The 144,179-nt window shown below is 39.8% G+C and overlaps 4 protein-coding genes across 4 annotated transcripts in view; 3 read left to right on the top strand and 1 right to left on the bottom strand.

Moving 5' to 3' along the window:
- The first annotated feature begins 37,972 nt into the window (after positions 1 to 37,972).
- On the top strand, positions 37,973 to 63,757 carry npffr1l2 (neuropeptide FF receptor 1 like 2). Its single transcript, XM_084550856.1, has 3 exons — positions 37,973 to 38,613; positions 61,981 to 62,080; positions 62,636 to 63,757. Exons 1-3 carry the CDS (start codon positions 38,271 to 38,273, stop codon positions 63,642 to 63,644), a joined length of 1,452 nt encoding a protein of 483 aa, XP_084406982.1. The 5' UTR covers positions 37,973 to 38,270; the 3' UTR covers positions 63,645 to 63,757.
- A 10,088-nt stretch (positions 63,758 to 73,845) lies between these two features.
- Positions 73,846 to 117,732, bottom strand: hk2 (hexokinase 2). Its single transcript, XM_084551091.1, has 18 exons — positions 117,225 to 117,732; positions 110,649 to 110,811; positions 109,766 to 109,914; positions 106,611 to 106,730; positions 105,779 to 105,874; positions 104,938 to 105,037; positions 103,385 to 103,568; positions 99,069 to 99,230; positions 97,144 to 97,377; positions 95,933 to 96,237; positions 95,668 to 95,816; positions 95,117 to 95,236; positions 93,229 to 93,324; positions 87,803 to 87,902; positions 87,451 to 87,634; positions 84,285 to 84,440; positions 75,742 to 75,978; positions 73,846 to 75,425 (listed from the first exon to the last, which is right to left on the bottom strand). The coding sequence occupies exons 1-18, from the start codon at positions 117,285 to 117,287 to the stop codon at positions 75,281 to 75,283; spliced, it is 2,763 nt and encodes a 920-aa protein (XP_084407217.1). The 5' UTR covers positions 117,288 to 117,732; the 3' UTR covers positions 73,846 to 75,280.
- Positions 117,733 to 124,530: 6,798 nt separating this feature from the next.
- On the top strand, positions 124,531 to 139,164 carry figla (folliculogenesis specific bHLH transcription factor). Its single transcript, XM_084550963.1, has 6 exons — positions 124,531 to 125,343; positions 126,200 to 126,346; positions 126,456 to 126,545; positions 129,582 to 129,734; positions 131,065 to 131,124; positions 138,513 to 139,164. The coding sequence occupies exons 1-5, from the start codon at positions 125,158 to 125,160 to the stop codon at positions 131,080 to 131,082; spliced, it is 594 nt and encodes a 197-aa protein (XP_084407089.1). The 5' UTR covers positions 124,531 to 125,157; the 3' UTR covers positions 131,083 to 131,124; positions 138,513 to 139,164.
- A 3,099-nt stretch (positions 139,165 to 142,263) lies between these two features.
- add2 (adducin 2 (beta)) overlaps positions 142,264 to 144,179 on the top strand; it is a 20,849-nt gene continuing 18,933 nt past the window's right edge. The window contains exon 1 of the mRNA XM_084552020.1: positions 142,264 to 142,487. The gene's annotated coding sequence lies outside the window, so the exon portion shown is untranslated. The remainder of the gene's footprint in view (positions 142,488 to 144,179) is intronic.

Here is a 144,179-nt window from a genome sequence, read left to right as displayed (position 1 = left end):
GATTTTTAAAAAACTGAAGGACACCTGTAGCAAAAATGGCAGGAGCAACAGGTGTCACTGGCTTTAAGGACATACTAATCTTGCAGGTAGTTCTAAGAATGAATCAGCAGATTAAAAAAAAGGAACAACTCAAACCTTTTATCATGACCTCAGATTTACACCTTCTGAATGTAGTGGCCATTTAAAACAGAAACTTTTCAAGTTTCTTTGAATTCTGTATCTGTTACTAAAATCCAATCTATGAGCCACTTTGGAGGTTGCAGAGTGTTGCACATTTAATGACAAGGCCGCACGGTACTAGAAAAGATTGCATCAATATTCTTTATTTCTGTCACATAAAATTGTAGAGTTGCAGTTGAGAATATTTAGTGATTCAGTGGCATGGGTCTGGTGTCCCTGAGTCATTGTTGTGAGACTACTGTAGACTTTTTCTTATACAATTTTGAGTCAGCTAAAGTAAAAATGTCATTTATGCTGATGTTTCAGAAACCTCTCTCTCACCCGGTGATGGAGACACAGAGTATGAAGAAAGTAGAAGAAAAAAGCCTAGGCTTAAGTTATTATGACATTACGATCCAGTGTACAGTATGTAGTGGGATTTATTGGCAGAAATGTAACATCCATAATTATGTTTAGCATTTAGTGTAATCACCTGTAGTTTCCATTGCTGAAATTACTAGATTCTTGCTACCTGGCAGACATTGCGCATTGGTTTCCCTGTTCCAGGCTGGGTAAATGTTGTCTTCCATCCCTTATTCACAGAGTCTTTTTGCATTGTTTTTGTCTGGATCCTCACACCATACCTGTCTGCCTTGGGAAACCCTGCCAGGAGCATTTAGCTCCAGACAACATTGCCTTTGGATCCCTTGACCATACAAACCCTTCTGCCATGACATGCCTTGATATGTGGAGGGGTGTATACCAATTACCAGGGTGTCATGCTCCCCAGAACTCCCTGGTAAATGCTGTGCCAAAAAAAAAGGTTAAGACCAGTAGTCTAGCCTCCAGTCCAGGTCCAGATGTAGCACAGTGAAACATTTTTTTTTTTGTTGTTGTTTTTTTCACAATCTCTTAGATGATTGAGCGCCATGGGAGTGAGCATTGTGCTGTCAAGAACAATGGACAAAAACATGTGTAATGGTGATGGAAGGTGCACCTGCAGCAACAGGCCAGTTTCAAGTTGTGGGGAAAAGAAAATGAGCACATAAGTTGAATTATGACATTTCTGGATAAAAGTAAGACTAATGCGGGTATGAAAGCAGTGCTACATGGAGGAAAAAACATCAAACTTATTGAAGCAGTTGTTGTTGAATAGGAGATTTCATGGAATTTCATTGTGCACTGACTACCAAATTACAAAATATATGAACACATCTTGCTGATAATACTTTGACTTAATGAGGAGTTTTACTTGCAAGGGAGTATATATTTTTTAATGTGGTAATGGATGGATCTTTCAAAGTTGTACCATAGAAAATGGGTTCATATTGTCTCAATCATTTAAGTCTTTGCACACGTAAAATATTAATCCTATAAGGGAACGGGCATATGATTTAAACCACGGGTTGCGCCTATATGAGTCGTGTGCCTCTCTCTGGCTTGTCTGCAGACTCTCCGTGTTTACGCACCAGTGTTGCACTGTGCGGAGTCAGTCCGAGTGGAATCTGTCTGTGTCAGCGGACCATCGGTCAGCCACTATGAATCCACGAAGAACTTCTAACCGCAAATGATGACTTTTTGATCTATAATCAGTTTTTTTCGGTAAAACTGTAAGCCGACACACTCTGCCCGGGCGCCGTGAACGACGCAGAGGACTCCCGCAGCGCTTCGTTCAGTTTCTGTCCTTCCAACTGTCTCGAAACCTGCATCATCTGACACCATAGAGGTATGTCACGTCGTTTCGACTGCATCGCACAAACACGCTCAGCCTATTTTCTTTTCACCCAAACTGTGCTTTATATGCAGCCAAATTAAAACCGTGTTGTTGATTTTTTTGAAGCAACAAATTGACGAGAATAAAAGAAGGGCGAGCTTGAACTTTTAGAAACACACATGCTCTTTGCTTGACATTTCAGCTCCGTTATCTATGAAAAAAATGACAAAAAAAGCGTCAGTGACCTAATCATTTCAATCTCTTACAAAAAGTCTCATGCACGATATTGTTTCTAATTTATTTATATTCCTTTTCCTTTTTTTTTTCTTCTTTTTTTTTGAAAGTGGTGGCGGCTTTTATGAGTTAGACTGAATGAAAATGTAGAGTAAAGCTTTTAAGTTAGAATATGTTGAGGTATAATTATTAGGTTAATCTAATTTTCCCTGCATGTAACTTTGAATTCAACACTGCGTTTGATTGGACTCCATATCCTGGATGGAAATGATAATGATGAGCTACAGCAGGCTGAGCTGCAGGTTTTCAGAGGATCCACAGTGTTGTCTGTGATTGGCTTTGATGCTTTGGTCTTTGTTCCTCCAGCCATTTGGACTTGGGAAAAGTGAATGTGAGGTTAAAGTGCTGACCCTGAGCTGTAATTTTATATTGTACTGGAGGATTGTGCCCCTTTTACACTATGCAATTCAGTCTTTGTGTGTGTTATGAACAGTGACTCTGTGGGAGGGTCCGTGTGGGAAATTTGTCTTCGTGAGCAGTCTCTTATATATGTAAAACTAGTGCAACATAGAAAATGTGTGTTGTATATGCAGTGGCACCTTCAGACAGGGATGCAGGTACCAGCACCTCTAACTGCAGACGTAGGGCAATGCAACCAATTTCAATGGGTCCATGACATTTGTAAAAAAAAGTTAACCTAAGTATGGACATAGAGAGACTGCCAATACAAGCAATACTAAAGCAGTCCACCACCACAAGTTTCAGAACAACATCTACTGGAAGATGATCACTAAGGATCTCATGGAAATATGCTACCATTTGAGTTCCACTGTTCTTAATACCAAATTTGATATGAAAAAAAGAGTAATTAAGTAAAACATGAATACATGTTAACATAGACATTTTTTAAAAGTGCATATGCATACAGTATGACACACACTCATCATACTATATTTTGTAACTGGCAGTCACTGTTGTAGAGTGTGTGCATGCCTCTGAGTAAAGTCCAATCAGCATCAAGCTGTGTTCCAATAAGTGCACCAATTCACTGCACATTATCAACCGCTGTGCCACTGCTCTTCGTTCTATATTTGCTGCACCTAAAAAAATAAATAAATCTAAGCAGAATACTGAATCTGATGATTGTGAGAGGTGAGGGTTTATTTTTCATTGCTTTGCATCAGAAGGTGATGTACTGATAAATGACAGCCATTTAGTGGTTAATTCAATTCAATTCAATTTTATTTATATAGTGTCAATAACAATACAAATCATCTCAAGACGCTTTGGATGGTGAGATTTTAAAGTGCATATGTATACAGTATGACACACACTGATGGTTACTGATGGCATTACTACCTAAGCTGAACATCAGCTTCCGATCCTGATCACTACCCGTTGGACTGGTCACCTTAGATATCATAGCAACATTTGCCCTCCTTGGGAGATTTTGGCCACTGATTTGGACAGACTATCACTGTAACAATGAGCAACCCTTAGCTCACGTTATGAGGTATTTGTGTTGGCCTAAACCAGCCAGTGTTAGACCTTGAGAACATTGCTACCATACAAAAGATGCAGCTGTCAAACCATGGAAACCATGATGTAACAAAGTCACAACTGGATTTTTCTCTTTTCTACCTTGAATTCTGCGTGCAGATCTGGATGCAGCTGCACTTGCTGCCACCATTCCACATTTGGTCCTTTGGTACCACAGAAAAACAAGTACAGGCATGGGTCATTGTAAGAAAGTACAGGTACATTGGAATGCTTGTGCGAGGTTCCCTGACTCAGCCTTTCTTATAAAAAACAAAATAAATAAAGGTAAGCATTTTAAATAGCAGCAGAGAAGGAGAATAAATACTAAATACACGCTCTTATTACTAAAATAAAAACACTTTGTGAAAGTATAAAAAAAAAAGAAATATGAAAGTACACAGTAAGGTGATTGCACATTGGGTTATTGCACTGAAATTATAGCACTTGTGGTGAATTAAAGCCTCTGTATAAAGGCTGTTACATACTCCACGAGAAGCTAGAAGTTTGTTCTCGCTCCTCGGTCTGTGAGAACAAAATGACGTCCCTCGTTTGGGAGTTCGTGCAGTTAGTTCTTGACACATCAACTGGACAGAACTTTTTTTCTCATGGGGTGCCTGGTTACTATTCTGTGATTGGTCAGAAATTGAAGTGGGCGTGGTTAAAAGCATTTGTGCTTTTCCACATTAAGTGTGACCACTATTTTTTCCTGGGTAGAGATTAGCATACTGTGTGTGGGTGCATGCTGAATGAATGTCATGATCGTCAAAACGTCTGGCCAACATCTGAAAATAACAAGAAAATTGCCTCTCGTCGTCCATCTCCCGGATCTCCCACAATGGTGGAGTATGTAACAGCCTTTAAGTGTTCATGGTGTGAATGAGGTTGGGGATATGGTAATTCCCTTCCAGCCTCGATGTCCTTTGCTGTCATCCTGATAACGACTGGAAAGAAACTGTTATAGAACGGTGACCTGTGAGTATTGATGCTCTCTGGCCTGTGGAGTCTCAGGTTGTATCTTGAGTCCTTCCAGCTGAGCAGAGAGTTGGTGTTGGTCGCTGAGGATGCTCTTGGCATTTCTCCTGTAGCGCTGAGGGTAGAGTGTTTCCATGGAGGGAAGGTCAGAGGTTCTGCGGTCTGCAGTTTTGATGACTCGTTGAAGAGCTTTTCTCTCAGCCTTGGTGGCTTTTCCAAACCACACCACTAACCATGCTGCTAGTGAGAATGCTCTCAGTGAGTCCTCTGTAGGCCTGGGTGAGGGGCTAACGTCTGAGTCCGTCCTTCTTCAGCAGTCTGATGAAGTACATCCGCTGCTGTGCCTTCTTCACTGTAGCCCTGGTGTTTGTGGCCCAGCTCAGGTCTGCTGATACATGAAGACCAAGGAACTTGTGACTGTCTGCCCGCTGCACTTCAGTCCCTTGGATGTTTCAGAATGAGTTCTTTTGTTTTTCCTATGTTGAGAACAAGGTCGTTGTCCTTTCCATAGATGATGGTATTGTTTATTTGTTCTCTGTATGAAGTCTCATCCCCATGTTTGAGGAGCCCCAGGATGGTTGTTCCATCTGCATATTTGATGGTGACATTGTGAAGACGGCCATAGGTGTAGAGGGCGTAGAGTTGACTGAGAGCTCAGCAGAGACTTTGTTTCCCATCCTCACTCACCTGTGGTATGTCTATGAGTAAATCCAAAATCCAATTATAGGTGGGTGTCGGTATTCCAAGATCTGCCAGCTTCACAATCAGCTTCATTGGCCGGATGGTATTGAAGGCTGAGTTATAATCCAGTAAGAGCATGTAGACATAGAGTATGTTCCATTAGCGTCCAGATGCGTCAGTGTAGAGTGAAGTGCCAGGGCCACTGCGTCATCCACTCATCTATTAGGGCGGTAGGCAAACTGTAGGGGATCCACTGTGTTTGAGACCACAGAGTTTATGGACTGAAGAATCATCAGAATAGGCTTTCTTTGTGCACCTATGTGAAACAGTATCTTGTAAAGTAGTTACTTAATACATCACAGTCTTAATATTGTTGAGACAGTATAAAAAATATAATCTTTCATGTGCTTGACAAACATCACAGCTTTGTTTTACTATAAGCTATTTAGTGAAGTGTGAATATAGTGGGAACTTGCTCATTGCTCTTGGCTCAACAACATTATTTTAAATTGCAAAATGTGTCCAAATTCAGTTGCAGCCATAACACTAACAAAACAAAAGGACAACCTTGGGCTCTCTCTATGGATAAGAGACGCTTGAGGGACTGTTGAAAAACTTATTTTTTGATTTCTGCCCAGCAAAAACTGAGTGCCAACACTGCTAAAACCCTTTCTCATTCTCATTTGCCACTCTGCAACTCTGTTGCCATAGTAGTACTACCGTGCAGCCTCTTCAGTGAACTCACTTTGCTCAGCAACCATTGTAAAATGGTGCACCACTCACTTAAATGTCTTAACTTTACTTTAAATTATCAGTAAATGTAAACATATATCTTCAAAACAGTTTTAATGTGCAGTGCTCAAAAAAAATGATGTCAGGATACTTACATGTAGAATGACTAATTTAAAAGACTACTAATAAAACAAGTCAGGGAAAAAAACTCCTTTATGGTCAAAGAAACTGTTGAATGTGGATAAGAGACATCACACCACTTCTGCTTTTAAGGGCATTCATAGTAAAATGACAAAAGATGCTGCAAACATAAATATAGGTCATGTTTAGGCATTTTCAGCAAACTATATTGCTGGTGAGTATAGTACTCATGTTTCTGTACCTGCTAGTTTTGTTTTCAATATATCCTGTCCTTTCGTCTTTAATACGCTTAAGTGGTTATATGGAAGCGTGGCCATCTTTATGTTGCTGACATTAGGTTATTACCGCATGAAGTAGTAGGGAAGAAATCTGTGGTGTGCAGCCAAATAAAGTGGGTTGTTCTGCTGGTTTGAGACAACCAGCTTATATATAAGGGAAATTAATTTAGATGTAATTCACTCATGTCACGTTACAAGACTGCTAACAGATGCCTTGGCAAAAAGCTGCATCTGCGATGATTTTGCATTCAGTGTTTATAACATTGTTGCACTCACAATGCACAGTTAGAAAACCATGAGCAGCAGCCGTGCTGCTGAAGGAGAAAGGACACGAACATTTGAGAAAGCAGAATGAGTCATCAACATTTTTAAATAATTTTCCAAGAAATTCAAACAAAAACTGATACTTTATTGAAATATTAGCACTTAAAATTTGTATTTCCTCAGGACTTTGAAACCATTCAGGACTGTATTGCTACAAAGCAGGCATGACATCGCAAATACATACTTATCCATTCATTAAATAATCATTTCAGCTGTAATCTAAATTTGGCCTAAGTCGTACTATTAAATCAGGAGGTAAGGATGAGATGAATGCACAGAAGAAAAACAAATTCTCCCATAAGATTATGTACCCTAGGGCCTAGGCAACAACCTATGTTCCCTACGCCATATGAGCTACCAAAAAACCATGAGACTATGGTCAATAGTGGTATTACATGATGGACAGGTAAGCCTGTTGTCCCATATCACATTCAATCGGATACATTTATGTATACCGTAGAGATATATATGATCCTGAAGCAAGAAACAAGAACAGATTCATAGGTTTTGAATGCAAAACCCATGATATGCACATTAATAATAGTATACTTGAGTCCCATTGTTCTCTTTATGTAGGTAACAATTCTAAAAATGTATATTCTGTCATAAAGTTGCCATTTTAACATGAAAAGAAGGAGCATTTGAAAAATAATTTAAGCATTTAGTTGTGACTAATGTATGTAACTGGTGCTTAACAAATTATCTATTTCATTTGGTACATGCAGTAGTCTTTGAGTATGTCACAGGCACAAGAGCATCCCAGGTTTCCTAGGCTGGCAAAGGAAAGGTTTTTGGGTGATGGGATTTAACCCAAGTAGGACCACCAACAGCAATGAATGAGGATGAAATAGAGTTCCTCATAAGCAGCATACAGCAGTAAAAGACAAATCCCAAACAAAATGGAATTCATATTATGACCCTCTCCTCTTTGGAGAATAGAATAAGAACCAGCTCACATCCTCCATCCAAATGACATTCATATGACTGCAGGGAGTACAAAATGCGCATTCCCCATTAAAATTACTCTTACAGTGTGTCAGCAGTCGCCCCATTATTCTCTGTGTGCAGCCTCAGTGTTTACTGTACATCTAAAAGACATTGTCATCAATGTGTCTGTGCGCTTTTGAGCTTGAAGAACTAAATCATATGAGGAATTACTGTATTTCTGCAGTGTCTCAGTACATCCTCAGATGTGACATTCAGTATACCAGTGACATGCGGTGATGTTCCTGGATGGTGAGTCACAGATTTACAATTATAAACACAATGGAATAGCTTAAATTCGCCATTCCACACTAACTGGTTAAGTTTCATATCTCAAATCAGCACATCTATGTAAGGTACATATTTGCCAAAGGAATAATGTCAGATCTATAGAGGTTAGGAGAGAGAATCAGAGAGAGAGCGCACATTTGCTGTCGTAGTTCCACTGTTCATTCATACTCATTCAACATGAGAGTACCCAGTGTGAAAAACAAACAACACAAATGGAAATATTTGAATTTAAAACCAAATCGTCACCTTGATGAAATATATATCATACAGTCAATAGTAATATTGAGCTGTTAAATCTTTATATTCTGATGATTTGATCCATTTTTAATACAGAGTGTGCAACTAAATATCTTCCATCATTTACCACTTCCTGTTTTGACTGAAGGTCTAGTTTCGAGAATGTTTTAAGCTTAAATATACAATCTTCTATTTTTGGCTTTCACACAGAGGAAAGGTCCAAACAAACGACTGCAGCCAGCATGAACCCATGGCTCATTAGCGCCCTCTTCCAAGAGGCAGAAGTACTGGCTGCCTCATCTCGTGCCTTCTCAGTGCAGTTTAATGTCAAATCAACAAGACTAAATGTGTTACACTCATACATGAAACACATTGACTAGGCTATGGAAAATGATGATAAACGTGTGTACAACTGTAAATTCTGTGATTTTGACTATAAAATGATCGAAATGATTGGAATCTTACTGAAATTACATTTATATCACAGACCAGTGGACAAATAGTATAATCTATTTTATCGTCATTGCCTCCCCTGACCACACGCCCCTGTTGTATACATACAGGTTCAGTAAACAAGGCTCTTCTTCAATAATACTGACAGTGGTCAACAATCCCAGTCTCCAATGCAACAGATTTGGATTGATGTAATTCATTGTATTCTTTTTTTTTATTATTCATCACAAAACACAACGTTGTATTATTTGTTGAGCTTCTTCAGGACTGACTCGCAGTTAGAAAAACTTGTGTCATTGTGGAACAGATCGATGTGTTTCTGGAACAGTTCTAACTTCGAAGGGAGCAGATATTAGCATGAGTCAATTATTACACCAGAGGCAGCAACTGCTACATTCATTTGTTCACTGACAAACATAATCACATGTACAGAACACAGCGCACACTTTAATTATGTTAAATTAAGTTTCACTTACTACCCTGTGTACTTGAACAGTTTTAAAATACTCTTCCAATCCTGTTTGCAAAACACACAATAGTTAAACTTGATAAAAAGTGAAAATCATCAAAGCTGGTTAACCTTAGTATTGAACACAAATTTTATTTCAATAAAATCTTAATGCACATAGATTGAGTTCACAAAGAAACTAACCACAACCAAGGATCACAAGCAAGGTCAAAGAAGCTGTTATTGAAAATGAGATGCACTAGTAGCATCTGGCTAATGGGAATGGTGGCGCAGGATGATGGAGCAGGGAGCGCTTCAGAATGGATCTCCCATGGCTTTTTGTGCATGCAGACCCCCTGACTAAAGAGAAAGAAAAGATGAAGGGTGGGGAGCATTGTCACCCAGCTCAAACAGATATATAGGGCACATGGCGAGGAGGAGAGTGTTTGAGGTGACGTCCTGCTCCTTCACTTAAATTATCTCCAATTCAGAAGCAAGGGCCACACCATCATATATACTAAACGGATCCACCACGGTTTCCAAGCTCAACTGATCCCCCTAAGAGAGAAGAGGGAGGGGAGGGAGAAAATAGGGAGGGGAGGTGGCGCATAGAAAACGATTAATTTCATTTTCCAGTCTAAGAGACACTTTATGTTAATTTTACATTGTCAAACCATTAGTAAAACAGTCATTAGTTGGTCACTGTCAGGCTGTTAGCATGTAAAGCAAACTGAATTTAAATTACTGTATGTATCTGTTTGTTGTTTTTATTCTGCTATTTGATATTTATCTTTTAGCTGGTATCCTAGTTTACAGAACACTGCTGGCAACCGTTGTACCAGTAGCAGTAGCAACGTGAGTAGCTGGTCAGCTAATTAATTTATTCCATACGTATTTTGCTGGATGTATCCATGCTTGTAAAATAGGTGCCTTGCCTGATTAGGAGGACATAGAGTGAGTGATGTCATGCGTATTCAGTCTGATCAGGTTTGTTATTTTTAAAGTTCAAAGGACATTTAATATGTGGTCACATTCTGGAAATTGGGTGGCAATCATTGTTGCTTCTGAGGACCTAGGGCAGGTTCTTCACCTCAAAGTAAATGATGTGATTGACTTGAGGGTGGAGGTTTAAAATGCGGGAATGGGTAAATTGGATGGAACTTGAAATGTTGGAGGGAAACAAAAAAGCTTGCAGAAACACTCATTCAGATAGCGAGAAGCAGAGGAAGTTGTCTTGACTGTTGAACGATTTGCTATAGGAAAGCAGCTAGCTAGAGAAACGAGAAATGCGTTTACCAGTGCATTTCTGAAGACAGGTGCTCTGATGGATTGATAGAATTGATCAAAAGGTGGCGCAAGAATTATTTTCATCTGCCGAGGGGGGAGGGAGGAGCCCCGTTTACACGTACATGGTTATTTTGAAAAACGGAGACATTTACCTTCGTTTGAGCCCTTTGTTTACACGCAAACGGAGAATTTGCCTCTGAAAACTCCGGCCAGAGTGGATATTTTGGAAAACTTCGGTTGCACGTTTGCATGTAAACTGACAAAAACGAAGGTTTAGGCAGCCGACGTCACAGTATGCGCCAGAAGGTGCACCTGCATGCTCCAAAAGTGCGACCTATGTTTATGTTTATTCGTCGCTTGCTTTCTATTTTCAGGATTCTGATTGGCTAACGTGGGCTTGAGCTTCTCGTTACACTGCCACCTACAGGGTTGGCATGCTCTTGACGGCATATACACGGGTTCGTGTAAACGAAAACTTTTCTGAAAACTGATAGGTGTGCACAATGTTATTTTTGAAAACGGAGAGGGTGAAATGTCCGTTTATGAAAATAACCGGCCACGTGTAAACGTAGTCTTAGTTAGTGAAGCAGCTTTGACTTTCAAGGGTCACAGGTCCCTCGCATCCCTCCACATCCTTAGCTGAGGCACTTTGAGCAAGCACCCCAGGCGCTGCACAGGTGGCAGCCCACTGCTCCGAGTACAAAGTAATAATGGGTGGGTCAAATGCTGGAAATCATTTTCCCAGAAGAAAAAAGTTTTGTGGGCAGCACAGTGGTAAGGTGGTTAGCACTGATGCCTCACAGCAAGAAGGTCCCGGGTTCGAATCCATGGGTCGAGTGGGGCCTTTGTGTGTGGAGTTTGCATGTTCTCCCTGTGTCTGCGTGGGTTCTCTCCGGGTACTCCAGCTTCCTCGCACTGTCCAAAGACATGCTCATTAGGTTAATTGGTGATTCTAAATTGGCCGTAGGTGTGAATGTGAGTGTGAATGGTTGTCTGTCTCTCTGTGTTAGCCCTGCGACAGACTGGAGACCTGTCCAGGGTGTACCCCGCCTCTTGCCCGATGACAGCTGGGCTCCAGCCTTCACATTACAAGTGGTTACAAAAGATGAATGAATGAATGAAAAAAGTTTTGTGAGCTAGCAATTTTGCATGGTATGTGAAAGAAATGTACAGAATGGAGAGTTGGCCACCTGGCGCCAGTAGCAGGACATATAAATGAGGCGAGAATGGCAGTGACTGTCAACAGAGTGCAATGAAAATAGCTCGAAGTTCCAGAAGTGAGGCAAAAATAGCCGCTGAAAAGGGGGCCTTTTTGTGAAAGCTGAAAATACAAAAAAGTCAAGCCAAGTGTCACAGTTCAGTCACAAGACTCTCAGTATTTTTCCATTGACCCTGGATCTGCCCAACTCAGCCTGCCAGCCACGCCCACCTCATCAGTCTACTCAGCTCACCTGTGCACACAGCTGCCTCTCATCTCATGCAATCAGCCCAGCATATAGGCACCAGCTCCACACTCACTCCTTTGCCAGATTGTTATTTGCCATGCAAGACTTCCCAGCGTTCTCCTGCCTGACTTCCCGGTATCGACCTTGCCTGTCCCTGATTCTTCTGCTTCGTCTGCCTCCTGGTAACCGTCTCAGCCTTTTGTCTTTGACCAAGATTTTGGCCTCCGCTCTCCGGATCCCTGTTTGCTATTTTCTGACTGATTACCTGGTTACATCGTTCCTGCTGCCTGCTCCTCATTGGATTGTCTGCCTGTGTTATCGTCTCTCTGGTACCAAACCCCTGCCTGCCTTGACCAAGCCGCCTGCTATTGTGGTTGTTGTACTGTTTGCAAGTGCTTCAGTAAAACTTTGAACTCTTTCCATTGTTCTGAGTCCTTTGTGCTGCAATTGGGTCCATACACCACCCGTTACACCAAGTTTCAAATGTCAAATTATGAATTGCATTTATGATGTTTAAAGACTTTGAATACACAGACAACATATGCTAGCAGGATCAATCAATTAATTTGGTTTTGGGCTTTATATATATATTTTTTTTCTGACATTCATTCATCTTCTGTAACCGCTTGTCCTGTGAAAGGTTGCGGGGTCTGTTGGAGCCTATCCCAGCTGTCATCGGGGGAGAGGCGGGGTGCACCCTGGACAGGTCGCCAGTCTATCACAGGGCTAACACAGAGAGACAGACAACCATTCACTAGAGGTGTGCGATACCGCTAGATTTGGTATCGATCCGATACCAAGTAAATACTGGGCCAGTATCGCCGATACCGATATCGATACTTTTTAAAAATTAAGGTGGATGCACCATCAGTCTGAATCAATCTAAATCTGAATTAATTCTCATGACATTTTAAGTGTTTTCGTGATTTGCCTTTTGGATTATTAATCAATTAAAGTCCAGTACAGAATTTGGTTTATAAGTAAATAGAAAATACTTTATCACAATAAAAGTTTTTGTTCAGAAACAAAATGATCACTTGAGGACAAATAAAAACTAATTATTTTTCAGGCATGTTCAGAAATTACAATAAAAACTTAATCTCTCCCTTCATTGAACTTCTTTCTGGATTTTCTTTTCTTAAATAAACAGTGTAGAAAATTATCACTCCACAACAAATATTATAAATAATGTAAGGACGTGTTTAGGAAGTACAATGCAATACAAAAATAAGACAACATTTCTCCCCTTTAGTGCACTTTTTTTCGTCATATCAGCGATCTGTAGGGGCCAAGTGGGCGGGGATTTTAAAAATTTCTATGCTTTTACAAGTTTGTTGTGTTACCACTGTATCTTACCACCTTTTTACAAATAGCACAACTTGCTATCGTTTCATTTTCGGCCCGAAAATAGAACCAAACAGCCCTACTCTTTCTCTCGTTGTGTGTAATACGTTGCTGCTGGCCGAGCCTGGCTGGTAGCGGTGGGCGGTGTTCGGTCACCTGGCGCTGCGGAGTCACGTGACGGTACAACAAACACACGCGAGGGGGAGGAGGAGCAAAACGAGCCTGATCTGCTCTGTGACAGCAGCGGCATCGAGACAAACAGAGTCGGGTCGCTTCTTTAATGAAACGAGAGAAACTGAAACTTAAGTATCGATCTCATTACATTGGTATCGATCAATCTCGATACCAACGTTGGTATCGATATGATCGATATTTGGATCGATCCGCCCACCTCTACCATTCACACTCACATGCACACCTATGGCCAATTTAGAATCACCAATTAACAGTGGGAGGAAGCCGGAGTACCTAGAGAGAACCCACACAGACACAGGGAGAACATGCAAACTCCACACAGATTGGCACACAGCAAACTCCATGGGTTCGATCCTGGAACCTTCTTGCTGTGAGGCATCAGTGCTAACCACCTTACCACTATGCCGCCCATATATACATATATATATATATATATATATATATATATATATATATATATATATAAATAACCCAGTCAACAAAGTTATCCTTCATTTTGGTCTAAGAGGAGGTTTACACAGTAGTGTTCAACAAGAGCATAATCTCTAATGAGAACACATCACTGCACTTCAGCTGAAAACTTTCTGTTATGCTCTTACTCATCGGAACAAATTTCCTATTAATCAGATGTGAGGTGCAGCGAAGAAGCTCACTAAAAATGAGCTTCGCACATGTACGACAGGGTTGAAAAAGAGTTTTTATAACGGATTTCATTTTCTAAAAACTGTTGTCGGTTATGTTATTGTTTGAGGGGACGCTGCAAAATCTATTGACCACAATGTGTCATGTGGTGTCAAAGCAGGGCGGATGAGAGTGTCGAGTCTGAAACAACAGGAGAGTTGGATCATGGGAGCACAGACAGTAAGTAGTAAATAAATGGCATATTTATTGCAGGTACTTTTTTATTCAATTCAAGCCGTTTTTATTTCTGCTGCTTTTATTTCACGAGAGGTATTTTGCCCTTTGGCTGTTTTATCTTACGGTGCCACATTTCATCACAATGATTTAATTTGTCAGTAAGCACCAGTGGGTGGGACCTGTATGCCAACTGGGTTGACTGGTTTTGCTGAATTACATGCACAAATGTCTATGTCCCCCTCGGTTGACTTCCAGGTTAAAAAGTCGTAGCTTTGCAAAGCTAATAGAGCGACATAACTGTGAAATTTGCAGAGCTTTAATTGTACTGTAGCTAATAGCAGAGGATAACTAACACACTCCATGCAGAAAATGTTTGCTTTCATGAAGTATAGATTCAACAAGTATGCCATGTAATTATATGACATTAAGTATAATATTTTCCCCAGTCTTTTCTATACACTGCCTGGCCAAAAAAAGTAACCACCAAAAGAAAAGATCATACACTCTAATAATTTTAGCTTTGATTACAGCACGCATTCGCTGTGGCATTGTTTCAGTAAGCTTCTGCAATGTTACAAGATTTATTTCCGTCCAGTGTTGCATTCATTTTTCACCAAGATCTTGTATTGATGATGGGAGAGTCTGACCACTGGGTAAAGCCTTTTCCAGCACATCCCAAAGATTCTCAATGAGGTTAAGGTCTGGACTCTGTGGTGTCCAATCCATGTGTGAAAATGATGTCTCATGCTCCCTGAACCACTCTTACACAATTTGAGTCCCATGAATCCTGACATTGTCATCTTGGAATATGCCCATGCCATCAGGGAAGAAAAAAATCCATTGATGGAATAACCTGGTCATTCAGTATATTCAGGTAGTCAGCTGACCTCATTCTTTGGACACATAATGTTGCTGAACCTAGACCTGAGCAACTGCAGCAACCCCAGATCATAGCACTGCCCCCACAGGCTTGTACGGTAGACACTAGGCATGGTGGGTGCATCACTTCATCTGCCTCTCTTCTTACCCTGATGCCCCCATCACTCTGGAACAGGGTAAATCTGGACTCATCAGACCACATGACCTTCTTCCATTGCTCCAGAGTCCAATCTTTATTCGTGATTGCCGATCACGATCAATCAGGATTTTTTTCCAACCACCTTTCTTCCTGGAAGATGATGGTTCCCCACTATCCTTCCAGTTTTAATAATACGTTGGACAGTTCTGAACCCATTTTTAGTAGTTTCTTCAATCTCCTTAGATGTTTTCTCTGCTTGATGCATGCCAATGATTTGACCCTTCTCAAACAGACTAACATCCTTTCCACAACCACAGGATGTGTCTTTCGACATGGCTGTTTAAGAAATGAGAAGCTACTCATTGCATCAGTTGGGGTTTAATAACTTGTTCCCAGCTGAAAGATAATCACCCATACAGTAATTATCCAACAGGAGGCTTGTACCTATTTGCTTAGTTAAATCCAGGTGGCGACTTATTTTTGGCCAGGCAGTGTATATACCAGTCCTCAGTAGCTGTGTAATGTTGTGCGTCCCATAATAAGGTTTGTGAGAGGGGCCTTTTACTCTGAGTAGTGGTTACTCATTAGGAGTAAGCTATTCAGGTCTGCAGATAAGTAATTTCATATATCACTTTTTTTTTAAAAAAAAAAAAGTCTGTTTCAGCATAAGGGAGTGTGTTAAAATGTTTCCATACCATAGTGCAGCACTTTTATGCAGTTGTGCAAGATGCATTTTGAGCAATTAAAAGGATATTTTCAAGACATTTTTAGTGTGAAGCTTGGAGTCGCAGTTTCCCATAGAGAGGGACCGAGAGGACCCTCAGTATCCCAGACCTGATCAAGTCTCCAGCTGCCTGTTAATCACGTTCAGTAGAAATAATTGGGACTCGTGTGTCAGAGGTAGTGAGAGGTCAATTCAATATTTATTTAAGCCTCAAAATTCACTGAGGTCCCCTCATTTGCAGTGGTTTTGGATAAGAGAAAAACAAGAATTGGGATGATTCTTGCTGAAAACAACATCGTACTGGGGCAAAGTGGTTGGAAATAATTGCTCTGAATTGTCTAGGGAAAGGGGGAGTGTTGCTTCAGAGATTACGTTCTAGATACCTGTGTTTAGTACACAAAAGCTAAAGGCAGGTTTTTTCCAGGTTAAAAATAAACTGACAGGACTTAAAAAGTTAGATGATAGTTAATAGTATAGTATAGATAGTTAATTGTATATACTCACTGTACAAAAACCCTGGTTTGGTGTATATATTATCCTATATTTTATGTGTACAGATTGAGATTTATTTTATTTTTATCTTATTTTATTTTATTTTATTTTATTTCACTTATTTAAGTTGCTTCTGTACTAGAGAGAAAAGTTGCCGGAGTCAAATTCCTTGTAGGTGTACATACTTGGCCATTAAAGCTGATAAATCTGATTATGATTCTTCTGAATAGAGCAAGCTTGGTAGGGACCTGTGCAGAATAATTATCTGAGTCTAAGGGTTTGAGACTGGAAGCAGCAGCAAGTCTGTAGATTACGTTACTATAATCTAGAAATCATAGAAAGACACCCTCTGCTTTCAAACAATGCCAATGGATACCAAATCTTTCGCTATGTAAATGTTTTCGCTACAGTTTAGTAATGAAATTTCCAAGACAGACGAGTTTGCATTTTGCTTGATAATTACTGATATTCCTGCTGTCTCCTCCCTTGCACAAGGGAATCACATGAGCTGACATCCAGATACTGGGAATTATACAAGTTGCAATGTGTGAGTTATGTGCTCAGTGAAGATGGAGTGGAAGACTAGTCTGTAATGTGAAATGAGAAGCATATTTAGAAACACTATTAATAGATGTGGGCCCTGTTACACGTCATGAAATTAATGAACTTCAGCAAAATGGCAATTGTATCCCAGGTACACATCTTTCATTGCAGGTGAAGAGGTTTTATTCATCACAGATGTTACAGCCTTGCCCAATTTTGAATGTGAACAATGAAACAACTTAAACAGTAATAATTTAATTAGGCTTACCTTACAGAGGATGTGAATTTGTTATCAGTCCCATATCACTATAAATAGATATTGGCATATGGGTGTGAAGAATCTGTAGGCAAAGTACAAGATTTAGTACCTGAAGCTTTCTGTTTGTTGCATGAGTGGTAATCACCATTCATGTCCATAAAGAGACTCAACTCCCTGTCATATCCTGTCAACAAGCAGTGGTTTCATACTGTTAAATAAGTGTAAACTGTCTGGTTATGAGTGTTGTCTCTCAGCTCCAGCTCCATTCTTGTGTCTCAAGTTGCTAGTCACTGTATACAGTGACGGATGAACAAAACAGGCCGTTTACTGAACACATAGGTCATAGGCAAGAAAATGTGTTTCTCTCTTACAGAATTGAAAGTGTGAGGGTGAATCAAGGATTTTCTTCTGAAAGTGCATGTTTATCCCCAGTTGCAGAGAAGTTGGCAAAAGGCATATTGACATTCATTCATTATCTATTGCTGCGTATCCTCTAGGGTAGCAAGAGGGCTGGAGTCTATGGAGTAATTCAGTTAACCTGGATTGTGTGAGGGAGCCATAATAATGACATCGTACAGCGGAAAGAAATGTGAACAAACCTCAATTAGATCTCGGGGCTTCATCCGAGGAGTCATCCTGTAGATGCACAAGAAGATCATACGAACTGCACATAGAAAAGCCCTAGCTGGCTGACGGGTTCAAACCAGGACCATCTTGCTGTGCGGAGTCAGCCACTACAACCTCTACACGTTAGCATTCTACAGGATGACTTCTTCAAGCCCTGAGATCAAACTGATGTTTGTGAGGATTTCTTTAAGCTGTACGATGTCGCCTGGCGCATGTACCTGAAACCCAAGAATGCTAACACAGCCAAACAGTCTAGCAATTGCCACAACACAAGATGCAGCAAGCGAACTGACATTACTTACTGGTCTAACAGCAAGAAGGTCAGCTCACCGTCTGTCTTGAATGCTTTTCTCTTGTTAAACTCTCACCAGTGACAAAAACATTCCACAATTTCAACATGTCAGTCACTCCTTTTCTTCTCTGCCACAATGCTGGCTGGCTTCTTCACTTGTTTCATGGTCGGTGGCAGTGATGTCCGTAATGAAAATATCAGGCTGACATAGTGCAGTAAAGCATTTCCATTGTAAATCGTACAATATAATATAATATAATATAATAGAATATGAAATACAGAAACAGCTCTTCAAGATGCTCAGTATGAACAGTAAACAGTATAACTGCAGGAAAAAGAAGAAATATCTAAATCTAAGTCAAAGAAATGGAATTGAACAGAATGTAATGTAAATATGAGTATAAATATAAATAACAATATAAATATGACTGTGTCAGTCTAGCTCACCCAAGTACAGTCAAAATGATTAATTTTCTTCCTTTCATTCTGTTATACTTTCCAATACATTTTTGGTGACAGTCTGCTACAAATATTAGACAAGTCAGACCTACATGAACTGATGGCTTCTATTTGACTTTTGAACTGCTTACCTGAACAAATAATTACTAGCAGTTTTGAAAATAAAAAAAAATGCTTGACATAATTAGTTTAATTAGGGCCCGAGCAACGAAGTGCAGGGGCCCAACGGGGCCATGCAACGGAGTTGCAAGGACCCTATTGTTTTCGTACTGTTTCTTATTATTATTATTTTCCAGGAACTTTAGAAAATTCTACGCATGTCTAAACATGCACGAAAAGTCCTGAAAATTTGCAGAAAGATTCGTTCGCCTGAAAATTGTTAGTGTATATGGGCCACAAGCACGGGCGTGGCAAAATGGCTCAGTAGCGCCACCTACGGATCTTCTACGGACCAGCCCCTGAACCCCGTTGCATCTAAAAATCTGGAAATATGTCACATATATGTAACATCCTAGGATGCACAAAAGGCGCATATACTTTTCGTCGAAGTGGCGTGGGTCTGCTGGCCCCTGAAAGTTTTTTTGACGCGCCATGAAACAGGAAGTTGCATTAAACGTGCTTTAATTCAGTCCAAATTCAGTCCAAAGTGCATGAAACTTTACAGTATTGTTACTGGTCCCTAACTGAACACATCCATATGTCAATATTTATACAATTATTGTAGCGCCACCTATTGTGGGCAGGAAATGTCTGATTTAAATAGACTCTGTTGTATGAGCTGCCATTCCTGTCGGGATGATTTTTATTGTCTTCAGATGTTATCACGACATACTTATGATCTTCATGATCACTCCCTGCGAAGATTGTGAGTTTTCGTTAAACTTTGGCCAGTGATAGTAGTGAAAGTAACATTTTTCACCGTCTCACTGATTCTATCATCAGTGCACACGTAGTTCGCTACTTTGTCCAGCAGATGGAGCCAAAGTATTTCTCTCTGCTGGCTGAATGTCAGCGTGTGTGTGTGTATGTTGGTTAACCTTCTAATGATTGGTGAGGCTGTTTTAACATACTTTGATGACACAGAGAGAATAATTATACAACTGTTTCTTGATGCCACAGAGAGAATACAGTCAAAAGAGCCGAGACTATCTGTGCTGCCGCTTCTGGCATGCACGTCTCCACCTGAGTGTGGCAGTGTGGCGATTGCGATTGTAGTAGTTTCAAGAGAAGAAGTCGTTTTGCAGATAAAGTTCAGCCTTACCAATCGTTCAGGAGTTAAGATAACATATGTCTGTGAGTATTATAAATGCGTAGTCATGTGTGTTGGTGTAACAGCTGTTTTATAAGGTCGCGGTCGGTTGATGTTGCCGCCGCTATGGCGATGCTAGTTCCGTTAGCCTGTCTATGGTGTTTCGCATTGTACATTAGCATTAAGCTAGCGGAGTTTATTCTTCGTTGTTATAGATAGATAGATAGATAGATAGGTACATAGATAGATAGATAGACAGATAGATAGATAGATAGATAGATAGATAGGTTTTATTTGTCCCATGCACAGTTATACATAGTACAATGTACAGTGTAATGTATTGTTGTACCTGCAGCCAGTAGTAAAAAAAAGATATAACCCTGCTGGCATTTCAACATTGATTCAACGTTGAATAAACGTTATATACAGAGGGTGAATCAACGTTGAATTATGTGTTGGATTTGCAAATTGAATCAACGTTGATATTGCAACATTGTTTCAACATCCGCCATTTCAACATAGGTGAACATTGTCAACGGTGAATATGATATATTGCAACATTGAAACAACATTGAAACAACGCAAATCCAACATGGTTAAAGCCTCAACTAGAAATCAACGTTGAATGAACATTGATATTGCAACATTGCTTCAACATTTTACCTATATTAGCCTATGCAACTTGCAGTAGGCCTATCACACACAAAAATGATAAACACCTCCATCAAGAACCAGTCAGCTTATTTTGTTTTTACATTATTTTATTTTGTTTTGTTTTACAACATAAATTATCTATCCGAATCATTCAGCAACGGCAACAGCAGGGATCTTCCGACGCCCACCCTCTCCGGTGCATACTTCAAGAATTTTGCCATGATGTCCATTATTTGGGTCAGGGTGGTTTTATGGTCGCTGAAGACTGCATCTAAAGAGGAAACAACAAACCATTATTGTCAAAAACTAGTGAAAAAGCCTGTGGACATTCTCCGGGATTTGAATCAGGGATATTCCGATCACTGAACGATCCGTTCTACCAACTGAGCTGCGCTCGACCAACCAGCCGCACAGACCTTTGTGAACAAGCAAAAATATACCCATTTGCATAGTGTGTGGATCTGTGTGTGCCTTGCATGGCAGTTGCCACCATTGGTGTATGAATGTGTGTGTGAATGGGTGAACGAGAGGTCATTGTAAAGCGCTTTGTCCGCTCGCGGTCAGTGTAAGTACAGTGCGTGCAGAATTATTAGGTACCTCATGTTTTTGCGTTTTACGTGGTTGTGATCACTTATTTAAACCTGTTGGATAGTCTAACATGCTTGCAGATATGATCAGTGAATTCTGGCCCAAAAAAGGCCCAAACATAAATTATCACATTCATCTAATCTTTCCTAACGATCCGCTAGCTGCCTGCCCCATAAGCAAGCCGTCAAAAAACGTGTCTCTGTAGGCAACCTAGGCTCCGATCTGTACACATAAAGAATGGCCACGTCACTCTGTTGATGTTAAAACAAAACAGAACGCTAGCTCGCTACTCCCTCCCCCTCCCTCCCGTGCAATTGAAACTCTCCTAAACGCGCATCTCGTCGGTTATTGGTTAGAACACTTTGTTTTGCTTTTGAGTGGGTGGTGCACACTTGTTGATAGCAATTATTTTTATGTACAGATCTCAGAGCCTAGGCTGCCTACAGACACGTTTTTTTGACGGCCTACTTATGGGACAGGCAGCTAGTGGATCGTTAGGAAAGATTAGATGAATGTGATCATTTATGTTTGGGCCTTTTTTGGGCCAGAAATCGCTGATACAACCTTTAACACTTTTGGCTGCAAGACCTCATTGATAGTCAACTAGCAGATGTAATAACTACAAGTTGTCACCATTGTCAGGATTCTTAGGTACCAAGCTTGTAACACAACTATTTCAACAAAATTGTATTCAAAACCAAATCAAAACAAGATAATAATGGCATACGTATTATTTTGATTTGAGGAAAAAAAAAAAAAAAATGCATGGAGAACACTAGGGGTGGCGCATTTGGATGGCCCGTGGAACTGCACTGCACGCGTGTGTGTGTGTGTTCCTGGCCCTGCGCATCCCTGGCGCATTCCTAGCTGTGCGCCCTCGCGCCATAGTGGCTGACAGAGGGATTGCATGAACCCCAAAATTCTCCCAATGGGCCGTGATAGCGCCTTGCATGGCAGTAACTGCCGTTGGTGTGTGAATCAGTGAAGGAGAGTCTTTCATTGTAAAGTGCTTTGGATAAAAGCTATATGTATAAGTGTAGTCCATTTACCACATGTATCACAAATTCTGTTTACACTGTTAATTTCACAAAACCATATAGCTCCAAAATATGATATTCAATTTAAACTTACCACAGATGGTCTTGCAGAGCCGTGACTGGGAAAATGACAGCTTCCCCGATCCCCCTTTCGTACTCATCTTGGCCATCAAGGCATTTGAAAGAGTTCTGAAAAACACACAGTATAAATTTAGACTACAGTGTTTTTGTCCTTGTCATGTAAGCACCTTGCTTGTTTTTCTTTAATAAATAAAAAAAGTATAGTAAATTTAAATTTCAGTAACTGTAATTGCGTTACTTGATTTACAAAAATACTTCGTTACATGCTCATTACCGCTAAAAGTAATGGAATTACACTGCATCATAGTCTAGAAAAAATAGCATTCAAAACTGTTGCGTATCTTACCTTAAAATGTTCTGCCCTCTCCAGCTAACGCTCGCGCCTTTTTCTCAGTAGAACTCCTGAAGAATTGAACACACGATTAGCTAACGTTAGCTAGCTAACAAATATAGCCTAGCTTAAAACCACATGTTAGTGTGTCTCAAATGGCGTACTTTCGTCAGTACACTTCGATATCATGCACTATGCACTTACGTCCGTAGAGCGTAATTTTCAAAAAGGTAGTATCGTCTCAAATCGGGTACTACGCCTATACTTGGAAATGACGAATGACTAACGCCGTATTTTGATTTTGACCGCGAGCGTATATCGAGCAGCAATTTAATAGTACTACGTGTAAAACAGCAATATAGATCATTTTCATTAAATGTCATATTATAACTTACATCTGTATGAACCTGTAAAACTGCTCCACCACCGCTTCCAAATCACTGCCGCCAATATCAGCCGCCACTATCGCAAGTTTGAATTGGGTTGATAGTCCCTCCCCTTCCGCTTCGTAACCAAGATGGCTACCGTTTAGTGTGCAGCGTTCCACACTCAGCTTTTTGACCGTTATGAGTCTCGTTGGAATTTTCAGTGTGAACGCCCTCACGTACTCAAATTAGGTATTGTAAGTGCAGAAGTACGCGATTTGAGACAGACCCAGAGTCATGTTGACGTTAATACATTTTCGGTCAAATTAAAGCATTCAAATAACTTCCAAATAATGGCCATCAGTCACACTGTGTTAAGTAAGCGGCGCCTAATTAGCAAGTTCGTAGCTAGTTACCATTAGCTAGCTAATGAGACGTTATAGAGAAACGTTACCGTTAGCTAGCTAATGAGACTTTATAGAGAAACGCAGACTGGTTTAAATTTCAGTAGCTAATGTTAACGTTAGCATTATTCGTTCAACTCTATAGAAGGCGGCAGCTGACTGACTAACTGTAGCTTACGTTAGCTAGCTAGTAAATTAGCGCCTCACGAGCTAGAATATATAACGTTATTGTTAATAGCTAATAACGTTTATGTTAATACTTTTTGTTTAAAGAAAATGAACTCAAAATCAAACCATTAATGAAATCACTTACTTACTTCAGCCGGCTGTGCTGCAGCGTAGTGTCCAGTAGTTTCCCGCTGCTGTGCGCAATAGAGCATCACAGTCCCGCCCACAGCCGATGCCGGAAGTAGATACCAATGCAATTTCTCCATTGACAGTTCGGATATAAGCCATAAAAACTTAACTGCACATGGTTGACTTAAAACCAGCTACGGCTGTACTAAGCGATTGTATATGCTCATGTAGACACCAAAAGTTCATAGGACACTAACCTTGTTTTGAGATAAATGCCTTTTATTCGCGATGTCTTGGATAAGTACTTCATTACCCACAATCCTGAAAAATCCCACAATCCCACAGTGATGCATCTGATTGGTGGAACTCGTGGAACGTCTGGTTAAACCCCGCGAAGGTCCGTAAGACTGAAGAGTCTGTGCTGCTGTGTGGGCTACGGTAACGTTACTGTCTACTACGATCACAAATAAATAAATAAATAAATAAATAAAAAAGAACTGTTTCAACATTGACACAACAACTGACATTATTTCACCTATAATTCAACATTGATTTTCTTGATCTTTTTACAACCATTTAACATTAAACATTGTTTCAATGTTTGTCTACGTACCCTTTTACAACCATTTAGCATTAAACATTGTTTCAACATTGTTTCAACATTGACGCAACAACTGACGTTATTTCACCTATATTTCAACGTTGAAGGTCGGTCGTGTGCCGGCTGGGAAGTACTACAGTAAACAGTAGTATGCACACAAGGTAAGCAATATACTGTAAGTGTAATGTACACCGATAGAGAAATAAAATAAAATAAAAATAAAAATATAGACTGGTGAACTTAGAGGGGGGGGTAGTTGTATATGTACATAAATTTACAGAGAATAATTATACAACTGTTTGTTGATGCCACAGAGAGAATACATTCAAAAGAGTCTAGATGTTAAGACAAGAGATACTTAGATATACTTAAGATATATTCTTAATTTTATATTTAATCATCTTTTGTTGTATGTATTTCAGTTTTACGGTAGCCTAAACTTCAATTGGGAGTGACAAAATAAATCCTTGAAGCAAGAAGACTTTGCCTCTCATTGGAGAACTGTTAGCTATCGTGCCACGGTGCATTGTTACTCCTTTGTTTCCCCTGAGATCTGCAGTGACCCCGTCCTTGCCGGACGCCGACTGGCGTGGGGGGCGAGGGCCCGTTCAACGCTGCTTGCAGCTTTAATTTAATTTAAATTTATAATGAACACAATTTAAACAGTCACCATATCCCTACTGCGCAGTAATGTCATGCTTGACTTTTTCTTCTGGAGTTTGACATTTCTGAATTCCTGAGGGGGGAGCTCGAATTAGTCTGTCTCAGCTTCATGCCTTTAGGTGGACGCCTGTGTGAGCCCCCACTTTGAATATTAACAAGCGTGCTACATAAACAGTCTGCAGATAACTGATGCTGTAAAATTATGTTTTCAGATAAACCTTGCAAAGAATCATAACCGACGTTTCTTTGCCTATTGCATTCACTTGAGGAAAAAAAAATAAGCCTGGTGTTTCTGAGAAAAAAAAATAAGAATTATACATCCGCCCTATACTCTCACCTGCATGGCATAAGGACGGTGCTGTACTATCCACCAAACCACAAGAGGAAATAATCATTGTCTGTGTCTTAACTTTGTTTCATTAGTGAGTCATTGATCCCTGAACTCTTGCCTGCGTAAAGTTGTCAAATAACAGTAACATGTCTTAATCCTTGAATGTGCGCAAGATTGCATTAAAAACATATGTAGTCCTGTCATGGCACAGTAACAGTGTAAAACATTTCAGTGGCTGTAATAAACATTTTCCCAAAAACTTAAAATTCAATCAAATTTCCCAAGATGAATTATCCTGTATTGTTTACATCTGTGGTGGAAATTTCTGTTGGAAAATAAGAAATCAGAACAGTATTGTTGGAACACTAATCTAACATCTGCAGATGGGCCCCCAGAACTGACAAAGCATCAAGCATTGAGAGTGGCTAATGAGCAATGAGTTCACAAAATAGGTGTACTTTATACCCCTATCTGCTGAAAGTCACATTGTTCACATTGCTCTTCCGTCTTACAGAGACAACTGGGACCTGGACTCAAGGCAGTAAATCAAGGATGTCTGGCTTCTGAATAGTTCATACACATTCCAAATTATGAGTATATGCAGAGCAGGGTGTTGATGGTGTATGGCAGTGATGCCAGGGTTACGGCCCGCGGGCCGGACCCGGCCCGACTGTACGTCACATCCGGCCCGCGGGTGATAATATATTTTTAAAAAATAAAATATTCTTTTATTTTATTTTTATCTTTTTTTTAATTTTAATTTTTATTTAATTTTCTTTGCACTTTTTCGCTCTCCATTCACGATTGACGCTTCCGAGGTCCCAGAGGCTATTCAAATGGAACTGATAGAACTGCAGTGTTGCGCACGGTTGAAGGATACGCATCTGTTGCAATCGAATCATTTTATCAATCCTTGCCACCGCAGTACCCAAAGCTCACGGCCTTTGCAGGTAAAATACTTTGTATTATGTGACCAGGCATTTTCCGTCATGAATATTAATAAATCGAAAGTGCGCAATCGCTTGACGCACGGACATCTGAATGATATTATGAAAATTGCCACTGCCCAGAAACTGTCCCCCGATATGGACAAGCTGGTGAAAGTTAAAAGGTGTCTGGCTTCAACGAGTAATGTGTAGCTGAATATGTAGCTGAAGTAGGCTGGTCTCCCCATTTATAATCCAGTGTGATATGGGTGGGAGGGACTGATAGCCTGTGTAGTGTGTGTGTGATTGGCAAAGTTAGTGTGCCTCATCTGTTGTTGAGCCAATTTAAGCTTAATGTTTTTAGATAGCTCATATTTGGCTATTTTTCTCAAGAACCTTTTTAAGAACCTTTTTATTTTACTAATTCATACTGGATCACATGGCACTTACTTTCTGTTACTCATTTAGGCCTACTTGGCCTGGCCTTCTTTTAATTGGCCTAATTATGCATTGACGTGTTTTCATGTGCAAGCCTTCAATAAATATAATAAAAGTAATTGACAGTTTACACTTGTGTTATTTATAGGAAATGTGTTTTGTTGGCACCTAGTCTATTTTGTTGCATTTCTAATTTATAAATGTAGGCTACTTGCATGGATAGGAAAATGTTAAGTTTTCAGAGGGTAACTGTCTCCTGCTTTAGGCTATGTAATTGTAGGCCTCATTGTGAGGCTATTTTGGTGCCAATGCAATTTATGTTTGATGTGTTGGCCTTCATGAACAATTTCAAATAGCCTACCTATCCATGTGTTGAGTCAGTGTTTGGCCTTTTCAGTCCGAAAGTATAATCCGGCCCCCTAAGGTCTCACTTGAAAAAAATCTGGCCCCCTGTCCAATTTCACCCTGGCATCCCTGGTGTATGGTAATGTGTGATACGAAATTTTCCATTGCAATCCCCCCTTTGAGAATTTAATGCTCACAGGTTTAAATTTATCACACACAGAAATGTGCTGCAAACTCACACAACGGAAATGTTTCCAGAAGACCCTAAGATCAACCTTGTTTGCGTAAAACCCTGATCCTTCCCTGAGTTAATGACTACCTATCGGCCGTGTTTGAGGTCTTGGACCATTTTGATCATTTTAAATGCATACAGTACCTGGCTGCTTTGCTACAACTCCTACCAGAACATCCCAGAAATGTGTCTCACTTTCTCCAGTAAGTGAATTTCGATTTATATGTTTAGTGTCTGGCCTGGTAGCTGCTGGCTAATGAATTAGCTTTAGGCTAGCCTTCCAGCATAGCTCCGCTTTGGTGAGGCTAACGGGAGGAGTGCCAAACCGGCACCGAAGTTAAAACGTAATATTGAAGCTTTTTAGAATTTCAACCTCTGTGTGAAGTTGGAAAATATTATTCCACCATGTAAAGTACGTAACGTTTATGTCTTATGACTTATTCCATACGATCAATGTTGCGATAACAACGTTAATGACGGACTTGGTTCGGTTTGCTATAAAGTGAATAAAATGTTGAGCTATATTCAGTTACAATAAGTGAGCCGCATAAGTGATGATGATTGGCTAAGGTAGGGTAAGATTTCATGGTAAGCCAATCAGCGGCAGGGCAGTGTTCAGTTGGGCGGGTGTTGTTTACACACAAACGCGCGCATAGCAGTATCACACAAGCCATCAGAGATAGACTGCAGCAATGGAAAGTTCGGAGCATTCAGAGGTAAAGTTGCCGTTTTCAAGGTGGAAGTATAGGCACTACTTTGACCTCATTGAGGTAAAAGGCAAGAACGTACACGTGAAGTGTACACTACGCTCAGAAAAAAATTCTAATTCTAAGACATATTTAAACATATTTTTTAAAAAAAAGTAATGCAATAGTTACTTTCCCTGGTAACTAGTTACTTTTATAGTGGAGTAATTCAGTTACTAACTCAGTTACTTTTCGGGAGAAGTAACTAATAACTGTAACTTATTACTTTTTAAAAGTAACGTGCCCAACACTGCATATAATATGATTGTTTACTCACCCGTATAACTTTGGTGTCATTTGGAGTCGTTCGGACGATATTTAGATCAGCCTGTATCCATATAGTGGGAGTTATCTGTTATCTATTCGCGGACGTGCAGTGTTTGTTGTTCTTTAGCCAGCTGTTCCTCTCTCTGCCTCCGCATCCTCCTTTCAACGAGCTCCTCATCCGTATACTCTGGCTCAAAACGGTAAGGACGTCCATCATAAACAAAGTCGTCGTCCACAACCTCAGAATTGGAAAAATATTCAGCCATGTTGCAAAAAAATAGCAGTAGCAAATTACAGGTAAACAAGCCAGCCGTTGAGGGTGCGTGCGGCGCTCGGAGTTTTGCTGCCCCAGTCACTCCCACTATATGGATATACACTGATCTAAATATCATCCGAACGACTCCAAATGACACCAAAGTTATATGGGTGAGTAAACGATCGTATTTAATGCCAGAAATGAGGTCCAGGTTGTAAAAAACTGTAATTCCCCTTTACGTAAGTTATAACACATTAGTTTACGTGTATTTGTCAGTGTAGTTGTCCTCTAGGTGATCCCGACAGGCTGCAGTGATGTTCAATATGAGATGAAGAACTGGACAAACAGGACTTATTATCATGTATACAGAGAACACTTTGAGGGGCGTAGCACCAAATTCTTGGCCGCGGTAATAAGCCTCCTGAGGGCCCCCCACCACCAAGCCAACTCTAGACCCCCCACCCCCATTTTATCAGATACTTTCTATAAATTTGAAAAAATTGTAATACTCTACGCAGTATAATAATATACAACAACACAAGACTTGACTCACCAGTCACTCAGGTTTTATTTTCCGAGGTACTACAAACAGGTTTCCTTAATGCCACAAATGCGTGACTATAGCACATCGAACTAGCAGTAGTTAAATACAGAGCCACGAAGATACGTAGGTTTTCTCTACTGCTCTGGTTGAATAGAGTCCCGCGAAATTAATAAATTTCATCCAAACATTTTTTAAGTTGCAAACAAGGACGTCTGATCAGGATGTTATGATGCTTTTCAGCTAAACTCCAAAAAGGAGGACAAATGTGTGCTGCTGCAGCTCAGATCTCAGAGCGCTGTATGTAAGTGTGTTGCTTAGTTACATTTCGCGAGTCCTACCAGGTGAAGTGAACCATATTGCATTTTTCCAAGAATGGTGCAGGTAGTCTCAGACAGTCCTAATTTGATGATAGCAGCCTTATTATCGAACTGTTAACATCAGTTACGTAGTTCTTTACAATTGACATATTTAGATAAAAGCCTCGGGCCCCCTCATGTTTGGGGCCCTGGTACACCTGTCCCGTTAGTCCCCCCACTTCGACGCCCGTGGTCCCAAGTGTGTCCATTCCTTATGTTTTGGCTTGACCAATGAAAATTGCGGATCTGCCTCTGTGTGAGAGCCTAAGCCATCAATGTTATGACTCTCTCTGTACCACTTCTTCTCATCATCAAATACTTCCAATGAGACATGAGAAGTGCAGTGTAAGTCTGGCACCAACATAGTGTCAACATTTGTGTGGTGTGTACTTTTACTGTGTGGGGTACATTGTAGGCTTATTGGTCATCCATCTACTAAGTCAGTTACTCAGGGCATTTGGCAGTTCAGTAGTTGCTTAAGGCAAGGGTAACACCTGTGTTTGAAGACATCGTGTCCATGAGTTTAAACACTGGCGACGAAAATGGAGCTTTCACCCTCACCTCCCACTTAACCTTCCAGGCATTGCCCAGCAAGCTGCTTGTGTCCAGAACTAAATGGTTTGTCGGTTTGTTAGTCAGGCTACGCCAAAATATCAGGGAAGAAATCCGTGAAGCTGCAATACCTCCAACATTGCAGATGGCTTTGTGCTGCCCCAGCACCGGCAAGTAACTGAATACCCCATGGTGGACCCCTTTGCCAGCTGTACAGAAGTACTGTATGAGGGGAGGGGTAGGTTTTGGCACTTCACTATGCAGACTGACCAAATGGGGCAAAAACCACTGCAAATCCACTGACACAGGTAAAACACACTTTACACAGGTAAAACAGGTAAAGCTGTTCCCACCTCATCCCATGCGGGTGTCTTAAACTTTCTCCCACAAACCTTAGTTTTAAATTGTTAATTACAGTATTTTTTTTACTTGTTACTGACCTGTAGAACATGGAGAAAATGCAGCAGCAATATAGATACGACCTGCACCATACAGTCTATGTCTGGAACACAACTGCTCAAGGGGCAACTTAGTGCCACTCCCATTTTCTGTGTCTTCCAGAATACATCTATATTATTGAATAATAATTGAGATTAAAGGATGTTCAGCTAAATAAATGAAAACCCCACTGTTTTTGTGGTTTCACTTTTGGGGCGCACCAATCTGACGAGAGACAGGCAGACAGACTGGTTAGTTCCTATTCACAGAGCAATCTAAACCAAGAGAAACTACAAATTAATTTCAGATGTCCTCATAGGAGGTTTCAGGCCATTTTCGCATATCATCCTGCAAGTCACGAGGGCTGCTGGACGTGGTAATGTGAAACCCTTCAGTCACTGTTGTATAGGTGCTTAATATTCCCACATTTTATTCATTCTGGGCAACTGATTGCAGAAAGCATTAATACCGTGCGGAGAGAATCAAAGGAGTCTGACTTTTGTTTCAAGTATTTCATTAAGAAAAGGCATACACATATTTAACGGAACCAATCCTTTTCCCTGCAGATGAGTATCAACACACTGACAAAGAGAATGACAAAACAAAGGAAGAAAGGGTGTCAGAATGAACAGTGGAAAATTGCTGGTGCCCACCGATTACAAAACCTAACAAAGTAAACAGACATGCTACCATTGTCTCTTATCTGTTCTCACTTTGAACAAAGAGGCTCTGTTCAATAGGATTAAAACCTACTCCTTCTCACAGTCTGGCACACAATAGGTATCTATTTTGAAAACACTCAGACCTGAATATAAACCTAGGGCTTTGGTCAAATAAAGTGCTGAGAAGGATTATGTGAAGTCCTAATAGAAAAACAACACAAACAGATAAAAACAGTTGAACAGATATTTATACACATGAGAATTTTTCCAACCCATCCCCTCTCTGATTTTTTAACAAATCCCACCCTGCATAGACAATCTATTTACCTCAGAAGTCAGCGTTCATCTTGTTCCAGTCAGAAAACCAAACAGAAATACTGCGCAGGTTAGTTCTTGTTCGTCATTCTCAAGTTCATAATCAGTGGGAGATTCTGGGAACCTGGTGCACCAGCCCTAATTTAAAATATGTTCAAACTCAAATCGTCCAGCGTTACATAAGGCACACAGGTTAGTTCACTGATGTGAGATGTGCTGTGATTGCAAAGTTTAAACTCGACTCTTTGGTGATCCGCTTTAATTGCTGCTGCAACAGAGAAATTTCCCAGTTTGGGATTAATAAAGAAACTATCTATCTATCTATCTATCTATCTAATAAAATGCAGCCACACCAATAGCCTCTTTGACATGCTCAGTTAATTTGCAGACGTTAAATAAGTTAGTCCAAGCTGAATTCTAAGAACTTTTTTTTATAAGTTAGTCACTTTTCTGTAGTAATTGTGTGCTGTCTTAGATATGTATGATTTCTGATCAACAAAAACAATACCCATCAGTAAGTTAGTTACTGTAAAAGTGTTGTGAAATTTGTGTACAGTTTTCATTATTAGTAGGAATGAACATGGAAACATTTTTACAGAGTCACGATTGCCGCTGGCGACTACGTATCTCTTAGTTATTTTGCATAAAGGTGGTTGTAAAATTAAAATATAATCATTATTGTACTCTCTGTCTTATGTGATACAGTTTGTGTTTTTTGCCTTGGTTATGGCATTGAACTGGGAATATCAGTAACCTGTGACACACAATTATGTGATTGAGACCGTGATTCAGTATGTGTTTTAACGGTATTTTTTTAATTGTGCTCCTTTTATTTGGAGAAATATTTCATTAGCCATTAAATGCACATTTTTACATAATAATCTTTCTAATATTGTGTGCAACTACAATATTTATAATTGTGTTTTTGTTTTCAGATGTCATTAGCATTAAGGGACGCTGATTGTAAACTACCACACTGAGCTGATTTGAAGATTACTGCATTGTCTGAACAGCCAGCCTGCCAGTGTGATGGAAGATTGCACTTCTTCACATGTGTCAACCATTTATTTCTCCTTTCATGCTCAGCATGAAGCCACACATTGAGACCTTTGCTGAATATAAAGAACAAGAGTCAAAGAACAAGAGGTTAAGAGTAAAGGGTGACAATTTTTCGGGACTCCCGCGGGTCATGGTATTCCCGCAGGAGTCCCGCGGTACAGGAATCAATTTCACTGTTGGTAACGTGATAGGGACGGGATAGAGCAAATAATCAACGGGAGCGGGCGGGAGCGTGACGGAGCCGGAGATTAAATTTAAAAAATGACGCACGTATAGTGTAGGTCTAGGCTAAATTTCCGAGGCAACCTCAGTGATTTGACTGCAATTAACCAAACATGCTACAGGGGGAACAGAATCTGATAACTGGGACGGGATTTGGGAGTCTTTCTCTCAGGATTTTGCGGGACAGGATTTTTTTTTGGGGGGGGGGGGGGGGGCAGTCACGTGATCGGGATATGACGGGAGTACTTTTGTGGGCTGGGGATGGGATGGGAGCGACAAGTGATTCCCGTGTCACCCTCTAGTTAAGAGTCTGGGTGTCATCCTTGACACCACTCTCTCTTTCCATTCTCACATTAACAATATCATCTGTTCAGCGTATTTTCACCTACGCAATATATTCCGTCTCCGTCCATCCCTCTCAACTGACAATACTGCCACTCTGGTCCATAGCCTGGTCAAGTCCGGTCTGGACTATTGCAACTCCCTTTTATTTGGTTTACCGGACAAATCCATCCATAAACTACAACTGGTTCAAAATTACGCCACACGAACCATCACTAGAACCCCCTCCATGAGTCACATAACACTGGTCCTGCAGCAACTCCACTGGCTTCCTGTCAAATTCCATATCACCTACAAAATCCTACTTCTCACGTTCAAGGCCTTAAACAACCTCGCCCCTCAGTACCTCACTAACATGCTCCACATAAACATTCCTGCCCGCACTCTTAGGTCATCCTCATCACTACAACTCCAGAGCCTCCTGCTATTCAGCCCCCTGCGTCTGGAACGCCTTCCTGGAACACTTATAAGATTCAGACTCAGTCACCACTTTCAAATCTCAGCTCAAAACTTATTTGTTCAGACAGGCCTACTCCATTCCATAGTCTCACTTATATCTGCTATTCTATCTGTCATTTGTATGTAACTATATGTTCTATAGACAGCTGGGATAGGCTCCAGCAGACCCCCGTGACCCTTAACAGGACTAAACGGGTATAGAAGATGAATGAATGAATGAATGAATATATGTTCCATATATATGCTTGTGTGTACTTTATTTGAGTTTTATTTTAACAATGTTGTACAGTGGCCTTGAGTGTCCTGAAAGGTGCCTATAAATAAAATGTATTATTATTATTATTATTATTAACAAAGAAGAGACACGGCACCATACACAGGCCTCAGATTGAAGCTTTAATCTTCTTCTCCAGTTTTTGACTGATTATAGATCTGAATTAGTCATCAGCGCTGTTCTAACAATATTAGCTGTAACAATAAACTATCGTTCAATAAATAAAAATCAGAGTAATATATCTGTGAAGGTTCTCAGTCACCCAAGCCACGGTATATCCGATAAAGAAAGGCAGCTGAACTGGCAGAAGATCTTGAAGACGTTTTGCCACTCATCCAAGAAGCTTCTCCAGTTCTAGCAGACTGGTGGGGTGTTGGGTTTTAAATGGGAACATCTCCCATGACTGCTGTCTGTTAGTGACCAGATGGTTGCATGTTGGTGGAGGACACTGACCTCTTTCTGCACTGAATGGTGCTCTAATGAACCATTGTCAGTCAGAGGCTCCGGTCTCAGTCTAGTAGAACTGAAGAATAATAATATAATTATTTCTTGTCAATCTCATCAACATCCGCTATTATCCGCTAAATTCTACCTGTTGTGCACTCTGTTTTTTTTAGTTAAGGTGGTTTAGACTTGTTAGCTGATCCGTCAAATCTGTCAAAATACCCACTCAACACCAACGTGAGCAGTTGTGCAAAGTTTATGTTCTTTCTTTCTCAACATTTGAAAACAAAAGTCTTTATCGGACGCCTCCATCTGCATCCATCTTTTAAAACTCAAACAAGGCATTGTGGGAGGTTTGCTAATGTGCCAGCTTTGCTTCTTTAACACTTTCTTGAGTTAAGAGATCCCTTATCAGTCAAACTCATATTTTAAAGTCAAAAGAAAAGATATAATAATAAAAATATAGATATTTGAAATTTAAATTCTTTTAAATGAATAAAACATCATTTTTCTTTTTTACAAAATAGGATTTTTATTTTTACCGCCTGTGTAGTGCAGATAAGTTTCCATCCATCGCTTCTGTAACAACTGAAAAGTGGAGGTCTTGCCGTTGTTTACGGATTATCTGAGAAGAGGTCACGAGGATCAGAAAATCCACTCTACAAAGCAACCAGATCTAACCATGCCCAGAAGAAACCTTGCAGCCAGCTTGATTTATTTGCATTGCCTGGGTTTTCTGAGTCTCTGTGGAGGGTATTTAGCACACGAGTTGTCTGACTGTGTGAAGAAGGTTTTGCCCTGAGCGCAGACGCTCCATGTGCTTTCTGGGCATTGCTGGCAGATTTGCGTCTCTGCATGGGTTGGCATTTACTGACAGTTTGTGCACATACATCACCAGCGTTGTCAAATATCTTTCAGATCTTCAAACTGGAGCTGTGTTATTCTGAGGGTCTGTCTGTCGCTAAGCTCACTGCTCTTTTCGACACAAGAGGTATGCTGCTGTTTCAAGCAGGACCAGGAGTGTTAGTGGTATGACTTTGGTGTACTTTATGTTGTGACAAACAGCGCATTGTTAAACAGTTTTCTGCCAGCTGCACTGCCTTCGAAGGATCATTATCTGATCAAGTTGTGTGTGTAGGTGACCGATGTGTGCAGAGTCACCTTGTGGAGAGAATTTTTAGTATTCTCAGCCAAGGATGAAGATAAGCATGCCTAGTTTGAGCTCTCGTTTACTGCACATATTGAGCAGGGCTGCAACAACGCAACAACGTAAACAAATTTGTCTGTTTCTGTAAATTTGTCTGTGGTGGTGGCCATCCTGAAAATTGGATTGTATCTGAATTAGCCTGATCCTGATCAAAAAAAGTGTGGGAATCATTTCTACAAAGACCAGATAACAGGCCTTTTAAAAATAAAATGACCCACTATGATTGTACAGCAGCTATGCAGGAGCATCTCAACAAAGAGTTTGGCTTTCCGATCTCAAAATGAAGAGTTGAGTCAGTGTTTGGATTTTATAGTGACTTTTGTCTGAATGCTGGTTGGTGGTCACCACTTTGGAGTCAAGCTTGCGTCTTTATCTGTTGTACTTGAGACAAGAACTCACTAAAGAAAAGATGGCAAGTGGTAAGCAGTTTGTTTCTGCACCGACAGACCTATAACACTACACAGCGTATATTAACAGTAATGTTACACTCATAGTCTGTCTTAGCAACATTCTGTTAAACAGCGCAGGTACATTTCCAGTGACAATCAGCACGATAAATTGAAGTGTAATAGCAGAAACATTTATGTCCACGCTAAATAAATAGTAACCTTTGTGACGAACAGTATTATTTGGTAAAAGTTAAAGTTCTTTCATTCACAGATTTCTGTTGGAAATGTTAGAATCAAAGTTTTCAAGTTTAATGGTGGATGTGGTCAGTTGTCAGTGAACCAGACGATTAATCGAAACTGACAGATTAAGTGAAAAAGAATGGACTAATCGAATCTTTCCCATGTAGTTTTTGCAACTATATTGATACTTGCCTTCATTTCCCACTGTAGGCGTTAGTAGGATGCTAATTTGCAGTTCCTTCACTTTCTTCACTGTCCATATTGGGACTGACAAGGTTTCAAAAAGTAAGAATAATTGTGAGATGTCCTTCAAAATGAGTGACAATGCCACCCATTCAGTGAGACAGCCGGATCTGTTTTTAGCCTTGCAGAATGAAGAAAAAAAAAGGGTTCTCTCTTTCTGTCTGAAAGCTGTCCCTGCTTTGCATCAGCTTCAGAAGTTTTCTGTCAGGGCAAGGCAGTTAGGGTTGCAAGTTAAACCGCAGCAGAACACCTTTCACCTTGTTGTGGTGCTGTCACCAACGTACACCGATCAGGCATAACATTATGACCACTTTCCTAATATTGTTAGGGGGGCATTTGGGTCCTATGGGTTGAGGGGAGGGGCCTCTGTGGATCATCCCTCAGATACTTAATCAGTTTGGGATCTGGTGAATTTGGAGGCCAGGTCAACACCTTGTGTTGTTCTTAATGTTTTTTGAGTTGTTCCAAAGCCATTTGTTTGTGTGTGTGTGTGTCTGTGTCAGGCTGCATCCTGCTGGAGATTTCTGCTGCCATCAAGGAGTGTCATAGCTATGGGGTGGGGGTGCCTGGTCTGGTCTAGGTGGGGGGTACATGTCTAAGTAACATCCACATGAATGCCAGGTCCAAAAGCTTCCTAGCAGAACATTGTGTTGTCACAAGATGGTCAATGTTATTTACTTCTCTTGTCAGTGGTTTTAATGTTGTGGCTGATTGATGTAAACACCATCAAATAACAGGCATAGGACCATAGCAGCAACACAGACTGAGTTATTTCTGTCAGTGAGATTGTGTCACTCACATTCCAAAACATCTTGGTTCTATAATCACTGCTGCTTCCTCTGCCTACACATGGATCCCACAGTTAAAAGGCAAGGGCAAAAAATGTGCTAATTAAACCCTTAACTGAACTAGATGTGGCTGTCTACGAAAACATGAAGTACTGTGAATAGGCAAAGAGTAAATTGCAGCATTTATTCACAAAATAACTACGCAGTGAAGCATCTCAAGGCGATAAGAAGTCATACCAGTCAAGCTGATGTTCCCTTAATGTGATGTATACCTCTTGAACTGGGATACAGAGGAGAGATACAGTGAAGTCACACAGCTGCACATGTCTAGTTTGTTGACGCACGATTCTTCCTTCACGCAAAACTTTTCTCACCTCTCAGCTCACATCAAATGTGAAGTGGAAACTATGCAATGGTTATTTAATGAATGTAAGAAACAGTTGCCCTACCCCTGTCAATTCCTGCAGTTATTGCTAACATGCTTTCTGTTCTCAGTGTTCAGTGTTCAGTGATAGCAAGATCTGTTTTGGTTTTTATTTGTCTTCATTACTTCATTATTATTATTTTTCTTCATTATTACAAAAAAAAACCCAGTTGACTGACGAAGTCATCACCTACACCTAGCTAGTTAATTAAAATAATATTATAACTAATAATACTAACCCCTGTGATAAACTGGCGACCTGTCCAGGGTGTACCCTGCCTCTCGCCCAATGACAGCTGGTATAGGCTGTCACATGGCTACACATTTTATGTAACCCATTACATACAGTTTTTATTCTAAATTATTCCAAATTGAAACACTATTGTGTACTTGAACAATGAATGCAAAGCTGGAGTTGTTGGAGTAAATTGGCAGTTAGCTGCTACCGTGCTAACAGAGCCTGCGCTGTGACATAATAGTACATATACTGGACTCCCACACACCTGTAATAATCTGTAATAATCCTCCAGTTAGCTGGACATAATGTTTGGATTTGGAGGATGCAGAAAAGAAGAAACTGTAATTCAAACATGAAATGAGGAGCAGTCTATAGCTGTAACCATTAGTATTGCAACATGTTCGGTAGAAAATATAAAGCTGCACAAACCTTCAGTGAAGGGTGTTAAAGTGACTTAAGTGATAATTGTATTTGATTTGATCTGAAAGGTTTCCTTCATTTGATTTTCCCTGCAGCGTCGGTTCATACAAACGATGGAGATACTGGACAACATAGACAAGGAAGGGATGGAGTTGGAGGGATCAGCCATCACACCAGGACTTTTTAACACCAGCCTAGATGGCGCCACCAACATCACCAACATTACGTTTTTTCCTTACTATCAGCACTCCGTGTATGTGGCCGCCAGCTATATCCTGGCTTACTCCTTCATCTTCTTGCTGTGTATGGTGGGTAACATCCTGGTGTGTCTGATCATTCTGGAGAACCGACGAATGCGCACAGTAACCAACCTCTTCATCCTCAACCTGGCAATCAGTGACCTCCTGGTGGGAATCTTTTGTATCCCTACAACACTCGTGGACAACCTCATCACAGGTAAATACCCTGTCGTAAGCGTCCTCCTATTCTGTCACATAACTATGATTATTTGGGTCATGTTTACACAGACTTCTTGGGACTTGGTGTGTAGAAAAAAGCAACTATCACAGGGAGACTGTTACCTAGCATTCAGATTACAAACATACTTTCAAGTTCAAGGATACTGCTTCATCAAGCCAGAATTAAATGTTATGTGGGTCACTAATAAACCCTCCCTTATCCAAATCCTGATGCCTCACAGCGAGAAGGTCCCAGGTTCGAATCCATGGGCCGACTAGGCCTTTCTGTGTGGAATTTTCATGTTCTCCCTGTGTCTGTGCGGGTACTCCGGCTTCCTCCCACATGCTCATTAGGTTAATTGGTGATTCTAAATTGGCCATAGGTGTGCATGTGACCTGTCCAGGGTGTACCCTGCCTCTCACCCGATGACAGCCAGTGATGGGAATAACGGCGTTAAAATAAACAGCGTTACTAACGGCGTTATTTTTTTCAGTAACGAGTAATCTAACTAATTACTATTTCCTCCGTTACAACGCCGTTACCGTTACCGACAGTTAAATGTGGTGTGTTACTTTGCACCGTCTGCCAGCCACAAGAGCTGTGAAGGTGTTTTTTTTCCCCCTCTGGGTGGGGTGGGGGGCGGTAGCCACATAAGTGATGATGATTGGCTAAGGTAGGGTAAGATTTCATGGTAAGCCAATCAGCGGCAGGGCAGTGTTCAGTTGTGCGGGTGTTGTTTACATACAAACGCAACATAGCAGTATCACACAAGCGATCAGAGATAGACTGCAGCAATGGAAAGTTCGGAGCATTCAGAGGTAAAGTTGCCGTTTTCAAGGTGTATAGGCACTACTTTAACCTCATTGAGGTAAAAGGCAAGGACGTACACGTGAAGTGTACACTATGCTCAGAAAAAAATCTAATTCTTAGACGTATTTAAACATATATTTTTTTTAAAAAGTAACGCAATAGTTACTTTCCCTGGTAACTAGTTACTTTTATAGTGGAGTAATTCAGTTACTAACTCTATAATTATAACTATAATTAATTACTTTTTAAAAGTAACATGCCCAACACTGATGACGGCTGTTATAGGCTCCAGCAGACCCCGCGACCTTTCACAGGAACAAGCGGTTACAGAAGATGAATGAATGAATGAATTAAAACCTAAAAAAAAATAACAATAATAAAATTACATTTTATTGTTTCTAAACACAGAGACAATACAAAACACAGAAATAAGACCCCCCCCCCCCCACTCCAAACCATCAGACAAGAAGTAGTGCAAAATAGTCCAATTGACCAAGACAATAATAATAATGACATAATTAATCATAACAAAATAATGATATTAAAATGAACAATAATAATACTGTAATGATTCAAAATAAATCAAAATAAAGTAAAAAAGCAGCTCTTGTTTGTCTCCAGTCCGCAGTATGTAATCACGAGTTGAGGGTAACCAGTCATCAGTAGCCTATACTCTGTGTCCCTGAGTTTTAGGGTTGCAAGGGGAGGCTTTATTCCATTCAGAAAACTGTCTGCCCATCAGTAGCAGATTTTTCAGATATGCAGGTATAAAATCTAGGAAGGGAGTCCGAACTTTTAAAAATAACTCATCCTAGAAGCACTAGAAGGAGTTTTAAGTCCCCAGACGGAACGCCTAGGAGGAAAACCCCAGGGTCTTTCTTAATTTTTATTTTAAATATCCCGCTGACTACCTTTGAAATAAGCGACCAAAATCTGGAAATCGGTTTACATTCCCAAAAGTAATGTAAATACGTCCCCCTTTCTACGTTGCACTACACGGAGGAGAAATGGAGTGGTCAGTTTTGTTTAAAATAACAGGACTAATATGCAGCCTATCTTGTACTTGAGTTTCTCTCAGCCGGTTACAAGTAGATATGGACCCGATCAGGCGTATGGTTGCCTGCCAATTATCCTCAATATATTGATTGTTCAAGTCTTTTTCCCAACTGTGAGAGATGTCTGGTAAATGGTATGCGGCGGAAGAGCCAAGAAATGAGTAAAATGATGCTATAAATGATTTCTGTTTTTGCGCTCTATAAGAAACCTCTCAGCAATGATGCTTGGGAATATTGAATGTCTCCTGTAATTGCTGGAAGGACAGTAAGATATTATCTCTCAATAAATGGCCGATTACATGAATTCCCTTGTCCCTCCAAGAGAGGAACATGGGTGAGCTGACACCCGCGGGGAAGTCAGGACTCTGAGACAGTAAGGACTTCACATTTGTCCTCCCGAGGTATTTAAATATATCATGCCATATCCTGATACTGTGGTAAATGATGAAATTGCATTTTATTTCTGGATTTATCTTCTTTGCCTCACATGTGATTAAGCTCTATGGGGAATGAGGGTGACAGGCCCAGGAATCAAAACAGGTCTCTCTGTTAATAAATGAATGTAACCAAAGCCAGAGGTGGTGTGCATGACAGGCCCAGTTATAGAATAACATGTTAGGCATAGAAAGACCGCCCATGTCTGTAGGCAATTGTAATATCTTAAGCCTCTGCCTAGGTTTTCTGCCTTCCCAGATAAATTTGGAAAAAGCCTTCTCTACGTCTAGATTGATTTTCTTTGATAGATCTAAAGGGAGGGAGAAGGGTATAAGAGTTGAGGGAGCACATTCATCTTAATCTTAATGAGACTGATTCAACCGGGACAGGGGTAAGTCTGCCAAAGCCCCATGTCTCTTTTGACTGAAGTACAGACTGGGACAAAATTTAATTCCTGCATTTCTCTCAGGTCTGAGGACACCTTTATCCCCAAATCTCGACCATCTGAAAGGGAAATTCTCCCGAGCATCTGTAGTATATAGGGCTCCCAGTGGCATAGCTTTAGATTTACTACAGTTTATTTTGTAGCCAGATATGCTACTAAATTCATTGAAAATATCAATAATTGCAGAAATTGATAGTTGAGAGGAAGACAAAACACAAGGATATCATCCTTGTGTTTAAGGCAATAAGGCAATTTTGTGTTCCTTATGTCCTATTGTTATTCCCTTTACATCGGTATGCAGTCAATAGTTTCGGTTAACGGGTCTAATGCTAAGGCAAAGAGGAGTGGACTGAGAAGACACTCCATGCAGACACCCCCTGCCATTGGGAAGGGTTCAGAGCGCCGCCCATTGGTTATGACAACAGCTGGAGGTGAGTGATATATGGTTTGGATCCATTGAAGGAACCCCCTAAACCAAAACTCCCCAAACATCAAACAGATAGCCCCACTCAACCCTATCGAAGGCCTTTTCTGCATCTAGAGAGACCGCCAGTGCCTTCCTTTTCATTGTGTGGTAAACTGTATAATATTAAAGAGCCTTCTCACATTGCAGGATGAACAGCGTCCATAAACAAAGCCATCTGATCTGAATTGTGGGGAGTCATTTCTCCGGGTGCTTGGCTAGGAGTTTTGTGAGCAGTTCGCTGTCAGCAGAAATCAGGCTGATCGTTCTATAGGAACCACACACTTCAGAAGGCTTATCCCTCTTCAGAATAGCTGAAATATTAGTGGTGCCTAATGTAGGGGTGAGACAAGCCCTATTAAAGAAATCTAAATACATGTCTGTGAGGGGACCAACTTGTTCCTGACTGAATGTTTTGTAAAATTCAGGCTCAAAACTGAGCCTTACCTCCCTTAAGAATGCATATTGCTTGTAAAACCTCCTCCTTACTAATTGGCTTGCATAGATCTGCTTTCTGTTCGTCTGAAAGAGATGGTAAATTTATCTCATTAAGAAATTTTGCTGTAGTCTTGGAAGAGGATGTGCATTCAGAGCTATAGAAGTCCTTATAAAACAGTTTCATTACTTCATTTATATCAGATTGTTTAAGGCACCTCACACCATTTCTGTCTATGAGAGAAAGGATTACACTGGGCTCAGTTTTACCGCGAGCAAGACGGGCTAGCAACCAGCCTGACTTACTGCCTGATTCAAATAGTCAATGTTTAGCCAAAAAGATCTGTGTCTCCGCTTTCCTGGTTAGGAGCTGATTTAAGGCAGAGCGAGCTGCATCTAGTTGTTTTGCCAGAGAACTGCTGTGAGATTTCTTAAACTGAGTTTCCAGATTATCTATTGTGTTCTCTAAATCCAACTGTCTGTTAAGGACATCTTTCCTCTGTGCTGATGTATAGGATATAAAAGCCCCACGTATATATGCTTTTATCAGAGGTTTTATTTATAGTGATGGTCTGCTGCCACTCAGATGTAATAAAATCAATAACAGAATGGTTACTTAGTAGTGTAGGATCCAGCTTTCAGTGCCTGCAGGCTGGATAGCTATAAGGAGGAGAGATAGTTACACTGATAGGGGAGTGATCAGAAAGAATTTTGGTACCAATTATGCAGTTCAGTATTCTACTCAAAAGAGTTCTTGAAGATAAAAAGTAGTCTATTCTGGAAAAGACCTGGCTGGGGATTGAGAAACATGTGTAGTCTTTATTTAGGGCGTGTAGTACCCATAAGCTGTGGAATGAAAGAGGCCTCATATATTGTTGGGGCATATATACTCCCAAAAACTACTGTACATGTTCTCCGTAAAGATATCCAGACAGAAGTACATAACGTCCCTCTTCATCTGATATTGTTTTATCAAGAGTAAAAGGCAGGGAGCGATGTAGGCGAGTTGCAACCCCTCTACTTTTCGAATTATAAGAAGAGTATAGCTGGCCAACAACTGATGTGTAAACAATAGTCTCTCTGTAAGTGGTCGGGGTATCAGTCCAGTTACATTATGGAAATCAACCGTTCTTCGCTCAGAAAATCCTCCGCTTCCCGTGAGCTGTTGAAGGAGCGTTCCTCCCCGGTGAAGATGAAGCATTAATCTGGCCGGGTAGCGCATCTGGCACCGTAGTCCTCTCTGCATGTCTGGATGAGGTGTTCCCATACCTCGTTAAACTGAAGCCGGGCTTCACTCACCTGGGCTGATCTCTTTAAATCAAAGGAAAAGTTTTTAGGTCCAGGTACGAAAATTAAAATACAACTTTATCCAGTATTTATGTGGCTTTACATTATTACTGTAACACACTTAATAGAGATACCTTAGGTCACTATATTAAGTTGCATTAATACCACAGGTATAATCAGAGAAGCTCCTATTTCTAGAACATAGATGTTTTCAGCAAAAATATACATCTGGCCACCTGCGGTACCGGCTAGTAAGTAACTACACGCTGCATATGTACTACTGATGCACAGTTAATCCAGTTAATCATAAAAATCTACATTCTGATTTATGGTGGATTGGTAATATTAGAGACTAAAATTTCAATTTTCCTCAGGCATAAATAAACTGACATTCATAATTTCAGTTTGAAGAGATTAGATGTGTGGAGACCTGGAGACTAGACACGAGGGTATGGACAAATAAAAGTTTATTCTGATAAATTAGACCATAAAAAAGTCAAACATAAGAAGCCATGCTTTTAATCCACACGGTCTCACATGTTGCTGGTTAACGTAATCAAAGCCTGTGCAGCAGCCAAAGACACTGCCACTGCAAGGCCAGTGGAGGTGCAGAGGGGCGTGACAAGATGTCAGTCTTTTTTCATGCCATTTTGTAATCCATGTTTCTATTTTTATTTTACATTACTGCCTCAAATCCATTGCTGGAAATAGTCCCCAACAAGTTTACCCCAGGCTGAGCAACATTTCCAGCACCCAGCTGTTTTAGAAAATTGCTGATCCTAAAAATTCATTTCTAAAGATTTTCATGTTTAAATTTGAACCAGTGTGATTGGGTTGAGTGCGACAGGAAGTCATTATGTCATTATGTCAAATATAGAGAAGTGTATTGTTATCTTAATTACTGCAGTGAACCATCTGCTTATATAACTGCGTCATAAACAAAGCAATGTTTTTCAAAGTTATGAGATATATGTAAAAAGCTGTTGTCGACAGAACATGAATAATTCTGAGAGGACCCAGAAGCAGCAGAAAGTAATGTTTTCTTAACCAAGGCAGAAATGAGTAAACAACATTCATCACTAATTTTCAGTTAGTTGAAGTACATACTTTATATTAAAAAAAAAACTTGCCTGCACTAACACGTGCAACACTTAATTTCTTTATTTTTCAGTGCACAGCACTGAGGCATGTCAAGACTTGATTCTGAGAGATAACAGGTCAAAAGATGTGACACCAGTATAACAGTGACACAATCATACCAGTTCCTTCCTGACCTCCTCTCTTTGTGTCGGCCTGGCCCCATCATATATCATGTATTGCCTCCCTCTGTCAGTGTGACACTTGACAGGCTAGATGTCCTGAATAATAACGCTATCATTACTGAGAAATAATAATTCCTCTTCTTGAAAACCACACACTAACCAAGAACTATAGCTAGACAGGGTCTTGCAGTCTTAGCTTTAGTGAATGAAGGTCTTGCTCAGAGTCTACATTCACATTTTTCCTGAGCTCTCACTGATACATACATACAGCCATCAGTGTACAGAGTCGCACTAATAATTTCACAGCATTACCACAGATACTGACAATCATCTGGTTCACTTAGCTCTGCAAAGAGCAAAAGCACCACATGTGAAAGGAAGTCACATCAGGCCAAAGCTCAAAGCTAAAAATAAAAGGGTTGCAGCAGGGCTGGAAGTGAAGGAAAGAAAAGTTAAAGACAATAAATTATATCTGTAATACTCCAGTAATTACAATAATAATCAGACATATACACTACAATAATCAGACATAAATAGAGCCCAATTAAATGGGTCATTTGTAGTATCATGTGATGACGGCGCCCAGCAATAACACAAGCTTACTTTTTTGCTGTTTGTCAGTCTTTTGAGTTGATACAGTATGATGGAAATGCAATGCTGAAAATTGGTCTCTAGTTATACAACCCCAGGGACTGATGCACCCAACAACACAAACAAGACAGGTCAGGTGATCTGGGACCCTGTCCTGAAACAAGAGATGCCTCTCCAACCCTCCATTATTAGTTCTCCTGCTGTTGATCCAAATCAATCTGAACTGCTGTGCTGTCTGCCTGACAGAGACATGCCTGAATTCTGGACTTGGCCAAATGCAAGACTACTGTATATGCAAATTTTTATGTCAAGACGAGCAATAAAACAAAGAAGGGAGTGTGGCTTTAATAAGGTACTACGGTCAGAGTTACTACTGGTGATGTAGTAGAATGTATTGTTACATACACTATATTACCAAAAGTATTCGCTCACCCATTCAAATGATCAGAATCAGGTGTTCTAATCACTTGGCCTGGCCCCAGGTGTATAAATTCAAGCACTCAGGCATGCAGACTGTGAAACAAGACATTTGTGAAAGAATGGGCCGCTCTCAGGAGCTCAGTGAATTCCAGCGTGGAACTGTCATAGGATGCCACTTGTGCAACAAATCCAGTCGTGACATTTCCTCGCTCCTAAATATTCCACAGTCAACTGTCAGCTCTATTATAACAAAATGGAAGCGTTTGGGAAAAACAGCAACTCAGCCACGAAGTGGTAGGCCACGTAAAGTGACGGAGAGGGGTCAGCGGATGCTGAAGCGCATAGTGCAAAGAGGTCGCCGACTTTCTGCACAGTCAATTGCTACAGAGCTACAAACTTCATGTGACCTTCAGATTAGCCCAAGTACAGTACGCAGAGAGCTTCATGGAATGGGTTTCCATGGCCGAGCAGCTGCAGCCAAGCCACACATCACCAAGTGCAATGCAAGGCGTCGGATGCAATGGTGTAAAGCACGCCGCCACTGGCCTCTAGAGCAGTGGAGACGCGTTCTCTGGAGTGATGAATCACGCTTTTCCATCTGGCAATCTGATGGACGAGTCTGGGTTTGGAGGTTGCCAGGAGAACGGTACATTTCAGATTGCATTGTGCCAACTGTGAAATTTGGTGGAGGAGGAATTATGGTATGGGGTTGTTTTTCAGGAGCTGGGCTTGGCCCCTTAGTTCCAGTGAAAGGAACATTGAATGCTTCAGGATACCAAAACATTTTGGACAATTCCATGCTCCCAACCTTGTGGGAACAGTTTGGAGCGGGCCCCTTCCTCTTCCAACATGACTGTGCACCAGTGCACAAAGCAAGGTCCATAAAGACGTGGATGACAGAGTCTGGTGTGGATGAACTTGACTGGCCTGCACAGAGTCCTGACCTGAACCCGATAGAACACCTTTGGGATGAATTAGAGCGGAGACTGAGAGCCAGGCCTTCTCGACCAACATCAGTGTGTGACCTCACCAATGCGCTTTTGGAAGAATGGTCAAAAATTCCTATAAACACTCTCCTCAACCTTGTGGACAGTCTTCCCGGAAGAGTTGAAGCTGTAATAGCTGCAAAAGGTGGACCGACATCATATTGAATTCTATGAGTTAGGAATGGGATGGCACTTCAGTTCATAGAATGAGTAAAGGCAGGTGAGCGAATACTTTTGGTAATATAGTGTATGTCCACAGAAATGATATGTCGTACTAGAACAGTTACACAAGGTTATATTGTATATTTGTGGGTGGTTTCAAACAGCTGAAAATAATTGATGCGATATATAAACGGAGTTTACATCTAGTGCTCACTGTACAAAGTGGAATGATATCCTGCTGTGCTTCACTAGTAGATTATGTATTAACATGATGACATCAGTGACTATTTATATACATATATATTTATAAAATGCATAATTTTCCGTGCACGTAAAGGGTACAGACATAGAAACATTTATAGATGTTCACTGTTCATTTTATTGGCTCTTCTTTATTTATATGATTTGATACAAGTTTGAAGTAAATTTATTCTATCCTCACAAGTTCAAACATTTGGACAGTTTTAACCAGAACCTAAATTATAGATGTGAGTCATGCGCAACCCTGAATGAATACGAAGACACACTGGCGTCATACATACAGCATTACAAGCATATCTGCATACCTGATAATGTCTGTAACGTCATAAGGGAGATATTAATAAACCTTGGAAGTCAGATCTGATGCTTGTTAAAAAATACTCCCAAGACAATATGGAAAAGTCTGAAAGAACGGATGACAGACCATAAGCAACCACACAGGTTTTATTTATTTGTTTTTTTTATGTCTGATTTAAAGCCTAAAACAGGCATATGGCCAGTTCGGAACTTCTCACTTACTACCCTCATCCACTATTGAAGCTGTGGGTATGATGTTTTGTAAGCCTGATAAACGCAAACCTGGAAGGGCAGAATGCCAACTGTACTAAGGCTAAGGCCCTTCAAAAACACCATCATCAGCCCCATTCACATAACAGGAAAAAATAACTGTGTCCCAAAAATAACTGTGTGCCTCTGGAACCTGTTGAAGGACAGGATTATATGTGTGTTCTGTGTCTATATGTGTACCCAGTGTTCTGCTCCCTCTTTACTAATGACTTTCGATCAACTACGCCAGGACCCCGAAATCTGAGGACAACGCTATGGTCATAGAACTGGTCAAGACAATGAAGATGACTACAGGTAGAGAAATCATTAAAACTGGTGCGAGGGATATGACCTTATCATAGGAAAACACTACTGAAGGGATGTTTGACCCCAGAACGAAACAATCAAAAAAATCACAGCGAAACTACAGTATGACAAGAACCAGTTATTTTTGGATCACACCAACAACCTAATGCAAAAAAAACAAACAAAAAAACAGATTCTACATCCTGAGACAGCTCAAAAGACAGAGTCAGGCTAGTGTCACTGGTCCAGTTTTACACAGCCATAATCCAGAGCATCCTGTCATGTTTGATTTATGTTGGTATAGAAATGCTTCCAAGCACACAATAGAGAAAATTGACAGAATTATCACTACAAAGACAACAAGCTTCAAACTCCCCACAATGGATTCCATGTGTGAAATGTAAATCGATCTATGTAATCCATCACATTTCTATCAAAGCTGTCGTCAATCAGCTGACCTTGTATTTCCCCATAATGCAAAGACTGCTTATAACATCAGATTTTTTAAAATCACCAGCAGCTGTTTACACCTGAAAAACGTATGTAAATGTAGGTGAAGCTGTGTATTAATATAAAATAAAAGTCAGTCTGGCAGAATTTAATGTCATAAAACATGAGCTAAAGCACAATTAACAGAGAGCGAGGTTGGGATTTTTGGGATGTAGCATAGATGAATTTTATGGCCTAGCATGGTCATTTTAATGTAATTATAGTATATTCAGTTAAAACAACTAAAGACCTTCACTGAGCTTCAGAAAGCTAGACAAGCTAGATGGAACACTCGGAACTGAAAAACTCTTAATTAGCTATATGATTACCTTATAATGTAATTAGTTAGTAAAAGATAAAGATAAACTGATTGCACCAGATACTTTTCGCCTTGCTGCAGTCTATTTTATTTATTTTTTTCTGCTGAACTGTGGGATATGGTGTTGACTGATGAACAGTGCTGGGCTCCTGATGTGTCATGTGGCCTCCTATGGTTCAAATTAGTTTCCGTTTTTCTTTGTGGAGGCGATGATGTGATTGAACTACATGATTGCTTACACCTGCAGCATGTCGTAACGCTGTGAACTATTAGTTTAATTCCTCCCAGTGATGGAGGGCTAAATGTGACATTACGCTTTACACCCTGCTTGTCTTCGTAAATAAACCGAAAAAAAATAAAATTTTAGCATGTGACAACTGACGCTAATCTTCCCATGTGACCAACTGTAGGAAGAAGCTAGCCTTGCTATTCTTGGTGCAGACATTTTCAGGCACTCTACCCTGCAGGTCATTGTTGGATGCAGGCACATGTAAGGATCGTTCACAGGTCCTGCCTTGGATTTCTTGAGGCAGTTCATGGATTCTTAGGTCAACTGAGGGTCACTATTTTGTTCTAGAAAAAAATATTTTCAATTACACTTTCTTGATCGTCCAAGTGACATTTGCAAGCAAAGTTTTTTGACATTTGGCGGAATCAATTCTGCCTTCTGTCCGTGCAGTGTTAGCAACTACATAAAGCAATCATTAGGCTGCTAAAGAATGTGATGTACAAAATTATGGTCAATGCAAATCACATAACATGCCTCCAGCAATAACAAAAAGAAGTCTCTCTCACTGAAAGCACTCACATGTTAACTTATTAAGTTATTATCTATTTATTTGTCGCCACCCTGACGCTAGTTTGGAGACAAAGCTCAGATTATAACTCGAACTCTGGAAGCTTCAGTATGCAAAGAGATCTCACAGCTGCACAGTTTGCAGTGTTAATGCTTAGGTTTATTTATTATTTAGTTAGGCAACATTCGGAAAAACAACACATTTTAAAAGGCTCTCATTAATAATGAACAGACATCATTTGCTGCACTTTTTCCTTTGGCTGCAATCATTCAAAGTGAGTGTATTTGCTAGTGTATTTGTTTAGTTTCTAGATACTCCAATCCACATACAGTCCCCTGGAACAATGAAGGCAAACTGTAACCGTAGTCGATATTGGCTGTGAACTAACTGACAGTAAATTAGCTGCACAATGTGCAGGAGAGAGAGGAGAGATAAAATGAAAACATGAAGGAACGCTACGACTCTATATGAATAATGCTCACCTGGTCTTGTGACAGCTGCAGGTGGGTTATGTCACCCTCTGGTGGTGGTTTCCAAATCACGATGGTTTTGTAGTGAATTTTGATTTAATTTAATATTTCTGTGTATATGTTGCTTTGTGTGAAACCTGATTAGAAATCGCTCTAACAGAAATCTGTGTTTCTTGGTTATAATCATCTGTCTGGCAAAAACAAAAAAGTGTTTCTTTCTGTTTCGGTTTTATAGCAATGCACCCTACAAGTGTTGTAAGTGTACTACAGATTGTATCCATAGCCATTCAAAAGTGCTGTTACTGGCTAATGAGCTGTTAACAGTTAAAAACAAAGTAATCAAATTAGTTTTGCGGTATGAATTTTGATGGCAATAGACATGATGATACGACTCCAAAGACAATTCTCATGTCTGATTTATGGATTGCAGCCAAGGTCTGCAAAGAAAAATGTTGTGTCTCCCACAGACCAGTTCTTCTGTGTTACGTGTTTCTGTCCCTCCCAGATATGTGCAGAAAGAAAGTATACATTCCAACCAAAGAAAAGCTGTCAGATCAAGCGTTCACATGGGTATTAGGCACTAATACACTGCCTGGCCAAAAAAAAAAGGTCCCCACCAGGATAACAAATAGGTACTAGGCCTCCTATTGGATAATTACTGCATGGGTGATTATCTTTCAGCTGGAAAAAAGTTATTTAACCCCAACTGATGCAATGAGTAGCTTCTCATTTCTTAAACAACCATGTCTAAAGACACATCCTGCGGTCGTGGAAAAGATGTTAGTCTGTTTGAGAAGGGTCAAATCATTGGCGTGCATCAAGCAGAGAAAACATCTAAGGAGATTGAAGAAACAATTAAAATTGGGTTAAGAACTGTCCAACGCATTATTAAAACTGGAAGGATAGTGGGGAACCATCGTCTTTGAGGAAGAAATGTGGTCGGACAAAAAAAAGACCTGATTGAGCGTGATCGGCGATCAGTTAAACGTTGGGTGAAATCAAATCCAAGAAAAACAACAGTAGAACTCAGGGCTATGTTTAATAGTGAAAGTAAGAGCATTTCCACACAATGTGAAGGGAACTCAAGGGATTGGGACTGAACAGCTGTGTAGCCTTAAGAAAACCACTAATCAGTGAGGCTAACTAGAAAAAAGGCTTAAATTTGCTAGGGAGCATAAAGATTGGACTCTGGAACAATGGAAGAAGGTCATGTGGTCTGATGAGTCCAGATTTACCCTGTTCCAGAGTGATGGACGCATCAGGGTAAGAAGAGAGGCAGATGAAGTGATGCACCCATCATGCCTAGTGTCTACTGTACAAGCCTGTGGGGGCAGTGCTATGATCTGGGGTTGCTGCAGTTGGTCAGGTCTAGGTTCAGCAACATTATGTGTCCAAAGAATGAGGTCAGCTGACTACCTGAATATACTGAATGACCAGGTTATTCCATCAATGGATTTTTTCTTCCCTGATGGCATGGGCATATTCCAAGATGACAATGCCATCGGCTCAAATTGTGAAAGAGTGGTTCAGGGAGCATGAGACATCATTTTCACACATGGATTGGCCACCGCAGAGTCCAGACCTTAACCCAACTGAGAATCTTTGGGATGTGCTGGAGAAGGCTTTGTGCAGTGGTCAGACTCTCCCATCATCAATACAAGATCTTGTCGAAAAATGAATGCAACACTGGATGGAAATAAATCTTGTGACACTGCAGAAGCAATGCCACACTTGTTTTTTGGCCAGGCAGTGTATGTTTCTGTTGAACAAAATGAAAGGTTTTGAAAAATCCAACTGCAAATTCCTTCTGATCTGACAAGAGGTATTTTTTATGTTAATCAAGTTATCATTCCGAATATTTGTGGAATTGCAGTGTCCATATGAACATGGTGAGACATGACTGTTAATGTCAATTTATTTCCATAGTTCTTGGCTCCATGCAAAGTACGAAGGGCTCCTAAAGGATTGTTGTCCCTGTTTCTTTATAGTAACAGTCATGAATTAAAATTTCACTTTAAGCTTTGGCTTCTTACAAATGTCGTCCTTCAACTTGAGAGCTCAATTTGAACTTCATCTGTTCACGGTGCTTGTTTCCTAAAAACTCTAGTTTATTTAGATGCAGATTTCTGTACATCAGTTTAGTTTTTTTGATTAGATGGCAGGTAAGGTTTCCTTTACTGCAGAGTGAAACAGAGCACCAGCAGTCATGTGTCAATTTAAACCTTCCTGCAGCTCTTTGCAGTCATGTGGAGGTTTTGGCCAGCAACTAAACTATTACTTTGCTGATAAGAGCAGAAGGGAGGAGGAAGCCTCCTTGTTCTGTGTCCTGCTGAAGCAAACTGAAGCAACATCTATGTGACTCTGTGGAATGACTTATCTACATCTAATGATTGTGTGTTAATGGGATTTTGCAAACTGTGCATCTTAATATATGCTTATCTTCTTTTGATGAACTTCTTTCAGTAAATTATTGATGCCATTCTCAAGTGTTTTCTGGCGGATGACCTTCAGGCACTGGGCAGCAGCTCGATGCGGTTCATGCTGAGATGAACTGACTGTCTGTATCTCTCTAATTAGCGTCACCGTTTCTATATTTGACCAGCTCGGACTGATTCGACTCAGGAGTTCAGCCAGGCGTCTTCTCTGCAGTGAAAAGCAAACAGCCCTTCCTCCTGTGCATGATTGTGTTTTAATTCAGAGTGTGCACACAGTGTGCACACAGCAGCATCTCTTAAAGTGGTGCCCGGCTACAAATAAACACGTTGCGAAGAGAGAATAATGAAGAATATTTTGTGGAATGGCATGTGGTTAAGGCTGTCACCGCGCAGCAAGATGGTTCTGGGTTCGATTCTCTGGGGTGACTCTGACCTTTCTGTGCAGAGTTTGTAGGTTTTCGCTGTGCCTCCTAGGGTTTACTCCAAGTCCCTTCCAAAGACATGCAATTGAGGATAGCTGGTGACACTAAACTGTTTGTCTCTTTGTGCTAGCCCTTCAACAGAATGGCAGCCTGGGTGTATCCCAGGTGTGTCCCCCGTGAGCCTCCAAAGGATGGAAAAACTCTAAATGCCAACTGTTTGTTGTGATATTTTCATTGTGGATGTTTTTCTGCTCATTGCCCACTGATGGCTCAGTGTTTTAAATCGGATTTTCCGCAAGTGTGAATGGGGGAGAAACTTTTTGAGGTCAGAAGTCTGTGTCTCTGAGTTTTCTCTGACTAAAATTTGTACGTTGATGTCGTCAGAACAGTGTCCCTTGTCCTTCAAGTGCAAGTGGACTGCTGGGTTCTGACCTGGAGAGTTCACTCTCCTCAGCTGACCCATACCTGTGATATGGTCGTTGTTTCCCTAGTGTACACGTCCTCATCTGACACAACTCCAACTAACAACTATTCCAACTTCTATATAGTCAAGCAGGATATAAATGTCCAGGGACAGACCGGTGTTGTTGTGACTTGTCTGGTGGTCGATCGAAACGTCATCACCCCATTTGAGTCTTGCTTGACTTTTGCCTGACTACCATCTACTTTCCTCAGGCGAAGTCGCGGCTGTGCAATGGGGTCAACAATGTCAGCTATAATAGCCAACCTCTTTTGGGATGATGTAGAGAGCAGAGCCCTGAACTCTTTTACAGGAACCATCCCCGCCTACTGGTTGAAAACATCAGGTTCACTTGAGAGACCATCATTGGGAATAGTTTGGCCTTTTTAAACTGCAAAGTGTGTGTTGAGGAGGAGGACAGAAAGCAGCAAAACTTCACAACTTAAGTCTGGAGTTTCTGGCCATTAATTGGTCATTGGAGAACCAGTAACTGAGGGGGAGAAATCAGAATACCATCCAGCTTAATCTGAGCAACATCCTTTAATTGCAGGTTAGTAATGTGTTATGAAGAGGCCCCGAACATATGAGTTTCAAGTGTGCACTGCCCACAGTTGTTCCTAATAAAAGCATAAACTCTCCAACAGTCATTAGGAACTGAAGAAGCTACTTGGATAATTGGAATGTCTCCAAGGAAACTTAAACAAGTCCAGTTGCATTTGTTTTGAGCTTTGCTTTTTGGTGGACTCTTGATACTGGATATTACATTAGATTTTCAGTCTTTGTTTTAGTGCAAAAGAAACATTATGATAATGTTTACATTTAATGAGTTAACCTTTTACAAAACATTTTATGAACAACCTGAATTTCTTAAGAAAAAGATTAATGTCTTCAATTTCATTTTTGCACTCTGCAAATTCATCCCATGGGCCAGATAGGACCTTCTGCCGGGCCGGTTTTGGCCCTCGGGCCATATGTTTGTAACCCCTGCTGTAGATGGAAAGAAATGTAAATCATGAATTTCCCATAAAAATGAAACAAATTTAGATATTATTTTTGACCATACTGCCTTGCCTCAGTGCCACTAACACGATAACCACATAACGTCTGCTCAACATCACATTTTCAGTACAATACATCACACTTGTATTGACTAGGTTAACACTGTGATACCACACAAATATGCAACTGACGTAATTACTCAAAATGACCAAGTACAACGTGGCAGCTGGTGAAACTCATTCTATTTTAGGCTGTGTCATTTACAAATGCACATATATACACTGTACACACATGGTTTGACATGAAAGGTATTTTGTGCTTCGTACAGTATATGTCTGTGAAGGTTCTCAGTCATCCAGGTCATGGTATAGCCAAAAAGCATTTAAGAATGGCAACTGGACATATGAAGTTTTATTGAGAAGATGTTTCACCAATCATACGAGTAGCTTCTTCAGTTCTGAGGGACTGGTGGGAAGTTGAGGTTTAAATAGGAACATCTGTGGGTATAGCCCATCAGAAAACTTCCATGACTTGTTTCTGTTAACGACCAGAAACTGGCACGACTAGTGTCCATTAACAGAGTCCATCGTACAGTATAGCTCAAGTTCACTAATTATGATCTGACAAACTGATGATCAACACTTCCCTTCACTACATGATGGACATGATGTGCTACATATGAGTGGGATTTGTTTTGTTCAGCGCTCCAATGACAAGGTGAAGCCGCAAACAATCATATGCCAGTTAACTTTCAAACAGAGGACAATATCCAACAACTTCATGGAAGGAAGGACAACTTGAAAAGACAGACAGTATGTCTTAAGTTAATGATATCACTGCCCGTCACTGGGGCAGGGTGTTGCACAGACCTGTTGTTATAGCGTGTATGATGACTTTTAGTCTAACCCAACAGACTTGGGAGTAAATAAATAAATAAATAATAATAATAATAATAATAATAATATATATATATATATATATAGGCATTTTTCAAAGCGACTTACTTTCATATCTTTTTAGTACAGCAAGCAGTGCAAGGCATTAGAGTTTTGATTAATCTCCGTCAAAAATATTGGTTAACAAAAGCAGGAGAGCAAAAAGGAAGACAACAGCACAGGTCCCCTTGGCTCTGTGGAGTATTCCTCACTTCACCAGCTTTTATTTCACTGTTCTCAGTGTGCAGTCGTTTTCTTTGTACAATTCTGACTAGGCCACTGCACCACAGCCTGACTGATATTGGATTTTGTAGCCAGATACTGATATCAAACAAAGGCAACGGCTTGGAATTTTTTTGAAGGTTTTTCTTCACAAATGTACACCAATCAGGTATAACATTATGACCACCTTCCTAATATTGGGTAGGTCTCCCTTGTGCCGTGTGTAGGTCTTCTTCATGTTTTTTGAGTTGTTCCTAAAGCGTTTTTGTGTGTGTGTCTGTGTCAGGCTGCATCCTGCTGGGGATGGCTGCTGCCATCAAGGAATGTCATTGCTATGGGGTGGGGTCTCATCTGGCGTAGGTGGTTGGTACATGTCTAAGCAACATTGACATGAATGCCAGGTCCAAAAGTTTTCCAGTAGAACATTGAATTATTACAAGATGATTAACGTTATTTACTTCTCCTGTCAGTGGTTTTAATGTTGTGGCTGACAATTCCATTATTTCTTTACTTTCCTGTTTACATTTTCCCCATTTATTTCTTGTTATGCAAATGTTTGGTGACTATGTGTGTGCCAAAGTGCCATGGTCTGTACTTAAGTGCATAGTTTGACCATGCTTGTCTTCCTGCCTCACCAGTGGTCTGGCTAATGACAGGAACAGGGCTGAGAACTGGCAGGACATCTAATCAAGAATCATTGTATCCGAGTAAGAGCAGAGCAAAACTGTGTATGAGCAGGGGCTATTTGAGAGTTTTGAGGGACAACTTTATAAACCTGGACATGAAGACAAGAAATGATGCTGTCAAAGAAAAATCCAGGCTCTGTATGGTTATTACCTCTCTGTTACCTGTATGTCCACCCTGGGAAGGATTTCAATTTTCAGACGTTGGTGGGTTTCCTCACATGAACTGTTTGCTTCAGGTCATTCCACAACATTTCTATTGGATTAAGGTCAGGACTTTGACTTGGCCATTCCAAAACTTCTCTTCATTCATCACCCAGATTCAGCTCATTCTGACTTCTTCTTTTTAGAATTTGCTGGTATTATACAATATTCATTGGTCCATCAGTCATGGAAAACCATTCTGACAGAGTCCTGATGCAGAAAAACAGGCCCAGACAAGAACATTGCCACTCCCATGTTTCACAGATGTGATGAAATTCTGATGCTGGAATGAGATTTTTTTGTTTTGTCTCCAAATGTGTGGCCTCTCATTTAAACCAAACAATTCTACTTTAGTCACTTCTGTCTTCTGACTTGTCCTCATGATGTTTGTGGCTTTTTTAAAGTCTCATTCCACTGATTGGGAACACTGAACAGATGAACTCTGAGCACCTCACAGATATGTAATATTGCCTTATTTTTCTGAATAAAAAAAATATACAAAATCATAATATACTTTGTTACTTGCTCTACTGCCATGATTTCTTTGATTCACACTTCAAAGGAAGAGGAAAAAGATGCAAAGCAGTCAGTCTCAAAAGGAAAATCACACACACATAAATCTGCATAAACATGAGCATGAAGCATTTTATATTTTTGTTTCCAAGAAATGTAACTGATCGGCGATACACTGTCCAGGGTGTAACCCACCTCTTGCCCAATGACAGCTGGTTATAGAAAACGAATGAATGAATAAATGAATGAAATGTAACTGATGAAAAGAATGAGGAGAATAGATGAAAGCTGAGTGATGACAGCACCAATGTGTGGGCATGATGTTGAGGTTTTGATGTTACTGCATACATCGCGAGAACCTTCCTCTCATGACTTCTGCTGCAGTTATCACCTACAACCTGTTCCAAAGATTTCTCAAGGTCTCATAACAGGTATCTTCCACTGAGTCTCTATGGCGCAGAGTTACCATGGTAACACCATAATTATGTGCTTACTATAGCCCTGCTCGCCACTTTTATATTGATATAGGCAGAAGTATTCAGAGTTGGACTTATCAATAGTAAACTGAAACGTCAAACCTTCAGCATTTGTGAGCAGTTCAGTACAGCGGATTAATAGTAATCCCACAATTCTGAAGCCATTTTGGTTTACTGTTTCCTCTATGGTTGCTTCATGTCATGATTTGTAACATTACTTCACTGGACTGCCTCAGACTGAAAAGCATTTCTTCCTCCAAAAGCAGGCAGAGAGCACAGAATACTGTATGTGAGTCAGAGCAAAACATACGTATATGTAATTTTCTGTGCAATAATAGTTGGAGATTGGCAAAGACTCATTATCCTGACCTTCATTTTCAAACCAGAGTATAGAAGTACAGAACATTTTGTTCAACATTAAAGGGTTGGAAGCATGTGCTTATATCTGTGCTATATCTGCAGGAGTAGCCCCTGTGCTATCATTTTCAAACAAATATCAAAGTGACAAAGGCTCTTTTGAAACCTCAACAAAAACGGTTCTGTCTGGACGGCGGTCAGATTTCCTATCTGCTCAGAGGAACGTGCACTTTTGTTGCTTTCGGTGAGTTTACAAAAGTAGTTTGAGAGTGGCAGACTGTGAGAACACTGTCTGTTTAATGAGTGACGTATCATCACTTTTTGTATCATCACACCTTTAAATACTGCCACCGGAGTTGAGAAATAATTCAGCTCATTAACACAGAGTGCTCTGCATCACATTTGCACTTTAGAATGTGTTTTAACACTTATCCCTTAACCCTTGCGTTTAAACTCTTTTAATTTTCCCTGTTATTCATTTTCAACCTTAACGCCCAATAAAAACATTTCAAATACGATGATTAGTTGTTGCAGAGCACAGATTGTCACTGGGGATTTTTGAAAATACATATTATTTGTAATTCATGGAAAGACGGAATAATTAGGAACAGGTGGTAAATCCACCAAGCCTGACAATTGACAACTCCATAGCTTTATCCTTTGAAACTCACTCGGCCTGTGTAATTACACTTACACAATATTATTTATGTCCGCCAGTCTCCCACATCTAACGACAGCACCATACACAGGCATGCTTTGGTTACTTCCAGTATCGATCAATGCATCTCAGATATATCCCTCCGAAATTTCCATTAACTTGTGCTGATGCAAGAATTCGGCCCCCTGGCTCATCAGCAGAGCCCCATCCCCCCCGCATCACATTTGCACTTTAGAATGTGTTTTAACACTTATCCCTTAACCCTTGCGTTTAAATTCTTTTAATTCTCCCTGTTATTCATTTTCAACCTTAACGCCCAATAAAAACATTTCAAATACGATGATTAGTTGTTGCAGAGCACAGATTGTCACTGGGGATTTTTGAAAATACATATTATTTGTAATTCATGGCACCTGCTCCCATCTCTCTCATCTCTCTCATTTCTACTCACTCACTCACACGTTCAGATGTTCCGTTTCCATTTACCTCGCTACACCTTTTGTTCCCCCCACTAGCGCAGATCCCTTGGCTTTGCTGACCCTTGTCTCTGGAATTTTCGACCACAGGCATCACTAACAGTATGTCATTTGCTCAATAATCAGAATAATCGCGCACAATCAGAAGAAAAATGTCTCGTGTTACTGTCTCATTCAGAACAGACTGGCCCAATCGGATGGTTTGGATTTAGAGGAGTGGTGTAAACCTTTTGATGATCCGTTCAAAGGGAAATTATTAATAATAATTACATATGCTTGATCCAATCATTTCTCTTTTAGTGAAATAAACAGATTTTTTTGCCCACATATACCCCACAAGTGGTAAATATCAGGTGACGTGAAGAGACAGAAAAGGGGCAGTAGCAGAACTTAAACACAATGCAAATTGGAACCGCTAAACTATTTTATTGAAAATCAAAATAAGTAAATAAAAATACAACAGCAACTTGGGTTGGTATTATTGTGTCTCGTGTCAAAATTGTCAATAAACTACTCTGATTAAGGTTTTGGGGCATGTAAACACATACTGTTATTTGACTTTGTTTAGTGTCCATGATAAGAGTAAATTGTAGTCTTTAATAAGAATTATTTCAGTCCAGTTGAAGAAATATTATTCATATACAGTCAGTACACCCAGCAAAAATCTTGTCACACCTGAGGTCAGGCAGTTTATCATGTCAAGCCTTTAGCTAGGCAATAATTGGTCGAGCATGTTAAGTTATGTGACATTAATGCTCTTTGTAGCCTATATGCATGGCAAAAAGGTCGGGATGTCTCCTATTAATTATTACAAGCTGGTTGAATGTCCTAAGGATATCCTTTTGACATTTTTGGATTTGTAAGATTAATATTCATGGTTTTATTTGAAATCTTACAAGCACAACTTAAACCTGTCTACAAAAATATTTACTGTGGATGGAATTCACTCAGTCATTCATTTATTAATTTATTCATTCATTATCTGTACCTCTAGAAGGTTGCGGTGCTCATTGGGCGAGAGGCAGGGTACACCCTTGATAGGGCACCAGTCTATCACAGGGATAAACATCTGAATTAATTCATTTAGGTGATGATGGACAGAAGTCAAACATCGACTTACACGTCATCTGAGTGCCATGGAGTTCAATTTGTTTACAACAGAATGTCTGTAATTGGTTGTGGGACTATTACTAATTACACCGATCAGGCATAACATTATGACTAATATTGTGTAGGTCTCCCTTGTGCCTCTTAAAGAGATGTGACTCATCAGAGAATGGACATGGTCCTTCTGAGGGTGTCCTGTGGTGTCTGGCAACAGAATGTTGTTAGTTTGGGCCTTTGGGTCCTATGGGTTGAGGGGACGGGCCTCTGTGGATCATCCCACAGATACTTGATCAGTTTGGGATCAAGTGAATTTGGAGGCCAGGTCAACACCTCGGTGACCTGGCCGTTGTTTTTCATGCTTTTTGAGTTGTTCCTGTGTGTGTTACCCGGTTGTGGGGGTGTCTGGTCTGGTCTAGATGGGTGATACATGTAACATCCACATGAATGTCAGGTCCAAAAGTTTCCCAGCAAAGCACTGTATTGTTACAAGATGGTCAATGTTATTTACTTCTCCTGTCAGTGGAGGCACAAGGGCACCATGTATATCCTTAATGCAAATCATGCATGCTGCTACAGTATTTTTTCAAAATTAGATTTAAATGTGTTTTATTAGTGCAGGAACTTCAAAGTCTCCTTACTTTGATCCACATTAAATGATATCAGAGAGACATGCATGCTACCAAAGTCTGCAACTTATTATGGTTACTGGTAGTGTTCTTGTAAAGGACCATCACATAAAGGCAGAAACATACTGACCATTGTAGAAGCAATATACTGTATGTACTGTATATAGAGTCAGAGTTGACACTAGCCTCTTGATGGGGATATATATATGTACAGCAAAATAAAAGCAAGATCAGCAGCCTGTAATAAACAAAATCACATAAACTTGAGCTCACAAATAACCTACCTCTATTTATTGATGCTTTTCTGGCCAGAACTTTACTGTCGTAGAGAACATTTTAATATTGTGAAACTGCTTTAAACTGGCAAGTTGTGAGTTCCAGGGGCCTTGAACTGAAAATGCAGTTTGTGCAAAAGAAGTCTGAAAACATTTTATTCTGCAGTCTCCTTTTGACGTACGGCAAAATAAATAAGTAAATATATACATAAAAAAAACGGTTGAGCTAAATGGTGACACTTAAATGTCAGTGCATGGCTTGTGTATTTAATAAAACTGTCAGAACTGAGTCATTTTACTTTTTTAAACAATATAACAGTGATAAAATACCAGCGGCTTCTTGGACAGAACATTGACAGCTTGATTATAAAGGGGTGTTAGTGGTTAGTGGTCATCAGTGGAAAATTTGAAATGAACTTCTCTGTCCTCTAAGATGATCTCTCACATCAGGAGAAAAAAGCCCTTTATTATTTTTCTTATATTAACAATGAGCAGAGACGTTACGGGTGGATAACGCCAGCCTTCGGGTCTCCAAGGATTACTGCAGCAGTGAAGAGTTCAATCTGTTGTCCAATACCCTGAGGTCAATGCCACTTGATATCTTTTGTTCTCATCATGCTGCTCTTCAGCTACAATCCCATTACATGCATATTCCTCTTGTCAGGTGTGTTGGATGCCTCGCTTTCTGTTGCATCAGGGAACATGAAACAATCATCATGTGGAAGTTCTCTCACATCTCAGTTTGTGCCCCAGTTACACTTCAGTAACAAGGACCTACAAGATGACATACCTTTAGTTGTCCAACATGAGGAAGTTAACAATGGTGTTGGTGTAATCTAAATACTCAATTTCTGAACTTGAGGTTGAGTTTTAAGAGTATCTGTTTGAAACTGCACGCTGAAGAGTGACACTAATTTGCTTGCATTGCTACTGATGTCAGCCTGATGCATAATAAGCGGTTGTCATTTTTCCACTAGGTTGGCCCTTTTCCAACACCGTGTGCAAGACGAGCGGCTTTGTGCAGGGCGTGTCCGTGTCTGCATCGGTCTTCACCCTGGTGGCTATTGCTGTCGAAAGGTGAGTGTGTGCTGTGGTTTCAACCTACTTGACTACTGGATGAAAATGAATCCGTGCTTAGTGCCTCTTGCACAAGTTTTTCCGTTTTACTTTGAATTCTCTGACCACTGGTTAAACAAAACAGGAAAAGACAACCAATTTCAACAAGGCCCAACTCTTTTTCATTTGAAGAGGGAATTGGGTTCAATTTTAATCGTCAATAAGTAATGAGAACGATGTGCCTACACCTGTAGTTCCTAGGTTGAACAAAAAAATTTTTCAAATCAAATCTGTCTTAACAAAGAAGCAAGCGACCTATTTCCATCATTTGGTGAGTGACTGTGATCTGATTTTATCCTGTACATTAGTCTGCAAAAAGCCCCGATGAAAGTGTTGATTACCTCTTTGAGAAGTTGAAAGGCCTGTCGTAAAATGTAGTTGCCTAATTCTGCCCAATTTCCCGTGTGTCCTGCATTTGGGTTCTTCTTTTGTAAAAACATAACACTTTGTTTCTGGTTGGTGTTTATGTCTAGCGACTAATTGGTGCCAATGTTCTTCTTTATTTGTCTTCTGCAGGTTTCGCTGTATAGTGTATCCTTTACAACCCAAGCTGGCTCTATGTGTTGCCAAGGTAGCCATCATGTCAATCTGGGTGCTAGCCTTGGCAATCATGTGTCCTGCTGCGGTGGCGCTGACTGTGGAGAAAGTCCCTTTCCATTACATGGTGTACAATGATGACTTCAATCACACATTCCCCTTGTACACCTGCTATGAAAACTTTGCCAACCCTCAGATGAGAAAAATTTACACAGCGGTTCTGTTTGCTCACATCTACCTGGTTCCCCTCACAGTAATCACAATAATGTACGGAAGCATTGGAGTCAAACTGTGCTCCTCTGTGGTCGCAAACAGAGAGCCGCCGCTGGCCAACGCCACAGTACAGGGAGCGGGCAGAAGACGTGGTCAGCCGATGATATCACAGAAAAAGATCAGGGTGATAAAGATGCTTATCGTGGTGGCTTTGCTTTTTATGCTGTCCTGGTTGCCGCTCTGGACTCTCATGATGATGACAGACTATGCAGGTTTGGACAGGGATCAGCTGGACCTTCTGACCAGCTACATCTTCCCTTTCGCTCACTGGCTGGCTTTCTCCAACTCCAGCGTAAACCCCATCATCTACGGCTACTACAATGAGAACTTTAAGAGGGGTTTCCAGGCGGTGTGCAAGTCCAGGCCCTTCTGCTGCCTCGTGCAGTGCCAGCTGTGGAGCAGAATAGCTAGGTGGGGGAGGAAACGAAGGTCTGCGCAAGCCCCATGTGGAGGTACCAATTTCAGAGATTCCGCCAACAATCACAACCACTTTGTACTGGGACTGAGGAATCGAGTCCATAACGACAACAAACTAAATGACACAGTGGGGATGAATATGAATGCGAGGGTGGAATGTGTGGTGGTTCACTCAGGGAAAAGTCTTTCAGACCAAGATTTAGAAATGGCAGCTGTGCGTAAGAAAAACAGTAACGGAGAAGGGTCAGAAAAGGCCAGTTCACTGGGAGTGTCAGTGTATCAGGCATGGGATAACTGATTATTTACACTGCTAACAAGATATGAATCAAACAAAGCCATAGTATGTCGCATTGTAACACTTCAGTCCCCTTGGAGAGACAATTACTACTGATCTAATAGAATAGAATAGAATAGAATAGAATAGAATTATTCCTTTACTGATCCCTCATGTAGCAGCACAGTGGTGTGGTGGTTAGCACAGATGCCTCTGATGGCCAACTGGGCCTTTCTGTGTAGAGTTTGCATGTTCTCCCTGTGTCTGCGTGGGTTCTCTGCCGGTTCCCCCGGCTTCCTCCCACCGTAGGTTCATTGGTGATTCTAAATTGGCCGTAGGTGTCAGTGTCTCTCTGTGTTAACCCTGCCATAGACTGGCGAACCCCCCCCATTTAAAGTATTCCCAACTTGCAAACCAAAGTTAATCTAACTTCATCTGTCACTGTACCCAAATCAGCAAACCACAAGCCTTCAACAAGGTCAGAAATACCTGTGATTTCTCAAGACAGGCTGGCCGAGTCAAAGAAACCCTTATTAAATGCAAAGCCTGTTTGAAATGACAAACAGACACAATTTACAGTCTGTATTTATCAGCCAGCCGACAACAACTAAAACCAGTCAGTTTGGAATATAACAAAAATAGTTTTTCATTTGTGTACACCTTGTTGTTTAAACAGATTAAACAGAAACTACATGAGAAAGTAAGGAGTCCATTTGGCCTGCCATGCCTTCTTCACCTCTCTTGCAACTACTATACAACTGTTTTTCCCTGCATTCATTTTGTACAGTTAGTTTGTCAACATCAGTGTTACACCACAGCAAAAGCAAGCATGCTAGTTGGTGCCCGTGTAGCAAAGTTAGAAAATGGATATTGTAATATAAGACTTTTAGGAGTCACTGAAGAAAGGTGCCTTCATAGAGCGATCGTAAATCTACCTCTGCACACTTGCAAAAGTCAGCGTGGACTCTCTGTATTAAACAAAACCGTGAAATAATTCAGACAAAAAGCTACTGGTCAACTACCTCAACTTTCATCAGTGTACACAATAAATGACCTCTATTGAAATGAATAACGTGGTACAAAATGAAGCACAAATGTTGTTAAAAGATCCTAAACTATGTGCTACAATTCTCTCTGTTTGTGGGAATGCAGTTACCAATTATGTTGCAGTCAGTACATTATGGGCATGTAATTCTTCCTTTACCTTAGCGGCTGCAGAGATTTCACGACGGAGCCTGTGTCACAAAATGAGATCAATGCTCCTGGAGGATATTCTTATAGCGCTGATCTTTTGCTTTTCTTCATAAAAGGTGAAAGATGAACCATGAAAAAAAAAAGTCAAACACTGCCTACCCTTACACCTCTGCACACTTATATCAATTACTGCAAGAGCAGGGTGGGACTGTTAGAGTAATGATTAAAGTATGAATATACTGTATATGTGCTACATTAAATCTCACTTATAGGTAGAAAACAGACAGCCTACCCCTAAACAAAACTCACTTTGTGATGCAGCCCATCGCCTAGCCCCCCCCCCAACAAAAATTCTGCCAAATGCTGCTTCGAAATTCATGGATAATCACACAGACATGGATTTGTATTTCCAAACATCACAACAAACATCAGCTCACCACAGCATTGCAGCCAGTCACTTTATTACTGATGCAGCATTACTTTGGTTGTGCCTTGTCGTGGTACAGTTATTTACTTATTTATGTTGGAATGACGTGCCCAGGTGAAGCTGTGAATGTGAAGCACGCTAACTTTAAACTAACCACTAACTCCCGGGCACATGACACCATAGTGATCACAGCTGAAGGACATTTACATGACTTTAAAATGATGACTTTATCCAGATGTATTGCTCTTAAGGCCCATTCTACTTCTGTTAGACATTTAAAGTAGTCCTCCTTATCAGGAATAACTGTTTCTTGTAGATCTATGAGAGCATAGGATCTAAGATTTCTTGTGATATTACTTTTGGCGTTTTTGGGATCATTGGGATGACATGCAGCAAACACCTGGCTGACCAGGAGTTGAACCAGGCACTCACCTACCTACTAAGAGCACATTTCCCCACGGGGTCTTTGCCCTAAACACTCGGGCATCGGGTCGTCTCAGGTGTTTTAGAGTTTGATGCACAATGTGAGCTGAAAGAATGTGTGATTCTACTTTTAGCTCACAACAAATGCTCTTGAACGCTCATTATCCTTCTGATGGGAGAAAAAAAGACAACAACAGCCACGTGAGAAGGGTTTACAGTGAAAGTTCACAGGAGATACTGGGGATCTAAGTTCCCTAATCCCCTCCTAGTGATGATATGCAGCCTCAGGTCTCCTCTCTACAGTACAGTGCTGCTGGCTGGCTAACAGGTTGTAAGCTGAACATGTGTCAGTGACATGTCGGTACGTATTTCCCTTTGCTTTCAACAAATATTTTGGAGGAGCGAACATGTCTGCTGTTTTTCATGTGGTCGACAAAAAGAGCCATAGCTTACTGATAGCACCTTTAACAATCGTATACCCAGTACACATGTTTTATGTACACAATGCATATTATTTTTTTTGCTCTCTTTACCAGCAGCTTAATCTCATATTTAGTCCAGACCAAATGACTTGATCTTGTGTTGCTTAAAGATTAGAAGTGCTTTGTTTGTGATTGTGATAAAAAAGACAAAAACGAAGCTTATAAGAATGTAACTAGAGCAAACCTATTTATTTAACAAATAAATGTCCATTCTAGCATTTTGATCTGCTAAAGCAAGAAAGATATCACCATTGCTATATAAATTGTGAATTTGGACATAATCAAAGAGGAGTTTACCTCTACACATAAGGTGCTGTGCAAGGGTTTTAGGTGCTGGAAGCCAAGACGAGATTTTATTTACTGATTTATTTACTCGTACCAAGGGCAGTAGGCAGAAGAAACCTAAATCAGATCAATGTTTGCTGTGATCTCTGTTTACCTTTAAAACGGCACTCGTTTCCTGAGTTTTTCCAGCATTTGGGGAACATGCCACAGTACGCCTGTTGCTTCTTTTGGGTGTGTTCAGACCAGCAGAGAACACGGCTACAAGCAATTTTCAATGTAGGAATATGAAATCCTAACCCTAACCCTAAGAGACCTACACACAACCTTTGTCACCATCAGGACTGGTACATGCACTTGTCCACCTTTTTTGCAATTTAGGGTGCGCTCACACCTGTATTTCATTTTAATTCAGAGGGTATTGCATTGCAACAATGTTACATTTAACCCCGGATTCATATGGCAATCAAGACTAAGTTCTGAAAGGCCCTAAGTGCAAACAATTTGTGTTTGGGCATAATTTTGAGAGAAAAACTGGATTTCAGGAAATAAACACACTGAAGACGGAGCATCAGAATGCATAGAACTCAAGGTTTGTGCGTTCACACTGGAAACAAATCGCTCCGGAGCGCAACTGCTGTTTTCATACCAGTTGGAACAACGACCAAGGTGTGAAAGTAGACGTAATCGCTCGTAGTGTTAACTTCTGACTCCAAGTAGGCAGAGAGTCATGATGTTTATATGGACCCTAGGATACCATTAATAATCTGAACAATAATCCAGTCGGAAAACAAAAGCCTCATGTGACCTCCCAACAGATTAGACTGCCCCAGATGAGATTAAGAGGGAGTTGTGTAAATCTTTAATAACCTGGAAAATATTAATTCCTAATGAACGTCATGATGAATGTCCTACGAATGCCCTAATGAATGTCAACACTGGATCTGACCATTTCTCTCAGAACCAGAATCAGAAAAGAATACTTCATTAATCCCTCAAAGAAATTGTTTAGTTGCAGTTGATCTCATAAAGTGACAGCTGCAAGGAGACAGAGTAAAATACAAATAGCATAAAATAACAAGATAAGAAAATATATTAAAAAATGTAAGATGCAAATGCAAGCTATTGCACAAAGTATTTACATTCAGCAGAGGATGGTTACATTTTTCTGAAACATTTTCACAAGCTTTTATGTTTGATACTGTATCTATTTTGATGTGGAGCATGTAAAGACATGCGGTATATCTCAGCACGGTACTAAGTCCCTCATATTAAAGTAGTAGTGTTTGGGATCCTTGTGTTCTGGTGCCATCTTTTTTGTTAATCAGTCATCAGTGCGGTGCAAGTTGAATGTGTTCACGTTCCGTGCCTTTGTCAACATGTGCAGCGCTGTTATTGTACATTAGCAGGGCCTTAGAGAGGCCTATTTTATCATTTATTTATGATTATGTCGTTGTGCAGGTCAGATCATTGTCTGCTTTTACTAGCATACTTTCCTCTGTTGTATCTCAACATGAACTGATTTTATGTGTTCTTTCCAGCTATAAAAAGTTAAAGTTTACTAATTCAAGTGTCATGGGCAAAGTACGTTTGTCCCACAGGTGGCTGTAGTTTTGCTACCGCTGTTGAATTTCTGTGATTATGTGTCAGAAGACGGTGTTTAATTTCTTTTAGTGAAAAGAGTCATTGTTGCCTGTTGTGACAACTCAGGAGGAGCAAAACATATGTTGCCTATAATGTTTGTGGCTTGCAATACAAAACTTTGACCAGCCGTATCTGTTCGTTACGTTCTTTATGCTTTGCCGTGCTGGTTAACTCGCTGTGATACTATAGTTCTGTTTCTATTTCCGTCCAAGAGTTCTATCAGTATGTTCTTTATTTGAAAACCTGTTCTATTATTGATATGTTGGTGTTGAAGGTTCTTTGTATTGCTTTTTTTGAAGTTTGCCACTTTTGTGAAAGCATGCCTAAGAAGCTCAGCTGCAGCCTCGAACAAAACGGCAGTGTTTGTCTGTAGGTTCAAGTGAAGGATACTGATGAGCTGAGAGATATTACAGAGAGAGACAAACCACTTAGAGGAAGCTGGATAAAAGTATGTAGTTTGGCTGAAACACAGCCAAAATGATCATCCAGCTGAATGACCACCTTTCTGGTGCTACTTTAACATAAACTGAACATTATAACAGTCATGAAGGTGGATTAAGTGAAGGACTGTTATGTGAGAATGCATTGGTTTTCACAAGTGTACCTAATGTTTTGGCAAGTGAGTGTATGTTAATACACAGATACATATAGGGCAATAGAAATTGTCTAAAATGATTTGACTGTTGGTAGCTTTTTTAACTTTATCTTCATTTCAATTTCCAAATTGGTGTGACCCAGATTTTTAATTTTTTGGTCTTATCTTCAAAGTCTGTAAGTGGTTCAATCTTCGTGCAGTCTTGTTTATCCATCTTATGACCTACCTCGCACTGCGACTGCTAGCACATCAGGTGCAACGCTGGTGGGTGACACTGCTGCATTTGGTTGTGGGTGTGGCTGAGGAGCTGAAGGAAAGGCTGACGTTTAGCTGCTACGCTGACAGGTATTAAATACTGTATGCTATCCCGGCTCATGTGTATTTTGGGGTTTTTATGTAAATGCTTACATTAATTGTTCATGTGCGTGCCAGACGGCATTCTGCAACCTGCATTATGTGTTGATGTTTATTGTGATCATGATCTCCGTTGTTCTGCATGCCTGTTTTCTTTTTCCTGTATGATCGCTACCAAATAAATGATTACTCAAAGGCTTCTCTGTCTGTGTGTACTGCTTGCTAACATTTGTAGCTCCTCTTTAACGCAAAGCTTAATCACAGCTCATACGCAGTTGGAAACAAGAATCTAAGCCCTCTGGTGCAACATGTCAACTTCATACTCAATACAAACAACATATGGTATATTTTAGCCCTGTGAACATCTTACGTGTCCCGTGTGAGGCCTGCTTCTTGTCCTGTGTATTCTGAGCTGGGATCCAGATCTCTGCAGCCTTGAACAGGACACATGGTTGAGAAAATGGATGGAGGATACAATGAAAGTAAGATTTAATACACAAAAGCATAGTGCTGCCTAAAAGAGACATTTTCCCAAAACTCTGATAAGTGTCTTTGCGATAAACGTTCAGCCCATAAAAAAGTGTAGACGGATCAGGACATGTGGATACATAATGAAGGCACATCGTATAGGTTTGCTTAAGGCAGTAAAAGGCTTGTGAAAGTAAACCCTTGTTTAATATTGATCTTGTTTAATATTGATATTGACAGTGGAAAAGTCCTATACCCACTCGTGTCTTTTAAAAACCGTGAGCTGTAATATGGGATAACACATCGTATCTTAGGTCGTTTACAAGGAGAAACAGAGCAATCATTAGTAACATGTCTCACATGCCAGTGATGAACGTTATCTGAAAATGCTCTATTTTGCACAAAGTCCAGCATAAATGTAATTGATCAAATCTGAGGTGTAAAGTACTAATTGGGATAACTAATTATTTGCCTGCCCTCATCCCCCCCCCCTCAGGGCACTGCCTCCCTTCACGTCCGTGTCCCAAAGCATCAGAGTGACTGGCGGTCATCATGTCCTGCCAGCTTGTCATATGCCTCTGGCTCTTTCAGACCTCCTCCCTGCTGTTTCATCAAGGCCTTACTTGAAAGGTAATGACAGCATAATTGGCACTAAAGTTCAGGTGGAGAGCGAAGAATCTGTTTCGTGAACTTCATGGTGAGAAGTGTCATTTATTTACTCTTTGAGTTGAAAATGCACGGACTAGGGGAGATGTCACCACTGGTTCAATTAAAACTTAAAAGGGGTGTTTACAGGAAATACTATCTGTAGATCAGAAAATAGTTTTTTCACATAATCTAATCTTATGTGAAGTCGTTTTTTCAGTTTAACACAGCCGTGTTACACAGCCATTCTTAAAGTGTTAGAATTATTAAAATATACTAATTTTAAGCATTATCTGTAGATTAATGATCTCTAACTAACTACATCAAACCGATATACCCCTCCCTTTGGTTTTTGTGACCTTTTACAACTATTGACCATACAAATCAGTATGTGTAAACGTGCCCTTTCAACAGCATTGAAACGTAGTGAAAGATACTCTTAGTCTCTTCAGTGCTTACTGAGAAGAAATAGAGTTTGTATTGTAATTCACTATATTATTTATGTTCAGTTCCGTGTGGAGGTACTGCAGACTATGCTTATAATCAGTTCTAGCCTAGGCAGCTTACTACGGTTCGCAGTAATAAGTCATCCTTATAGCATTTCCTTATAAGGACGACTACTCGCTATCATTATTGTGTGCTTCTTTAATGTAGTCTTGACATTCTCTGCTATATTCACCTGCTACTACATTGTATATCTAGAGGACAGAGCTTTGCATACCATATGCACATACTGAGTGTATGTACTACTTGTAAAATATTCATAACGTTGCATTGCCACAGTCACTAAAGGACAACTAAAGATTGCAGCTTCTATTAATCTCCAGAATAAAAGACTACTAAGACCCAAAATGGCAGCAGAGATATAGAACAACTAAAAGAAAAAATCCTAATGACTACAACAAAAGAAAAAGATGCAGAGATAAGAAGATGATGTAGGAGGCTGAGTGTGAACTCAGGGGCCCACTGTTCCATATTAAATGATGACATTGATCTTCACCTATTGTCTTAACTATAGATTAAAAATACTAAACACACTAATTAACAAAATGAATTCCAACCATTTTAACACAAACATCTGTCTCATTATTGTTCTTTGTGTGGCACGCTCCAATCAAGGGACTCATTATAGATGTCCGGGTAGTGATTATGGTGTTGGGTGAAGCCAAGTACAGTAACACTAATTAGACTGCATATTATGCAAATGAAAAGATGACAGCTTGCTGTCTGCGGAGGGGGAATGCTCACCTCTGAGCCTATCAGATGAAAAGGTTTGAAATATGTCATGTGTTCGCTATGCAGCAAAAAGCACATCCCCGACACTAGGCGGGAACATTTTTCCATAAGACCCTGATGCTGTTGTTCATGCCTTTAATAAAAACCTTGTTTCAAAGAAAGCAACAGACCCTCCCAACAACACCCCTGCTGGTTCGGTAATTAATCAAGCTTCCTTTTAAAGGTGAAAGTACTTTACATTCCTCACCAGATCTTTGCAGAACTCTTAAGTCTTTCCACTGGATAAAATGGATTAAATGTCTTCCTATGTCTTTATACAACATGTACCTTTTATCCCCCCACCCTCCAGCAGTGTGACATATCCTTGCTCTTTGAGCCTTGATTATTTCCCCCTCTAGAAAATAAATTTAGATTCCCCGTGCTTTCCTAGACTCTGTAAATCAAGAAGAGGTAACTGCAGTCCCTGGAAAGACTTCGCTATTGCGTCATGGTGTGCTGCTGTTAGTCTATTCTGCTTTTGTGCCATCTGAGAAAAGAACATTGTTCCGTAGTGAAGTGGACGGGAGGCAGGAGAAAGGGAGCTAGAAAACAAATATTGACTGAGCTCACTTGATTTATGCTAATGTGTGTATGTCATATAAGGTCCTTAAATCGAGAGCAGTTGATAAAGAATCTATTGTAGTGGCCACCTGGATCAACAAAGACTGACTTCCCCTGGATAGACACACATTATGATTCAAGGCCATTTTAATGGCGATAGGCTTTGTTTGAGGGCAGCCATACCGTACAATAAATGTGACAAAGCCTCTATTGGCTGAGGATTACCCGGGTGGCATCACGTGATTTTGAAATTACTCCCTGATGTGTTTGTGAGTCAAGCTCCACCTTTATCGACGTGATGAACCTCAAGGAACACAATCAGTTACATCAATATGTGCTTCTACGCTGGCTCCCCTTCCAGATGTTGGTCTTCTGATGGTTTTGTTTTTGGCTTGTTTTTTCTTTGAATGGGTGTCCATCTCTTCTGGGTAGCAACGTCCTCCTGAACGCACCCCCAAACCGCTTCCCATACTTGAAGTGACAAATGAGAAAACGCTGCAGAGGAAACAGGCCTAAAAATACAAAAACAAAGGCATCCCAAATCACTGAGGCACTGATTTGCACAGGACCTCTGTGTTTGGAGAAGTCTCGTAGGTAATTTGTTCATTTTACTTTACAAATTCCGGACATGGCCAATATGCACAGGATTAGGATCACAGACATACTCCTCAGTTATTACAAATTACTGGAGGTCCCCAGGTAAAACGAGTCCTGTGCAAATAGGGCTTCAGACAAAGCCTTCTCATTATATACAGCAGATGCTCAAGCTGTTTTTGTTGTTCATTTATAGAAAATTTGCACATGAACCACAGAACAGCAGCAAATGCCAGTACCCACATTTTCAAGCCAATTTTCCCACAAGATTACGACCAATAACAGAATTGTTCGAATAGTGTTGGAGGCATTTCAGAATTTTGCTCCTAGTTCCTAAAGTAAGTAAATATAATAGGAGCAGTAAACCATCTTCCAGTCTGGGATGGGGAGAAGGACACTCTGCTTTTAAGGCAAACCTGAACCATCCTTTAGTTTATGCTACTAGGGGTCTAAGCTGTTGGGGGACTTTACTCTCCTTCCAAGTATTTATATGCCACTATTGCATGTCATTAACTCTGTGTTTGCCTCCCTGTGCCTTTCTGCAGGTATCCTTCAATGTATGAATGCAAGTTTTATGTCTTTTCTCTCTTTCTCTACCTGGCTGGCCAGATGGAACCCGCACATGTGCTGGGTACTGGTCAAGGCTTATTCCTGTTAAATGGAAAATGTTTACATGTCATGTGTACCTGTGTGCTTGTCCTGGGGGTTTCAGGCTCTGGATTCTCTTCTTGAGTGTCTTGAAACCATTTTGATTATTTTTGTCAAATCAGTTTCATATAAATAAAAACTGAATTGAATCTTGCAGCTGCACCATTCCTTGCCCTTTACTTCCTTAACAGAGTGGTTTAATAAACCTCACCCTCCAGGTAAGTAATTAATGGTCCCTGTGTTTTCTCAGACGATTTAAATTCACTGATTTTAGAAGAAAGTAAGACACATCTTACTTTTACCCGGGGTGGCATGGTGTTGCACTGGTAAGGATCAGCGCCTCGCTGCGTGAAGGTTCTGTGCAGAATTTGCATGTTCTCGTTGTGCCTGCAGGAGCTTCCTCCCACAGTCCAACAACATGCACGTTACATTAACTGGCGATTCAATATTGACCTGAGATGTGCATGCGAGTATGAATGGTGGTTTGTCTCTTTGTGTTGTGTATGGAGATGCTGTCACTACACGTACTCCATTTCTTACACTTAAACAGACCTGATAAACTTTTCAACATTTATCCGTCAGATATGTCATTTTTCAGCATCAGATTGTCAGTTTCAAGTAATCTATGTGGCAATCCTTGGGAGACAAAACCCTGCTCTGAACACCAGGTTGTTATTCTGCTTTCAGTCTCGACTTTAAACGCAGATTGTTTTCTACTCAAAATCAAACTGGTCTTCTCTGTAAATACACGTACACGGCCTGCAGTAATCTTTGTTGCGGAGGATGTTCATGCTGTCCAAACACATATTCCAGATCACTTAGGCAGTTACTTTATATGTCTTTACTCTGAAATACTTCACTTTCAGTTGTAACAGTGAGTGTGTATACCTTTTCTTTCCACTGTTTGTGAGAAGAGCAACTGTTTATACTCCATGAACCATGGCTGAGTTCAAGTGTGTAACAGTAGAAATAGTTCCCGCTCAGGTACAAAATACATTAGTCGATCTGACATTCGTCTTTTATGTCGAAGTTGAACAAATGATGCTGACAAATATTTCAAACTATCATTTTTATTTTAAAATGTGTTTCTATTTCTCACCAAAAGCTATTTAAATCTGAACCGATGTTTAAGGAGAACTGGATTAAATACCCAGAATCAGAATAGAGATCAATATAATGGAGACAATACCAATCAGGGACATATGAATGACTATTTGTTTTCCCTCTGTCAGTTGTTGGGTCTCCTGGGTTCATTGCTGGCGTTCTTCCCTCTCTTTGCATTTATGCATTGTTTGATACTGGACTTATTCTTGCTTGTTTTTGTCCCTCCATTGTTGGACCCTGTGTTTTCCTGAAAGCTTCAGCCTCCTTCTGTGCATGTTTATTCATTTGCCTGATGTTTGTACCTGTACCAGTATTAAAGTTCTCCTTGTGTGTATTCATCCTGCCGGAGAGCCGGGCTCCCCGCATAACTAATCTGACGGCAAACTTTTAAATTAACAAAAACAGAACAAAGGGTTACGGCAGCAAGAAAAGTATTTTAATTACAGTATTGTGCTTATTTTTTATTTTAAGTAATGGGAAAACCTTACACTCACTGTAACAAATCACATCTTATTCAGATTTAGTCAGAGATGGAGTCTAATTGAGAAAAGTAGGACAGAAAGTATTTTAAATGCAAAGATCACACCTCAAGTCCCAGCCCAGTGTATTTTATGCTCAGCTTTGGTCTTTTATTGAGAGGCACCTATCCTAAAGGTGCTGTATGAGTAAGCTTTTTCTTGAGAGTTTAAGGGAAAAAAAAAGGAGTGTCAAAAATTGGGCCTGTAACAGTCACATTTCATAGGTGTAACTTCTTGACCATACAACATGGATTACTATTTCTGAATTTATCACAGTCCTTCTAAATGTCAGTGCTTAAAAACACGATGATTCTACAGACAAAAAAAAAAACAAACAAACAAACTGAACTTAGGTCAGATAATATTTATCTATTCATGGTGACCTATTATAGACGGTCAGTCATAGTAGCTCTGTGTCTACCGTGCTTTGGAGATTGGGGGGGTGTTCAATGTTGTCCTTCACTCTTGATCCGACATGCTACAGCAGTGATCAGTGCGGCTCCCTTCCCACTTCCGTCCTCTGACTTGTGGAAAGTCACCTGACACTGCGGCGCCAAATCCTGCAGTGTTTCTTGCATGATGCTGGAGAAACTTCAGAATAAGTGAGGGAGAAAAAAAGAACAAATTACGATAAGTGCTGAACAACAGGCGCATGGAAATGTCTTCATCTATTCTTTGATGTTAATGTTTAATTATGTATGGGTAAATACAACCAGATTTACTAAAAACTGAACATATATTGTGATGGACACTTCTTATGGTCCTGCAAGTCGTCCATCCTTGAAGAGGTAGACCTAATGCGACGGAGCTGATATACAAATCTAAACTGCAGTTCTGTATCTTGATAATGTGGTGCTTATTTCAACTAAAGCAGAAAATTGTACGTTAGAACACAATTTCTCCTTACTGAGGGTGAGTCTTATAAAGGGTGCCATCCACTCCAACGGTGACAGAGAGCTGATTTAGGTTGCGGTTCTCTCGAATCTTGTCAACCACAGCGGCCAAACCTGCCCCACATAGCTGGGCTGCCCGGCGGGCAACAACTCCGCACACCTCCTTCACCAGTACACTGTCGTCACATGTGGAGCCGGTGAGGCCCAGGTGCTGTAGGATTGAGCGAATCTGACGCATGGCCAGACGGTCACTTTGGGGTCAGAGAGAATTACAGTTAGGTGCTGTACACATAAAGGTTCGCTGCTTTCAGCACTTGCATTCATACAAAGTATATAATGTGATAAAAACACCTAATGGAGAGAACTTCAGTCGATATGCTATTATGTAGACAAAACACTGCTAAACTGCATTCATCCATACAAAAATGACAGGTTTCACACAATGTTCAGCTGTTCAGTTTAAAAGCTGCTTAAAAGGCATAGGTTCATTAGTTCACTGATTTAATCAACTAATGAGTTAAGTTGCACCTGCATATTAATAGCACTGATTGTTTCTCTACTAAGTGGATTCCTGACACAGGCTGGTTGAATGCAGCCCTTTTTATTCTTGTCTTTTAGCTCAGACAATCAAGAGGTGATTATGCAAATATAAAATCTATAAAGACTCTGTGAGATCATGGATGGAAAGTAGATTCAGAAAGTTTTCAGACTCCTTCACTTTCTGCAGAATCAATCCACTGTGAAAACCTTTAGCAGATTTAAAATCAAAAACTGAAATCTCTAATTTACAAAAGTACTTAGTTTATCCAAAAAAGGTTTAAAAAAAAAAAAAAAAAACTCTACAAGTCCAGTTGCCTTTTTTTTTTTTTTTTTTTTTAACCTTTTTTGGATATACCATGACCTGGATGACTGAGAACCTTCGCAGACAAAAGTACTTAGTATACAAGCAATACTTGTTGAAGCCGCTTTGGCAATAATATAGCTTTGAGTCTTTGGTAAGTCTCTACATTCTCCAGAAAAAATCCTCTAGATTGCATAGGAAATGTTCCTGCCATCTTCACACCTCTGCACTGAGAGGGAGCTTTGGCTGAGTCACTCAGGGACTGATTCATCCCAAGCCACTCCCAACATTCAGGGCATCGTGACTGTTGCCCTGGAAGGTGCATCACCAGCTCTCAGATGCACTCTGATCCATGTGGCGATAGTATTAGCCAGGTGACAAGCAATGCCTGGAGTACTCAGTTGAAAATATACACATCAGACCAGAGGAATAACTTGTCTCATGAGTTCTTTAAATGAAGCTGAAGAGAAAATTCAATAAGGATGATCTGTTCACACATTCAGTGTGTATCTTCCTCCACAATCACTTGAGACTATTTCTGCTTCTCCATTCTCTACATTCCCCATGAATCACTTCACTACACCTGTCCAGTGATCTGTTCCCCGTTCTTGAAATTAATTTTCACCTTTCAGTCATTTGTCTCGTCATCTCCATTCATTCATGATCATTCTTTAGTTATTGGGCTTTTTATTCATTTAATAGGCGGTAGATGAGAGAGAGAGGAAGTGATGGGGTGAGAAAGAGGGTTTGACACATAGCAAAGAGCACAGGCTGGAATTGTTTCTGTAGACTATAGCCTCCAGTCATGGGGTCTCCAGTCAACAAGGCGAGCTAAAGTGGATGCCCCGAAGCTCTTGTTACTTCAAAATATGTTGGTCTTCCTCTCCTTATTGACATGCTGTTTGGCAAGCTTCAAGGATGCCGTTATGTGCCCAGTCAATTATCTTTTATAGATGGTCCCAACGACACCCACAGACCACTGGTTCTAATCACTTGACTCACCAACTTCAAAATTCTTCTACAAAATCCAAAATCTACACCTAAATACAACACTACAAAAGAAAAAAATCACAAAGTGGCCTAGAAGCACCAACATTCCTATTTTGCTTTTTAGCAAACCAGTTACAATACACAGTCCAATAGATACACAATGATAATCACAACAATTCCTGGATAGACCTTGAACAAAATCAATGCAAAAACACTTCAGCTGCAGATATTCCCTTCCTACCACCCACAATAAAGAAACATTTCAACTCTGACAGGCTGGTGGAAAGTAAACAAAATCACACAATCCTCACTATCACCATGTAGATATACCCCAATATGGCATAGTCCAGATTTTCAACTGTGCAACAATACAGTCCACTTCTCATCACGGACACATAAAGGTATCACTCATCTTCACCACCTGTCCAAAGCAACAGTTTCATATCATTCCAAACACTAGTCTGGAAGCACAGAGTGGTTTATGAAAGTTACAAACTCCAAAACATAATATCTAAAATGTATAAACTTATATCAAACATGGACACAACAATTACAATACCAAAGACAAAATGTGAAAATGATCTGGCTTTCACAAAAAAATCTCTACATATCAGTCACTGGCTCAACAGAAAACATCATTTTTTTTTAAATTTTCTACACATGATAGACTTGTATAACAATGACAACGAAATGTATAACATATGCATAATCCTTTAACATTTTTATGACCCTTTAATAACATCTTTATGGTTGGAATTACAATGTTTTCCTTCACGAGGTCATTACACTGAGGATGTTGCGAGAAAACAAGTGATAAGGGACTGACAGCACTCACATTACCATGGAAACCACATACCTAGATTATCTGTATAAAAGCTGTGTGTGCAGGGGAAAGAAAGAACCTGCAATTAGACTCTTTGTTAATTGCTCATTAAAGAAACCTTTCTGACTTCTGACCAGACTCTCTCGAAGTTCTTTTTCCATCGCATTCAGAGCAAACAAGGACAACAACAATTATCCATACTTTTTTCACCACAGTGCATTTGGATTCAGGCTGCTAAGAGTTGAAGCACAGGGGAGGGAAGGGGCCAGGCCATGATCATCCAAACTTCCCTACAGCGTTTAGACTGACAGCTCCCTAAAAACACAGGCTTCCTCCTCAGGGTCTGGGAGCTGTTTTGCTGTTTTGGAACGGATCTGGTGATGGGTCGGTTCTCTCCTGGCCCGGTCTGGGGGCGGCTCAGATCCACAAAATGTTGCAGTTAAAAAAAAATAAATGAAACAAAATGCCTCCACTGACCTAACCACGGTTGCATCACTCTGGGGCTCCTGAAAGTCTTTTTTTCCTCATTTCATGTTCCCTTAACAGAAATTTTCATCCTTAATATTATACTGTTTGTATTTGTGTGTATGTTGTACGTCGTGTATGTGCATACCACACAAATCATCAATATCCAGGATTCATATCCATACCATAATAATCACCACTTTCATATTATGCCATATACAGTATATGGCATATATAATATAAAAATGTTTTTCTTTATCCTTTTTGTCTCTCTTTCATGCAGCCGTCCATCTCCCCTTTTTCTTCCTTACATACATATACCTTCCAGATTCACCAGTATGACTATGCACCCATGCACACAGCCTATGCTGGTGCGAGCCATTTATACTTGTGCACTCGTCAGTCTGGCTCGCTCTGTAAAAACGCCACCCAAATGCTAGTTGGCGTTGGGTCTTTTTTGCCAGTCGGGTTAATTTTTGTTTCTACTTCCTGCTTCACTTTCAACAATGGCAACTAAAACATTCGCCAAAGACGAGTTCTCCAAATGTTTTTTTATCTCTGAACCTCCTCAGTTAACCTTTCCACGATGTGTTCCATCTTTATGTTTTTTAAAGCAAAGTGTTGGGTCTAGAGCAGAGGCTGCGCTAGACTTTTTCGTTGTCCGTCAGTTTGACTGACAGGGTCATAAAAATCCCGTCATAACCCATTTTTACCCGTCACTTTAATTTTTTTAAATGATAATAATGACATATTCAATAGCATTTAATTTTAATTCATTTTTAATTAATATTCAGTAGCTGTGGAAAAAAAAGATTTGATTCAGATTTAAGTCACCCATCAGGAGAACTTCTGTTAAGAGTATCTGATCTCACAATAAATGGATTCTCAGTCATCAGTCTCAGTTATCAGTCAGTGCCTCTTAAGAATGGTCTGTGGCTCTTTTATGTGAGTACTCACTAACAGGGAGGTAAATTAAGTATTAAGTATTAAGTTAAAAACTCACTCAGTGAGTTTGCTTGGTGTGAGTCCCTGAGAATTAATTTTCTATTGTGAATGACTCTCTGTGCATCTTGTTAATCTGCAGTTATATGTTTAAATGTAAGCCACAAGTCCGTTGGTCACGGAGTATTGATTTTGTCTTTGAGCTATTCCTTTGGAGTGAAGATTAATATCACTTGAAAGGGGACAATCACTGTTAACTAAACAAGGTAACTCATGCAAAACTAAATCTTAAAAAAAAATGTTTTAATTCACCAACTAGCTCATTACTGTAACCTAAATTATTTTCCTTTTATTGATTTAGGACGTCTCAGAAATTAAACTGTTTTCAGTAAATTATGTTTCACTGACTTATTTAATAGTTAATTCAGTGTGTTTACTACAAAAATCTGTTAAATTTGTTAAAACATTACATAGTAAAACAAATTCCTCACTTAATAATAATGCTTTCTGAAAATCAAACTATAAATCCTCTTCAATGCCTTATAACCAAAAAAACTCCTTTCTGCAGCTGTCCTCTTGAGAAATTCTCCCATCTCATCACAGTCCTCTATCAACACCTTTCCCACTGATTAGCAGGACACTATTTCATCTGTCTTTCTACACAAGATGCTGCTGTGCTTCTCTGGCATCTACGTTTCTATAACCAGGCAATGGCGATTTTGTTAAACTCAGATTTACGCTTTGTGGTTTAAATGTAAGAATTGAGTTTACAAGTTGCACCTGTGAGCTAAATTTGAAAGTTTGAGACTGAACTTGATGAATTAATTTCAATATTCACCATTTCTTTGCCAATATAACAATAACAGATGACAGAAACTTCTATGTGTGGTATTGTGCTTAATGATACATTTGTCTGTGAATAACGGTCATTTGAATAAATTATGTAATTATGTTTATTATTAGCTTTATATAATGCAAAGGGTCACCTGAAGACAAGTGTACCACGGTTTCCCGTACAGTGTTAATACTATTTACTCTGCCATGGTCTCAAAACAAATTGGAAATATTTTTGCACATTTCAAACAACGTTGTTTTACCTATTGCTCCCGAAAGAATCTCTTTCTTGCTCCACTCTCAGAGGATTTCCAAGTATAAAAGGCTCAATATACCACAGAATAAGTGGATTATTTCTTACTAGGGCCGGGACTTTAACGCGTTAATTAAGATTAATTAATTACACAAAAATAACGCGTTAATTTTTTTTAACGCATTTTAATCACACTTATTTTTGCACCGCGGAACGTTTCTCACTGGATGAGTTTCGGCGGACCGATTATACTGGAGCACCAACTAGCGTTCATTACCAGTGTCCTCAACAAGCAGCGGGTGCTGCCGTGAGCCCCTCTCCCGTCCCAAAGCACTCACAGGCGGTCAGTCTCACAGTAGCCCCGCGCAGCAGCGGTCAGAGCAGAGAGGGAGAACCACGCCACCGCGTCCAGACTGCAAACGAATGACGCATGCGCAAAGCTGCCGCTGATCGCGCCCTGGTTTACAGAGCGGGATGTAAATGTTTCTTCACTGTCACACTAAAATAATAATCCATTTAGATTGTTAATTTTGTCAAGTAAAAACCGTTTGTTCAAAAAATGTTAAAAATATTCTAGTTATGGCAAAAAATGCTCATGTTCTTCTGTGCCTGTGACTTGTAGTCTAGAAACTAAACCAAACTTAAGAAAACTAAAAAAAAAAAAAAAAAAAAAAAATGCCAATACCAAGCCCGGATAAAGGAGGCGCGTTAATAATACAGCGTCCATCACAATTACATCCAAAAGGTAAATTATGCAAATTAGCCGATGACGTCATTTAGCGACTTCTAGCGACTTTTAGGACAGCCAATACCTACTTTCCTTTCCTGAGGAGTTGGCAACACTGTTCATTACTTCAGACAACAACAAACCACAGTGAACATGAAAGAAGAAGCTGATGAGACCGCTTTGGTTGGCCCCGTGGATGGGAAATTTAGTCATTATTCAATGGTATACTAAAAATCCATATGAAAAAAATTACTTCTCACTGTTCTCAGGTCAAATATTTATATGCGATTAAAATGCGATTAATTTCGATTAATTAATTACAAAGCCTCTAATTAATTAGATTAATTTTTTTAATCGAGTCCCGGCCCTATTTCTTACAGAATGACTTCTGAACCATTAGCCTTGCATGTTTTTTTCTTTCTTTTTGACATAAGTACTAAGGCTACTTGGAAGGTGCAAAAGCACAGTATGTTCTTTGCCTAACACACATAAGCATCTCACAGCCTTTAATGTCAGAGCAAACAATACGGTAACTCTGTTCCCTCACTCTGTGAAGGAAATAAAACAAAAAATTAAGTTGATGCTCTTATGGATAATTTCATTTTCTTTCAACCTGGTACATTACCCATGTGGCGACTGAAACTCTATGAGTCATGGTAACTGCGTCATCTCGACCCTCTTTGTGAAGATGCAGGGAAATTATGTGCCACCCAAAACAGCATGCAAACAGCGTATATTGGTGAAAAACTATACAGTCCCTGACAAAAGTCTTGTCACTTATCCATTTTGTAGAAACAACAGTTTATAACCTGACTTTTAATTAATCCATTGGTTTTAGAAATGGCTCATATGAAAGCTAAAACCCTCCCAAATTATGTTTGATATACTAAAATAAATTTGCTTCACTGAAGAAAGATTGATCATTTAATGAACACAGAAAGGTCAGATTTTGGCAAGACAAAAGTTTTGTCGCCTACAGAAAGTAATGTGAAAATTGAACAAATCATTTACTTCAAATACAAAAATATGATGCATAACATCAGTGAATTAAGTACTGGTGCTGTGAGATCCATATTTAATATCTTGTATGACTTCCATGAGCTTGAAGGACTGCATCCATGCGGTTCGACAATGATTCATACAATTTATTGATGAAGTCATCAGGAATAGCAAAGAAAGCAGTCTTACATGCCTCCCAAAGTTCATCAAGATGCTTTGGTTTCGTCTTCCATGCTTCCTCTTTCATTCTTCCCCAGACATGCTCAATGATGTTCATGTCTGGTGACTGGGCTGGCCAGTCCTGGAGCACCTTGATCTTCTTCGCCTTGAGGAACTTTGATGTAGAGATGGAAGTATGCGATGGAGCACCATCCTGCTGCAAAATTTGACCCCTTTTATGGTTGGGAATGTAAGAGGTAGCTAATACTTCTTGATATTTTACGCTATTGATATTGCCTTCCACCCTGCAAATCTCTCGCACACCCCCATACTGGATGTAACCCCAGACCATGATTTTTCCGCCACCAAATTTAACTTTTTTCTGGGTGAATCTCGGATCCATGCGAGCTCCAGTAGGTCTCCTGCAATATTTGCGGCGGCTGTGATGTAATTCAACCGAAGATTCATCTGAGAAATCCACCTTCTGCCACTTTTCCAGCGTCCATCCTTTTAGCAGGCTGTGGGCCTTGGCAAATGCCACACGTTTTTTTAATTGCCTTTTGTTTAGTGCTGGTTTCTGGGCACTGATTCTACCATGGAGGCCATTTCGAGACAGGATTCTACAAACTGTTCTGGTTGACACGGGGACTTGAGGTGACCAGGCCTGGTGGAGCTCTGCTGCAGTGGAAAAGGGGCTGGCCTTGGATTTTCGAGCCAACAAACGGTCCTCCCGAGCAGTTGTCTTGCGGGGTCTGCCGGACCTGGGCTTGTCAAAAACATCTCCAGTCTCTTCAAATCTTTTTCTTATTCTTGTAAGACTGCTTTCTTTGCTATTCCTGATGACTTCATCAATAAATTGTATGAATCATTGTCGAACCGCATGGATGCAGTCCTTCAAGCTCATGGAAGTCATACAAGATATTAAATATGGATCTCACAGCACCAGTACTTAATTCACTGATGTTATGCATTATATTTTTGTATTTGAAGTAAATGATTTGTCCAATTTTCACATTACTTTCTGTAGGCGACAAAACTTTTGTCTTGCCAAAATCTGACCTTTCTGTGTTCATTAAATGATCAATCTTTCTTCAGTGAAGCAAATTTATTTTAGTATATCAAACATAATTTGAGAGGGTTTTAGCTTTCATATGAGCCATTTCTAAAACCAATGGATTAATTAAAAGTCAGGTTATAAACTGTTGTTTCTACAAAATGGATAAGTGACAAGACTTTTGTCAGGGACTGTAAGCTCTCTGCAGCTTTCCAAAAAACATGTTTTGTACATGAATCAATTTGAACATTTGATTTTCAGTCTGACCAAAGAAGAGATTGTGAACGACCACTATGCTAACTGCAATAAGATTATAATGCGATTTCGTATAACCTTAATAAATGCTCAGTATTGTTTTGGATGTGCTATTCAATTAATTTTTTTCGCTTTATAATTTTATTCTTACCACAATGTTACCTTGATGGACAGAGGTGACCTGAGGAGACACACTGACAGTCTGTAACACTCACCGTTCAATCTGTGACAGGAACTTTGTCTCAAAGATGCCCCGAGTCTTGAGTCGCTCAGACACTTTGCCTCTGAACAGCAGGCCCTTGGCAGTAAAATCCATTAACACGTTCCTCACTATCTCCCCAAGGTACATGCCACTGATCATCTTCTCATACCTTCAAGAAAAGAAACACAAACTGAACATTTTCCACACATCCGTGAGATTTACGGTATTCACATTAATAATACTACTTTATATATGCATATATATACATATATATATATGTGTGTATATATATATATATATATATATATATATATAGAGAGAGAGAGAGACACACACACAGTTGAAACCAGATGTTTACATACAGTGTTAAAAGACACAAACATTTTTTCCTCACTGTCTGAAGTTAAATCAGACTAAACCTATCCTGTTTTGGGTCAGTTCGGATTACTAAAATGATTTCTATTTGCTAAATGCCACAATAATGAGAGAGAGAATTTCTAAGAGAATTTTTTATTACTTTCTTCAAAGTCAGAAGTTTACATACACAAAGATCACAATGTCTTTAAACAATGAAGGAAAGCCCTGATGATGATGTCATGGCTTTGGAAGCTTCTGATAGGTTAACAAACAACATCTGAGTTAATTGGAGGCACACCTGTGGATGTATTTTAAGGCTACACCTCAAACACATTGCTTCCTTTTTTGACATCATGGGAAAATCAAAAGAAATCAGCCAAGATATCAGGAAGAGAATTGTGAAGCTTGTAAGCCTGAGAACACCATCCCAGCTGTGAAGTATGGGGGTGGCAGCATCATGTTGTGGGGCTGTTTTGCCGCAGGAGGAACTGGTGCACTTCATAAAATAGACGGCATCATGAGGAAAGAACACTATGTGGAAATATTGAAGCAACATCTCAAGACATCAGCCAGGAAGTTAAAGCTTGGGCGCAAATGGGTCTTCCAAATGGACAATGACCCTAAGCATACTGCCAAAGTAGTTACAAAGTGGCTTAAGGACAACAAAATCAATGTTTTGGAGTGGCCATCACAAAGCCCCGATCTCAATCCCAGAGAAAATTTGTGGGCAGATCTGAAAAGGCGTGTGCGAGCGAGGTGGCCTACAACCCTGACTCAGTTACACAAGTTCTGTCAGGAGGAATGGACCAGAATTCCAGCACACTATTGCGAGAAGCTTGTGGAAGGATACCCAAAACGTTTGACCCAAGTCATACAATTTAAAGGCAATGCTACCGAATACTAAGGAAATGTATGTAAACTTCTGACTTTGAAGTTCTCTCTCTCGTTATTGTGGCATTTGGCAAATAGAAATAATTTTGGTAATCCTAACTGACCTAAAACAGGAGAGGTTTAGTCTGATTTAACTTCAGACAGTGAGGAAAAAAAGTTTATGTGTCTTTTAACACAGTGTATGTAAACATCTGGAATTAAGTGGAATATCTGGTCGGATGTTATCAACTCATAAATGTGTCACATCATTAAACCACAGCACTCTTGACTGGCTTCTCCCACAAGGAAACCAATGTCTGGCCACAATAAATTTGTTTCGGTTCCCAAAGCATTTACTTGGTATTATGTGCGATCTCGGGAAAAAAAAAGAAACACAATGAACTCAAGGACAGGCTTGCAGAGTGAAATTCAGTCAAATACTGAAAAGAATATTCTGTGACCTGAAAGAAAAATTAAGGCTTGGGTCACAAACACATGATTTCTTGGCCATTAAATGCTGTACATGGGGGGCTGAGGAGCATTCAGACCCCTTCACTGTTTAAAAATGGATCATTTAAATATGTAATTTACAAAAGCTAATTCAATACTTTGTTCAAGACCTTCTGGAAGACATTATAGTGCTATTTCTCTGTAAAGGCTTTGACCGCATATATTTGGAAAATTTAACATAACATCAAATTGGATGAGAAGCGTCTGTGCCATCTTCACATCTCTTCACAGAGGGTTTAAGTCTTAGGATGAGGTACTCAAGGACAGTCAGACACTTGGCCCGAGACACTCTAGCTCTAGCTTGTTAGCAAATATACTGAAACATGGAAATCTCTCATTTACAGACTTATTAACCCAGTTGTTGCTGCTAGAGTCCAAACAGAAGTCTACCTGTGGCAAACTGAACTGATTTATTTAGAAACACTTACTCCTACCTATTGAATAGAATGCTAATACATAGTCAATTGCTCAATCAGCAAATCTATCAATCAATCTGTCCACAAATATGTTGGTTATTGTATGGTAGTGAAGTAGTCATAATTTCATATTCGCTTTTCATACACAATAACCCTGCCCCAGCCCCCATACAGCTGTCACAACAAGATGTAACTTGTCTTTATGATCCATCCAGGGTACTGATAATCCAACAAATAGCCTTAGGTTATTTATGAACACTTACAAAATGTGAAAGCTACAACTGTACTGCTCTCTCCTGAGGATCTAAACATCTTCTGCACCACAGAAGCTTTATTTACAGAGTAAATAATGTGTGAAGATAGTTATCTGACATATAACTATGATGATAGCAACAGATCCATACACAGCTGCTAGTTGTGAGAAACTGATAACATGCCTTTTTCTTTGTTTTTTTTTATAACTTTTTAAAATACACTGTCTGCTATTAAATGGGATTTGTGTTTCATTTGAGAGGATAATAGTGTGTGGATTTAATTGCATTATTAACTTGTGAATAAAGTTTTTTAGCATTGCTTGTGTTTCCACAGCTCCTTAAGTGTGCTGATGTGACCTGCAGACTAAAATGGTTGAATGGTTCATACTTTATTGTCCCTTCCTAGTGGCTGATAGATACTGTAGGGCTGAGATTATTACCGAAGAAGATGGAATACTGATTATTAAAAATGTATGATTCAAACTGTCTACCTTGAAACTTCATGGTACAATGAACAATAAACTCCAAATTATGAATATGAATTGGCAGCATTATAGATATTTATAGAACCTTTTTTATAGACATAATGCAAAGTGCCTCAGCTATTCTCTGTTTCTGACTCTTGTGCCTTTTGCATTTATCTGTCTGGCCCTGGCATTCTTTTTCTTACCAGCTCACACTGAGGACTTTCTGCAGCATCTGTCTGATGCTGATGTTCTTTTTGACTGACACAATAACATATTTACTTTGTCATAGTTAACACATCCAGTACCTCTGTTTCCCGGGGAAGTTAGAGCACTCATCAACAGCCCGGTCAAACTCGGTGCAAAAGTCGTCTAGTTCACCATTTTCTCCAAATGCTCCCCATTCCATGTTGACACACATACGACCTTCATCACCCTCGACCACTTCGATGTTCTGCATTTCCTCCATGTAGCAGGCATTGGTTCCTGTGCCTGGATAAAAAAACAACAACAGTAGTTTCATTAAAATAAAACAACATCATTATCATCAAGATCAAAACTAAATATTAAAAACACAAATATTGTCCTTTTATTAAACTTATTGTAATGTTTAAAAACGGGGAGCTTTCAAAAAGGGAGGTGGTAAGAACTCAGACTTACCAACGATGAGTCCCACCTCACATCTGGGGTCCTCATAGCCACAGGTCATCATGGTTCCCACTGTGTCATTAACTACTGCCACAAAGCTCAAGTCAAATTCCTGGAAGCAGAGACAAGAAATTTATTCACAAACATCCATTACATTTAACTTAAAAGCATGAAAATACAAATTCAGAACAGTGATGTAAAGAAAAACACTTATACATGGAAATATATTACATTGGAAACACAGATTAGCTGCCTGTCTACATTCTTCATGTTGTTTTAGTGGGTCTATGTGCTTTACACTCACTGTAGAACATTATTAACTGTAAAGGTGAGGCAACTTTAGCACAATACTTGATATTCATACAAACCCATTTTCTAGTTGCTAATAAAAACAGAATGAATTAATTTGCAAATCATTGACACTGGCACTATACTTAATTGAAAGTGGTACAAAGAGAACGCATCAAATATTGAAACTGAAGAATATATGCTCATATTCAATTTGAAACCAGGACCATTACTTCTGTGTTGTTCCCTAACCCTAACACTGTGTAAGCGTTTGAGAACTGAGCAGCAGTTTTGAAAGCAAAATGTTTCCATTCTGGGTTGTCATAGCATTTCAGATATTCAACAGTTCAATGACTAATATTTTGCATTTCATATTATGGCAAATGTTTTCAATGGGGGAGAGATCTTGACAGCAGGCAGGCCCGTTTAGAAGAAGGACTCTTTCGGTAATAATGGATGTACCGCATGTGGTTTAGCAGTGTCTTACTGAAATAACTCTCCCCTGAAAAAGACATCATCAGGATGGCAGCAAGTGTTGTGCCAAAAGCTGTATACATCACTCTGCAACAATAGTGCTTTCAGAGATGTTTTAGTAGTTCATGAGCACTTTTTTGACACTATTTTTGAACCATTTGCACAATTACTATAAACTATGAATGTGCTATGCATTTACAGATTCCCAAGTTACCCATGCCATGTTCAGTAATCATCTCAGAGGCTGGCTTCTAAGCTGTGTCCTGAAAACAAGTTTGATGGTCCCTCTTCTATTTAGACTGAGGACACAGAAACCATAATTTCCAAGAATACTTTTACACTCTGATTCATCAAATCACAGGACAGTTTTCCATACTGCATCAGTCTGTCTTTCCTGAGTCAATTCACTGATTTCTTCAGCAGAATCATGTCTCTTTATGATACGCTGGTGCCTGAAAGCCTGAAGATTCGATTTAAGGTCTATATAATTAATTAATCTTTAGAAAATGTTTTAAAGTTGGTTATGTGTCTTGGTTAATGAAATCTCCAAATTGTAAAAGTTGAAGATACAGTACCAGGTTTTCAGTTCCCTTTTGTCGCTTCTTTTCAAATCACACTGCCTGGCCACAAAAAAAATCACTACCAACAAAAAAGGTCATACACTAATAATATTTCGTTGGACCGAAATATTGCATTTGCTGTGGCATTGTTTCGATAAGCTTCTGCAATGTCACAAGATTTATTTCCATCCAGTGTTGCATTAATTTTTCACCAAGATCTTGTATTGATGATGGAAAGTCTGACCACTGCACAAAGCCTCCAGCACATCCCAAAGATTCTCAGTGGGGTTAAGATCTGGACTCTGTGGTGGCCAATCCATGTGTGAAAATGATGTCTCATGCTCCCTGAACCACTCTTTCACAATTTGAGCCCGATGAATCCTGGCATTGTCATCTTGGAATATGCCCGTGCCATCAGGGAAGAAACAATCCATGGACTCATCAGACCACATGACCTTCTTCCATTGTTCCAGAGTCCAATCTTTATGCTCCCTAGCAAATTGTAGCCTTTTTTTCCAGTTAGCATCACTGATTAGTGGTTTTCTTAAGGCTACACAGCTGTTCAGTCCCAATCCATTGAGTTCCCTTAGCATTGTACGTGTGGAAATACTCTTACTTTCACTATTAAACATGGCCCTGAGTTCTACTGTTCTTTCTTCGATTCGATTTCAAGTGTTCGCCGATCAATCAGGATTTTTTTCTGACCACATTTCTTCCTCGAAGACGAATCTCCTTAGATGTTTTCTCTGCTTGATGCATGCCAATGATTTGACCCTTCTCAAACAGACTAACATCTTTTCCATGACCACAGGATGTGTCTTTCGACATGGCTGTTTAAGAAATGAGAAGCTACTCATTGCATCAGTTGGGGTTAAAGAACTATAGTGATAGTAATTATCAAATAGGAGGCTTGTACCTATTTGCTTAGTTAAATCCAGATGGCAACGTTTTTTCTGGGCAGGCTGTGTATTTTCAAAATACATTTCCCACTTTCAACATTTGCTATTTTGTCTTTGTACTAGTTTAAATTAAATACGATTTGCAAATCCTTGCATTTTGTTTTTATTCAAAATCCAGAATCCAGAATCCAAAGTCTGTTTTTATAATTTTATAGAGGTCCCATGTCATGAAAATGCATTTCAGTTATGTTTTTATAGCCTTGGAGCCGATCTGAAGTTATCAAGCCAAACACAAAATGATGCTTTTATTTAAATTGTATCTGGCATACAAACTTGTTTGTGGAATGCTTATAGGTTTTGTAGTCGTGGACAGACCCGTGTTTACGACTGCATGAAAAGATATAGTATTTTTCTCTTGATAACTTCATATTGGGTATCCTGGATTTGCACAACAACTCAAACAAACCTTGGGTGCCTTCAAGTTGTTCATAACTGTAAAGAAATCAATTCAACTGACATAAGGAGGCAAAAACCATGTGTGGGTGTAATCCAATTGATTTTTTTTCCCAATAAAGCCTAAGCAAGGTTTTCAAATCTAGTCATAAACAATCTTGTGTGCATGACAATTGTGTGTATATCTAGAAGCAATTTATGACGGAGAGAAAGTGTGAGGTGAATGTAGCTGTCGATAAAAAGAACCTACATTTGGAAACAAATTATACACAAACTCTACAAGGAGCCACAATCAGACGATTTAGATGTGTTCTCTTTATGTAACATTTAATAATAACAGCTATTGCTTCTTCTAGATTACACAATGATGAAAGAGCAGACGACAAAGAGCAGTACAGACTACAGTGATGTCAGACATCCACTGACAAGTGTAAATGGGCCTCTACTAGGGGTAGTACAGACTAGTCGACTTTACTGCTGTGCCATGAAGATTTAAGCAGGAAGTCCACTAGTTGCTGATCACGTGACAATAAGAACTTGGATGCCTCAAAGAAGACAGGTGAGGAGCTCAGTGGGTCATTGCAGCAAACTAGCAGCAGTTCATCTAGAGTGTGGAAATACTTCACTAAAGATAAAGCCCATTCTACCCTGACATGCAGAATATGTAAGTCAGTCCTGAAATACAACAAATGTACTACTGCAATGCACAATCATCTGAAAAGCATCTGCTCACGCTAGCAGAGGAACAGTCAGTTAAAATCCTGGCAACGTCAGTCAATGAACAACTTCACCAAACGACCTGCGCTAACAGAGAGAAGGAGACTGCAGATCAGCAATTTGCTGGTAAATTTCATTGTCTAAAGTTATTAGACCTTTAGCTGCTATACAAGGAAAAGACTTCGGAGATATACCACGTTTTTTATCCCGGTTACAATCTATTATTTTACAATACCGACTTATATAGGCTAAATACACTATATTACCAAAAGTATTCGCTCACCTGCCTTTACTCATTCTATGAACTGAAGTGCCATCCCATTCCTAACTCATAGAATTCAATATGATGTCGGTCCACCTTTTGCAGCTATTACAGCTTCAACTCTTCTGGGAAGACTGTCCACAAGGTTGAGGAGAGTGTTTATAGGAATTTTTGACCATTCTTCCAAAAGCGCATTGGTGAGGTCACACACTGATGTTGGTCGAGAAGGCCTGGCTCTCAGTCTCCGCTCTAATTCATCCCAAAGGTGTTCTATCGGGTTCAGGTCAGGACTCTGTGCAGGCCAGTCAAGTTCATCCACACCAGACTCTGTCATCCACGTCTTTATGGACCTTGCTTTGTGCACTGGTGCACAGTCATGTTGGAAGAGGAAGGGGCCCGCTCCAAACTGTTCCCACAAGGTTGGGAGCATGGAATTGTCCAAAATGTTTTGGTATCCTGAAGCATTCAATGTTTCTTTCACTGGAACTAAGGGGCCAAGCCCAGCTCCTGAAAAACAACCCCATACCATAATTCCTCCTCCACCAAATTTCACAGTTGGCACAATGCAATCTGAAATGTACCGTTCTCCTGGCAACCTCCAAACCCAGACTCGTCCATCAGATTGCCAGATGGTAAAGCGTGATTCATCACTCCAGAGAACGCGTCTCCACTGCTCTAGAGGCCAGTGGCGGCGTGCTTTACACCATTGCATCCGACGCCTTGCATTGCACTTGGTGATGTGTGGCTTGGCTGCAGCTGCTCGGCCATGGAAACCCATTCCATGAAGCTCTCTGCGTACTGTACTTGGGCTAATCTGAAGGTCACATGAAGTTTGTAGCTCTGTAGCAATTGACTGTGCAGAAAGTCGGCGACCTCTTTGCACTATGCGCTTCAGCATCCGCTGACCCCTCTCCGTCACTTTACGTGGCCTACCACTTCGTGGCTGAGTTGCTGTTTTTCCCAAACGCTTCCATTTTGTTATAATAGAGCTGACAGTTGACTGTGGAATATTTAGGAGCGAGGAAATTTCACGACTGGATTTGTTGCACAAGTGGCATCCTATGACAGTTCCACGCTGGAATTCACTGAGCTCCTGAGAGCGGCCCATTCTTTCACAAATGTCTTGTTTCACAGTCTGCATGCCTGAGTGCTTGAATTTATACACCTGGGGCCAGGCCAAGTGATTAGAACACCTGATTCTGATCATTTGAATGGGTGAGCGAATACTTTTGGTAATATAGTGTATATCTGTAGCGTGCACTATTGACAAACTCATGTGTTTATGTTCAGTTCTGTTGTGTTCTATTAGTTGACATTGTTGCTGTGGTTGTAGAGCGTGTCCCCCCCCCCCCCAAGTGAGAGCCGCATGTTACAAGTGTCAGACTGACGCTGTTTATGGTGTTGCCATAGGCTACAGCCGACAGTAGCCCGTGTTCAATCTTCAGAAAAACCTCCATAGCTTCTTTTTACAATATGTATTCAGGCAAAGAGCAGAGCTTTCATTGTTGCAAAGCATTACTTTCTGTGTTTTCATGTGTGACGTTATTGACAAGTCGATGTCGACTCAACTTTCACCGCATAATAGTCGACTCTAAAAAATCCGACATCGTTCAACCCCTCGTCTCTCCAGCAGCTCTCCTGGCTTGTACATGTAACAAAGGTGATAGACGAGGTATGAGGACAGTCTCTAAGCCACTTTGACCCTTTACGTTACAGAAGGCTGAAGGGTAAACACTCACAGGGCACATTTCTTGAAGGTTTTGCATTTGTGTTGTGTGCACTGACCTGTTTGCGGCGCACAGCTTCTTTCAGTAGAGTAACAACATCCTGTCCCTCACAGCCGCTGGCTTTGAAACCCTTTGTCCACTTCAGGAGAATGCCCTGGAAAGAAATTACAGCAGTGATTTGTGAGTGTGTGCACGTACGAAGAATAACCGCATCAAACTTACCTACTCAGTGAAATCTGAACAATCTGTGTAATTTAATTGTCCCATGTCATGAAATTGTGTTTCAGTTGTGTTTCTATAGCCTGGAAGCCAGTGTTAAGTTCCCCCAAACACAAAACTATGAGGAATTGTGGGGGAATTTCAGTCAGGAGGCACTCCAATCAAAATTAATTATGCCCAAGCCAGTAAAATTGTTGATTGCCTTTATGCAGTGATGGACAGAAGAGTAATAGGCGTTGAGTTGATGTTGTTGAGTTGATTTTGTTGTAAACAATATGGCTGTTGTCGCAAAAGTGAGTTGTTCAGGTTCTCCTATTGCATCAACTTGAAAGGACAAACAATTAACGCCAATGAAGACATTTGTGGAGCAGCAGGGTTTATAATTAGTTGCTCTCATTACTTGTAGATTATCCAATCGCATGCAGAGGTAATTTTTCCTTAGCTGAAACACGTCCCTTAATGAAATCTAAATGCCTTGTTACCAGAGCTAAATTCTCAGGTCTTTTTGATCAGGTCTAAAAAGACTTGGCTTTTCTAACCTAATGGTTAAGCGCTACCCTTAAGAACTCTAAATTGTTTCTTAAGTTCTGGTGAGTAAAATGAATTCAATTTACATATTTTATGTATATTTTTGCCATTTTATTGGGTCAACATTGATGATTCTGCTGGATTGGATTAGATTTGATGTATGTGGCGTTGGTGTGCAACACATTTTGAATTGTTGTAAGTGAGTTTCTTGCTTTAGTAATGGCATTCATCTCGCTATATGGGATACCTGTCTATGATGCAGCATCCTGTTTTATTGCGTACCGTATGTTGTTGATGGTTTCTATAGCAGTGGCGTCATGACGATCGTATTAAGAGGTGTTTTGAATAAGGTTGCAGGGCATTGAAGGCCTAGGTAGAAAATGCACCGCCCACCACTGCACTATAGTGTCTGTGAAGATTCTCAGTCATCCTCCATAGCTTCCTTTGTGTGACACACTACAATATGTATTCAGGTGATACATTTAATTGTCAGTATTAGTTTGTCATGGTAAAATGTCACTGTGTAACCTAAACCTCAAGCTGGCTTTGCACCCGTCCTGTCATGTGTGCTTACAGGGTCTTCAACTGCAGGCTTAATAACCCAATAAAATAATGTTCTTGTGAATGGTGTGAAGATATAGTAATTAAGGTGTCTCACAAATTAATGTTCAGACAATGGCGCGATTTTTATCACAGGAAACAGTGGAAACTATTCTGAAGGACATGTGACCTGTCACAAATAAATGTGCAGTTATAATATTTTGTACTACTGCTTATCCCAGAACCTTCTTGCTGTAAGGCGTCAGTGCTTACCACTACACCACTGCAACAACATAGCTTTCAAATAATTAGCTTGAAGACAAAACTGTGTCTTTATGAAAGTAATAGAAATTGTTTTTCTTGATTAAATCCACACTGTGATGGCAATCTCAGGAAAATGCTGTTTGGACCTGGAGATAATATAAAAAAAAGAAAAGAAGTGTACTTGTTTCTGCATTCATGCAGATGAAAACTTGTTCCTTTGTTGAAATGAAAAGACAATTCATCAAGTACAGAGCACAGAGAAGGATGGAAAATAAATGCAGTTGTTGCCACCCTGAGAACAATGAGTTTCACCCTGAGTTTCAAATATACAAAAATAAAAGTATATTCAGTCCCACTTTAAACATCTTAGATCGTAGCTTAGATGGCAACATCACCTGGTCCAGTTTGCTTTGATGACAGGGGAAGGAGAATGTGAATCCGAGAGGTAAGGATGCTCCTGTCATGCCCATATACTCCAGGAAGGCAGTAATACAGCACACAATGTGGTTGAACAGCTGGGACAAATAGAAAATAAAGAAAAATAAAGTTACAAACAATGTACTGTCTCTTTCGTGCAGGTAAATTTGGTACAAATGAAAAAAAGTCATACTTCTACACAACAAATTATCACTGAAAGTTGTAATTTAATAAGTCCAGTATTTCTGTAAGATCAAGAAAAAAGATCTGTTCTGCCTCTATTTCTGCTGCTCCATTCTCCACATCATTTCTCCTTAGTGGATTAAAGTTCAGAATTACATTTGCAAATTTCATAACAGAATCACATTTAACCCTAAAATTGCTATTCCTTGAAATTAAGTATATTCTACTGCTGCACCAGAAAAAATTCTTCCCATGTACAAAGAACACTTGAGTGGATTTGGTTGTAATCATTCATGGAGACACAGATGGTGAGGCTTCAATAGTTCAATGTCCAGTGATGTATTACCTCTTCCCCTGTGCCTTGCATGGTCTCCTGTGGGATACTATAAATCTTTTGGTGCATTTCCACATTGTGTCTCTTTCCACTACGCACTCGCACCAGAAGCACACGAAAGCTGGAGCCGCCAAGGTCCAAAGCCAAAAAGTCACCATGCTCTGATTAGGACAAAAATTTCAAAAATCCTCAACACATACTGTACATGAACACATTACAGAGAAGACAACCCTTAACTCAACAAGTCAGGGCGAATCACTTTTCCACTTAAATATACCTGTTCCATCTGGAGTGGATCTGACATAGGTGGGAAGCATCTTGACACTTGCCTCCTTATGGGCTTGCTTTGACAAGCCTCTCACCATCTCCTCACTCATTCGCCTCTTTACCTCCAGCAGCTGCTCACGACTCAAACGCAAGCTATCAAGGATGCGTTGACGCTCAGCATACTGAGCAGCAAGACGGTAGGCTACTGCTGTTACCATAGCTGCACCTTTCCCACTGCCAACCTGCGACTGCAAAAATCGAACATCACAATCTGGCACAAGACGCCGCACCATTTTGTGGAGCCTCCTGGAAAACCTATAGAAAGAAGTAATATATATATTTTTAAAATCTATTATTGTTGACTGTAATCAAGACTCAGACAGTTTGTACATTTCCTTTGAAAAAACTGTTGATAAAAGCTTTCTACTTAGAGGAAGGACGCAACACTTTGACAATCCCTCAACCTTTTCTCTAGCTATATTATCACAGCAGCCTTTTAAATTAAATAATCATCTGACCCTTTAAGAGATAAATAATGCCAGCTGCTTCCATGAGACTCTTTCTTTTCTGCCTCCATCTGCATGTGAAAATGTGAATGAATTGAAACACTGCATTATGTAGGGCTGCTCATGAACTTTATCTTGCTGCTATTTTCTCTGTTCAGCATTCACTTTCAGAATTAAAAACATCCACACTGCATAGATTTTTTAAATTGGACACCATTTTCACAGCTATACTGTACAAGTAGAACATTGCCTATGTACTGGGTAAACACACCAGCAAAGAATCGTGGAAAATGCTTAAGTGCTCAAGCAATTTAGCTGACAGCAATTCCATCTAGTTTAAAGGTCTATAAATGTATCCCTCATTCCAGGATGGATTTTTATGCTGTTTTGTGTAACACTAAATGAAAATGGGAAGGACTGTGATACTTCCTTTATGCTGTATGTAATATTTCTGTTTCCCTGACTGACTCCTTGTCATGTACAGGGTCTAAAAGACTGTGATCACATGTGTTTTGTCTTTGCACTCCTTCATCCTCAGTCCAAAAACATTTAGGCACAAGACATGATGATGTGTCTGAGATGTGAATTCATACAATCTGTGCTATTGCTTGTGTTCAATTTATCTTTAAACTTGCAGTCTATTCAAGGTCCACTGCTAAAAAGTGTGAGTGTGTTCACCATTAAAATAGACATGATGGTCCTCCAGATCACTTACTCAGAATGATTCTTGTAAACAGAGCCATCCACTCCGATTGTAGTACGCAACTTCTCAGCCGCTTTGTTATCACGGATCTGTCGCAGTACTGCCACTAGAGCGGCAGCACACAAGTGTGCGGCCCGCGTAGATATTATCTGACACACCCTGTGAGCAGCAATGCAATCCTCAACTGATGGGTCCAGGCCCAGGCTACGAAGCGCCGTCTCAGCACTTGCCACTCCTTCCTCATCTCTGTGAGTAGAGCAGAAAACAGATCACAGTGAATACGAGTCTGACTGACATCAAGAATACAGAAAAGCTCAGGCAATTTATTTGTGGGTTACTGGTACAAAATAAACTAGGTTCTACATAGTTTTACTGATTCAAAACATGTGATATACCTGTGGTGCATTATCAATGCTGAAACCAAACTTGGCAAGGCAAAAAAAATATCAGAGTTTCCACAACTAATGAACTGACACTTTGCATGAAAAATAATGCAATCTAAACCCTAAATTGATGGTAATTATTCCAACACAATTACATATGGTAAGATTGTTCATGGGCTGAGACTAGTAGAGGAAGGAAAACATTAAAATCATACTGATTTTGTTTCAGTGTATACTGAAAAATGCTGACCAGATAACTGACTATAGGTTACAGAGAAACAAGGCATCCCATCTGGTGAAATGTTATATATTTATATGAAGGACTTAGCCCGGGTGGTGAGGACAACACAGGGGATTGTGGGCTGTCGTTTACCAGATCTGGACTCAGTTTACACTGTCTGAGTCCAGAAGAGGGCCAGACGCATTGCGACAGACCCCACCCACCCAGGGTACCGCTTCCATCAGGAAAGCGGTACAGGAACATCAAAACATGCACCAACAGACTCAAGGACAGATTGTTCCGCGAAGCTGTGAAAGCAATCGCCCCCCGTAGCAAAAGCATCCTGAACTAAACTGCACTTTATTTACATTTACATTTTTTTCTTCTTTAAGGGTGTTTTATATTTTTCGTAAGTGTTTTATTTAAATGTTGTGTTATTGATATGTGTGCCTCTTAAGCCTGGAGTCTCTGCAAAAATTTGGTTATGTTCTCATAATGACAACAAAGATTCTTGATATGGTTTTGAGTGCTGTGCTAAAATTATTATAACTTGGATATGAGCATTGAAACCAAGTTTTACCTACTGACCGGGACATCACCAGCAAGAATCTGCAGCATTTCTGCTATGGGAGTATTTCAGCTGCAGCAGATAAACTAAAGACTTTGGGGCATAGGGAGGGAGCACACACTCCTCCATTTTAAATTTCTTTTCTGGTTTTCAAGTTTTATTTTACCATTCAGAGCACATCTCTCTCTAACTTTTTCTTCATATAGTTTTAGTTTATTCAGCTTCCTTTTCTTTCTCTCTTCTGTTTAAAATATACTGTCCATACTCTCACAATAACTGGCTTGCACATTTTATTATTATAATTTCTTTTAACTAATTCTCTGTTTTCTCTAGTTCACTACTATTTTGTGTCTGTATCATAGACTGTATAAAGATGGACGGCATAACAGCTTCTCAAAAGTGAAGCTAAAGTGAAGTAGAGTGTCCCCTGGTGATTGGCTGCAGTATAGGTCAAAAGCACCACGTCCTCCACGTTAGTGGAGGAAACTACCAGTTGCCAACTGCCGTGGAGAGTTGTAAAAACATTTTTTAAAAATAAGTATAGTGTATAATCCAACATTTCATTGTAATTGGTGGCGGTAGAGCAGAGCGTAGTGATTCAGAAGCATGTGTGGGCTTCAGACTCTGGCTCCAGATTTGCAAGATGGCGCTACCCGTATCCCCAGGAAAATAGCATCAGTTTGGCCAATGCAAGGAAGTGAGGACAAGCCGTCCATATTTATACAGTCTATGCTCTCAATAGTTTCAAACACACACAAATACTAACTTGTCACTGTCAATGGTAAAGATGTAGCTCGTTTTAAAGCTTCCAGTGGTGAGAAGCTGTGGTGTCGTCTTGCCCTGGAACAGCAGCTTGTCTCTAGCCATCTTCACCAAGATTAGACGCACCAGTTCCCCCATGTACATCCCGCTGATCATCTTCTCAAACCTGCAAGCCAACAAGCAAAAAAGAGAAAACAACATCACCTCTATGAATTTAAAGTAAGGAGCTCAAAATCAAAAAATTAAACCTGCAGTATGGAAATGTTGTCTCCCCATGAGTACAGGAAATAAAAACTTCAACTTTTTTGGCAAGTTACTTATCTTAACTTACTTATCTTTTCTTCTTAAGTTACTTAATGAACGTCCTGGCGATAAAATAGCATTTTCCAGATTAAATTTGTTCAAGACCTAGAGAACAGTCCATCAGTGGGTTAGTTTTAAGCAAAACGCTTTGTGCAGGAGTAGGCTATAACAGGATAAATTATTCTTATTTTGTTTTCAAAAGGATGCAGAAAGATAATTAATATTAACTACAGTGGCATGCATCTGAAAGCCTCACAGCCTCACAACTCTTGGTATGTTAACTCTAAAAGATCTGTAATGAAATCGGCAATGTTTCAGCAAGGGAACATCCTGGCATGAATCTATCTAGAAACTTCTAAATAAGCCCTTTCAGTCTGGTAGAAACCACAAAGTGAGAAAGCGTGCAAATTAGGTGCAAAAATACCATCTGCATGACATTTCAGTTTTTTCTCCCACATCAAATCATCTATCAAACCCATGAGTGATACATTATGCAGATAAAGCATTGCTTTACATCTAATTTCATATGTCAGTGATTATGTGGAATCGGCTTATATATATGTAAGACAATATACGACAAATTCATAGTCACGATCTTCATGGACAACGCACTCATTAACTTGTACTAATGAGACACTCTTAATATAGTGACAGTGCTCTCCAGCCTGTGTCAAACTAGGGAGCTGCATGTCTCTGATTTATCTCATTAGTCTAGACAGAACTAGACTTAACAACACGCCTGTGTTTCTAGTGACAATCCTTCTGTAGTCAAAACCTCTCCTCCAGTCACTTTGAGTGTGCTCTGTACAGTTCACTTCCCTTCAGTGAATTTGTTTCATATCATAGCTTTTTTTTTTAAACAAGACATCTTAAAAAAACAAATATTGAGCTCAAGAAGCACACTCATTTATGGCTTTTAAAACGACACAAAATTGTTATGCACCAAATCAATGTGTAAGGTTCACTTTAATATTATTTATTCAACCTACATGACGTAGGTGTACCACTCTCTCCATGTGTCTGTACTGATTATCATCTGCATAATCTGCTTATGTGCACTGACTTCTCCTCAGCTGACTGCATAATGAGCCTCATTTACCAAACACTGCAAGGACCTAGCAGGTCCAAAAACTACTGTAGTTGTGACAGCTACACTTCAGTCATTTTGAAAACTAAAACAGATTCCTTGCATATGATGAGATATAAATAGATATATGAAGGGATGTTGTATGGGAGACATGCAAGTGTACAAGGTGAAAACACCAGAATGTCTCCAAACTAGTAAATTTCCTTTTGACTGTCCTTTAGTCACAAAAATCACAAAATAAAATCCCATGTCAAGTACAAATATTATATTCTTGCAAAAGTTTTTGATTTTTTGATGCTGAGCAACCGTATTATACAGCACTGAATTACTAAAAGCAATACAGATCCTCATTTATCTTAAAGGTACGGAAATACCAAACCGACCTTGAAGAACGGCATACTTTCTGCGTGTATGTGAAAGGAGATAACCCTAACAGGAAACTGGAAAAAGTTACTTTTAGGTGTGAAGCTTGGAAGCTTGGAAGCTGGGAAGCGTTACAAACCATCGTACCGAGCTGGCCTCTCCTGAATCATGCGGATCAGTTGCTCTACAGTTTATTCATTCTGGATCATCATGTTGTTGTGAAAATATTTGTGATTAGCTAATGATGTAAGACAAGAAGATCCTTCTGTCTTTGTCATATTGTTTACTTTTGTGACTTCCAATTTCTTCTTGTGCATTTGTTCTCTCGCAGACAAGTGCCAACAGTGCAGGACACACTTCAAAGAAAAGTGCCACAGACACTCACGTCACTGGAAATCTGTCAACAGTGTGATACTTCAAAATAGAACTGTCCTAACAACTGGTATTGGATTGGTTTCAGATATCAATTGTTCGAGTGGCTTAGGCAAACTTGACGCTGTTGGGAGAAATCAGATGCGAAAGTTTTGACTGGTGAACGTTTCTGACCCTTGTGTAACCCGTTGCTTATAATACTAGTCACCGTAATTAGATAAGGTTCTAATCTATATCTATTTATATTTAGATCAAATTGATATAAAATAGCAGCACACAGAGCCAGAGCAGACCATACATGGAATTGTTATTCTTTTTAAAAATGTACATGGGATCATGAGCAAAAATAATTGTGAGAAGTGATGGATGACAAACTTTAAAACAGCACAATTCATGTATAACATAAGCCATAACAAGTTACCTGTGCATATTCAGGGATTATTCCAAAAACGAGACTGTGGTTATAATTTCCGAAAGGAAGAAATGTTTAAAAAAACATATGTGAGAACAAGTGCAAAGCAGCATTGTGTTTCTTTTGTTGGGATTAATGTATGGAGTAAATTGGACCAAGAGCTAAAAGACTGTAAAACTTTAATTCAATTTAAAACTCTTTTGAAGAAATCAGTTATAAAAAAATATGTTGAGAATGGATGCTAAGGACGCAAAATTAAGATGATAGATTTTTTCTTTTCTTCTTTGGGATGATTTGAAAATAAAAAATGTATGAGTGCATGCATAAGACATGGGCAGCTTTTACCGTTTATGTCTGTAAATACACTGGGATAGGCGCAATAAGCTTTAGCTTCTGCCTATTCCATTTCAGACTTGATGTTTATTTATGTCTTTATCTGTTAAATGTTTAAATGTCTGAATAAAAAACGACTGAACTGAACTGAACTGAACAATGTACTCTATTGATGGGATTAGGGTCTATGTCTAGACAAAAATGACTGCCAGCAGAAAGAGCGAATCTGCCACCCAGAATCAGACTTGAGATGGATCTTTTTAAAGAATAAACTCCACCTGCATCAAACTTTGACTTATCCAGTGATTCTTTTTGACTCTGAAGGTATTCTAGGTACCAGTAGACTCCAAGAACCTAGATTACGTGCTGAAGTAAAGAGACAACTGGCCCTGCCTGGTACCTCGTATCTTTCTTCGACAATACTCAGAGGACCACATGGTATTACACTGACCGGGTTTTAAAGCCTGCCAATATTAAAGTTATCCACGCTGAAAATCTTCAATCTCTAAAGAGTACTGTTTAAATACAGCCTGTCTGTACATGCACACACAAACTATTGTCTTTTGTCCATCAATGCCTTAAAGTAAAAACAGAGTGAGGTTAAGAGTCTGACATAGAGAGTTACTGCAGCTACTATATGTCTCCGTATGTTTCATATCAATATTTGCACTCATACGAGCTATGGTCACAGCTATGTGGTGTCAACAAGTGCTTTTGTTAATTTGCTTTGATAGAAGAAGAGAACACAAAGGTAACAGCATTAACCACGGACAAAAATGGAAACAAACACCCTTCAGATCTAAAAACTAAATAAACAGCACCAACAACAAAACCTTCAACTGAGTGAACTGACTGTGATGATTTGGGCTTAATCTTCTAGAGTCTCAAATATCCAAATAGCACGTCTGACCTCTCCAGCTACTTATTTATAAAGACTAGAAACTATTATTCACTACACAGCATATCCTCACTAAAGTGGATTCAATACAAACAGTCTCTACAAAACAAATTAGGCAGACTGACTGGTTTTGGATCATACAGGCCAGGTTGCGTAGTGTTAGCTAAGATGTTAGCCATAACAGGGATTATATCATTTAAACTGGCTCAGTGCAGAACATATTCGAGTGAAATTTACAAGGACAAACACAAAGTCTTTTACAAGAGCAACAGTATAACATGCCTCTGTTGTTCACTGACAAAAATAACATTGTGACCATGTGCATTACGCTAAATCAATCATCACTAAAGGTAGACGTTTCACACTGTCAGCAAACAGCTGCAAACAACAAATTAAAACAGAAGCAAGTTAGAAAACGAGCATTGCTGCATTAATCAATATACCAACATAAACAATAACATGAATGGAAATTAGAAGTGATGTCTTTCTAATTCAAGCCTGTATGAAGACTGGTGAATGTTTCATGTAACACCAAGTCAGTAAGACACTCACAGCTGCTTGCCAGGGTTGAGCGAGCCTGCATCTATTTCATGGTCAATGTCGGTGCGTAGGTCATCAAGGGCGCCATCGTCTCCAAAAGCTCCCCACTCTGTATTAATGCACATCCGCCCCTCATCACCATCCAGCAGCTCAATGTTCCTCATCTGCTCCATGTAGCAGGCATTGGTCCCGGTGCCTTGAGGGAAGGGATGTTACCATGGTAACAATTACTTCTTATCCAAAAAGTATGACACAAAATGACAAAAATGTTCTTACAGTCAACAACTGAATAGAGTTGTCACACTCACACATCTCCACTCTTTGTTCACTGAGTACATAAAGGTACTACAGTATGGATTGTACCTAAGCACTTTCTACTCAGAGTACAAGGTGCGTGAGTACAGGATGGCACACAATGATTTACACAATCTGACTAATGGCAAAATATGGACACCAGTACCAATTCATAACTACAGATACACAGGCAAAATATTACACTTCATTAATGTGATACAAAAGGTTTGTAAAGCGTCTTCAAAATTGTTTTCTCAGCTACTGTTTTTTTTCACACATTTAGATACAAAGTCATTCATTTTGAGTGATTGCTACAACTGTGTTGATCCCCAGTGGGATCATCACGCTCCTGTAGCTGCACTAGGCAAAGAGAAAAATATAGCATATCAGTAACATGTTATGTTACAAACCCATAATGACAAAGTCAAGGGTAGCTTTTAGATGTTTTTGCAAATGTAATATAAATTAAAATCTTTAATGTCTCAGTCAGTTTAGTGCCTTAAAAATTATTTTTAAAAACATATCTTCTCTATGTCATTATGGTTTATTGAGTGTATACTGAAGGGGAAACTGACAATCAAATCTACAACACAATAAACTCTGAATACTTTCTGAAACAACTGTATATCTGCATATTAGACGCACTAACTAGTCTAACCTTATCTAATCTAATCTCACCCTATGCCTCAAAGTCTTTAGTTTGGCGATTCTAAACTGGCCATAGGTGTTCATGTGATGTGTTTCTTTCTGGCAACAGTTCATAGTTTAGTTGTGAGAAACAGGAAATTATGGGTGACAGAGAGGAGAAATAGACTGCGCCACTGTGCTGATGATTATAGCCTCTGCTTGTAGAGCACCTGCTCAGTCAGGTGAGTTAAAGGGGTGACCCGTGATTTGTTTCTTGTTGAGTTAGGCTTGCAACTGCTGAACTGTCCTGGGTGTATGCTGCCTCGAACACAACGTCAGCTAAGTTTGGCTCCAGCCCCCAGTGACTTTCAACAGGATAATCAGCTACAGACAATCAATAGATAGATGGATATTACACACATCAAACACAATATTTGGGCAGTGATAAATTAAAGGAGAACTTAAATAACAATTACAGCTACTTCCACACAGGCACAAGAGCAGAGTGATCTTAACAAAACAGTACATCGCTGAAAGAGATGATTTACTGTTCATATTTCAGACCCACTAACAGAACATGCATGTGAGACTTACTCACCTTATTCTTGTCATTTGATTTATATTTACATATAGATTCTACTTACCCACAATGAGACCAATTTCACAGTGATGATCATCATAGCCACAGGTCATCATGGTTCCCACTGTGTCATTGGTCATTGCCACAATGTCAATGTCAAAGTCCTGCAATGAGATTCCAATTAAGTTGTGCTCAGCTGAATTTAGGTCTAACTTATCCCCCAATTCACTCTTCCAGACAATCTGGTCCAAAACTTGCAAGGTACCAAGGTTTGGCAAGAAATACTTCAAGAAACATATGACAATGAAATAAGTACTTGGTTGACTACTTGCACAAATATTGTGTTTTTTTAGCAGACAATGTCATTGTCCGGAGAACAAGTGTAAACCTCTTACTCTGGACCGAGTTAGTCCTTATTGAACTACGACAAACACTTTGAACTACAGAGACCACCACAGATGATAGCTTTTACTTTAAATTCAATGTTTTTCAGAGGTTTTTTATTTCAGTGTTTTTCAGAAGTATCAAAGGCCTGAAGATCACAACAGTTGGTCCCATTCATAGACAGATTTCTACAGATTATCTGAACTGAAATGATGATACCCTTTGAAATTTTTACACTGACAAACATTATTTCTAAATTGTTGAAATGTTTGCCCCTGCAGTCTGTGATAAACTCCTCCCTAACTCAGCCTAGATACAGCTCCTGTGTTTATTTTTTTAATTCAGTATCATTCAGTATTCAGTATAGTTGTTAAGGGAATGGAGTTGTAGTTAATTGTGTTGTCATTTCTTTGCTTCATACAGCAAACACAAATGATGCAAGATCTTTGTAAATTGGCACACATTTAGAAATGGATGAAAATGTAGCTAGAGTACCATGAAACTATCTTTAGTATATTTACCCCTCGTTTTTTGATGGCTTTCCTCAGAAGGCCGACGACATCCTTTCCCTCTACTCCACTTGCCCTGAAACCTTTGGTCCAAGATAGCAAAACACTCTGCAAATACAAAATGTAGTAATTAAAAAAAGTATTGCTACACAGGCCTTATCAATGAAAAAATACCAAAGTATATAATTAATAAACTTGCATATTAGTGATAATCCAAAATGAGACAAAGCAATTCACCTCTGGTTTTATAGGAGAGAAAGAGGTAACCATGCACACAATCAATAGCAAAAAAACATCAACCATAAGAGAAATAACTAATAATAATAAGCTAAATTCAACAACAACATCCTGAGCAGAAAAAAACAGGTGCACAAATGAAAACACAAGTCTTGGATGGATGAGCAGCATGACCAAGAAAACCCTTTTATGGCTACACAGAGTTACAGAACAAAGGATAACAGACTTAGGAAACAAAGATCAACTGTGATCAAAACGATAGAAAGGTAGATCTTTAAAATGATGTCCTCAGGTGTGAGTGAGAAAAAAACTCTTCCACCACTTATTGGCAAACATCAGGAGCTCAGTTTTTCGGTCATATGTTCGTATTAACAGACCATCAGACAGCAGTGACAAGTTCATAGTCGGTTGCTTTAAAGGCAGAGATAATTTTAGCCTGGGATGAATAAGAATAAGGTCATCTTTTATCCTTCACTTCTCAAAAGGATGAAGTTGTGAATTAATAAATTGGCAGGACTAAGTGACTCACAGTTAAGTTGTCATGTATAATTCAAATATACTTGAAATAGTCAAAAGAAATAACTGAAAAATCTTTGCTATCACTCACCTCGTCCAATTTGGTTTGCTGACAGGGAAAAGAGAAGGTGAAGCCCAGCGGAAGCTTTTTATTCTTGATGCCCAACTTCTCCATAAAATTTGCCAGACAGTCAACTATATGGTCAAATAGCTACAGGAGACAAAAGATCAGTTTTCTTATCAAGCAAGAGCTGAAAAATTGCATGTTTAATTTTCATGTTTAGAATGACACGTGCACACATTGATAATTAAAAGTATCTAAAGTTTAGATACTTCAACTGTCAAAGCTACTGATGTACATGCCTTTGTATGACATTATCAGTGGTTGAGAGGCAGCTGATTTCCCAATGTAGAGAGAACGGATATGAACCTGCACATAATTAACTCACAGGATATACATGGCCTTACACATTTACAGATATTTAATTGAATTTTTAACTGAACTTGCACAAAGAATAAATCAAAATAGACTGATCAGCCACAACATTAAAAGGTCTCCCTTGGGCGTCCAAAACTGTTCTGACTTATCAGGGAATGGCGTCCTGTGGTGTCTGGCACCAGGATGCTGGTAGTGAGTGGTTTTAGGGGAGGGGAGGGGTCTCAGCGGATCGGGTTTGTTGCAGTGCATCCTTCACATACTGGATCAGTTGGATCTGAGGAATTTGGAGGCTGAAGTCAACTCCTCGGGCTATTTTTCATGTTTTTGAGTTGTTTCTGAACCGTAATTTTTTTGGTGTGGCAAGCCACGTTGTCCTGCAGGGGATGGCTGCTGCCTTTGTGTATTGTCGTTGCTATGGAGTGAGGCTTCCTGGTCATTTAGGTGCATGGTATGTGTCTAACATTCACATCCATGCCATGACCAAAGGTTTCCCAGCAGAATATTGCATGGTAACGAGACACTGTAATGTTGTGGCTGAACAGCTCCACATTAAGACAACATGATTATTTAATATAATATTGCGTCCTATAGTGTTCTACAATATTCACGTAAAAATATTCAATGTGAATATGAGTGAATTTTATAGAAAACATTAACAAAATACTTTAAACTACCAACAGCACTACAGAGACTAACAATGAACTTGCAGCTACAGTTGATATGTTTACATTTCTACAGCTACACATTATATTTTTATATACTCTCCTCTTTTTTCCTCATGGAAATAGGGGAAGAGTATGCAGGCCAATCTGGTGGTTCTCCCAGGCTCTACCTCTTTCCTCCTCCTAAATAAAGACCTCTCTATCTCACTGAAGGTAAGTATTGTGCTGAATAATTAGGGATTGTAACACCTAGCCCTACCTAGAAACCTTGTGGCTCAGCCGGTAATTTGATTAAAAGGCCATATCTTCAGTGTTTTAATGAAGTGACACAGTTTTCACTATGAGAGTAAACTGCAACAGCTCTAAATAGTAAGCCAGTCAATTCCAAGGTGTAGATCACTTTTTATCCACACTTGAAATATTGATTTAAATGTGAAGTATTATGTTGATATTCACTGTTGTGGCAAGATAAGATTCACACTGACATCCTATTTAATTCAATTCAATTCAATTTTATTTACATAGCGTCAATAACAATACAAATCGTCTCAAGACGCTTTACAAAAACCCGGCCTGAAACCCCCAGAGCAAGCCTGAAGGCAACGGTGGCAAGGAAAAACTCCCTTTTAACAGGAAGAAACCTTGAGCAGAACCCAGCTCATATGGAGGGAATATTAATATTATTAAACAATAACATTGTCTTATCTGAATGCTGCACGTTCAGCTGTATAATAATGCTAAACTGCTTTGCTAACCTTAATATTTCCCTTTAGAGTTTGTTTATATTTGTGCAGTTTCTGGCAAAAACAGACACTTCCTCTTTTAAACCATATCAGTCTTATCTGTATTACGATTATAATTTATCCAGTGGTGGATAATATCAGACTATTTGCATGCATCATAAGTAAGAAAAGTTCAGTACATTAACTTTAAGTCTTCAAATATGAATATAACCACATGGTTTCAGAAAAGGTAGTTTAATGTAGTTTAAAGTAAGTTTAATGACTTTTTGAGTGTAGTCATCAGAAAATACTGACAAAGTATGAATTATGTGAGAGTTTGAATGTTGCAGAGCAGTAGGACAGAGATAAATCCTTACTTCTTCTCTTAGGAGTGTATAAAGCACATAAGAAAACAAATTACACGGGCTGAACTACTAATTGAAACATTACAAAAACTTTCAAGCTAATGTGTTTCTGTTTGTGTTCGTAAACGGCTTTATAGGAAATAAAAAATAAGACATTGAGCTAGTTAATTAGTTTTTGGTTTTGATTTTCAAAGCTGAGCTACGTGATTTAGGCTCCCTGTGGTTTGCAGGGGAGCTGGAGTTGTCTCTAATTCAATGTTGATGCAGACTGCTCTCTCTGCCTCTCTCTTTCGAGCACTTGACACAGTTATAAGCTCCATCTACTGCTGTGCTTTTTACTAAAGCAGAATGGATTTTCCTCGCTATTTGCCAAGGCCAAGAGAAGGGATTTTGGGGGGATGGGGCAATCAAAAAGGACACACTTGGAAAAACACATAATGAAGATACAGGCAGACACCACAGGGTTGGTGTTCATGATTATCCTTCCCACACTTGTCACATCTGTTACAGGTTTTTAGTTTGTTGTGTAAGTGGTGACTTAAAATTACTGATTACTTTTTATGTTGTTTTTAGTCTTATTTATTTCTATTAAGCTCTTTATTGTCCGATGCAATGTCTGCATGTCTGTATTTTCACCAGATAGCTGCCATTCAGCTCTACACTAAGATATAAGAATAAAATTTTTTGAAGTGGCTGGCTAATCTTTCATAAACATGGTTCAATGTACTGTTAATCAACGTGACTCCACTCTGCCCCTTAAGTTAATTAAACAATGCAACAAATGCAAGTAGACACTGCATTCTTCCTCCTGAGTAAAGCTTAATGGTGTGAGGCTGTGAATGTCGACGTGGTAACGTCATACTGAGTTTCTAATAAAGAAAAATTATTATTACAAAAAATAAACACACACAAATAGCCATTCTGTGTTGATACTGCAGATTATAGTTATATGATATATATATGATGATATGATATGATATGATATATACGTTATATGTTGTATATAGGTAAGAAGTGATCAGACAAATCAATTGTGCTTACTGTGGCATAGTTCTTACCTCAGAACCGGAGCCTCTCATGATGTGTTCAGGAATGTCATAGATTTGATTTTTCATCTCCACCTTTTGCTCGCCATCAGCCTGAACGGTGACAAGGAGCACTCGGAAGTTGGACCCACCAAGGTCTAGGGCGAGGAATTCACCTTGTTCTTTGAAGAAAAATATAATAATTACATACAAATCACACATAGGGAAATGAACCAGAGGTCCTTCCCCATAAAACATTATAAAAGGTGTTTATATTCAACACCTCAAACTGTGTGAATAAAGCATGAAGCAGGGCTGCTACTAACAATTCATGAATAAATGAATGAATTTATCTTTTCAGCTCTAATCATAACGGCACGCTCGTACAATGTACACTCTTGTGTGCATGATGGGATAGAACAAGACAAAAACAAACAGGGGACTTGATCATCAAAAAAAAAAAGGCTAATGATGCCACTGCATTGAATTGACTGCATGAATTAAAACTCCACATGTTATCTTAAAATAATACTATAAAAATAATAATACAGTCACATTTCTGTAAAGAAAAAGCTTTAAGCTAAATCTTTAAGTCACGTTGCTTCTGTAGTGGTTTTACTGAAGGTTTTACTGAAGTGCAGTTGTTTGTGAAAAGCAGTGGGATCAGAAAGTCATTATATTGATATACTTTATAAAGATGGGAGCACTAGAAAGAATCACTATTTTGCAGCACAGATCCTTTACTGATCTGTATGAAATTGAAACTTTCAAGGATGCTGCACTGCCAGAGCTTCTCACCAGACTTCACAAGGACAAGCAAGCGTCTTGAATAGTCTGTGAAAAGGTCTAACAAGGGCCGACATTGTGCTGAGTGGACCCACTTTACATGTAGCTTTTGCATATGAAATAGTATTACCTGATCCATCAGGAGTGGAAAGCACATATGTGGGCAGCATTTTGACCGCAGCTGTCGGGTTGGTGTCTCTGCACAGGCCTTTGTCCATCTCTCGACGAAATCTTATGGACACATCCATAATAGTCTCGTCAGACAGCTGGAGACGATCCAAGTATTTGTCCACCTACATTAATAGAAAAGTTAATGTATTGTTGATCGAATTTGACAAACATACATAAAATAAAACGTATTTAAAGGTTTCTATATGTTGCATAGTTTCAAGTTTTGTATACCTTTTGATTGAGCTAAAAGAAAAAAAAACATTCACGTTGCATTGAAACCAAAGAACCTCTTTTATTTTCTCACGCAGCAATGTCTGGCTTACATGGGAGTCAATATGGCAATTTTTGAGACACTGGCCACAGGTGTGTTTACTGCTGCTCTGTTGGGCTAAATGAAGCACCAAGTTTCATAATTATCCCCACGGGGCTGAATTATCTGGCTGCAGACCTCCACTCAATCACAATTTTTGCAACTCTTGAACAGATTTGTAAAATTATACAATTTAGACCTGCCAACAAAGTCTTTGTCTGGCTCAGTCATTTCTCAAACCAAAAGAAAAAGCATTGTACGGTCTATTCAAAATTGCTTAGTAAAGTTTGGTAGGTGGACTGGAAACAGGATACATGTAATGAGTTAACAATAAAATCCATTTACTCTTAATGTTTTCACAGAAACATTTAAGAAGGGATTTCAACATGTTTCTGATGGAGCTACTCTTCTCGTGACCTGGACCCACATACTGCCGCCTTCTGCAACTCTTTATTATCTTTATTATTTTGGCCTATTCTTAGACTAAACTGAGTGGGGGGGCTAAGGTCTTCTTGTGCTAGTGACGCACAGCTGTCCCTAAGCTCTATGTGAGTTAAGCCACCTGCGGATCTGCCCGAGGCTGTTAGACTATAGTCGATAAGAAACAGACATCAGTGGAGGAGAAGCAGAAGAGGAAAAGACCACTACTTCCCAGTATTATTTTGCAACGTGCAAGAGCATAAGAGCAAAATGGAGGCACTATAAAACAGTACAAAGCTATGTTTTGAGCATGATGGTGTTTACAGAAGCTCCATAAGGAGTAGGAGGATTTCTCTCTTGTTGAGCCAAAATCAGTTAAATGAATTGAGGGGACAGCATCTTTATGTTTGCCAGTAACAATGGGTGCAGATGATAAACTGTGAGAGATTACTGTGTATGCAACCGGAATGCTGAATTACTGTGTCTGACACAGAGTCCTTTTTATCTTCCAGGGGAGTTGGGAAGATTATTATCTGTGAAATGTGTATTCTTCCCTATGGAAATGTAACAAAAGCTGCGACTCGGTTATAGAACCAAAGCCCACAATGTCAAGGTTTGACCATAATACATTCATTTACATAATTCCAAGCTTCCAAGCTCTCTAGCAGGCTCTTTTAGGGGCCGTCCACACAGAGACGCTTTTTGGTGTAAACGCAGACGTTTTGCATCGTTTTGGACGATCGTCCACACGAATCCTGTAAACGCATAGCCCCAAAATGCACTTTTTTGAAACCGGGTCCCAGGGTGGAAAAGTTCGAAAACGCACCTCTTGCGTTTTTGTGTGGACGGAGAAAAACAGAGAGAAACGCATGCGATGATGTCATCGCCACCATCGCCACACCCCTCGAGCAGCCTTCCACCTCTTATATCCCACGAGACGTCTCATAACAACATCAACAACAATGGCGGACTACATGCTGGTGTTCCTGCTGGAGAAGATATTGAGCCTTTTATGGTTACTAGGGCAAAATATAATTTCTCCTTGAGTTTGGTTTCTTCTAAAGCCGATTTGTAAACAGCGCTCAAGCTTTATGCGCATGCTCCGCCTCTTCCTCTCCGTTTTTGGTGAATTTCTGAAACTGAAACAGCGCCACCTATAGGCCTGGAATATGAAGTAGCGTTTTGAGATGGATCCATGTGGACGCGGATATTCTTGAAACGATGCCAGGGAAAACGGAGAGGGAAAAGATCGTTTTCGTAGGTGTGGACGTGGCCTTAGAGTACTGCGGGACCTAGACGCTGTAACTTACACACGCTGCCTGTGCAAGCATTTATACTTGTCAGTCTGGGATAATTTTTATTTCTACCTCGTGCTTCATTTTCCACTTCCTGCTTCACTTTCAACAATGCCGACTGAAATGATGATGATGTGGAAATTGAAATCACCAAAACGTTAATAGACCTCCTACAACTTTATGTGGATAGTGCAGTTACAGGGCAGTAAGACGAAGGACTGAAGCAGCAAAAAAATAATAATATTAGGAATCAAGGTAGAATAAGTGTAATAATAGTGCTAAAGGACAAATGCTGAGGGGTAACGTAACAACATAAGGAGATTATACAGCACATTTTTAAGGAACTTAAAGGCTATGACCTGTGGTTCTGACTTGTTGATTTAATTCCTTCTTTTGATGTGCCTCGGCTACACTGGCTGATTTTGACCCACAAAATCTCGCATGTCAAGGTCACTACCATTTCAGGACACGTCAAGGGGATGGTCAGTTCCTTTGACACTACATACAAATGAATATACAAATACACCTCGGAAACACAGTGCTGCTCCTGCAAGTACCTTGACGTTCACTTGGATATCACCTTTATCCAGAAGGTCCATGTTGAAAGTTTGTGTTCCTGACTACAGCAGATTCAGAATGTATAGCGTGGTGTATGGGGTTATGTCCTTATTCTACAAGGCTTAATACCAATGTACAGTTAAGCTTGATAGTCTGGTACACCATGCTGTTGACGTGTGTCAAGAAGACCATGGGGAGGAATGAACAACAGTCTCTCCAGTTAATAACAAGAACGGTCTGTTCTTGGACAAGCATAGAGTATTGCCTGATAGACTGTATCTCATGTTCTGCATGCCGAGTATGAGCTTGTACACCTGATGTAAACACAACACTTTTAAAAACTAATTTCTGCATGGCTCAAGCATGAAACAGAAAGCTCTTAGAGGAGCAAACAGTTGGACAAAGGGGTAAATGATTTCCATTGAACCATTAATCTTAAAAAATCAGCTGGAAAGGTCCAAGGGGATCCTTACCCAAGGACAACGGCTATGATTTAAACAGGAAATTGCATGAGACTGCAGAAGATTACTATGTTACTTTGTTGTAACTTAATCATCAAGGACAGAGCATTTTCAAGTCACAGACATTTTGACATGTCATTGCAGCAGAAGTATGGGTTTATCCATGTTTTAAGGGAGTTTCTGACATTGTGCATTCTGCTTTGCTGTCAGGACTTCCTGGGTCACTTAGAAAGAAAGCCATCATTAATATTTTTAACCTCACATGTGCTTTTCTTACTGTGACATGCTAAAATGTCTTCTGTGAAATTGGTCTATTAGATCCAGTGATTCTGAATATTGTGAATCAAAAGTGAGTTTAAGTGGGAGCTCGGTGCCAATATACAGCCCTACAACTTCCTCCTTTGGATTTGTATTTTATTTAGTTTAGACAATGGATGATGCCATCGCACTGGCAACACACACTGCTGCCACCCACCTGGAACAGGGAAATACATATGAGAGAGCGGTTTTCATCGACTAGAGATCAGGATTCATCTCCATCATCCCTTCTAAACTGGTGTTGAAGTTTGCCGTCCTGGGCCTAGAAACCTAGCCTGGACACCAGACTCTCTGACTTCGCAGAGAGTCTGGCCTAGCTCCATTGGCAAACGTTTATTTCCTGGTGGGAGGGCACAGTTTGAGGTTTAAAATCATCGGAGTTCCTTTAACCAATCACTAACGTTTGGTAATGACGTATGTTATGCGCCGGAGCCTTCAGGCTCTGCTGCCTCGTACTTCCGCTTTCAAGAACGCAACAAGTAAACAAATCGCTACTCTACCATCCCCCATTGCAATTAAGGACGCGAAATTGGAATAAAAGTGCTGTAATGCCAGGAAGCATATCCACAACGGAGCGAATGGCTTCGAGTATATCCGTCTCCGTTCGTGTAAACATTTCAAACTCGGCGCGCAACTGAAACGTAATCGCTCTCAGACCCGCCCTCTGTTCGCTGATTGGTTCGCCAACCAGTTGGCCGGAGTAAACGTTAGCGGATCAAGCTATAGAGAGCCGAAGTCCCGCCCCCTCTACTTCCGGGTTATGGGACCTATCTTTCGAAAAAATATGAACGGCAGTCTATGGCGAAAGATAAATTATTTTCTGGTCCCGATCGACTTGTGCCTTGGATTATACATATGTTGTTTTTCAGAATAAAAAATTATTTTACATGTCAAGAATGTCACAGTTTGTCGCAAGATAGTTAAGTAAAACGCTATGGAAAATACGTAATTAAACGAACTACAAGTCCCGCATGCTGGCGTGTACAGAACTGACCAAAACTCCCTTCGTGTAACTACAGCTCTCGACATGACCCGATTTATAATGATTTTCACCTCGTTTGATGCTTCTGCCTTCGTCCTGGTAAAGCTCAACAAGGAGACAGTCATAGTTATCTAGTTACGTACATTGTTCGAGGCGAGAGATGTAGTTCACTAAGCGATCTCATACAAAACCTAATGTTGTTAAGCTTATTTGCGTCAAATAATTTATCTCTTGACGTGAAAAAATATCTTTTAAATTCACACACATCATATGTGAAATTCATGCCACAATTCGAACGGGACCAAAAAATTATTATGATCTCTCCATAGACTGCCGTTCATATTTTTTCGAAAGATAGGTCCCATAACCCGGAAGTAGAGGGGCGGGACTTCGGCTCTCTATTCCAGACGGAGTACTGTAGGGAATGCAAATGAGCGGAAGTACGTAGGCAGGCGGAGCCAGGCTACTAGAAACCGCCATCTGCAGCTGGATATTCGACGTCCTGACTGGCAGTCCCTGGTGGTGAGAATCGGCAACTACACCTCCTTTTTGCTGACTCTCAGTACAGGAGCACCACAGGGGTGTGTGCTTCCTGTTCTCTCTGTTTACCTATGACTGTGCTGCCAAGCAAAGCTGGAACGCCATCTTGAAGTTTGCTGACGACACAGCCTTTAACATCCTCACAAACTTCTACAGGTGTACTATTGAGAGCCTGCTGATGGGCTGCATCACAGTATGGTCCACGAACTGCTCCAGTCAAAAACGTGAAGTACTAGAGAGGGTGGTGGAAACGGCTCAATACATCAGTGGAAACAGTCTCCCATACATTCAGGACACTAATCAGAAATGGTGGCTGTGGAAGGCACACAACCCGCCCGCAGACTGTACTCCACGTTACCATTTGGCCGGCCGACGGTACAGGAGCCTGGCTGCAAGCACCAACAAACTGAAGGACAGTTTCTAGCACCACGTCACCAGACACCTCAACTCATAATAAACTAATATCTGTAAGTACACTACAATGTGCAATATCACTGCCACTTGCCATTTTTACCAACCACTTGACACCTTTGTAAACGTGCTGTAAATTTTTGTAATTCTGCTAAAGCTCTTACATGCTATTTAAAGTGCTCACCAATTCTCTCATTGTAACCCTGTATTAATCTGCACATGACAAACAAAACTGAATCTATAGCTACTTATAAAACTGACAATCGTTTCATTCTATTTAAGTGTATCAGTAAACGATGACAGTGTGGAAATGAGCTAGAACACATAACAACCGGAACCTAAACCAAAAGCTAAATGGAATTCAGCCCTAATTACTGTGCTCCTCCCGCTGTGACAAGTGGTTATTTCCTCTGCTGTACTGACTCTTATCCACTGTAGGTTTTTTGAAGAATTTCAATGCTGAAAAGTATACTTTTCAGCATTTTTCTATGTGAATGGAGGTGACATTTCAGATGTAAAGACGGTCTTAGTCCTTCTGTTGTAGAAGAAAAAAATAAAACAGGACACCACCTAGCCACCAGAATATCCTCTAATTTCAGGTAAGTATTGGGTTTTTCAACAGACCCAACTCACATATGTTTCAGGTGGGCACCACCCAGACATGTTCCAAATAAAAACTGAAACGCCCCATCAGTCTTTAAGAATGAGTCTTTACGGAAACTGAAACAAATCCTTTATTTTAGCTTTGTTTGTAGACATACCATTTCCTGGATGACTCAGACTCGCTATAGATTCAGAGCCATGACACAAAATACCTGGAACCTAAACTTAGAACAGCTCAAATGGAATTCAGCCATAGTAACTGTAGACATAAGCCCTGTTTATTGCTTTACTGTGGCATAATGAGCTCTTGGCTGTTTGTGACATGTGTAACAGACTTTACGATATCTTCTTTGATAAAGGACTTATCATTATTTGCATACGGATACACAGAATTTAATTCTACAGGCTGTTTTTATTTAATGAACTCAATATTTTATGTTTTCAAGGTTTGTCAATTCTTCTAGGCTTCACGCACAAGTGGTATTAATTATGGTACAGGGAAGCTAGCAATTCTTGCGACGTGTTTGACTCCATTTTTTCACGTCCTCAGAGAAGGACAGTACGTTCAAATGTCATGTCCTCATACCCTCCCACATTCAGGAGCAAACCCAGCCGAGTGTTTCATAAGAATACTCACTTTATTTGCTTGGTCATCGTGGAGTTCGGTGCAGTAAGTAGCCAGCAGATTTGAGGCTAACATCTTTAGTTATTGATGAGTGACGACTTTGAGATCAGTCCTGTCCTCCCGCTTTACTGGCTTCCAGAAAGTTTATCCTACAAAGACGGACACTTTAAACAACAAATCTTGAACAATAATTATCACCCGCTGCTCACTTGTTTTTCTAAAAATACTAAGTTAAAACTCGTTAAAAGTAGAAGTCGTCCTGCAGGAAACTTCCAACTTCCTGGTCTGAGGCGCTTGTTGACGTCACCTGGATTTCCTGGCGCTGATTGGCTGCAGAGAAGGCACGGGAGTTGAACAAAATACCTGAAACCAAAAGCAAATGGTTACACTTTGACTTCATATTCACTTCACTTTGTGCTTTTTACTCCACTACATTTGGCAGTTACTTTGCGTGTTTTCATTTATCTTACAAAATACAGCATTTTTTTATGTATTTATTTAAATGTATCCAGCACCAAAATAGCATCAGAGCACAATATGGGCTGAGCACATGTCTGTGGCACTGTGGGATTACTTTAAGAGTGAAGCAATTTAAACAAACTCACTCTGCAGAAGAACTGCCACATTATCAAAGATGCTAAAACAAACTACTAGACAAGGATCTGACAACAAAAACACTTTGTGCAAGTGTACCTCAGGAATCAATTAGTTTCACACTTGCATGAAATGAATTAATCAAGTCTGTTCATGGCATTAAATATAATTAAAGTATATCTGCTTTAATTATAGATACATGCAATTAATGTCTCAGAATATGAAGATGCAACGCCTCATAGGCAACAAATTCCCTTTAGAGACGGGAGGCAAACGTGACAGCATGTGAACTGTCAGCCAGTCTAATGTGCCCAGACTTGAAAGCAAGAAAGGCCACCCTAGTGAGCAGTGAAATATGTATCAGATGAATAACTATTTACATTAAAGTCATGTTTGGTCACAAGTTGAGGCAGAAGTCCAAAAACAATAAATAACTAAGTAAATGAAAGGATGGTGACCAGAGCATTTCCTATCGAATTACATGGATCAAATGGAGAGATGTGCTTTAAACATTTTCATTTTCATCCATTCATTCATTCATTCATCTTCTGTAACCGCTTATTCCTGTTAAGGGTTGCGGGGTCTGCTGGAGCCTATCCCAGCTGTCATCGGACGAGAGGCGGGGTACACCCTGGACAGGTCGCCAGTCCATCGCAGGGCTAACACAGAGAGACAGACAACCATTCACACTCACACTCATGCCTACGGCCAATTTAGAATCACCAATTAACCTAACCAGCATGTCTTTGGATGGTGGGAGGAAGCTGGAGTACCCGGAGAGAACCCACGCAGACACAGGGAGAACACGCAAACTCCACACAGAGAGGCCCAGTCGGCCCATGGATTCGAACCCGGGACCTCCTCGCTGTGAGGCATCATTGCTAACCACCTCACCACTGTGCCGACCACATTTTCATTTTCCTTCACGTTATTCTGTCGTGTAACTGTTAGCACAAACTAACGAAGACCGCTTCTTCATAGTCCTCACATATATGCTGAGTCCCATTTAGAAGTCTCCTCATATTGCTAGATGAATTTCTGCCGGTAATAAATCCTGTTTGGTCATTATTTGCTTTCCTTAACAATATGGAAAGAGACCCATTTTACGTGAATCTTGAAACATGTAAAGCAGGGGTTATATCAATATGGATTTAAATTCTTTGTGAAATTAACAGCCCAGAGCTCTCAAAACTTCCTGCTCTGTTATTGGCTGGTTCAGTATATTATTTTGTGAATTTGGCTCAAATTATCGAAGAAAAGCTCAGAGAATCTTTGGTTACGCAGAGGTAGTTCACTTTTATATGACTATAATACAGTTCAAACATTTTGTTAATAGTACCTGGGTCTGTTTTCCTTTTACCATCACTATCCTTAATAACTTAATAAACAAAGGAACTGATTGTGGACTTCAGCAGGAAACAGCAGAGGGACTTCCATCCACTTATTATCTGTGGTTCCGAGGTGGAAAGAGTGGACACCTTCAGATACCTGGGAGTGACCATCTCACAGGACCTGTCATGGACTCATCACCTGAACACCATCGTGAAGAAGGCCAGACAGCGTCTCTACCTCCTCAGACACCTCAGAGACTTTAAGCTCCCTCTCAAGGTGCTCAGGAACTTTTACACCTGCACCATCGTGAGCATCTTGTGTGGGAGCATCACCACCTGGATGGGAAACTGTACCAGGCAGGACTTCCTGGCCCTCAAAAGGGTGGTCCGTTCAGCGGAGCGGACCATCAGAACCCCCCTCCCCAACCTGCAGGACATTTATGCCAAACGTTGCAGGTTAAGGGCCAAGAAGATCCTGAAACAGCCCAGCCGCCCCGGACACTCTCTCTTCTCCCTGCTGCCATCAGGTCGGCGTTTCCAATGCCTGAGGACAAAGACTGAGAGGCTGAAGAAGAGTTTCTACCCACATGCCATCTGCCTGCTCAACTCTGAGCTTTAACCGGACTTAAATTCCACTGCACCACTGCACTTTACTCACATAGCTGCTCAATACTGTAAATGTGTGTATATATACAATACCCCCCCCCCCCCAAGTTTACACTTGAGTTTTACAGTCTATATTTTATTCTATATTACAGTCTATATTTTATTCTATTTTTCTCGGTGTACATTTACACTTATATTGTTACCTTGTGTGTTAAGGAATTTGCTACTACTGTTTTACTGTAGTACTCATTTTTTTTACTACTGGCTGCAGGTACAAGAATACATTTCACTGTGCATTGTACTATGTATAACTGTGCATGTGACAAATAAAACCTATCTATCTATCTATCTATCTATCTATCTATCTATCTATCTATCTAACTGAGATACACTGCCTGGCCAAAAAAAAAGTCACCACCTGGATTTAACTAAGCAAATAGGTACAAGCCTCCTATTGGATAATTACTGCATGGGCGATTATCTTTCAGCTGGCAACAAGTTATAACCCATTTTTTAAAACGGGAAGGATAGTGGGGAACGAATGCATCAGGGTAAGAATAGAGGCAGATGAAGTGATGCACCCATCATGCCTAGTGCCTACTGTACAACCCTGTGGGGGCAGTGCTATGATCTGGGGTTGCTGCAGTTGCTCAGGTCTAGGTTCAGCAACATTATGTGCCCTAAGAATGAGGTCAGCTGACTACCTGAATATACTGAATGACCAGGTTATTCCATCAATGGATTTTTTTCTTCCCTGATGGCACGGGCGTATTCCAAGATGACAATGCCAGGATTCATGGGACTCAAATTGTGAAAGAGTGGTTCAGGGAGCATGAGACATCATTTTCAGAAATGGATTGGCCACCACAGAGTCCAGACCTTAACCCCATTGAGAATCTTTGGGATGGATGTGTGAAAAATGAATGCAACACTGGATGGAAATAAATCTTGTAACATTGCAGAAGGTCATCAAAACAATGCCACGGCAAATGAGTGCTGTAATCAAAGCTAAAGGCGGTCCAACGAAATATTAGAGTCTGTGATCTTTTGTTTTGGTGTGGACTTCCAGGCGGTGTATCTTGAGAGTCAATGTCATTTATTTACTAATTTGGCAAAATATATATTAGGTTTATTACCAAATTCATATAGTGTTTGTTTAGCAAATCTAATGCTCTGTTCCGCTTTGTGAGCAAGTGATGAGTTCAACAACAACCAACATCATTTTCAGATTTATCTCAAAAGGAATTTTGACCCATGCTCTTTGTGCTTCAGGTGATTGAATCTCCAGGTCTCTCTGACATTCCAGCTCCCTGTGGCATTTACTTTTGATGTGTGAAATTATTAAGCCTCTAGAATATACCATTTATGTTTCCCAAAGGACCAAAATGGAGACGACAGATATATTATTAATTCTTTAAAATATATCTGGGGTTATTGTATGCTTCAAGTCGTTCAAACACCCCTCGCTTATGTGACTTACCCAAGGCTGATCAGAACTCCAAGACTTATGTGTCTCTTTTGTAGCACATCCTTGCTGCTCACTCTTCCTCATCCAAAACCATCTGGGGGATCAGCCAGCAGCTTCTAATGTTTGGACTTTTCTGCTTTTCCCACCAATCAATGAACAAAAAGACAGTGTGAATCAAATTAGCTCTCTGCATCTGTTAATTTCTCAAAGGAAAATAAAAATGGTGGAAAAAATTATCTGAAAATTGACCTTTATTTTGCCTCCGAAACATGATTTCTTGTCATAATGTTCAGGAAACATGCAGATGGTTGCTCTGAGCAGAACAAATACCAGATGAAGCAGGTCCTACTATTTTTGATCAACTTTTAGGGTACTGTCATTTAGCTTTGAGGGAAGCTAAATGACAGTACTCAAAAAAGCTGCAGAGCCAGTTTGCAGTTAATGACTCGAGTAAAAACATCATGAATTACAAGCCCAAACCCTGCCACTCTGTGAATGACTCACGCCTGGCCAACAACCTGAATGAATACCTGAACCTGAATCTGCCGCTTTGAAACCCCCATGATGACGGCTCTTCCACCAGCACTGGTGACTGTGAAACCTCACAGGCCCTCACACTAGTGGTCCCCTCCTCCCCAACAACAACAATGGTCAAGGCTCCCTCACATCTGTTAGGGCTTAGAGCCTCCTTCCTCCTCCATCTCACCTCTCAATAACCTGGAGAAGGATGTGATGAGGCTGTTTGTGAGGCAGAACCCCTGCAAGGTTACTGGAACACATGCTGTGTCTCCATCCACTTGAAGCAATGTGCTGATCAGCTGTCTTCAGTGTTCATGGACATCTTCAACATCTCACTGAAGTCATGTGACGTGCCAGATTGCTTCAAGGCCTCCACCATTATCCCAGTCTCCATAAGCCAAGGACCACTGGACTCCATGACTACCGCCTTATTGCCCTGACATCGGTTGTAATGAAGTCTTTTGTGCTCTCACACTTTAAAGATACAACAGATCCACTCCTGGATCCCGTACAGGTCAAACATATCTGTGGATGACGCCGTCAACCTGTCTCTCCACCTCATCCTCCAGCACGTGGACTCCCCCAAAACATATGCCAGGGTCCTGTTTGTGGATTTCAGCTTGGCCTTCAACGCGGCCGTTCTATCACTGCTTGAGGACAAACTCTCCCAGCTGACCGTGTCTGACTCCATCTGCAGGTGGATCACAGACTTCCTGTCTGACAGGAGGCAGCATGTGAGGCTGGGAAAACACTCAGACTCCCGTACCATCAGCACAGGTTCCCCTCAAGGCTGCGTCCTTTCACCTCTGCTCTTCTCCCTGCACATAAACAGCTGAACCTCCAGTCACGACTCTGTCAAGCTCCTGAAGTTTGCGGATGACACCACCCTCATAGGCCTCATCTCAGATGGAGATGAGACCGCCCACAGACTGGAGATTGACCACCTGGTGACTTGGTGTAGGCGTAATAACCTGGAGTTGAACGCTTCCAAGACAGTGGAGATGATCGTGGACTACAGAAAGAACACAACCCCACTCCTTAACATCATCCTGTGTGATTCTACAGTCAACACTGTGTTCCTGTTGTTGTATATACAGTGTATATATTTTTTATATATTTGAGTGACATCTGGGATAGGCTCCAGCCTGATTTTGAGGTAGGCACACTGCTCTGCAAGCCAAGTTAACTAATGCTAAGCTAGTGGAAGCTATTTTATTGAAACGCCTATCCCCCATAGTCGAGGCTAGACTAGCAGCTTTCCATTGCCTATTAATTATTAATTGTCATTATGTGCTTCACTTACGATTGTCTTGTCTCCTCTTTCTCTTTAGGGGTCCATGCAACGACGTTGAAGGCACCCTATTGATTTTGTTGCGATTTTCATTCTTCTTCTTCGCCTTCACCTTAATTCTCTGTGTACCTACAAATGTCTGCCCAGGACAAACTGCAAGGGCAAAATGCATCAAACCTGGCAACTTGGCAGAAGTCCTGCCATTCCACTTTGCCAAGGTGTCAATACACATGCCTACAGCTACGTGGCGCTATAATAAGTAAATTTACGTTTTGGCTCATATCTCGAGCCGTGTGCCCTAGAAACAAAATTCTCCCTCTGATTCCTTAGATAGCCCTGGTTCTATTGGACTAGGCCACGGCCATTTCTGCCTGCCATTTTTGAAAAAAATCAACTCCTCCTAGCCCGTTCATCCAATTCTCACCAAACTTGGCATGTATCATTTATGGACAAAGATAATGAAAAATTCTTCAAAAGAACAAAGTCAATGGCTAATTAATTTTATGGCGTGCAACAGTATAACTCAAAAGCTAATATTTTGTGAAGTATATACCCAAACTTAATCAAACTTCATATTATTGATAATAATATGATTCTATACAAGCACCCCAACTTTATGAAACTGAGCAACCATCATTATAATATGCTTGCGTACAATCATGACAAGTTTCGCGAAATTCGGCCTGTAGGGGGCACTGCAACGACTACATGTTTATATCTAACAAACCAACACAGTAAACTGCTTGACATTTGACAATAACAATCTGTGGATGACTCCTTACAAGCCCACCAAATTTTGTGCAATATGGTCTATAGGGGGCGGGATGACTTCGCCATGGCATGGACCCCTTTATGATCGCTTGCAATCATCTAGTTCATTTTCTTTTTTTCACTCCCGGATGGAAAACTTCTTTTAATTTTGAATTGGGCACTATTGTCATATTCATAAAGAATCATGCACATCAAGTAATGGGATTTAGAGTTGTGTCTGGTGGGGTAGTATTAGTTTAAACTTTGTCCCCCCTAGGTCTTGCTTGCCTTGCCTGTTGACAAACTGCGCCTCTGTTCACATTGGTTTTAACATTTGGGCTTTAGTGAATCATTTAAAATCACATATAAAGTGATTTCTCAGATAATGGATTCAGAGTCTGAGTAATATCAGTGCCCAGTGCAGAGCAATTAAAATTTGACTGATGTTTGGAAAGTAACTGTAAGGAATTGTTTAACTGAAAATAAATCCTAAAATAGGACATTTGAATTTAATTTGTACTGTCTTTTGTGTATGATCTGGAAGCTTTCAGAAGGAAAATAAGAGTAACAAAGTCAAAAGATGTGCTTGGAATTCCTTGAAAGGCCATGACAATAAAATCTTTGGTGTGAGAGGATATAGAAGCTACCAGAAACATTTAGTGAAGGTCATAGAAGTGAAATAATACTTTTATAATGACACTGGGGTACATTTATTTCTGTTATTGAATTCAATATTAAGTTCACCTGACTTACACTAAAATACTTTTCTCAAAAAACATTTAAATATGCATTAATACACTTTTTTATTCAGATTTAATTTAACACCCGGGATTTCTTGCAGTTACAAATGTGAAGAGTTTGTTCACTCAACATAATGTGGCATAAACATTTCAACATATGAATGGAATATTTTAGATACCAAGTCTTCCTTCCCCATCTCCATTCTTTTCCTCATTTTCATATCTCCCCTCCATACTAAAGTGAATGCATATAGTTTCCCAAAGCTGGATAATGAACCCAGTGAGGAAGTTTGAACATATTTGCCCAGGCAGATGGTATTAAATATGAAAACAGCATTAGTCTAATTAAGGCTTCTGTTAGACGCTCCCTTTTGCATATTTGATCATCATGAGCCACATGTATTTGGGCTTAGCATAAGAAATACACCGTTTTTTCATCTAATATTTGTGAATAGCAGAAGCCTCTGTGATATGAACACATGAAATAAGTCAGACTTTGATGGACAGACTGCTGCTGCTGCAGGGGGCTAATTAAACAGGTAGCACAGGTGTGATCCTCTGCCCTCACTCTCAGAGGACGTATTGACAGGAGGCTATGGCATAGCGGAAAATAAACAGCCACTTTAGCGTATATTCCTCGTTTAAAATGAAGGTACCAGAGGAAGAATCAATGGGCGATATTTTGAAGAGGTTAACTGGCGAGTCTGCACTCCCAGTTTTCAGCAACATTGAGAAGTTCAAACGAGGTCGGGAGGGCGTTTACTTCATCGCCGAGGACTTCAACGAAACCGTGAAAAAAAGAGAGTTAGTCAACGCCAAGGAACGACTGAGAGTGAGCTTTCATTAAAAAACAACCATGTATAAAAACATGCTTTTCGCTAATAAGGTTCAGTCCCCACCGAAAAGAGACGAACTGTTTAGTTAACTTTAGCTAGCTTGTATTTTAGCTAACATTAGCTAACATATTTTTCTGTCCCTTAACTGGAGCTGTCTAAGCCTTTCCGCGTACATTTGTATTTCACATACTAGCCAACACCAGCAACAGTGGTATGTTTCAGCTTTGATGGTTTTTATTCCCAACTGATAACGGCTACAGGTCAGCCAACTCTGTTCTTTTTGTTTGTTTGTTTGTTTGTCATGCCTGCCACATTAATAAATACACCGAATTAACCAGGGGCTGAACAGACAGACCATCAATGCATTTTAAAAGTGGTGTGTTTGACCTCATCCTATTAAATGACAATATCGTAAATGGAGTTTGGCATAAAAGCAGCGTGGTTATCATCCATTTCTCGTCTAACCATGTATTGGCTTCCTGTCCAGAAGATATTATTGTTTCAGTGAATCATATCATGACTAATTGTTTTTGTTAGTTTTTTTAAGAAATACTGGATTATTGGCACTTTTCAAGATGTTGACTCAACGTTTGCAGGGACATTTGATCTGCTGAGCTTGCAAACATTGACTGGGTTCTCCATTGTTTCTGTTTGCATTGCATGTTAGCTTTTGTCACCACAGAGCTTAAATTGTTTCAAGCCCTGCAGAAATCCTCAGCATCATCTATTTGTTTTGCTTCGAGTATAGCTGTGTAATATTAGAAAGATTTGTTCCGATCATCCGTGCCACACTGTTGATATGACACATCATACTTTTTATTTTGCTTTTTTTTTTTTTTTTATTCTTTTCAGATCAGGAACTTGAATACAATGTTCTCCCGCTTGAAACGCATGGTGCCACTTATGCGACAAGACAGAAAACCCAGTAAAGTGGACACTCTTAAGGCTGCGACGGAATACATTCGATTGCTTCTTGCAGTTTTGCAGGACACTAACAGTGTAAGTTCTGCATTCAGCGGGAGTCTAACAAATGACAAGTGTCCTCTGTTGTATTCCAAGGACAAATCTGACACTTTGAAATGTTGATTAGCTTTTCCCTATTTCTTAGGATGATGGCAGTGGGACTGATTTCTTAAAGAATGCAATCACTTATGGTCAGACTGAAGGCCTGGGAAATGACCTATGGAGAGTGGATGATGTAAGTGTTGTTTGTCTTTTTCCATTGTGCATTTATGACCAGTAGTTTCACACAGGTTAGTCTATGTAAACTTTAACTGTACTGGCAAATCCTCCTAATAGTAACAGGAACTTACCCATACTCGGAGTGTGCTGGCAGGGATCTATGGCCGTAGTATGGCTGGGACAGATGCTACATTTGGTGTCCTTTTCTACAGTGATGCCTGAAAGTTGGTGAACCCTTTAGTATTTTTTGTATTTATGAATAAATATTGAAACATCACCAGATTTTCTCACACAAGTGTTAATTTGTCTCTGAAAATTATTCAATATTACATATCTAGGAAATAAAGTTAGAATGTTTAATCAGTGGGAGGGCAGTCAGGTGTGAGCGAGTGTCTTGTTTTATTTAAAGAGTAGAGACAGGTCAAAGTGCTATCTTCACAGCACATGTTCGTGGTAGTGTACCACAGCGATTTCCAAGAGCTTCAGAAAGATGCCTGATGTCTGCAGGCTGGAAAAAGCTTTAACATTTATTTATTTATTTTTTAATAAAGCTCCAATTAAAATTCAGACTTTTAGTTCTGTACAAGTTGAGAAGACCATTGTTACCATAGTTACCTTGAACTAGGTGAGGTAAGAATCTTGGCTCTTAAGAGTGCTCCTAAGGTGAGATCTGTTAAGAGCAGGGAGGAGGACTTTTAAGAGGCTTAGGAATTTCTTAAGCAGAGGAGACAATGGAAAGGAGGCATTTATGTGTTGTGCTATATTTTCCCATGCCATGCCTGCTTCTCTGAGAGGATCCTCAGAATCTTTAGGAATACGGGCCCTGAAGTTTATTGGAAAAGGGTGGATGAATAAGGCCACAAATAAAAAATAATTTAATCATTAAATTCTGAAAAAATGCTTCTGTTAAGAAGAAATTAAGAACCTTTTTTTCGTATGTGTGAAACATGGTACAGAGAGTGGTTTGGATCTGTTTTTCTGTATTTGGACCAGCAAGGCATAATATTATTGACAAAGCAATGAATTCAAAATCATTCAAGCTTAAGGGAAAATGTCAGTTCATGTACGGAAATCCACCAAGAATCCAAAATTGAAGCTGTTCTGTATAAAGGAATTCATTATTTCAGTATTGCTTTACATGGTGAAACCAAAGACTCGCATAATATTGGTCCATTGTCCCCAAATAAATTACCAGCTATAATGTTTTTGTTCAATTGGGGTTTCTTTATCTACTTAAGAGAATATTTAATGATTTTTAAAGGACATTTTATGCAGAAATATAGAAAATTTGAATGGTTCCCAAATCTTTGTGCACCACATTCCATTAGGGAAATCTTGATCAAGTTTTTTATTTTGATTTATTTATTTTTTTGCCTCTGATGCAATCCCAATAATCTGATATTAATCCAATCAGGTTTATTTTTTTCAAGAAAATAATCTTTCCGTGTTTTGTAAATAATAATAAAAAAAATGTTTCGGAAACTTGTATTCTTCTAGATCAGATGTGCACTGTGTAACTTTATTAAGTAGAATAAACTTCTAAATCAATCATATACTGGCCCATATAGTTGACAGCCAACTAGCTCTGTTATGTATTAAAAAAATGCCTGAATTCAATATTTTACTTAAAGATTCTCATTTTATTTTACAATAGCAGAACTTTCTTTATTGTGTAAAACAAATAACAAAGATTAAAGTATATTTGCTCTTATCACATAGAAAAATCTTTAGAAATAGCTTTGTGACCACTGTCAGTGTATAGTAATGAAACATTAATCCAAAGGCAAACTCTTCTAACAATTCAGATAAGGAAAAAAATGTAAAAGCCTCCTCTACAAAAGTTTTTATTCTGTACTCGTAAAAACTCAGTGGACCTGAGGGGTCAGTCAAGTGTCAAGTCCTGGTGTTGCTTTAGGCTGTGAAACAGTGCTTAAACACCAAGCAAAATATTTAAAATCAATATGAGAACTGGCAGGCAACCAGCAAACTCGTAGTATGAGTTGGATTTCAACATCCGTGTACTGCTGTGTATTGTATTACAAAAAATGATACACCAAATTATGTACTTTTTATATCTGAAATATTCAAAGTGAAAAAATCCAGAGTCATTATCACACATTTCCACACACATGTTCCTTTTGCTTCTCTGCAGATTTTTATATCTTTAAAATAAACTACCAGCGCAACGTTCCATACATGTAAAGGATGTTATATTAGTTAGCTTTACATTTGTTCTTTCGGGACTCTTTATAAACCAGTCAATATTGGTGTTACAATGCTGATAAAAATCCAATTTGCTCATGTCTCATTCTGCTCTGCTCTTAAATGTATTTTTGAGTTCTCTCTGTGGACTTGCTTCATAGAAAATGGCTGGACGGCATCTGGAATAAATTCCATTTATTTACAAATTAAGGTTTAGGGTATTATGTTATTAATTCATTTTATCCTGTGCTGGAGTACTTAATTTGGATGACGAGTGTTTGGCAATCTAACAGTCTGATTTGTTAACTTCTCTGAAAGTGATATTATAAATATATTTTTTCAGTATCTGAATTTACTCCTCAGATTTTAATGCCGTGGTCTAATATTTATGAATATTTCTGTCCTGGTCTTTCTAAAATTATTTTTCATTTCCCCTATAAAAACAAAGACACTGAGAGGTTCTTTCAGTTGTTCAGTTTTATTTTCAGATAATTAGTAATTTACATAGTAATACTATTGGCTAAATGTTGTGGTTGACTCTTTTCATGCATTTGAGCAGATAATTGATATTCCTTATTTCTTTGTGTAAAGTAATTCGAGTGAAGGTGATAACAACACAGTTTCAGTTCCGTCTCAGCTGTTGCACTAAATATTAAAACAAAAGCACTGTTTATGACGAGTCCGAGTCTAAACATATTGAGGAGGCTGACACCTTTTATTCTTTCTCTTTCTAACTGCTGAAAAAGTACTGTTTTTAATTAATGCATATCGATTGTGAACTCGCCTTTTAAGCTCAGTGCAGACAAGTACTTGATTAAATGATACATTTCAGTGTAATTTGTCCTGACAGTTGCTGAACATGTCAGAGGAACACCCTGAAGATGGATTCTCCATGTCCCCTGAACTGGTAACGGAGGACGCAGATATGACCAGACTGGTGTTGCAACATTGTGTGATGCCTGCATACCAGTTCATCATCCAAGTAGCACCTGATCAGACCTCGGTAAATCCTTGCTTATTTTGCCTGTAACAAATTTTCTGCTGGATGTTTTGTCAGCTACTCTCTTGCTGATGCTGATGTGTGAACATGGACAGCTGATGTTGGTTAGGTGTCAGTGTTCACAGGAAAACCTCAGTCTTGCATTTTTCATAAAGGTTGTCAGTCACATTGGTCATGTTAAAGGGACAAATCTAGCCATTACTTGGTCATTACAGCACCGTTAATTGTAGACGAACAGGTCATTGCCACGTTTATCTTAACATCCTCTAATTGTAGGTGAGAATGGTCTAGTTAACAGACCCTAGTCATGTTTGTCTCACCCATGCATCACTCATAGATTTTCCAGTTAAAACCTAAGCTCTTCAGTAGCCATTTAGAACTGAAGAAGCCAAATGGGTGGTGAAGCAGCTTCACCACTTTTAAGATGTTCACAAAGAAATACACTTTTTGACCCTTTGAGTTTTCACACTTCATTTGGGCTTTAAGGTTCTTAATTCGGCAGCCATTTCTGCACACCTCCATCATGAAAATTCATTTTATTTTATGTAAAAACTGTTCATTATTGTGCTTCTATCCTGCCTTTCCATTTCTGATTACCAAACAGAAAATAAAGTCAAGACAAGGTATAAATAACAGTTTTTAAAATATAATCCAGTTCTGTTAAATAACTGATTTTACATTGATTTTACAAGAATTCTCTTGATAGATTAAGAAAACACAAAAATCTTTTATCTGTTGACAAATAATACAACTTTTCAAACAGGAGACGGGCACCCTTTATACACAATTCTTGAAAGATGAACCCTGCAAACAATAGGCAATCAGACACATGTTTAATTACAGGAATTATCTGGCAGAGTACAATTACAACTGGCAATCAACACAAGGCATTTGATTGTATTCAGTGTAGCCCTAACATCTGAAACATTCAAACTATCCTCACAAGTGTCTCCTTATCTGATTGGATAATTTAAGGTGAAGCGGTTTATATCAAGACAACTGTTTTTTTTTCACATGGTCATCACAGGATTGACGTAACCTGTTATTGAGCCTGAGGTTTAACATCAATATGGCTTTGACACAGGCTTGTGTGTTTCTCTGTACTCTGCACTCTGCAAACAATGAAATCAAGGTTCAGATGAGGAAAAATGTCTGACGTGAAAAGAAGCTTCAGCACAAAAGATTCCTTGTCAGTCCTCAAATAACTGAGATGTTTTAATGACAGAATTGTACTTCTTCTTTATGTTTTTTTATTTAACAGATGCTGCAACAGAATAGATCATAATCACACTGTAAGAACTCGGATGTTAGCTGTTTCTTTTTCACTTCACAGATGTCTCAACCCTGCTGAGTGGTGTTTAGAGCAGATGGACCCACACTGGAAACCTGCCAGGTTTGATTTTGTTTTTTAAATACATGAATATCAAATCAGTTATCAGAGATGCTTTCTAAGGTAAAAACCTAGACTCACCAAAGGTTGACAATGTTTTTTTAATATATAATTAATATAAATAATAAAGTGTGGAATGAAAATAATATAAAAATATATACTGTGACTGTAAAATGGCAAATGTTGCCCCCCTGTGGTCTGAATGGTCATCATTAATGGATAATTGGTTAAAAAAAAATACATGGAAGATATTTTGAAAGGTCTCAGGTCTTAATTATAAAATAAACTGCGTAAGTCTCAGGGTCCTGGAGTTTCTCGCTGTCGTGTGACTGGAGCACTTGCTAAATGCTAATGGAAAAATACTGTGATAATTCAAAAGACCTGCTGTAAAAATATGTTTTTTTGTCCTTTAATTTTTCATCCAGAGCAAAAATGTGTTTGGCCATTTATTATGGTGGCTGAGAGAGTTCAATACAACTTAAGAAAACGCGCGCACTGCAAATATTCACAACACCATCAAATATAGGAAGCAATGCAAATAGTGTAAATTACACCACTAATGTTTCCAGGGAACCCCAAAGCACGTAGCTGCTCAGAAAGTTAAGAGGTTTGGAGTCGTTCATTTTGTTGAAAGTGAACTGCAATGCAAGTCGTCTTGTTATTTAAATTGTTTGTTTTTAAGATGATTTTAATATGCTGAATGTATGATTCCTTATCAGCTTTTTGCTTATTTAGGCGTGTCAATTCAAATAATCTGACAAAATACACAATTCTTAGATTAATATCATTTAGAAATGTATTCTGACTTTTTATTTTTTTTTTGCTTTGTGCGTATGTATTCAGTTTTAATTATTTACTGTTCAAAGTGGGGATGTTTTGGGAGCTGTGGAGTGGTTAAGGTAGTAACATTAGGACTGAAGGATCACGGGTTTGCATCCCCCAAGTCTATGGCTGAGGCACCTCCAAACTGCTCCCTGGGTCATGCACAAGTGGCAGCCCACTGCTCCCAGTGCTGCTGCTTATCTGTTTGTACACACAGGTGTGTGTAAGTTAAATGCAGAGTAAGAATTTCCCCATGATTTATCAATAAAGGAATATTATATCAATATTTTATTAATATTTTTTAAAGTATTTTTCTTCATTGCGTGTGTTTTCTTAAGTTGCAGTGCATTAAGCTCTGTCTGCCACAGCAATTTATAGCTGGCCTATATTTGGTCATAAAACAGTTTAGTGTTAAATCCCTCCACTCCCAGTGATGCAGAAGTAATTACCTTACTTTTACTTTTTTGTACTGAGTTCTTATACCTGTTTTTTTTTTTTTTTTTTTTTTTTGTCTCCACTGATTTGAAGTGTGTCGTTGCATTGCCCTCTTGTGGTGGAAGGATTTAAGGCTGTTGAATCATCATCTCTTTCGAGCAGCACGTGCTCTGTTGTACCTGTAATCTGAAGCCCTGGTACAAAACAGTCCAGTACATTGCGTCAGCAGATTATTTCCATGCTGCTGTTTCTGCTCCGTGGTTACATTTTTTTTTTTTTTTTTTTACCAACATTCTTTTTATTGTTTTCACATCATATCAAAGAAATACAAAAAAAATTTAAAAAATACAAAGAATTACAATTACATGTTAAGAACAAACATGTCAACACCCCGCCCCCGGTCTTAACAGGCTTTCAAGTTTCTGGTTGGAAATTATGTTAGTGCGTATAAGAAAAAATAGATAGTATTAAAACAAACATTTCTATGAGATTAAACACTGCAAAGCACTACTGTTTACATGTCCCCAGACGCTTCCACCACATGAGACAAATCAGTCCTCGATAAATAGCTGATAAAGGGGTCCCAGATCTGGTGGAAGTTATGTTGTTGGTGTTTTACTGTATACGTAATTTTCTCTAAAGGGAGAGTTGAAGACAGTTCAGACAACCACCTCTTCACACTTGGGCTACAGGTGCTTTTCCATGTGAGGGCTATTACTCTCTTAGCCATTAATACACTTAAATCTACAAATATTCGTTGATGTTTTTTAATACCTAATATAAACAAATGTGGAACTAAGGGTATTCGAATTTGTAAAATATTTTGAATACACTGTTTTATTTCTTGCCAAAACTTTTGTATTTTTATACATTGCCAGATACAGTGAAAAAATGTACCCTTTTCCTTCTCACATTTAACACAGATATCGGGTATGGCACTGTTATATTTGTGAAGTTTTTCTGGAGTAATATATGTTCGCATCAACCAGTTGTATTGTAATATTTTCAAGCGAGTGTTAGTAGTTCTTGATTGTGCTCGAGCGCATGCCTCGCCCCACTTTTCTATTGAGATGTCCTCCTGTAGATCTTCTCTCCACGCTTTCAGCCGCCCTGCTGATGTTTCTGTACTTCCATCTATTAGACATTTATATATTTTGGATATTAGACCCCTCCCTAGGCAATCCATATTCATTAATCTTTCTACTGTAGACTCTTCCGGGCAGCTTAAGGTTTGGCTTTGGTGTGTTCTAATGAAATTCCTCAACTGTAGGTATTTAAAAAAATGGTTACGGGTTATATTAAATTTATCAGCTATTTCTCCAAATGACATCAGCACTTTTTGTGAGTCGTAAAGGTCTCCTATTTTTGTCAGTCCTTTAGTAGCCCAAGATTTAAACCCCCCATCTGATTTACCTGGAGGAAAGGAGTAATTACCCCATATCGGGCTGAAAATAGAGAGGGGGGGCGTATCTCTCAGATATTTTTTAACTTGATGCCACACTACAATCATGTTTTTCACAATAGGGTTTTTTGTGTTCCTTTTGAGGATTTTAGTGTTCGCTGAGTACAGGTATACTGGAAGGGGCAGATCTAGCTGTAGTTCTTCCATTCCTTTCCAGAGAGGAACATCTCTTTCTGCATAGTAAAACATGATCGTTCTTAATTGTGCCGCCCAATAGTACCAGAGAGGGCAGGGACACTTGAGTCCCCCCCTATCATAAGGTAAGTACAGTAGTGATAGTCGCGTCCGGGGGCGCCTATTATTCCACAAGAATCTAACAAACAGTCTTTTAAGCTGAGTGAACAGGTTGCTTGGAGGAGGAAGTGGAAGGTTTTGAAACAAATACAACAATTTGGGCATTATATTCATTTTAAGAACATTTATTTTTCCTATTAGTGACATGGGTAAGGGTGTCCACCTTTCCAATAATTTTGAGATTTCTTGTAGTAATGGATCATAATTACTGGCTACAATATGTTTGAGTTGTGGGACAATTTGAATTCCTAGATATGTAAAACAGTCTACAATTTTAAATTGAGTGACTGTTCTAGGAGGGTTTTTACTTTCTAACTGATTTAAAAGCATTATTGATGATTTTGATTTGTTTAATTTATATCCTGAGGTTTTCCCAAATACATAAAGGAGTTCTAATAATTCCGGAATGGATTTTTCCAACTTTTTAAGGAATATGATTACGTCATCTGCAAACAGAGCCAGACGGTGTTCCTGTGGTCCAATTGATATGCCTGTTATATTTTGGTGTGTTCTTACTGCAATTGCCAGAGGTTCTATAGCCATAATAAAGAGGAGAGGGGATAGGGGATCTCCTTGCCTACATCCTCTTTGTATCTTAATGGTTTTGGATATATTACGGTTAGTCATTACTTCAGCAAATGGTTCTGTATATAGTAGTTTTATCCATTTATTAAAGTTGTCTCCAAAGCCAAAACGTCTGAGGATTTCGAATAAATAAAGCCATTCTACTCTGTCAAAGGCTTTTTCCGCATCCAATGACAGCAATGCTGTATCTGTTGCTCCCTTCTCCTCAAAGAGTATATTCAGGATTCTCCTAACATTGTGGAAGCCTTGTCTACCTTGTACAAAGCCATTTTGGTCTTTGTCAATAATATTTGGAATTATCTTCTCCAGTCTCCTGGCTATTATTTTACTCAAAATTTTTAAATCCACATTTAAGAGACTGATTGGCCTAAAGTTTTCACATTTGTTATTTGGTTTGCCTGGTTTTGGCAATAAAATGATTAGTGCTCCCCTTAATGATGTTGGAAGGATTCCGTTGTGAAAGGACTCCTTAAACATTTCTAATAATACTACCATCAATCTGTGTTTGAACACTTTGTAAATCTCAATGGGTATTCCATCTGGCCCAGGGGTTTTCCCTCCTTTGATACTGTCAATGGCCGTAGATAGTTCCATTAATGTTATTTCTTTCTCTAGTTCTCCTTTAATTACTTCTGATATTTTGGGAATTCGGATTTTGTCCAGGAATTTATTAATTTCAGACGTATTTGGACCTATTTCCGAGCTATAAAGCTTTTCATAAAATTTTTGGAAGTTCTCATTTATTTCAATTGGGTCAACAATGTTTTCATTATTATCGTTTTGCAGTGATGTGATAAGTCTTTCATTCTGAAGTTGTTTGAGACGCCATGCCAGCACTCTGCCAGGTTTTTCCCCTTGGTCATAAAATGTCTGTTTAAGTCGAAGTAAACTTGATAAAGCTCTTGTTGTAGATATTTCGTTGTATTGTGTTTTTAACAAAAGTAATCTTTGATGGGTGTCCTGGGAACCCGATTGGTAGTATTCTTCTTCTAATCCTTTTATTTTTGTTTCTAATGATTTTGTTTTATTGTAGGTTTCTTTAGCTTTAAAGCTAGTGATGTTGATAATTTGTCCCCTGATAAAGGCCTTAAACGCTTCCCATCTGGTACTTTGTGAGGTTTCGGTTGTATTTGTTTCAAAATAATATTTAATCTGTTCATCAAGAGAAGTAACAAAGTCAGTATCAGATAGCCACTTTGTTTTAAATCTCCATTTGGGAATATCACTAGCCAGTTTAGGGTCATGATAAACTAAAGAGTTTGGAGCGTGGTCAGATAGGAGTATAGCATCATAGGACACCTCCTTTATTTTATATTTAAGTTGTGCTGAAACCAAAAAGAAATCTATGCGAGAATATGACTGGTGTGTACCAGAGTAGCATGAATATTTTTTCCCATTGGGATTATCTTCCCTCCAAACATCAATTAAACTCATTTCTTTCATAAAATAGTGGATTACGCCCCTGCTTCTTGAATGTGACTGATCGATGCCTGAACTTTTGTCTTTCAGGGGATCTAAGGTGCAATTAAAATCACCTGCCATTATACAAGCACCGGGTAAGGAGGCAATAGTAAGAAATAGATTTTGGAAAAACTTGGGTTCGTCTGTATTTGGAGCATAGACATTTATTAGAATTAATTGTTCCCTAAGAATTGCCCCTTGAATGATCAAATATCGTCCTGCCTTATCTTTGATAACATTATGAATTTGAAATGGAATAGAATCATGGATCAAGATCATAACACCCCTTGCTTGAGAGGTAAAGGGAGCTGACAGAATTTTACCTTTCCACCTCCTCCTCACTTTAAGCTCGTCTTCGTGTGTTAGGTGGGTTTCTTGAAGGAATACTATTTTCGATTGTAAAATGTTAACCCTGTTCATTACTTGCTTAACCTTTTTTGTTTTTTGTAGCCCTCTGCAGTTCCAGGATGTAATTCTAACCTTAAGATCAACAGACATATAGATCAAATATTTTGAATTTCCCCAACAGTTTTAGTGTCTTCAGACCGAGCAGCAAAAGAAAAGGAACAAAAAAGGAACAGAGAACAAATGCATTCCCCTCAATTAACATCAATCCACCTGAGTATTGCCCCGTCAGGTGACCACCCTCCCCTTCGTTTACTGGACTTCCCAAAAGCAAAGAGCCGATCCACACAGTGTGGGGATCAGTATAGCTATGCTGATGTCTAAAAAGGAAGGAAAAAAAACGAAGGAACGTAACTACTCTGCTACTGTAATTTAGAAAGTTGTTTTAGAGCAACCCAGCAAACAAAAAACACCTCCATATCTACTTAGTTAAACAGTGCATATAAATCAGAAGATTGTTCTTTATCAATAGATCAGGGGGGAGAGCAATCAGAACTCAGTGTAACTAACTTTCACTCTGTCCTCCCCTACTAACTCTGCACTGCATCAAAGTTGTTAGAATAAAGTTCCATCAGCAGTTTTTGGTTACCTTTCCTATGATGTCATGAGTTCTTCACTACCACAGTCTGGATGATTGTCCGACTGGATCTTCTTAATGAAGTCCTCGGCTTCGTCGGCGCTATTGAAGATGTGTGAGCGCTCTTTGTAGGTGACGATAAGCCGGGCAGGATGGATCATACCGTACCGGAGCCCCAGTGTACGGAGTTGTCTCCTCACCTCCTCGAACTCTTTTATTTTCTTGTGCGTCTCTGCGGTCACGTCATGGTAGAATCTCACTGGATGATTTTTGTAGCGAACTTGCTTTTTTGCCCTGGCCGCTTTCATCACCGCTTCTTTATCTTTATAATTCAGGAACTTCATTATGAGGGTCCTAGGTGCGGAGTCGGTCGTATGTGATCTTCTTGGTCCAAGCCTGTGCGCTCTTTCGACCGTAATTTTCCCCTGGAGCTGCTGTAGCTCCAGCGCCTCCGGTATCCAACTCTCCAGGAATCCACAGATGTCGTCTCCTTCCACGCCTTCGGGTAAATTAACAAGCCGTACATTGGAGCGACGTGAACGAGCTTCCAGGTCCAACACTTTCTCTTCCAGATTTTTATTTTTCCCCTCTAGGTTTTTCACCTTCTTCTGGAGCGTAGTTACGTCGTCTTCTGTTGTTGAGATTCTCGTCTCCGCTTGCGTTACTCTTTCTAAGCAGTCTGTAATGTCTTTCCTTACATTTTCCATCATGGAGAGGATGCCATCAAATTTGACTGAGAACTCAGTCTTCATCGCATTAATAGCTGCCAGTACTGTTGTCATAGCGGTACTGGTCTCGTTTCTGGCGGTTGCAATGCTTTCCTCCAGCTGTTTATCGAGGCTAGCGCTGCCGACGCTGCTAGCCGCAGCGCTAGCTTCCATAGTCTTGTCTTTAGCGGTGAACTTGGTTTTGGCAGTCGGAGTTGCAAAGTTAGTTACTTTGGTTTGTTGTGTCTTGTTCCGATTTGATTTTCTTGGTTCCATCGGTATATTCCTAAACCCTGGTGTTGTAGTTGGGCTGCATGTCACACAGAATTGGCCTATTTAGCAAGGATTTAAACTGTTTAGTAGCAGAGCAGTCTTACACGCGTCTTCTCAGCAAGCCGCCATAACCGGAAGTCCCGTGGTTACATTTTTGATGCCGTTATGTAAAATAAAACCAATTTTTATTCAGAATTCAGATGCTAATGAAACCCTGGAGAAAATTACAGTGTAGTGCAATGTTTAGTGAATGGGGTGTGATTGAGATGGAGTCTGTGTCTCCAATCAAGACTAACATTATGATCAACAAGATGCTGAATATAGTGATATTAAGGAACTGTTGTTTATATAATTGTCTTTTTATTTCTAGGAGCCTTTTGCTTTGAAGAAAGGAATTATCTTCGTGAAAGCAGTCTTTTATTTGTCTTAACTTGTTTTTTGTTTAAGTGAATATGAATATTTTTCATTTTTACATCTTTGTCCTTGGCAGCCCTCAAATGAAATGTACAAGACAGCTTTTGGTTCTTTAATTTATTTTATGATTTGCTTTTTTGTGTAAAATCCTGTTTATTTAGCTCTTACACATTACTTGTACCAAGCCTCATACTATGTAAATATTGATTTAATATTATCAGCTTTCATGAACTGTACTTTGAAGAAAGAAGCTTGTGCCAGTACCTTTTGTCTTTCATATTGTTAAGTGTTCAGTATAATTGAATTGTCTCTTGTTTAAAAGCTTTAATTTCAGGTTTAATTTTTATCATACTACTGTCATCTGCTAATCTTTATATCAAATATATCTGGAAATATCAACATTCATAAAACATTACCGGTTTGTGTTTTCATTTCATCCATTATCTGTTATTTAGGACATATTTCCAAAGTAGTAATTGGTTTTCAGATTGATGCAGTGAAGATGTGACCTGAACTTTACGAAAAAGTTTATGCACCCTTGCTTAATTGCATTTGTTTCAACTGAATACAACTCCTGCAGCAAACAGACAATTAAAGTTGTGATCTTCTTTAATTGTTAATAAACTGTTCATTAAGAAAACACCCTAAACCTTAATTGACTCATAACAGCTCGTACAGCTGTGATGTGTATTGTTGTTTTTAACACAAATCAACATTTGGGTCGAAAGTAAACTCTAAATGGGAATATAAATATACACTGTCTGTCACCACCGAAAAAAGGTCATACGCTCTAATATTTCATTGGACCGCCTTTAGCTTTGATTACAGCACACATTCACTGTGGCATTGTTTTGATAAGCTTCTGCAATGTCACCAGATTTATTTTCATCCAGTGTTGCATTAATTTTTCACCAAGATCTTGTATTGATGATGGGAGAGTCTGACCACTGTGCAAAGCCTTCTCCAGCACATCCCAGAGATTCTCAATGGGGTTAAGGTCTGGACTCTGTGGTGGCCAATCTATGTGTGAAAATGATGTCTCATGCTCCCTGAACCACTCTTTCACAATTTGTATTGTACAGTGTATATTTTCATATGTTTTTTTGGGAGACTGGGTGTACACTCATCAACCACATAATACTAACACTGTGTGGATCTCTCTTTTGCCAAGAAAACAGCCCTGACCCATCAAGGCATAGACTCCACTAGACCTCTGTCACTGGAGCATCTGGCTGCAAATCCTGCAAGTTGTGAAGTGGGGCATCCATGGATCAGACTTGTTTCTCTAGCACATCCTGCAGATGCTTGATTGGACTAAGATCTGGGGTAATTTGAGGCAAAGTCACCATCTTGAAATTGTTTTTGTGTTCCTCAAACTATTCTCAAACCATTTTTATGGCAGGGTCCTTTATCTAGCTTAAGGAAGCCATGAGGGGAAGTTTCAGTGAGTGTGTGTACGTGGTCTGCAACATGCTCAGGTAGGTGGTACGCGTCAAACTAACATTCACATGAATGACCTTCTTTCCATAGTGCAACATGGTGCCATGTGTTCCCTGGATAAGCAACACACACATCTAGCCATCCATGTGATGTAAAAGCAAACATGATTCATCAAACCAGGCCTCCTCCTTCCATTCCTCCGTTGTCCAGTTCTGATGTTCACATGCCCATTATTGCTGCTTTCACCAGTGGACAGAGGTCAGCATGGACACAGCCCCACAAAACTCACTGAGGTACACTGTTTTCTGGCAGAATCACACTGTAGAATCTAGTAAGTTGACATTATTTTAAATATGCAAACTCAGTTACTCAAAAAGTAAACTTAACATGGTTCATTAGAGCTAAGTTGTGTTGAAGTACTACCTGAACATAGAGTACAACTAACGTTAACTTATTAAGTTTGTTTAACTTAAGTTTATTTAGTGTCCACTGGAGATGCAGGGACTCTGTGCCCTGGTGGATGGGCAACAGCTGTGATGGAAGACAGAGAACTGTTTGCACTTACCATGCCCCGCTTAAGATGAGATGATCCTTTATTTATTCCACAGTGGCAAAATTTGCAGTTTTGCAGCAGCACACACTCCACAGGACAGTGCACACGAGATACAAATGCAAAAAATAGAACATCAAATACAATAGTAGTTCTGCACATATGGTCTACTTGGTGCAGGCTTGGTTGTACAGGCTCACAGCAGCAGCAACGAAGGACCTGCAGTAACACTCCTTTCACTGTGAAGCAGTCAGCTACTGTAAACACTGCCCAGTGCTGCTATAGCACCATGAAGGGGTGGGACTGGCTTTTCATCAGGAATGACAGCTTTCCTCTCATTCTCTGATCAACCACCAACTCCACATGCTCAAGAGGGCAGCCCAGAACAGAGCCAGCCTTCTTCATCACTGTTCAGTTTTTTGTCTGTCGCCCCAGCAGACCACTGGGGGAAAAAAACAGCTGATACCCCTACAGAGTCATTAAAGGTCTTCAGGGGTGATCCCTGTACTGCAAAGATTACTTCCTCTTATAAAGACACCGATGCCTCTGCTCGCTGCAATGTGTTAATGAGGGATTTCCCCCCATTTGCTTATTCAGTCATTTAAAATATAAACGACAATACTGAGTTTATGTAAATGTAGATAACAAGTTCACAAAAACTATGTTAGGACCACTGTATTTATTATATTAAATACCATGTTAGAATTTACAATGCAGCGTTAACCTTTTCTGCAATTTGAGCTACATTAGCTCGTCTGTTGGACCACATTGGCCAGCCTTTGATGCCTTTGGTCTTCACTGAGCCTTTGACTCGTAAAGCTTTTGTTTCCTTGGACCTTTATTATTTAAGGTCCTTTATTTATTTATTGTTTATTGTTTGTAGGTACTGACCACCACTGCAGACAAGGAACATCACATAATAGCTGTAGTTTTGGAGATGCTCTGACAGAGTCATCTAGCAGTCACAATTTGTCCCTTGTCAAATTTGTTCAAATCCTACTTACCCATTATTCCTGCTTGTAATCCATTAAATTCCCCAACAAAACGTAATATATCTCACCCACTGACAGATCAATCAACTTCTCCAGTCAGTGGTCATGATGTTATTGCCAATCATTACACAGTTCTTGGTTTTTCCAAAGTTTATCTGGGCTTGGATGTGAAGGGGTAAAGCAACCAGTACTTGCCAGAAGGATCTGCAGCTCCTTTAATGTTGTAGTCAACCTCTTGACAGCCTCTTAGTAGTGCAACCAAGAATCCCTCAAAAACATCTGAGGTTACTCAGACACAGGTGCATGGTAACTCACATAAGCTTAATGAGAATTTGATTCCAAACACAGACACATGCATAAAACGTTGTTTTTACACTCATTTCAGGTAGTTTCTCATATTGGTTTTAATTTTTATTTATTTTTCTTAAACATTCTGAAATAAGAAATTCCCAATCAATCTTCTGTTTTATCAAGGCTGTGTAGGTGGCTTATATCTCCTGTGAATGTGACACAATTATTTAATATGCTCTTCTCAGTTAAAACTGAGGGTGGCGCCTGTTGTATATTTTGTCGTCATGGGCCTGAACAACTAAACATCGTTTTAGATCACGGCTTCAGAAATCCGCCAGGACTGTGCTTTACACACACAATAACCAAGTGCACTGGCAAGATTGCCGATGTACTTTATTGTGGGGGAGGCTGGGTGTCAGACTGTGGACAGGCGTGGCAGTGGGCTGGTCCAGGCGCGCTGAGCGATGCAAAACACCAGGGTCCATTGACTTGGTATCAGCCGAGGCCCTGAAAACAGTCTGACAAAGGAGCTCTGGTGTCGCAACCCAGTACAGACAGACTGGTTGTAATTAACTACATCTGCTTTATTCTGAGGACGGCCGTGGGCTGTGGGTGTGCCGCACCCGCACAGCAGACTCGGTCCTGAGGATGCACTGAGGTGAGTACACTAGTGATGGTGTTTGTGTTGTGTCGAGCGAGGCGATCATGGTGAAACGACAACGACTGGGCGTAGTACAGGTTCCTCCCTGACGCGTGCATGAGCGGGGTGTGCGTACTGCGCTCATGGTGTCTGACACGGTGATTTCTCTTCATGTTTACCGTGTTGTTGTCGATCATACATGCGTGTAGCTCTCTCTCTAAATACTCCAGTGCATGCTGGCAATCATTGTTAAAAACGCAACTCGGTGCCTTTGCACATAGCAGTTAGTTTATGATTTCCCTTTTCTTCCATTTCCTAATCTAATGGTCTGCAGATAGTGGCCCGATGGCTGCACGGTCCCATGTTTTGCGATGGCTGCTCCTCTCCGCTGCCTTAGCCATGCAGCGTTTAACGCCTTTTTGACCGTGTCAGACGTTCGTTTTTGGTCATTTGGGATGTGGCTTTGCTCGTTTCTGTACAGAGTAGGGTCATCCAGCGTTGTGCTGTCGCCGTTTGCCTCTGCGTTTTGCGGGAGGCCATTAGCAGATCGTCTCTGCTGGTGCTGGTCCTGATGCTGCAGCGTGCGAGGAGTGTTGCTAGGCAGCCATGCAGAGCGCGGGGAGAGGAACAGAGGATGTCCACAAAATCACAGAAAACAATGTGGTGCACTGAAATGCGAAGCTGTAGGTTTTATATGTTGCATACTGCTCTGCTCTCTCTTGACAAATAGACCAGCAGGCCTGTTCACACTGTGTTTTGCAGCTCCCTATTTAGATCCCCCATTGCACAATGGAAGACATTGACCATGGGGTGGCTCTCAGGTCAGGTGAATTAATTCGTGGAATGATACTAAAAGGTAAATTAAACGTATTGCATTAAAATAAATTTTGTCGCAATAAAATGAGTAGCGGTAAAGCTGAGTTAAAATCTAGAAAATAAAAATTAGTTTTAAGAAGGAATGTAAAAGCAGACTGTGTCTGGGTCTGTCCTCTGAATGACAAAGGATGTTAGAGCACTAGAGGACAGGGACAAACAGTCCCCCCTCAACGACGGGTAAATATCTAACAGTTATTGGAAATTAGCTGCACCAATTTTGGGTTGTTTACAGAAACAAGTCAAGCAAGTTTCTGATGGGTTACCCACAGAGTTTCCTATTTAAACCTCAAACTTCCCACCAGTTCCCTAGAACTGAAGAAGCTACTCAGGTGAGTGGTGAAACAGCTTCCCAAAAAAAATAAACTCTACACGTCCAGTTGCCTTTTTTAAATGCTTTTTGGATATACCATGACCTGGATGACCAAGAACCTTCACAGACATCAATCCTAGAACGCACCTTATTTGCATGTTCTTGTTAAAAGAGTAAAAGAAGACCAAAAGAAATAAGACTATAGTTAAAAATTAGGGTTATGTTACAGGAGACCTTGTGTTATATTCAACATTAAGTGGTTTAATTTAAACTAAAACACATAAGACACTGAGCAGCAAGAGCTCAGTGTTGCGGTTGACACTGATCATAGTGTTTTCCTCAAGAGACTGGAAAGTGTTATTGCAGTAGACTGGTTAGAATCATATTCCAATGTGTCCATATCAGTGATCATTCTTGAACTTATTCAAAAGAGTTCCACAGGGTTCTGTGCTGGGGCCAAAACTTTTTACATTATGCATGTTTTTATTATAACATTATTATGAAGCACTGCATACATTTCTGTT

Source organism: Chelon labrosus (genome assembly GCF_963514085.1).
Source record: "Chelon labrosus genome assembly, chromosome: 9".
Classification (NCBI taxonomy): domain Eukaryota; kingdom Metazoa; phylum Chordata; class Actinopteri; order Mugiliformes; family Mugilidae; genus Chelon; species Chelon labrosus.
Note: the sequence above shows the minus strand (reverse complement) of the source record. Positions and strands in the feature narration are given on the sequence as shown.

Bases quoted from the DNA above. Each gene is read 5' to 3' on its own strand.
- npffr1l2 (XM_084550856.1), top strand. From the start codon at position 38,271: ATGGAGATACTGGACAACATAGACAAGGAAGGGATGGAGTTGGAGGGA. The intron at 38,614-61,980 runs GTAAATACCCTG...TTTTTCCACTAG, and splicing joins CGTGGACAACCTCATCACAG to GTTGGCCCTTTTCCAACACC. The intron at 62,081-62,635 runs GTGAGTGTGTGC...TGTCTTCTGCAG, and splicing joins GTGGCTATTGCTGTCGAAAG to GTTTCGCTGTATAGTGTATC.
- hk2 (XM_084551091.1), bottom strand. From the start codon at position 117,287: ATGTTAGCCTCAAATCTGCTGGCTACTTACTGCACCGAACTCCACGAT. The intron at 103,569-104,937 runs GTAAGTAGAATC...CCTTCCCTCAAG, and splicing joins TGAAATTGGTCTCATTGTGG to GCACCGGGACCAATGCCTGC. The intron at 96,238-97,143 runs GTAAGTGATCTG...TTCTTTCTATAG, and splicing joins GTTTACAAGAATCATTCTGA to GTTTTCCAGGAGGCTCCACA.
- figla (XM_084550963.1), top strand. From the start codon at position 125,158: ATGAAGGTACCAGAGGAAGAATCAATGGGCGATATTTTGAAGAGGTTA. The intron at 126,347-126,455 runs GTAAGTTCTGCA...CCTATTTCTTAG, and splicing joins TTTTGCAGGACACTAACAGT to GATGATGGCAGTGGGACTGA. The intron at 126,546-129,581 runs GTAAGTGTTGTT...TTGTCCTGACAG, and splicing joins ACCTATGGAGAGTGGATGAT to TTGCTGAACATGTCAGAGGA.